Source organism: Pecten maximus, chromosome 10, assembly GCF_902652985.1.
Source record: "Pecten maximus chromosome 10, xPecMax1.1, whole genome shotgun sequence".
Classification (NCBI taxonomy): domain Eukaryota; kingdom Metazoa; phylum Mollusca; class Bivalvia; order Pectinida; family Pectinidae; genus Pecten; species Pecten maximus.
In genome coordinates, this window is record NC_047024.1 from 40186945 (window position 1) to 40331123 (window position 144179).

The following is a 144179-nucleotide window of genomic DNA, read 5'->3' on the forward strand; positions in this document are numbered from 1 at the left end:
ACACTACACAAGTGACCATACTCTACACACGTGATCATACACCACACAAGTGCCCATACACTACACAAGTAACCATACACTACAAAAGTGACCATACACAACACACGTGACCATACACTACACAAGTGACCATACACTACACAAGTAACCATACACAACACATGTGACCATACACTACACATGTGACCATACACTACACAAATGACCATACACTACACAAGTGACCATGCAATACACATGTGACCATACACTACAAAAGTGTCCATACACTACACACGTGACCATACACTACAAAAGTGACCATACACTACACACGTGACTATACACTACAAAAGTGACCATACAATACACATATGACCATACACTACACATTTGACCATACACTACACACGCGACCATACACTACACAAGTGACCATACACTGCAAAAGTGACCATACTACAAAAATGACCATACACTAACCACAAGTGACCATACACTACACATGTGACCATACACCACTAAAGTGACCATACACTACACACGTGACCATACACTACACAAGTGACCATACACTACACACCTGACCATACACTACACAAGTGACCATACACTACACATGTGACCATACACTACACACGTGACTATACACTGCAAAAGTGACTATACACTACACATGTGACCATACACTACACATGTGACCATACACTGCAAAAGTGACTATACACTGCAAAAGTGACTATACACTACACAAGTGTCCATACACTATCTGTATTCTCCGTTTCAGGTTTGATCACTGCTATGAACCATCAACATCATATTCAAATGAAGCTTCTCAAGTCCGCCAAACGGACATCTGACGTGAGGCTAGCTCACGCGCGAAAGCTTGTGCTGCAGATGGAGGTAAGTACAACTAGTCGGTCCGATACACTTCTATTGCATGACGTCACAATTCATTCATGATATAACGTTACGATGTATGTGTTTTGTTTTCAGAAAGATGCGCAGTCGTTGACACTGCTTTGCAGACGAAAGATGGCGACGGACACCGAAATAGATTCTTGTTATTGTAAGTTAAACATTTTCTCAGAATTTGTATTTTGGATGCGATCTTGTCATATTTCAACCGAAAGCATATCACGTTTCGTACTTAATTACCCGTTGAAGCCTAAATCAAGAGCAGTGTCGGTAAGATTGCATTCGAACATAAAGCTGCGCTCTTATCGACAGCCTGTCTCAAAATCAAATCATGCCTCTGTAATTGATTATTTATTTAAATTATTTTTATTTATTTATTTATTTTTATTTTTATTTTTTTTATTCTATTTTTTTTTTGCAGTAAATGACACTTTTATAAAAAAAAATATATATCTTTTAGTGAATAGAAATTTTATCGAAATCAGCTCATGTTAAAGGAAGATTAATTCTTTATCACCAAATAAGTCATGTTGTTTCATCGAAATCAAGTTTGTTTAAGTAAACGAGCTAAATCAAATTCGGTAATTTACAGTTTGCAACTCTTCATTGAGATAAGGCAGCGTTTCTGTATCAACTCCAAAGTTGTTGAAGCGGATAAAAACGACCAAAATGAAATCATGGTCATTTAGGCCGTGCACGCGCGTCATATGATATCCGCCATTATCAACGATAGTTTCATCTCTAACAAACTTTAACTAAATTCGTGTTGCCAGTCGTGGTCCCAGTTTCAAACATGGCTTGTCTTGTTTAGTATGTTGACATTAATCTCTCTTCCGTATGCCTTGCTCAGTTCAATTTTGAAGTACACCATATCGGAAGAAGACGGAATGTGTTCCTTTAATAATCATTTGATTCCATTGTCTATCATAACAGGCAGGACCACTACTGCAGCAGTATCCAAGTTTGGCTCCACATTGCTCATGATTAGCGCCCCTGCATTGAGTGAATCCGGGTTATACCACCAGGGGTCGCGCGGTCATCTCTTCCAGGAGGTGTTTGATGAGGCTGAGAATGTATGTGGTGATGTGAATAATAATACCACGCCTCCGACTGAAGATGTCGAGGAGCCCGAGTGTCCACGGACCCTGAGGCGTGCTGGCCCGAGGGTAGTGAATGTTACACCGCCACTCGCATATCAACCGCTGGTTGACCGACCCGGGGCCCCAGTTAGTGTGGTAGAGCCTTGCAGGAGGCTTCTTGATGAGACTAGTTCAACAGACTCATCAGAGGTAAGTTTTTTTTTAATCTGAGAATACCGACATAATTACAAAACCTTAAGTCTAACTCCAAATCGACAAAACGAATGGAAATTTCGAACAAAAATATCTACAGATTAACATCGAGACCACTAAAGTGTATATGAGGAATAAGAACAGGTTCTCCGGAAGAGTAAGTTTTTTTTTTTTTATGAAACCGTCTTTGAGATGAAAATAAAGTTCATAGTCTTGGTATAGGAAACTGGACCGGGCATGGAGTTAAACAATATACGTTCACTCAAATCTTCATGTAAAATAACGATTTGTCTTCACAGTTACAATTTGAAGAGCGACCAAAGCGCGGATCGATCGTGTTTCCCGCACGATCTAGAGGGCTAGCGAGTTGATGCAAGACTGTTATATAGAAAGTCGATAAAATGTCAGATTAATTCGGAACACAGGCTTTTGTAGTGTTCTTATCATGAGCGTGTCACCATGTTGAATTTGAACACAATATTACATTATCTGTTTCAGAAAAGCAGTTTAGATAGAGAGACCACGTATCTGTGAAGTGCGACGGAGGACAATTAAAATACGGGCGTCTGTGACTGGCGGGAAATCATTGCAAGGACACGACTTGTTCTAAATGCATGGCTTAAGTGCGCAACGTGATTTGTATTTTTGTTAAAGCTTCATGGCTACATCATAACTATAATAGCTGGGTGCTTAATTAGCTATGCAGAGTAATCTCCAGCTCTTTGTTATGACAACAGTACATTTCATTACCCACAAAACTGACGGATTAATTACATATTGTAGTTCTTTAATAAACGTTATTGTTTTGATTTGTTGTAATAATTTTATTCATAGAAATTAATGTGAACAAAAATTTACATGTAATACAATTTATCACAGCAGAAAGGATATAATGTCAATCTGCGAAATGGATATTTTGTCACGTTCTGATGACAAAAATGTACGGACGGATTTGACTTCTCCAGAGTGATTTCCCTGTCGTTTAAGTAAGGCCGGACGAAATCACACCGAGGACACTGATTTCATTCCTGTCGAGGCAACTGACATAATGTTGTTTTTTTTCTTCAAGTATTGTATGCATATGCTCCAATCATCATCGATATCATATTGCAAATTTAGGTACATTAGAACGGCAATATAACGTCAATCGCTAACATCAAGTTAAATTTCAATCTGATTTTAATTACCTTTTGTTTTGTTTTATAATATGATCGATATAATGTCCCTCAATTCTTATAGTGAAACCTCGATATAATATCCCTCAGTTCTGTATAGTGAAACCTCGATATAATGTCCTTTAGTTCTGTATAGTGAAACTCGATATAAAGTCCCTCAATTTTGTAAAGTGAAAACTTGATAAAATGTCCCTTAGTTCTGTATAGTGAAACCTTGATATAATGATCTTCGTCTTCTTACAACGAAAGTTGAATACCATCTTGCTCGTTGATAGTATTAAGTTGACATTCAAACCTGTATAGCGTCCGTCTTTGATCAAGAAAAATATTTAATTTTATTAAATTTTAGTTAAGACAGTAAAATCTTGATATAACGGCATTCTTTCATACACAATAAAAATTCGATATAATTTTCCTCATTCAATTTGCCATTTAGTTGAATAACAACGTTTACCACTGACGCTCCGACCTCTAACGGCAGTTATCATCTCATAAATACTTCGCTCTGGTGTAAAGTTGGCAGACCAGCACTCTTTATGTAGAAGTGTTGGAGCAAGTTATGCTTCTAAGTCAATACAACCTAAATACGTTACCCCCATATAACAACGTTAATGTCAATATAAAGAAAACATGATGTAAAGAAATTAAATCACATTAAAGGCACCGGACATTAATACAATACGGCGACAATGATGTTTGGTAGTTGTCAATGGGAAGCTGTTTACAAACGTTTACATGGCTTAAAACAGTAACACTAATAAATAAATACTTAAACTTGTTACAAATAACACCACAGACACATAAGATATAAGCATGAAAAAATATCACATTGTATTGCACCGTTCATTTCTCTTTAAAGTCAGCTCGAATGTTCTTCCGGGTCAAAATCGTCCGCGGGGTCAAATATATCGGACGCAGTCGTGTTTTGATTTTGGATATCTAAAGCCGACGGCAACTGCGGTGTTTTGAAAGGTTTCGAATTGTTTTCTTTTTCTTCTGCAGCTTCTTGACTGAGGTGGGCGTGGCCGAGGTCAAGGGTCGACGCTGACTGAAGATCGATATCGATAGATGTCGCCTTTCTCGTCAATAGGCGGAAGTCTTCTTCACACTCGAATCCGTCTAACCAGTAGGTCACCATCCGACCTTTACCCTAGATTAGAACAGAAAAAAGTACTTACTAGTATAGATTTATTTCCATTGTTTAATGTCCTATCAAAACAAATACGTTCATCTAACGATGACATATATTTTATATGTAAATGGCAAACTTAAAGACCGCTTTGTCGCATACACCCAAGGTCAATTAAACTGGTTATGGTACCTTATGTAACGAGACAAATATGTTTCAACTGCCTTTACTAAAGATCTGTTACTGATGTGTATTGACGCATTTGCTCTGGCATAGATTGCAATTCAGCATAAACACCATTGGTTGTTTGAGTATCTGACTTTCCACACACTGTCTTTGAGTTGATTGTGAGCCGCTCTAGATACTAACACAATATCTAATACAATTCACCATTTTCAAATTCCATGTACATGATGTACTTGTATCACCTAGACGTTTGAAAGGGATGACCTTTCCACGTAAATGTACTACACGTAGGTGACGGAGACAAATATAATATATGAAAATGGCGGTTAAGATCGGTGAAACTGTCTTACAACCGGGCATTCAGTAAATATGCTCATTTATTTACCACACACCTGACATGTTTGGATATAGGTTAAAAGTCTCACACCAGGAATAAATCAATAGAATATCAACAGGGATAGATGGAAAATGAAGTGATAGCATTTTCAAAAGTATGTAGTGGTATACGTTGTAATCATATACAGTGGAACTCCGTTAACTCGAACTCGACTGGGCCCCACGATAAAACTTCGAGTTATCCGAGTGTTCGAATTAAGCGAGTTGCCATTTTTGGTGCAAAGTTTGGTCAATATTTGTCAACATTATATAATCATTATAACTCTGCTGTGTCGCTCATCAGTTTAGTGTGAAGACTGGTCAATACATGTACATATTTGTACATGTATATATTATGTTGAGTTCTGTCACTCGTAGTTTGGTGTAATTTTGCCGATATACAGTCTCGATAAAGTTTCTTTCGCTTTGTCACTTCAATAACGATCTGATGTAGATGCCATGTTTACAACAGGATAACCATAAAATGGAATTCAACCGTAATAACAATTTATTAATGTTATATCAAATAACCGTTTGAATTTAACACAGATTATATGTAGCTTACCTTAATCTCCATTTCTCCTCGTTCTAGTATCTTGAATTTGCCACTTTCTTTCAGTAAATTATTTGTTGCATCGCTCATGTGTATCTTCAATGCTGAAGAGGAAGATAATATTAGTTACATTCTTCTCCTAGAATATATTTGCCGGTTACTCGATTTGTAGCTCTTCTGCTTCTGGAAGATCTTCTACCTCTTCCGTCTCGAAGCTGAAAGATTTATCTTCCAAGATGGCGGCGACCATGTTTTAAGTGTGCGAGTGATGAGTTTCACTAGAGGAGGACATATGACACATACATGCACGTGTTTGTGTCATAGTGTTTGAGAAAACTTAAAAACCTGTTTATTTTGGGTTATATTCTCCCGGTTTACTCGATTTACATATAACGGAATACGATCTTCTTAGAAGGCTTCTCTTCTGAGAAGAGTGCAAATCGAGTGGGACTCAGGAAGAAAACGAAATGAAGTGTATTATCGAGAACCAAAATTTCCACATCTTTAAATGCATTTATCTAATCTGTCCCTCTTGCGATGTTCATGTCTTTTGTTCTAAAATCTCATTTAAATGCTTTTCACTTGTGACGTTATTATACCATCCTTTGAGAGAAATAATCTTTGCTGTTTTACGATCGATGTACTTCAGTCTGCAAGGTTTCCAGTTACAACAAGAACACGAGATACCCCATTATTCGTGTGTATTTTCCTAATTGGTTACAAAATTCATTCGAATTTAAGCATGACATGCAGGGAAACCTCCTTGAGGGATTAAACGTCCATCAGCAAAGTTTAGTACTCAGCAATTTCAAAGGATTTTACTCACAAAAAGATAAAACTTTTGAATAACAATCTGTTTTGTAGCATCAATATTGTCTTGATGGGTCCAATCAACACACAACAACCAACTGCGTCTACTATTTCAAATAGACGGCAGATAATCGTCAAAATGCGTATTTTCTGTATCATTGCTATATAAACAAGTGCAATCAATGATTGCGAAAGCTCACCGGCGGCAGCAATCACACTATGCATTCATTTTGAAATTGTATGTCACATAATATCGCTCCTAGACCTCTAATGGATGTATAAACCAAATAAGAAGGGTGTGGACTTACAAGCTTTTCAAAACTAATCTCCAATATCTTTAAAGTGAGTTTTTGTGTCAAAAGAAGTAAGTCCACTAAATGATAAAATGCCAAAATGCCATTTTTTCTGCACGATTTGCCACAGCATCACTCCTGGATCTCTAATGAATGTATAAATCAAATTAGAAGGGTGATAGGTGTATACTTTTGGACTCGTCCCCAAAAATTTAAAGTGAGTTTTGGTGCCAAAAAAGTTAAGTCAACAAAATGGTAAAATGCGAAAAAATCACTTTTTTTTCTGCATGATTTTGCCATAACATCACTAATACACCTCTAATGAATGTATAAACCAAATTAGAAGGGCATGAGGTGTATACTTTTGGACTTACAAGCTTTCCAAAAACTTACTCCAAAAACTTTAAAGTTTTGGGGTGGGACGCCGACGCGGACGCCGGGGTGACAGCATTAGCTCTCGGTTACTCGTAACCGGTGAGCTAACAAGAGTATTTCTAAATTCAAATTGAGTTATGTCCCTTCTCAAGTTCTTCATATCTCATATTGATGCTGTAAGCTTATAACTCCAGTACCTTGTCCGTTTGACTCCATCCTTGATGCGGTATTGACAGTGTCTCCGAACAAACAGTACCGAGGCATGGTAAGGCCCACAACTCCAGCCACGACTGGTCCAGTGTGTAGACCTTTGAATAGAACAGAGAATATCGACAAAATAACAAAACTGTTATTCCGATCGAACATTGATACTGGGTGGGGGAAGATAGATTTGCTTGGAGATCATTAAAAAAGTTCAAGAATAAGACCAAGTGTTCAACATGATGAACGTCTTCTTCATCGACGACCCTCACCATGTCGATCTAGATCAAATCAGGATTTACAGTGTAGTCATGTTCCTTAAATGAGAACCTGGTTGATGACAACAGAACAACAGGAGATTTCGAACACGTTGGGCCTCATATAATACAAGGAAATGACATACAGTGTATTTCCATATGAGATAATTTAGCTACTAAGAAACCCTTGGCGGATTCATAGAAGTTATAAATCTGTAAAGCAAAATTACATTATTCAACATCGTCCCTATCACTAAGGTTTCCCACTGATTATCCCGGAGACTCTCAATTTAACACATGATTGTTATTCCTGTGTCTTAGTTACTGGGAGTAAAATGAACACATTGAAAATAAATAACAAATAAAATCAGTAAAAGTAAGCGGAAGAAACCGGATTTTCCGTTTTGTGAAAAAAATCAAGCAGAGCAGTTCTGGGCACCCCGTGTCTAATTGGATTACCTCGTTAAAAGACATCAAATTCTAATATTAGTGATTGTTAAATATACGGAAATGCTATGTGAAGATGTACATTTTTCTAAATTGTGAACAGGTCAAATGTCTGCATAACAGTATCGCTCCTGCAGAAACCATTTAGGTTCGCATTCAGCTTAGGCCATGGACCGTTAAGTAGTACTGGTGTGTCAAAAATACGTCAATCATTTTTCATCCAGTGATAAAATATCACCTCAAGAACATTTGTTTTCACTATAATTCCATTCATTGGAATTTGATTTAATACCAAGGAAAATTTTGCCAAATCACACGAAATAGTTTTAATCATAACATTGCTTTGATGCTGTACTAACCGATACGGATTTCCAGGTGGATTGAAGGTTTGTGAGGAATCTGGAACTGTCGTACTTCATTCAAGAGTGCAATTGACACTGATGCCATCTCAGTCACGTGATTGTTGCCATTCCTCTCCGGAAGTCCACTGACAATCATGTAGGCATCGCCTATTGTTTCCACCTGGTATGAAATTACAATGCTTTAGAGTAAATATACATGTAATTAAGTTAATCAAGTAGAGTTATGTAAAATAGGATATACTGTGGTGATTTTGTATACTTATTCTTCACACCATTGCCGTACTGTATGGGAGATCCGCTGTTAGCTTGTTCCACCTACCTTGTAGACATCAAAGTGTTTAATCGTGTCATCAAACACTGTGTAGAGGGAGTTGAGCAGATCCACAATCTGTTGACGAAAATTATAGATTGTTAAATATTGTCCAAATATTTGCCCTGGCAAATCTAGGGGAGCAGGTCGACGTTCTTCAACCCTTCAAACTCACGCGTACGAAATGGCTTGCTTGAATGGCCGGTCAGGGGATCTTAAATCTAAATATATAGCTATGGGCCATAAATTATATGTGCAAGGATCAGATGAGATAAAAGAAAACACTGTTTGAGGGAAATCATTTTCGTTTATCATTTAACTTTATTGAGACCAAAAAGCTATCTGTTAACTTTATGAAATGTCCAAAAATAATATGAACCAAATAATGTTTGTACTACTCTCAGGAGAGACTACCGTTCGGCGTTTTGAGTTAAACGTTCTCGCAACAGTTAGGCCATTGTGATGATTCCATGTTAAAAAGGATGGAACAGAACTCACAAGAAAGAAACAAGAACATAAACAATCCAGTTTTTTAATTTTGCCAAGCAGGTCTGTACAATGTTCCCTGAACGAAGATATGAAAGGAAATCCCGACATTGACCATATTGCAATGACACGAGTGTAAGGTTCTTTTTATCACATAACTTATAGTCTTTAGATAATAAGCAAAACCGTCATATTGATATATCTAAAACACACGAAATGCATTCGACTCGGACGTTTTCAGTACCGAGACGATCGAGTAACGTCAAATTTTCGTGACGTCTTAATTGCATTGCACTATCGGTGTAACTGTCATGTGAAATTATGGCATCGGCTCACCAATAAATGGTAGAAAGAGGCCGTATGAGATCAAATGATTTTGGAAGAACTGCGATGATTCGAAAAAAAGAAGTTAAGATATTCTAATAGAATATCAAAATATTGAGTATAGGGGGTTGATGAGCACAACATATTTTTAAAGTGTTCAAATGAGTTTAGGATAAGATTAAATATACATTAGGGACGCTGGAAGGTTACCTGTAGCGGAGTACTGGCAGCCGCGATGGACGTAAACCCAACGATATCCGAGAAATAGATTGTAACCATCTCAAAGGCCTCGGCCTGTACCGACATTCCAATCCTCAGCTGTTCTGCTATCTTCCTGTAACACGAAAAGATAAAACAGATTTTTTTTGTTTTTGTTTTTGTTTTTTTTGTTTTTGTTTGTTGGATATGATTGCGTATTGCCTTTGTGTGAATTTTATGGGTTTTCTTCTGTAGATTTTGGAATATCCAAGAAAGCACATTTATTTATAATTTAGAAATACAAACCAACGTGTGTTTAATCGTATAGGATCGACGAACTTTCATTGCAAAAATAATTATGGCCAGATCTAATTGGTTTAATTACATAATTGGTAATGAAAAACCCATGAAACTTTCATTTATCTTGAATATTACGCGATTAATGCGATTTTGTATGGAGAAAATTGATAGGTATTAATTTAGGGTACCATGACAATGAGTTGGTGGATTACATCAGTCAATATCGCCTCAGTTACGATTATAACAGTGAATAACAATTTACGCTATCTGTTTTAATTTATTCATGTGAATATCATGGAACCTATATCTTTTGATTAGTTGATATAAATCCTCTTCGGGACAATAAAATAACAAATATATGCGAGCAGATTACATGACTATCTTTAACAGACGATATTTTGCGGGCTTATATTCATATGCATAGTTCTTAAACAAGCAGGCTGATATGCAGAAATGGTCACGTGGTTACTATGGTTACCTTGGTAACATTCGGTAAAGGAGGGATTCCGTCTTCCGTTTTTCCTCCTCCAGTTGAGCCGTCCTCTCGTCCACAAGATCCTCTAGCTGGTTCGAGTATTTCTCCATCATCGTCATCATATTCTCGATAACATTTGCTTTCCTGGTTGACGAATAAAGACGGCGACATAATTATCAGAATGCATATTGTGTGACGTAGAGACGAACCTCAAACCGAGGCAACTGAGATTCAAACCTCAAAAATCTTACCCCGGGGTTTTGTATCAGACAAGAACGTGATTTCTTTTACAACATAACTCTGAGTGATCAAAGCTTGACAAGATTTTGTGTGTAAGGTGATACCAGTGCATACTTAAATTAGCAGAAAGAACCGAAAACATTTGCCAGTTTTTCAAAGCATTTTGCAGTTGTGAATTTATGGCGTACGCATGTGTAGGAGTGATTTTACCTGTATGACGGCAACTATATAGATTTTAATCAGTAAATGTAAATTTTATTTATTTTATAACAATTGAGAAACAATTTATATCAACTTATATTAATCACGCTTGTTAGCCCGGATGGAAGCGCGTTAGGGGTCTCGCTGTGGGAGGAAACCAAAGAACCCGGAGAAAACCCACGTGGTCGGGCAGGTGACCCATACCTTTTACATCCGATCGGGGAATCGAACCTCGGTCGCCTTTGACAAGCAAGTGTGTTCCCACTGTGTCACCCGACCACCCACTTATTTTAAGCAGTAGACGGCTTACTTGTAAGGGTTGATCTTGTTGAGAACTTTGAGGACAGTTTTCGCGGTCGGTCTCAGTGAGGGATCCTCGTTCCAGCACCGTTCAACCAATTTTTGAATCCCTCCAGTCTGTTCAGCTGCCGGAAAGCTGTCAGTTAGTGACGTAAATTCTGGACGACAATAAAAGCCATCCTTCGGTATAAGGACGTTCCGGATAATCTCTGTAAAATCCGGAAAAAGAAACGATGTATAACTTTGGAAAGCAGTAATATTTTTTTTAATTTTTAATTTGTACCGTTACTTTGAACCAAGTCATCACCAGCATATCATAATCGTTTAGAATACATTTTTTCTTCTTTTTCAATAAAACAAATTATTAGATAGAAATGTTGTATCAATTAATTCTCACAATTGACAAGGAAGTGGATAAAGGGTAATTCAGTCGACATTAAGCATTTAATTCGAATACAAACATCAATTAATCTCGAACACATACAAAGAACATATTCTTTTGACCTCAAGTCGGTTAATTTTGTTTTGAAACACCTGCCTTGGTAAGATAGATTAAAATCAACTACTTGCGCATGTATTTTATTCATATTATGACTAATTTCTTTATGTTGCAGTGTACTTTAGTTTTTGCTTTATTCTATCTAGCTCTTAATTTGTTTTGAGATGTGCTAATGCCGTGTGTCTTTGCATATTGCTATATATTATAGATGTGAAACTTGGAACAACATTTTGTCTATTTAGTTTTGTCAAGAGTTATGTCCCTTGCTTTGCCGGTTTCATTTGTTCCGGATAATTAATCCGCCTTGAATCTAATTTTACAAATTTACTTTTACTTTTGTCTTGATCATGTGCACTGAAATGTTTGTTTGAGGGGAATTGATGAAGAAACATGTGCTTTTTCCTCTGTCATGAGATTTACCAGGCCGTAATCGGTTATAATATTTTCACAATCTCTTCCTTTGGAAAAAAAACCGATAAATTGAAAAACCTCTATAACGCCAAATACGGAATATTTATTCTAATGATGACAGTATAACGCATTTAGCTCTTATACTGACCTTCTGCTGTAAAGTCCAGAGACTGGTACGGCGGCTCTCGTGTCACAATCTCCATGGCAACGACTCCGAAGCTGTAGATGTCTCCGGCAGGTGACCCCACCCTCATTCGTTTGTTCAGGGCTCTCTTTAGAAATTCGGGAGCCGTCCAAAATAATGCTAGAAACGGAAACGGGTATAATGAATATGAAATGATCACATTCACGTAATTTACTGTTGTCATATCTGTAAATGAAAATCATTTCCTAGGCCACCTGTTTTTGAATGAGAACAAATATTACTTGTTTTACGTGTTTATTTCTTATTATAATTGAATCATTAAGAAATGAAAATGCGAATGACATTAACTTAATGTAAGTTATGATATTTATTTACAAGAGAGAAAAGAAAAAAAAAACTTTTTTTTTCTACAAGAATCGCATCATTTAGATAAAGACCTCAATGGCAGTACCTCTGTAACGGTGTTCTTCTTGTTCGGTTGTGTCCGGTTCAACACCATTCATTAAATAGCGGGGTCCAAAGTCGGTCAGTTTACAAGTCCATCTACTGTCCACTACGCACGTGGAACTCTGAAGTCCGCCATGAAACCTGAGTTCTGACCGGTGAATGTACTCGAGTCCCTAAACAACAACACGGCAGGATGAAATGTTTATAGGCGAATACGAAACTATCACTTGAAATACTGGCCCTGCAGGAAGGGCGAAAGATCTTATCTTTTCTCTTCTTTCTTAACAACTTCCTTCTTCCTAACGTCTCCCCTGACACTGTCTCACTTTTATCCTTTAGCGTTCGCCCCTGTGAGGAAGGCTTAGGGTTCTGTCCCCTGGCCGAGACATACCAGAGTCTTTAAAAATGGTAGTTGCTACTCCTGCTTAGCGCCAGCATATTAGGAGTGGGGCGACTGGTTCACCCGTTATCAGTATAATGTGACCGGGTGGGGTGTGCTGCTGGGTGTCTTCGGCAGTATGCTCCAGTGAGGTAGCACTATAAATCGGCAAATGTCCCGGCCTACCACAAGGAGACTTCACGCAAACATACCGCAGCCTCCCAAAACACACATACGCACTCACCACACGCATACATGTCGCACGCACGGGAGGCCGTCCTTAAATGACCTTAGTTGTTAATAGAACGTTAAACAAAATAAACCAAACCAAACCAATCACTTGAAATACAAGAGGAAGCTGACTGCTGTTTATGGAAAGAGAAGCAACTCACCTTGCATATGTCTACAGCCAGTGACAGCTTGAACATCGTGTCTAACTTGATGTCGTCATTGGCGAGAATATCCTGCAACAAGAATCACGCCTTGATCTGACAAATCGACGGTAAGGGGTCATGCTCAGATGACGTCAACGCTTGCCATACACAACGCAATTTTTGTTCAGCCAATCAAAACTTATTTCCGGTATGTTTGCTCGACAGTTTGTACAGGACCAATCCGTTTAATAATTCGGAAATTTGACCATTCTTATGTCGATACCCAGCTGTACCTTCAGCTGTACTTCCGCAGACAAAAAATATCAACAAATTTGAACGGCGCAAAATAGAGGTTGCACTGTTTGAGGCATATCATGCATTTCCGTAAAAGAGAAAAATCTTCCAATTTCACGGAAAGTATTGACACCTCACGATTGTTCATAAAGATGAATTGGTGGATAGATCTAACAAACATTTATAAAACTTGTGACAAATCTTCCTGCTGAAACTTTGAAGCGATATTATATGTTTACATAAAAAAAAAAAAAAAAAAAAAACATCATTTGATTTCGACGTTCATTCGCTCACGCTGTTAAGTCATACAATATAGGATATTGTACATAATATTTCATGACTCGTCCCGGGATATAGCAAGTTCAGCGTTACCTTGAGGCTTCCCTTGGCGCAGTACTCCCACAAAACACAGATGTGACCAGGATCAGTACAGACCCCCCGCAAAGTTGTCAGGTTGTTATGTTTCAGGTCCATCATCTGTGAAATATATATTTTAACAAACATTAATTGCATGAAAATATCAACATAACGATAGTGGGAAAATGTTCCAACCGATCCGAGTCTAATGAATAGTTTGAATTTTTGCGCTGATTTCAAGCTTTTCCGGTTTTGTTTTTTTTGTTTTTGTGTGTTTCCACAATATCCACATTTTGACATTTTTTGCCTGATGACAAAGAGGCTTTACAAATCTTATATTACAACGCCATTCCCCACCAATATGTCTTACCATTTTCATTTCTTTGAGGAATGCCCTGTCTGTGGTGGCAACCTTCTTCTTCCGGATGTGTTTTACCGCCACTATGGACCTTTTGAACCTCGCTATCGCCACAGAGCTATGCTCCTGTTTCTGTATCGCCTCACAGAAAGAATCGGTCAGGGTTGTTTGTCCGTACGTATATTCTGTCTGTCTATCTGTACCCAGACTCTTCGTACTCTTGGACAAGTGATTAGAGGCGTTCTGAAATGTTCATGAAACATGATTTTTACGATACTATTGTGTTAAGGTGTACACAAAATGATGTGATATTTTGATAAAATGTTTAAATGCATTTCAACAACTATAATACTATTTCATTTTATTTGTTTGTTTTTTTGGGGGGTTTTTTTGTTGATTTTTTTGTTTTTGTTTTTCGTTTTATTGTTTTTCGCTCGAGAACAGCCAATATCGTTGTGACAGAGTCTGCTTGTAGTAGTTAGTGACTACTTTACTGAACAACATACGCAACGCTCGTCTCATGCTACTCATTTATAGCATGTTGGGTCAAGCATCTTGCACAACACACAATTCCAATAGCAGATTCCAAATCCACAGAAATCATCAACCATCCTTGGTATAAATCGAACATTAACGCATGTGGGTTAATGTTGCGTCCCGTTTTGTTGCTCATTAGTGTATTCATGTAAAAAATACATTGTTGTACATTGTTGTAACTTGTACATTCCAATGACGTCACATTGTTTACAGATCCCGCGTTGTGTCTGCACTGCCTGACACGAAGGCTTCATTCTGTGTTTTTTAGTGTTTTTGTGAGTTTTCTTACAATTCAATTGATCAGGTATGATTAAACAACCCCAATCAATATGAGGTGTGAATGTAATTTTAAGTTTAAACGGCATGTTGCGAAAAATACTTCAACTTTCACTTTGACAGCGCATTCGTGATCGGAGCTTCGATCGGCTGTCATGGCAACGACGAGGACGGTGGTTTTATCACAGTGTCGAATTTACAAACTTGCATGTACAGCCGAAAACGTCTAACTATACCTAATGTCTTTGGAAATCATCTGTAAATAATTATTTGAATTAATTACGATCCATTGCATTCGTTTATTAACGTTTGTTCTTTTCTATATGCCGATTTCGATACTTAAAACACTGAAGAGTTCCAATATTGGAGAATGAACATTAACCCTTGCTCTATAAATCGTCCTAGAGCACCCGACTACCCTAAATCAATAACTATGAAACAGGTAAGAGCGTGAAGGTAATTGTATGAGAACAACGAAAAGTGCTGTACATTCTTACGAAAATGACAAACATCGTCAAAATTACTTAAAAAGTAGTCAATTAATCGGCACTTCGTCAATTAAGACCAGTTTATAACGCCGTTATGTAACCATACTTGAATAAATAGAAGAATGTACAGCACTTTTTCTCGGTTTCTTAGCACGATGAATAAGTGCATCATATTTGTTTGTACGACAAAATACGTTGGTCGGGTGCTCTGGCCATATTTACCGACCAAGTGTTAATGTAGTCCTTCGTGCCGGTCACGTGACCACGCGAGAACAGGAGAACCGACGAAAACATCCCGATAAAGACGTTGGACACCTAACATTAAAATCCGATCAAGAAAACAAACAGAACTTACCGGGAAATCATTAAATATTGAATTTATATGAAAACATGACGATTTTTGTTCTTTTTAATTATAAATGCAACATTAACCCACATGCGAACCTCAAATCTTCCTCCAAGGTTAAATTTTGAAAGTAACGGTATAACAGTCATTATTCAGAATGTGCCTGGTTTCTGATTATTTTTTGTTTATTCATTTTTTTTATTATTATAAATTTATTTATTTATTTTTTAAACAAAATTGCTGCGTGACAGTTTGCATGTAAAAACAAGGTTTGATATGAATTAGAAACCTTTGAAAAATTTCGATAGTAATGTTCCAATATAACTTATAATTCTTGGGATCGTGAAAATTCAAAGACAAATTGTCTGATGTTACGAAATGTTCATGTCAATAAAGTACAAAATTATTCTTGTAAATCCATTTTTTCTTTGTCAAATCATTTTTAGTATTTATATCAATGCAATCTGCCTAATATATTGATTAGAACAACAAGCGTTTCATTGACTAGAATCAAATAACGAAATTTGATAAAGAATTTCGAAAAAATATATATATAATAGTCCTACACAACATCGAGAGAGCAGTGTTATCGGATAGGTATATTGATACAGGCTCGGGGGACTATGTTATATGAATATAACTTTGTCAATGGCCATGTTACCTGACGCCCTCCCAGGGACGGGTGTCTTTTATAACGTCATTATGTGCCACGATGTAGAATGAGATAAATACGGAAAACAAAATGGTACACGCCATTGATCCAACTGCTACGGATTTGCATTTGATAGGGCTGTGTGCATTGATACTCATAATAAAATGTAATATTTATGTACGCGTTTATTGTAATGCAATAGGCTGTTCCATTGATTGGTCTACTTACAATTGTGGTAATTTCTGAGTACACGTATTCATTTATGGTTGTTTAATTTTTTTTCCCATATATTTTACAAAACTGTTTCTATATAGATAAAATCTGTCTGATAACGTCTCCTGTCTGAAATTCTGATAGCCTATCATTACATTAAACCTAATGCGTCAATAATTTAATCTGGATTCAAACTTTTGCCCCAGGATTCAAAATGAGACTTCCGTGTACTATTTCACATGTAACAAATTCCCGTAATACGTACCATTATTGACCGATTCCGTTTCCCAGCCTCGAAATCCAGAGCATGGAATGGTATTTTCCATCCCATATTGTTGAGCTCTCTTTCACGTCGCCAGAACCTAGGAAATATTGACAATGAAGCAGTGGGTTAATTGATAGCTGATTTTAAAAAGACTATTTTGATATTATATCGGAAATATACATAGGATTTATATAGAAAATCCATTTTATATCAATATGTACAATAATTCTAATTTATTATGGCGAATGTTTTTAAAGATTGACGAATCATCTTCGCCTTTTTCGGCCCAAGTCAAAATATTCTGCCACCATTTATCGGCATATAGTTCTGTATTTTTCTAGAAAAAGAAATTGTATGTATATGAAAATAATACAAAATATGTCATTCTTTTCTTGTAATCCATAATTTAGTTCAAATTGAATTGATCATGTGAAACGAAAACAAAATGCATGTTTATTTCCCATTCAGGACTTATACTTAAAGTTATCTATACCAGACTCAAAAATACATACAAAGATACAAAAACAACGTCTTTCAAATTGACATGGCAAACAAAAGGTCAATGTTGAGGTCAACTTGACAGTATATCCATCAGAGTTAGAACACGTTTATGGACAGCATTTGCACTAAATTAAACTTCACTAAAATAATGCTTTACCTGACATCTGATTAAATTCCATAGTGATTCCAGGATAAAAAATTACGACTGAACAGGTACAATTTAAACCGATATAATCAATCAGGTCGTTCTTCAATATATAGAATTTCTTGTGTTGGTAGTCATGCATTAAACATGCATATTTTTATTATCGTTTTTCAAGATAAATAAGAGTGATTTAATTCCCTGTTTCATCATCATTCCAAAACATTGGAAATTCTTTAATTTTTCCCTTACTGGAGTATAGGAGAAAAAAAAATTAAAAACTGTCCTTTAATTCTGTAATGTTTTCACATGGACTATTTTATTCTAAGGAATATTTTTAATATATAATTCATCTTACCTGAAAATCAGAAGGAGAACGAAAAGTAGTCCTACCATCCCGACAGAGAGGCCTACATACAGCGCGACTTGCGATTCTGAAAGGCAAATCAGTTTCGTTAATTGAAATATGGTACCTGACTTTGTTAATATCGTGTACATAATATGTTCCTTGTTTTCGCCGATTCAGTTATTCTTTCAGATCGAGACACCGGCAACTACACCCCTAATGCATGCTGTAAAACAAACAAACAACAAACAAAAAGTGTAAAGCTTGTAAACAGTACAAACCACTTCACTTTTTAAAAATATCCGTCACGTGCCCTGCATGGATCTACTGGTTGCATATTAACAAGCAAAAGTACACTGTAATTCATTCAGCGAAGAAATGTCATTGAAAATGCTAATATATTGGAAGAACCGATCCGTCCTTAGAATACATGTAATTCCAGCGTTAATCTCGGTGAACACCATGCTATGTAACCTGTACAAGAATTGGAAAGGCGCCGTGCCATTCAAAGAGTATTGATTATCATGTTCAAGTGTCGTACAGAATTGTGAAATTGTTTTTCAGAATTGTCAATAATAAGCTGCCATATACCATTCACAGAGAATGCAAGAAATTTTGAATTACATCAAATATATAATTTGACAGCATGACAGTGTATGTAATGTAGTAAAATTACTTATATTTACCTTAATTAATAACGTCACATGTCCCGCTATCACCTGTTTACCTGTCGCCCGTATCCCATCAGTACCAGTATAGGTTTTTACCTGTACTTCTCTGTAGCTAGCTGGTCATACAGAACTTGATCGATAAGGTCCCAGAGATAATTTTGCAGTAATCGATTCCAACACAAAGTCACGTGATAGACGGTTGACAACTCTCATTAATATTCAAACAACAAATTCACACATACTCGCATTCAAAATTATCGGTTTACTTAGCACGCGTGTGTGTAAAATAAATAATGGACTAGTTTAGCATACCGGTCTAATATCGAACGGAATTCCATATCCGTAGTCGCGACAATAGGCACATGTTCACACTCGGAAAAACATCAATCGAAGTTTTCTGGAAGCTGTATATGTATAATATATACATGTAGCTAACTATAGTAGCTAATCCCATTTTACTACCCCGTCCTACCTAACTGTCCTAGCAAACACGTCCTAAATAACTGTAATAGTTAACTCGTCCTAGCTCTATGTGCAAACTAACCAATCCTACATAACAGTACTAGCTAACTCGTCCTACATATGTGCAAACTAACCCGTCCTACATAACAATACAAGCTAACTCGTCCTACATAACAGTACTAGCTAACTCGTCCTACATAACAGTACTAGCTAACTCGTCCTACATAACAGTACTAGTTAACTCGTCCTACATAACAGTACTAGCTAACCCGTCCTACATAACAGTACTAGCTAACTCGTCCTACATAACAGTACTAGCTAACTCGTCCTACATAACTCGTCCAACCTAACTCGTCCTACCTAACTCGTCCTACCTAACTCGTCCTACCTAATTGTACTTATTAACCCGTCCTACCAAACTGTATTAGTTAACTCGTCCTAACTAACCCGTCCTACCTAACTGTATTAGATAACTCGTCATACCTAATTCGTTCTACCTTACTGTATTAGATAACTCGTCCTACCTAACCCGTCCTACCTAACTGTATCAGATAACCCGTCCTACCTAACTGTATTAGATAACTCGTCCTACCTAACCCGTCCTACCTAACTGTATCAGATAACTCGTCCTACCTAACCCGTCCTACCTAACTGTATTCACTAACTCGTCCTACCTAACCCGTCCTACCTAACTGTATTAGATAACTCGTTTTACCTAACCTGTCCTACCTAACTGTATTAGATAACCCGTCCTACCTAACTGTATTAGATCATTCGTCCTACCTAACCCGTCCTACCTAACTGTATTAGATAACTCGTCCTACCTAACCCGTCCTACCTAACTGTATTAGTTAACTCGTCCTACCTAACTGTATTAGATAACTCGTCCTACCTAACCCGTCCTACCTAACTGTATTAGATAACTCGTCCTACCTAACCCGTCCTACCTAACTGTATTAGATAACCGTCCTACCTAACTGTATTAGATAACTCGTCCTACTAACCGTCCTACCTAACTGTATAGATTAACTCGTCCTACCTAACACCGTCCTACCTAAACTGTATTAGATAACTCGTCCTACCTAACACCTCCTACCTAACGTATTAGATAAACTCGTCCTACCTAACCGTCCACTAACTGTATTAGATAACTCGTCCTACCTAACCGTCCTACCTAACTGTATTAGTAACTCGTCCTACCATGTATAAACCGTCCTCCTACCTAACTGTATTAGATAACGTCTACTCCGTCTACCTAACTGTATTAGATAACTCGTCCTACCTAATGTTAGATACCCGTCCTACCTAACTGTATTAGATAACTCGTCCTACCTAACCTGTCCTACCTAACCTTCCTAGCCTAACTCGTCTAAGATAACCCGTCCTACCTAAATGTATTAGATAACTCGTCCTACCTAACCCGTCCTACCTAACTGTATCAGATAACTCGTCCTACCTAACCCGTCCTACCTAACTGTATTAATTAACTCGTCCTACCTAACCCGTCCTACCTAACTGTATTAGATAACTCGTCCTACCTAACCTGTCCTACCTAACTGTATTAGATAACTCGTCCTACCTAACCCGTCCTACCTTACTGTATTAGATAACTCGTCCTACCTAACCTGTCCTACCTAACTGTATTAGATAACCCGTCCTACCTAACTGTATTAGATAACTCGTCCTACCTAACCCGTCCTACCTAACTGTATTAGATCACTCGTCCTACCTAACCCGTCCTACCTAACTGTATTAGTTAACCGTCCTACCTAACTGTATTAGATAACTCGTCCTACCTAACCCGTCCTACCTAACTGTATTAGATAACTCATCCTACCTAACCCGTCCTACCTAACTGTATTAGATAACTCGTCCTACCTAACCCGTCCTACCTAACTGTATTAGATAACTCGTCTCCTAACGTTAGTACCTCCTACACTCTACCTACTGTATTAGATAACTCGTCCTACCTAACCCGTCCTACCTAACTGTATTAGATAATGTCTACTAACCGTCTACCTAACTTTGAACTCGTCCTACCTAACTGTATTAGATAACTCGTCCTACCTAACCCGTCCTACCTAACTGTATTAGTTAACTCGTCCTACCTAACACCTCCTACCTAACTGTATTAGATAACTCGTCCTACCTAACCCGTCCTACCTAACTGTATTAGATAACCCGTCCTACCTAACTGTATTAGATAACTCGTCCTACCTAACCCGTCCTACCTAACTGTATTAGTTAACTCGTCCTACCTAACTGTATTAGATAACTCGTCCTACCTAACCCGTCCTACCTAACTGTATTAGATAACTCGTCCTCCTACTTAACCCGTCTACCAACTGTATTAGTAACTCGTCCTACCTAACCCGTCCTACCTAACTGTATTAGTAACTCGTCCTACTAACCGTCCTACCTAACTGTATTAGATAAACTCGTCCTACCTAACCCGTCCACCTAACTGTATTAGATAACTCGTCCTACCTAACCCGTCCTACCTAACTTATTAGTTTAACTCGTACCTACCTAACCCGTCCTACCTAACTGTACTTACTCGTCCTACCTAACCCGTCCTACCTAACTGTATTAGATAACTCGTCCTACCTAACCCGTCCTACCTAACTGTATTAGATAACTCGTCCTACCTTTTAAACCGTCCTACCTAAACTGTATTAGATTAACTCGTCCTACCTAACACGTCCTACCTAACTGATAGTAAGATATAACTCGTCCTACCTAACTGTATTAGATAACTCGTCCTACCTAACCGTCCTACCTAACTGTATTAGATAACTCGTCCTACCTAACCCGTCCTACTGATCTAACTGTCCTATACTATAGATTACTCATCCTACCTAACTGTATTAGATAACCCGTCCTACCTAACCCGTCCAGCCTAACTGTATTAGATAACTCGTCCTACCTAACCCGTCCTACCTAACTTTATTAGATAACTCGTCCTACCTAACCCGTCCTACCTAACTGTATTAGATAACTCGTCCTACCTAACTGTATTAGATAACTCGTCCTACCTAACCCGTCCTACCTAACTGTATTAGATAATTCGTCCTACCTAACCCGTCCTACCTAACTGTATTAGATAACTCGTCCTACCTAACACGTCCTACCTAACTGTATTAGATAACTCGTCCTACCTAACTGTATTAGATAACTCGTCCTACCTAACTCGTCCTACCTAACTGTATTAGATAACTCGTCCTACCTAACCCGTCCTACCTAACTGTTTTATATAAGTCGTCCTACCTAACTGTATTAGATAACCCGTCCTACCAAACTGTATTAGATAACTCGTCCTACCTAACTCGTCCTACCTAACTGTATTAGATAACTCGTCCTACCTAACCCGTCCTACCTAACTGTATTAGATAACTCGTCCTACCCGTCCTAAACTGTATTGATAGTATAACCGTCCTACCTAACTGTATTAGTTAACTCGTCCTACCTAACTGTATTAGATAACTCGTCCTACCCTAACTCCGTCCTACCTAACTGTATTGATAAACTCGTCTACCTAACTTAAACCGTCCTACCTAACTGTATTAGATAACTCGTCCTACCTAACCGTCCCAACTGTTTAATTAAGTCAAGTCTACCAACTATTGATACCGTCCTACCTAAACTGTATACTGTCTACTAACTCGTCCTACCTAACTGTATTAGATAACTCGTCCTACCTAACCCGTCCTACCTAACTGTATTAGATAATCGTCCTACCTAACTCGTCCTACCTAACTGTATTAGTACTCGTCTATATAACTCGTCCTACCTAACTCGTCTACTACTGTATTAGATAACTCGTCCTACCTAACTGTATTAGTTAACTCGTCCTACCTAACTGTATTAGATAACTCGTCCTACCTAACTCGTCCTACCTAACTGTATTAGATAACTCGTCCTACCTAACCCGTCCTACCTAACTGTATTAGATAACTCGTCCTACCTAACTGTATTATATAACTCGTCCTACCTAACTGTATTATATAACTCGTCCTACCTAACTGTATTAGTTAACTCGTCCTACCTAACTGTATTAGTTAACTCGTCCTACCTAACACGTCCTACCTAACTGTTTTAGTTAACTCGTCCTACCTAACCCGTCCTACCTAACTGTATTAGTTAACTCGTCCTACCTAACCCGTCCTACCTAACTGTATTATATAAGTCGTCCTACCTAACTGTATTAGATAACCCGTCCTACCAAACTGTATTAGATAACTCGTCCTACCTAACTCGTCCTACCTAACTGTATTAGATAACTCGTCCTACCTAACCCGTCCTACCTAACTGTATTATATAACTCGTCCTACCTAACTGTATTAGTTAACTCGTCCTACCTAACTGTATTAGTTAACTCGTCCTACCTAACACGTCCTACCTAACCCGTCCTACCTAACTGTATTAGATAACACGTCCTACCTAACTGTATTATATAACTCGTCCTACCTAACTGTATTAGTTAACTCGTCCTACCTAACTGTATTAGATAACTCGTCCTACCTTACCCGTCCTACCTAACCCGTCCTACCTAACTGTATCAGATAACCCGTCCTACCTAACTGTATTAGATAACTCGTCCTACCTAACACGTCCTACCTAACTGTTTTAGTTAACTCGTCCTACCTAACCCGTCCTACCTAACTGTATTATATAACTCGTCCTACCTAACTGTATTAGTTAACTCGTCCTACCTAACTGTATTAGATAACTCGTCCTACCTAACTGTATTAGTTAACTCGTCCTACCTAACTGTATTATATAACTCGTCCTACCTAACTGTATTAGTTAACTCGTCCTACCTAACTGTATTAGATAACTCGTCCTACCTTACCCGTCCTACCTAACTGTATTAGATAACTCGTCCTACCTAACTGTATTAGTTAACTCGTCCTACCTTACTTTATTAGATAACTCGTCCTACCTAACCCGTCCTACCTTACTGTATTAGATAACTCGTCCTACCTAACCCGACCTACCTAACTGTATTAGATAACTCGTCCTACCTAACTGTATTAGATAACTCGTCCTACCTAACCCGACCTACCTAACTGTATTAGATAACTCGTCCTACATAACTGTATTAGATAACTCGTCCTACCTTACCCGTCCTACCTAACTGTATTAGATAACCCGTCCTACCTAACTGTATTAGTTAACTCGTCCTACCTTACTTTATTAGATAACTCGTCCTACCTAACCCGTCCTACCTAACTGTATCAGATAACTCGTCCTATCTAACCCGTCCTACCTAACTGTATTAGATAACTCGTTCTACCTAACACGTCCTACCTAACTTTATTAGATAACTCGTCCTACCTAACCCGTCCTACCAAACTGTATAAGTTAACTCGTCCTACCTAACCCGTCCTACCTAACTGTTTCAGATAACTCGTCCTATCTAACCCGTCCTACCTAACTGTATTAGATAACTCGTTCTACCTAACCCGTCCTACCTAACTGTATTAGATAACTCGTCCTACCTAACCCGTCCTACCTAACTGTATCAGATAACTCGTCCTACCTAACTGTATTAGTTAACCCGTCCTACCTAACTGTATTAGTTAACTCGTCCTACCTAACTGTATTAGATAACTCGTCCTACCTAACCCGTCCTACCTAACTGTATTAGATAACTCGTCCTACCTAACTGTATTAGTTAACTCGTCCTACCTAACTGTATTAGTTAACTCGTCCTACCTAACTCGTCCTACCTAACTGTATTAGATAACTCGTCCTACCTAACTGTATTAGATAACTCGTCCTACCTAACCCGTCCTACCTAACTGTATTAGATAACTCGTCCTACCTAACTGTATTAGATAACTCGTCCTACCTAACTGTATTAGATAACTCGTCCTACCTAACTGTATTAGTTAACGCGTCCTACCTTACTGTATTAGATAGCTCGTCCTACCTAACCGGTCCTACCTAACTGTACTAGATAACTCGTCCTAGCTAACCCGTCCTACCTAACTGTATTAGATAACTCGTCCTACCTAACCCGTCCTACCTAACTGTATTAGATAACTCGTCCTACCTAACCCGTCCTACCTAACTGTATTAGATAACTCGTCCTACCTAACTGTATTAGATAACTCGTCCTTCCTAACCCGTCCTACCTAACTCTATTAGATAACTCGTCCTACCTAACCCGTCCTATCTAACTGTATTAGATAACTCGTCCTACCTAACCCGTCCTACCTAACTGTATTAGTTAACTCGTCCTACCTAACCCGTCCTACCTAACTGTATTAGATAACTCGTCCTACCTAACCCGTCCTACCTTACTGTATTAGTTAACCCGTCCTACCTAACTGTATTAGTTAACTCGTCCTACCTAACTGTATTAGATAACCCGTCCTACCTAACTGTATTAGATAACTCGTCCTACCTAACCCGTCCTACCTAACTGTATCAGATAACTCGTCCTACCTAACTGTATTAGTTAACTCGTCCTACCTAACTGTACTAGATAACTCGTCCTACCTAACTGTATTAGTTAACGCGTCCTACCTTACTGTATTAGATAGCTCGTCCTACCTAACCCGTCCTACCCTACTGTATTAGATAACTCATCCTAGCTAACCCGTCCTACCTTACTGTACCAGTTAACTCGTCCTACCTAACTAGTCCTTCTCAACTGTACTAACTTACTCGTCCATGCTATCTCGTCCTACCTAACCCGTCCTACCTAGCTGTACTAGCTAACCCGTAAACCCCTGTGTATACGGATAAGGCTGAATATGTCGGGTAGAAGTACGGCCAATTGTAATGATAACAAACCTGTCTCTTGGATACACAGCTCTCCGTGGAAGCCACATACCGGAACATCCGGTGGTACGTATTCCTGGTTCGTCCGTCCATCTCCCCACCGGATAGTCCCTACGTGTGAATCCTGGGGGAAAAAAGATATTAATACTAATATGATAAAACACTGAAAAACGATACAAGAAAAATATCATATATACATGTTTTTCTTTTCCAGAGATACAATTATTTTGTGTAAGTTAGGCACGTGAGTTACATATTTAGACTAGCCATTTGAATACCAACTTGTATACATTATACTATCGTGAATGGGTTTTGATAGCCTATCCCATTATAATTATAACAGTACGTCTGATTGGATAATACTGTTACCGAGTGAGGCTTTCCGTTGAGCAAGTCATATTGTAGATGGGCGACTTCCGAGAACGTGTCGTTTTCAATAAGGTCATAAATAGCCACTCCTGGGTACCGGTCAGCGTGGACGGACATTAAAACCAGTCCGGACAAACCTGCAACAAGGGAACCGGAAGTATATCTAAAACGGAACACAACGTCAGAGTGTTACCTTAACCGGAACACAACGTCAGAGAGTTACCTTAACCGGAACACAACGTCAAAGTGTTACATAAACCGGAACACAACGTCAGAGTGTTAACTTAACCGGAACACAACGTCAGAGTGGAACCTAAACCGGAACACAACGTCAGAGTGTTACCTAAACCGGAACACAACGTCAAAGTGTTACATAAACCGGAACACAACGTCAGAGTGTTACATAAACCGGAACACAACGTCAGAGTGGAACCTAAACCGGAACACAACGTCAGAGAGTTACCTTAACCGGAACACAACGTCAGAGTATTACCTAAACCGGAACACAACGTCAGTGTTTCCAAAGGAATCGTTTCGACTTTAGGAAGATGATGTCACAGCCAGAATATCTGATATAATCATTTCTTTTGTCAGAAACAGATAATTAAATGAATGCAATAAATCAAAATAGATTAAAAAAATAAGCAATAAATAAAGGAATGAAGAAAGAAAATCGCAATTGTAGTTCAAAATTAGGTGAAGAGAAGTGAAATATGATCAATGGAAATATATCTAGTTTTAAACAGTACCAGGGGACTAAGAAAAGGTCTCTGCATGGGTAACCATAGTCTGCTTCATCATGTAAATCTAGGTCAAGAGAGGTCATGTTCTCAAACTGAGAGCCGCGAAAGAAACATATCTTAATGCACGAACAAAGTTATAAGACATTGTTTAATTGATAACATATTCTATCAGAGAAAACTGAATTATTATCAATTCTCTACCCTGAAATGTGATCAATTCCCTACCATGAATGATGTCAACTCCCTACCATGAAATGAGATGCTGTTGGTCGTTTTGGCGATGACAGCGCCACTGAGTGGCCGACTTGGCGTCGGTATGTAAGTCGTATTGAGTACTTTGGCGTACAGCAAAATGGCGTCGTGTAGGTAGATAGAGTACTTATCCGGCTGTGAAGGAAGGTCAGAAAAAATAATTAACAATGCATTAATTCGCTCTTAACTTATACAATGAGGGATTAGAAAATACACTTTTGTGTACCTCATGGAATCATGTAAGCGCAGTGTAAAAGAAAACTCAATTAAAGGCAGATTTTTACCTGAGGTTATATAAGCAGACCGAGAAAGACAAATATTATAATTTTAGAGGGTCTCTTTTCATATCCCAAGGAATGGAATATAACGAAGTACATTGCATTGATTTTAAACATTCATTTTGCTGAATCTCTGTGATTCCAAAGAACAAGACAATTATGGAGTGTTGTACAATTGTATATGGTACAAATGTTTTTCTTTTTAAGCGGTCTTTTCATGTTAAAAACAATGGCCCCACGCCTAGGGAAATTTCTGAGTTAAAATATGACTATTGGACATAGATGATATAGGAAAAAAATCCAGGAACTCAAAAATATTGGCTTAATATATAATATTATCTCATTAATTGGTAAAATTATCTGATATTTCCCAACAAAAATTAACGTATATAGGCACAAATTAATAATAAACAGATGACCACGTAACCTAAAAATAGAAACACCGATAATACACATTTTGGTGGCCGAGAATCGCAATTTGTTGACTATATCAACGACACCCATTAAACTGGACTCAATATGTTTGTTCAGCAAGATGGAGCTATTCGAAACACGCCCCCAATTTATACTCTTCGGAAGCGGAACTGGACGTTCGGATCGTCTCGGGGTACTACCTCCAATAGATCAGGCATGTTGCTCGAACCAGGAGGGTAAACTCTCGCCGAAGCTTCCTTTGCAAGTTGATGCCAGGCTCCGATGTCTTCATGTGTGTTTCCAAAGATTACCTTTAAATACATGTTAATAAACAGAATGAAATGTATTTCGACTAAAATTGAAAATATCTGTAAAAGTAGCTAGATGTTTCCAAGGATACCGGAACTCGAAGGAAGGAAGGAAGGAAGGAAGGAAGGAAGGAAGGAAGGAAGGAAGGAAGGAAGGAAGGAAGGAAGGAAGGAAGGAAGGAAGGAAGGAAGGAAGGAAGGAAGGAAGGAAGGATCATAAGACTCTTAATGACATATATACGACAAAGATTAACATGCTGTATTTTCCATTCGATGTCACTTACGTATAACACATTCCTAAATGCTTGTCGGGCTGCCTCGTCCTGGCCGTCCCCTTTCTGCCATATTGAAGTAGTCGCTAAATGCTGAATGTCACTCTTTTCCGGAAGTGTTGTTTTCAGGAACACGAACTGGTAATCACCCCCGGTCATGCGCAGTGCATCAGCCCTGAGCATGTACCGGCGGAGATCCGTTTCCGGTATTATCATCACGATGACTATAAACACAAAATTATGTCCAAGTTCTGCAGAATATTTTGAATTATCTTTGTGTAAATGAGGTCAAATATCAAGTTTACGTTATATAACTTATGTATAATTATGTGATATAAGTTATAATTGTTCATATACGTTAAACACTGACATATTTATACACATTTAAGGTCTAGTCTTAGAAGGTTTGTATCGTTGAATTATTGTTCGAATCGATCATACTTTAAGTTCACGCTACGACATGCAAATGTTCTGAACGATCGTCTTATAACAAAATTTTTGGCAAATATTTTCTCAATGCTATTGCCATTTACGACTATCATTGCTACAGGTCAATGATGACTACCAAGAATCTGATATTTAGATGATGGGGGAGGTAGCACAGGGGCGATAACCGAGTCATAAAAGGATACTTGGTACAATGCAGTTCGTTTTAGTCTTCATTCAGTACGTGCAGTTTATTTTACTAAATTCATATGCAAATCTGCTATGTCATTCGTTTTGTGTTTTGTTCTTTTTGTTTTATTTTTTTTTACTTCTTTTTGTTTGTTTGTTTGTTTGTTGTTGTTTTTTTTTTGTTTTTTTGTTTGCTTTTTGTTGTTTGTTTTTTTTTCATCCTTGCAGGAGAATATGTGATCTTACTCACACATAGTTTGAGTATTATTGATACATACGAATGTTATATTACGGCGAAAATTCTTATTTTTTAGTTTATTTTATTTATCTTTTCATTTCAGATTAAGATAAATAATACAGTTCTTATATTCCACATGGTCCTTCTGAAACTACGAACTTAAAAGCACATACCAAGTTCATTGTAATACACACGATAATTAGTCATCATCAAACATTATTATTGATGATGGAGTAAATGTAGATGATGTTATTAAAAAATGACGATGAATGATTAATTCTGTAGTTTTTTGTTTTTGTTTTTTTTTGTTTTTGTTCTTTTTTTACTGTCAAACATGCTCTTGAACAAAAAAACAAATACAAGAAAATACACGATGATAATAATAGCAGTGTTAATAATGTATCAAATGTAAAAAAAAAATGACGATTTGTCTATAAACAGTTAAGAAACCAGCAAATGAAGTATTAACGACAAACTCTTGTACATGTTTAGAAGCAATGTAAGTTACAAGTTGAATGTGTTACAACTTTAAGTTGCACAATTTATGCTCAATCAAGTTACTATTCAAAAGGGAATACAATATCTTTAAATCAAAATGAGGGATTTCATTTTGGAGGTATGTACATACTCCTGCTCTCGTCTTTGACGGCTTCGAATATGGCGTCCACTTCCGCTTGCGTTGCGTTCCACTTTACTTCCGAGTAGTGATGCGCAATATACACACCAAGGTTATCACGTGGTGACTGTAACGTCGCGACGATGGCGTCGGCGTAACCCTTGGAAACATCGTCTGATGCTGATATCAAGACAATTCGGAACCAGTTGAGACCGTACATAAAGAATGTCAGAATCCCACCTGTATCGGCAAATGGAAAAAGAAAAAAGGAAAAAAATAGATAAAATACAAATCGATTTTCATTTCAATTAAATAAACCGTAAATGTATCTTATACTTTGATTATTTAATGACGTTTAATAATTCAATTAGCATTGACACTGATTTATTATTGGTTAAATATTTTCGCGGTTTTACCAAATTCAGTTATGTTTTGCGAAATCATGAAATGGATATAATAGTTAATTTGCTGCATTTATTGATATGTGTAATGTGTCAAATTTTCCGCGCTTTATTTTCGTTCTTCGAAATTATAGACAGGAAAAACACATATCTATGGCCTTGATATATATTTTTCAATTACTGACAACACTGACGTCATATACACTCATAATAATTCAATTACAGGCATGCGACATGTACAATATGTTTAATCGAAAAACTTCTATCTAGTGGGTAAAGGGAGATAACTCCTACATAATTATAACGTGTATTTGCACTTGAAGCAATGATTGATAAAGTGTGCTGTTACTGTCACAGGGTCTTGTCACAGATCCAAAGTTTATTGATGGGCGATGTGATTGCTGTATATCGTCACAGGGACGTGTTACAATATTATTTATACAATACTATATTAAATTTTGTATATAACATCCGGATTCCATATCCTACCGTTACAATATAGATATCAATTTTATTTCATTCATAATTCAACATTAAGTTCATAACGACCCATAGTACAGTACAAAAGAATAGAATCTGGAAATAAGTTGTTCTAATCTGTATCTATCCGTGCCCCTGTGATATTGCACCAACTTTGTAACTTTTTACTTACGAATTAATTCTTAAATTTAATAGTTAAACAAACCTTAAAACGATTTTCTTCTAATATGATCAAGATAAGAATTTAAAAAAACGAGATGGATATAAATACCTTGGTTTGAGAGAGGCCGTATGATGGGCCATAACTAAATCTGAGAGTGGCGGTATGGTGGGGTATATAATTAAAACTGAGAGTGACGGTATAGTGGGGTACATAACTAAAGCTGAGAGTGGCGGTATGGTTGGGTACATACCTAAAGCTGAGAGTGGCGGTATGGTGGGGTACATACCTAAAGCTGAGAGTGGCGGTATGGTGGGGTACATACCTAAAGCTGAGAGTGGCGGTATGGTGGGGTACATGCCTAAAGCTGGGAGTGACGGTATGGTGGGGTACATAACTTAAGCTGAGAGTGGCGGTATGGTGGGGTATATACCTAAAGCTGACAGTGGTGGTATAGTGGGGTATATACCTCAAGTTGAGAGTGGCGGTATGGTGGGGTACGTACCTAAAGCTGAGAGTGGCGGTATGGTGGGGTACATACCTAAAGCTGAGAGTGGCGGTATGGTGGGGTACATAACTAACACTGAGAGTGGCGGTATGGTGGGGTATATACCTAAAGCTGAGAGTGGCGGTATGGTGGGGTATATACCTAACACTGAGAGTGGCGGTATGGTGGGGTACATACCTAAAGCTGACAGTGGTGGTATAGTGGGGTATATACCTAAAGCTGAGAGTGGCGGTATGTTGGGGTACATAACTAACACTGAGAGTGACGGTATAGTGGGGTATATACCTAACACTGAGAGTGGCGGTATGGTGGGGTACATACCTAAAGCTGAGAGTGACGGTATAGTGGGGTACATACCTAAAGCTGAGAGTGGCGGTATGGTGGGGTACATACCTAAAGCTGAGAGTGACCGTATAGTTGGGTACATACCTAAAGCTGAGAGTGGCGGTATAGTGGGGTACATACCTAAAGCCGAGAGTGGCGGTATGGTGGGGTACATACCTAAAGCTGAGAGTGACAGTATAGTGGGGTACATACCTAAAGCTGAGAGTGACGGTATAGTGGGGTACATACCTAAAGCTGAGAGTGGCGGTATGGTGGGGTACATACCTAAAGCTGAGAGTGGCGGTATAGTGGGGTACATACCTAAAGCTGAGAGTGGCGGTATGGTGGGGTACATACCTAAACCTGAGAGTGGCGGTATGGTGGGGTATATACCTAAAGCTGAGAGTGGCGGTATGGTGGGGTACATACCTAAAGCTGAGAGTGGCGGTATGGTGGGGTACATACCTAAAGCTGAGAGTGGCGGTATGGTGGGGTACATGCCTAAAGCTGGGAGTGACGGTATGGTGGGGTACATAACTTAAGCTGAGAGTGGCGGTATGGTGGGGTATATACCTAAAGCTGACAGTGGTGGTATAGTGGGGTATATACCTCAAGTTGAGAGTGGCGGTATGGTGGGGTACGTACCTAAAGCTGAGAGTGGCGGTATGGTGGGGTACATACCTAAAGCTGAGAGTGGCGGTATGGTGGGGTACATAACTAACACTGAGAGTTGCGGTATGGTGGGGTATATACCTAAAGCTGAGAGTGGCGGTATGGTGGGGTATATACCTAACACTGAGAGTGGCGGTATGGTGGGGTACATACCTAAAGCTGACAGTGGTGGTATAGTGGGGTATATACCTAAAGCTGAGAGTGGCGGTATGGTGGGGTACATAACTAACACTGAGAGTGGCGGTATAGTGGGGTACATAACTAACACTGAGAGTGGCGGTATGGTGGGGTACATACCTAAAGCTGAGAGTGGCGGTATAGTGGGGGTACATACCTAAAGCTGAGAGTGGCGGTATGGTGGGGTACATACCTAAAGCTGAGAGTGACCGTATAGTTGGGTACATACCTAAAGCTGAGAGTGGCGGTATAGTGGGGTACATACCTAAAGCCGAGAGTGGCGGTATGGTGGGGTACATACCTAAAGCTGAGAGTGACAGTATAGTGGGGTACATACCTAAAGCTGAGAGTGACGGTATAGTGGGGTACATACCTAAAGCTGAGAGTGGCGGTATGGTGGGGTACATACCTAAAGCTGAGAGTGGCGGTATAGTGGGGTACATACCTAAAGCTGAGAGTGGCGGTATGGTGGGGTACATACCTAACACTGAGAGTGGCGGTATGGTGGGGTATATACCTAAAGCTGAGAGTGGCGGTATGGTGGGGGTACATACCTAAAGCTGAGAGTGGCGGTATGGTGGGGGTACATACCTAACACTGAGAGTGGCGGTATAGGGGGGTACATACCTAAACCTGAGAGTGGCGGTATGGTGGGGTACATACCTAAAGCTGAGAGTGGCGGTATGGTGGGGTACATACCTAAAGCTGAGAGTGGCGGTATGGTGGGGTACATACCTAAAGCTGAGAGTGGCGGTATGGTGGGGTACATACCTAAAGCTGAGAGTGGCGGTATGGTGGGGTACATACCTAAAGCTGAGAGTGGCGGTATGGTGGGGTACATACCTAAAGCTGACAGTGGCGGTATGGTGGGGTACATACCTAAAGCTGAGAGTGGCGGTATAGTGGGGTACATACCTAAAGCTGAGAGTGGCGGTATGGTGGGGTACATACCTAACACTGAGAGTGGCGGTATGGTGGGGGTACATACCTAAAGCTGAGAGTGGCGGTATGGTGGGGTACATACCTAAACCTGAGAGTGGCGGTATGGTGGGGTACATACCTAAAGCTGAGAGTGGCGGTATGGTTGGGGTACATACCTAAAGCTGAGAGTGGCGGTATGGTGGGGTACATACCTAAAGCTGAGAGTGGCGGTATGGTGGGGTACATACCTAAAGCTGAGAGTGGCGGTATGGTTGGGTACATACCTAAAGCTGAGAGTGGCGGTATGGTGGGGTACATACCTAAAGCTGAGAGTGGCGGTATGGTGGGGTACATACCTAAAGCTGAGAGTGGCGGTATGGTGGGGTACATACCTAAAGCTGAGAGTGGCGGTATGGTGGGGTACATACCTAAAGCTGAGAGTGGCGGTATAGTGGGGTACATACCTAAAGCTGACAGTGGCGGTATGGTGAGTACATACCTAAAGTTGAGAGTGACGGTATAGTGGGGTACATACCTAAAGCTGAGAGTGACGGTATGGTGGGGTACATACCTAAAGCTGAGAGTGAGGGTATGGTGGGGTGCATACCTAAAGCTGAGACTGGCGGTATAGTGGGGTACATACCTAAAGCTGAGAGTGACGGTATGGTGGGGTACATACCTAAAGCTGAGAGTGACGGTATGGTGGGGTACATACCTAAAGTTGAGAGTGACGGTATAGTGGGGTACATACCTAAAGCTGAGAGTGACGGTATGGTGGGGTACATACCTAAAGCTGAGAGTGGCGGTATGGTTGGGGTACATACCTAAAGCTGAGAGTGGCGGTATGGTGGGGTACATACCTAAATCTGAGAGTGGCGGTATGGTGGGGTACATACCTAACACTGAGAGTGGCGGTATGGTGGAGTACATACCTAAAGCTGAGAGTGGCGGTATGGTGGGGTATATACCTAAAGCTGAGAGTGGCGGTATGGTAGAGTACATACCTAAAGCTGAGAGTGGCGGTATGGTGGAGTACATACCTAAAGCTGAGAGTGGCGGTATGGTGGGGTACATACCTAAAGCTGAGAGTGGCGGTATGGTGGGGTACATACCTAACACTGAGAGTGGCGGTATGGCGAGGTACATACCTAAAGCTGAAAGTGGCGGTATGGTGGGGTACATACCCAAAGCTGAGAGTGGCGGTATAGTGGGGTACATACCTAAAGCTGAGAGTGGCGGTATGGTGGGGTACATACCTAAAGCTGAGAGTGGCGTTATGGCGAGGTACATACCTAAAGCTGAGAGTGGCGGTATGGTGGGGTACATACCTAAAGCTGAGAGTGGCGGTATGGCGAGGTACATACCTAAATCTGAGAGTGGCGGTATGGTGGAGTACATACATAAAGCTGAGAGTGGCGGTATGGTGGGGTACATACTTAAAGCTGAGAGCGGCGGTATGGTGGGGTACATACCTAAAGTTGAGAGTGGCGGTATGTAGGGGTACATACCTAACACTGAGAGTGGCGGTATGGCGAGGTACATACCTAAAGCTGAGAGTGGCGGTATGGTGGGGTACATACCTAAAGCTGAGAGTGGCGGTATGGTGGGGTACATACCTAAAGCTGAGAGTGGCGGTATGGTGGAGTACATACCTAAACCTGAGAGTGACAGTATGGTGGGGTACATACCTAAAGCTGAGAGTGGCGGTATGGTGGAGTACATACCTAAAGCTGAGAGTGGCGGTATGGTGGAGTACATACCTAAAGCTGAGAGTGGCGGTATGGTGGGGTACATACCTAAAGCTGAGAGTGGCCGTATGATGGGGTACATACCTAAAGCTGAGAGTGGCGGTATGGTGGGGTACATACCTAAAGCTGAGAGTGGCGGTATGGTGGGGTACATACCTAAAGCTGAGAGTGACGGTATGGTGGGGTACATACCTAAAGCTGAGAGTGGCGGTATTATGTGGTACATACCTAAAGCTGAGAGTGGCGGTATGTAGGGGTACATACCTAAAGCTGAGAGTGGCGGTTTTATGTGGTACATATCTAAAGCTGAGAGTGGCGGTATGGTGGGGTACATACCTAAAGCTGAGAGTGGCGGTATGGTGGGGTGCATACCTAAAGCTGAGAGTGGCGGTATGGCGAGGTACATATCTAAAGCTGAGAGTGGCGGTATAGCGGGGTACATACCTAAAGCTGAGAGTGGCGGTATAGCGGGGTACATACCTAAAGCTGACAGTGGCGGCATAGCGGGGTACATACCTAAAGCTGACAGTGGCGGTATACTCATTATCAGAGTATCTAGTTCTGTCTTGTCATCCAGAGATTCTTCGTTTCCCAGCCACTGGAACACTGCGATGTCCCGATAGGACGCGAGCTGGGCGATGGGGATCATCGCTTGGAAAATAACATCATTGTCATTACATGTATATTAAAAATATAATAGAACTTCTCAACATTTATAATAAAATGAATGATACAAAATATAAACCTCTATTCATAAAAACGTATTGAATATTGTTGAGCAGATGAAACTATTGATAGTTCCTTTACATAAAACGTCATTACTTTCTGTGTCATAATGACGATGTACGCAATATCGTCACAAAAAAGGGGTAATGTTACTATGACTACCGAAAAGGGAAGTTATATATATATATATATACATGTATAAACAACGCTAGATCACGATAGAAGCTACATATAATTTTGATTACGTTATGACCGGTACAACTTATAAGGACATGTACCAATTAATTATCTGCACGAGCACGGATTTAGATACGATTCAATTTCCTAATTGATCGTCACTAGTTATGAAATACGATGTAAACGTCAGGTTGTGATTTAGATTTGTATCCAGACGTCTTTTATTATGTATATATTCCAATTAGTGTTCAAATTAAACATTGAAGTTTTCTTATTTTTTGAAGATCGCTTGGGTAAAGTTCCTTACGAAATTGACATTAACGAAGGTTTTAATGAGAACGGATTTGAACTTTCGTGACAGAATGTTCTATTTACATGTATATAGATCAATCATTATGTAGAAACTTTCTCGTATATATTTCATTTGACGATTTTTAAGGTAGGGTTTTAATGTTTGTTACAGTATTTTGCGACAATGACGTATATTATGTGAGAGCCTCTGTGTACATAAACTGATGAAACCTGGGTCAGGCTAATCCTGTATGATCTAGTAGGTAAACACTGATGGCCCATGGTATCTGTCATTCATGTAGCTAATAGAATGGCACCGGACTTTAATTTTACCGCACAAAGTTAGAATGAAAACGTTTTACTGTGCAAAGTAGGAATAAATTGTTTATTTGGTTTTTTTTTGACGTCCTATTAACAGCCAGGGTCATTTAAGGACGTGCCAGGTTTTGGAGGTGGAGGAAAGCCGGAGGGCTAGTGATAAAGTGTCGGGACACCTTAACCACTCGACCACCGCGACCCCTGTACGAATAAAAACATTTTACCATATAAAGTCCAAATAAAAATCATTTTACCGCATAAAGTACGAATAAAAAACATTTTACTGTACGAAGTCCGAATAAAATATTTCACCGCACAAAGTACGAAAAAACATTTTATCGCAAACTACCAATGAAAACATTTTACCGCACAACATACAGATAAAATCTTGAAATAATCAATACTTTCTAAGAGGTGATGATTAATTATTCTTTACGAAATATAGTCTCTAATCACTTATACCCAATATTCAGCCAGAACCTGTCTATTACGACTTCTCTTACGACTGTTAACTTATATACAGTGAAACCTGCCAAAAATGACCCTTCTATCATTAACATATAACCACTAATACATCTCGTTATAGTAAATCACATCATCTAATCTTACCCCTCTTTCATCACTTCTATAAACTTATGTAGAGAAAAACCTGTCTATTACGACCTCTGTAAAATCACTTATATGACATACAGGAAAACAATTCTAGTACCACCTTGCTAAAATCCTTTAAAACGTATATGAGGCGCAAGATAAACAATGAAATCTGTCTAATTCGACTTCTACAGTTATAACTGTCTAATCCGACTTCTACTATAAAAAAAACTGTATAAACCGGCTTCTACAGTAAAAACTGTCCAATCCGACTTCTGCAATGGAATCTGTCTAATTCGACTTCTACAGTTATAACTGTCTTAACCGACTTCTACAATAAAAACTGTCTAATCCGATTTTTACAATAAAACCTGTATAATCCGACTACTACAATGAAATCTGTCTAATCCGACCTCTTTTTGATCACTGATAAAACTGTGATTAGATGATGTTTACCTTGAGTACATGGTGGGCCAACAATCACGTCTACAGACGAGTTAAAGATGAAGTCAGTGAGGACACCGATACTCTGTTTACTGCTACAGGCGGAGTCGAGCCAGATGACACTGTGGACGATCACAACAGGAATAATGTTGAAATGTTGAGTTAAAAATGAAAGGGAAGTTCTAATGTATGACAATTTTTACACATAATTGACCTGTTATCCAGTAATCCTGTAATATTTTTACATATGGGACTTGTGTAATACACTCATGAGCGTTTTTGTTTTTGTTTGTTGTTGTTGTTGTTGTTGTTGTTTTTTTATTATTATTTGTATTTTTCTTCCATGTGCTGCGACAGCCAAAATCAATAATGACGTCATTGATTTGGTTTGGTTTTGGTTTTGCATTGTTTAATATCCTATCAACACCTAGGGTCATTAATGGACGGTCTCCTTTGTGCGCGAGGTGCATTTCCGAGGTGATACTTTGTGTTTTGGAGGCTGTGGTATGTTTTTGTTGGTCTCCGTGGGATATCCTGGAACTGATGCCGATTTTAAAGTACATACTCCCGAAGACACCCAACAAAACCCCACCCAGTCACATAATTCTGATTTAGGGCGAACTAGTCGTCCCACTCCTTAAATGCCGATCGCTAAACCGGAGTAGAAACTACCATTGTTATGTTTGTTTGTTTGCTTGTTTGTGTGTTTGTATATATGTTAGGTTTGTTAGGTTTGTTTGTGTTTGTGATGTTTGTTAGGTGTGTTCGGTTTGTTTGTGTTCGTGTTTGTTTGTTTTCTGGTTTGTTTGTTTGTTTGTATGTGTGTTTGTTTGTTTGTGTTTGTTTGTTTGTTTGTTTGTCTGTTTGTTAGGTTTGTTTGTTTGTTTGTTTGTTTGTTTGTGGTATAACGCCCTTCTTCAGTCATGTAAGGACGGGTGTCTGAAATATACCAATAGAAAAAAGAACAACAAAATAACATAAAAATAGAACAAGAAGAGTAAACAGCCGAACAAAAGAATTACTTATGTATTGTGTTCTTACTTGAGTGTTCCAGTGGGCAGTATGGACTCGTTATAAACCGTCTCTATGGCTAGGGCGAGAGCTCCTAGAGACGTAGACGCATTGACCTGTAGGTTAGAATGGGGTGACACTCGCGGAGCCATCCAGATCACTGTCAGCGCATGCACGGACACTATTATACAAAAATAGACACTAATATGTTTGTAGATCCTCATTTTCAGTATATCACAGATACTTCAAACGATGAACACGATACATGTTTGTTTAAGTTATCAAATGATATATAGGTGCAGTACTTGAAGTAAAATCAGTGATATTATCATGTAAGGTATATCTTTGCTAGGTTGTCCGGTACAGGATTTATATATCTATATACAGGTATGTAGGTAATACGTGGTCCAAGACGGAAGGGAAACATATAATATGGTTGTTAAGTCTAACACGGGATGAGGAAAAATGGAAATTATCTACAGATCAGTTTTGAAAACAACGAGAGGTTTTGGTCAGAAGACTCATTGTATGTTTGTAGTTCATTGCCCATTTCTAGTGGATTAGAATCTGGCATCAATCCTTCTGTCATCAAGATATAGCGTCAAACCTTGATATAATGACTGTCGTTATTCACTACAGTGTCACACCGCGATATAACGCCGAATAATTCCACTTGTCCGGTCATATCAACACTTTTGATATCTCCGTTTTGATTTTGCTTAATAATAGGAAAAAAGACATCACTTTTCACGGTTACTCCCGATTCACAACACCTATGGTCAGTTCGCTGTATCGCTAATAAAATATAGAAAGGAAACACACACTCTTTCCCCTGTATCTCCCGATTCACAACACCTGGTCGGCTCGCTGTATCGCGAATAAAAAAAGAAAAGAAAAAAAAACCACACTTTCCACAGTATCTCCAGATTCACAACCTCTCGGTCTGTTCGCTGTACTGCAAATAAAAGACACTACTTTTTACTATAACTCCATATGCGACACCTCGTTCTATTCGCTGTACCGCGAAGAAAAGACACCAATTTTCACTGTAACTCCAAATCCACGACACCTCAGTTAGCTTGCTGTACCGCGAATAAAAGACACCACTTTCCACTCATAACTCCAGATTCGCGACACCTCAGTCTGTTAGCTGTACCGCGAATAAAAAAACACCTCTTTCAACTCTTACGACACCTTGGTCTATTCGCAGTTCCGCGAATAAAAAACACCACTTTTCACAGTATCTCCAGATTTACGACAACTCCGCCTGTTTGCTGTACCGCGAATAAAAGACACCACTTTCCACTGTCACTCCAGATTAAGCCACTAAAGTATCAGGTTTAGAGTTATGAAGTTTCGTTTCACAAGATGTATTTCACATAATCCTTCTATATTATACAACCTGTGTGGACACGCATGCTAATTAGGTAAGGTCAACACGTTTCACCCGGGGTCAGAACTGTAATTCAGAGTTTGGCTGGGTAAACATCGTCCACGAAATATCCCGTGTATGCTGGGAAAGCGAGACCGGGCAGCGCGACCTCTCTTCTTCCTCTCAAATGAATATAACACTATAAAAATATCCCGTCTTTTTATCACGAATCAGTCCATGTAGTGATAACGATATATATTTTAATCAAATCACGATATCCGGCACGTCCCTGTGTCATTTAAGCTAGTATTCGGGTCATTGCATGCAGACATTAAGACAAGCACACATAGATTGATGACGTCATTGATTGATGAGCCTGTCATTTCGCGCGAGATCTAACAAATCTGAACGTTCTTTAAACATTCCCTATCAAAGCTACAGCAATTAGCCGTATTATCACAAGGGGTAGATGATTTGTGTAAACAAACACTCAAGTGCTGACCAAACCAAGTCAACGACCAAACCAATTGTATTTTAATCATCCATCTTGTTCGTGTTGTGATTGTCGGCGGAAGTCAGTGTTGTTTGATTGGGTGGTATCGCGAATCGCACTTGATCGTTGTACGCGTTTTCAAGTGGCAACTGTAGATATATATGTTTATCAAATATACATTATAGAAATGATTATCAGTTAACATAGACTTTTTATCCCATGTAGGTATTTTTTTCTGTTGGAGCTCCTTTCATAAAAATGTGGCGCCTGGCCCCTTTAAATAGGACAAGTATTGCGTAATTCTCGCTCACCTTTGCTGAAAATTATGTTTTAATTCTAAAATATATGAAATATTATTATTAATAATAAACGGCTACCCCCTTCATCAAGTGGTATGCCAAGATTTTTACAGCCATTTTCTATTGTTTGGTATTTTATATTTCATAATTTTGGCGCAAACAGAGCTCGAGGTATGGACCAGATTGTGTAGCCGCAGATGTGATAGGTTGATATTGTTTAATAATCTTTAACTTTAGCAGGACAACAAACATACTGCACTTATTGTGAACATGTTATCATACATGTACATGTATGTCTACGGTCTAGCTTGGTATCTTGTTTAGATTTGTATCAACTCAAACGTATGTACAAGTTGTATTCCTTATTCACTTATGCATGACATAAGTTGAATTATAAAGTAATTAAAGATCAGATGTGGGAAATTACATGTAAAGTATATAATTTAATTAAGATTCCATGTATTCCATGACAAAAACAAAAAAAACAAACAAAAAAAAAACGTTTAAATCATTTATAAGGTGTAAAGTAGGACTTCTTTGTTAACACTTTTATTATTATTACCCAATGGAAACTCATTTGAGTCAATCTTTCTCTGAAGTTGGTCTTTATCACTACATAATGTGTGTGATTATATGCTTTTGTGGTTTGATTTATCAATTGTAATATCAAGGATTCGTCTGTGATCACTTAAGTCACATGTAACGGGAACTCGTTTGCGATTCTGTTTATCATCTGTAATGGAAACTCGTTTGAGATTCTGTTTATCATCTGTAATTAGAACTCGTTAGAGATTCTGTTTATCATCTGTAATCAGAACTCGTTTGAGATTCTCTTTATCATCTATAATTGAGACTGTCTTGAGATTCTGTTTATCAATTGTAATTAGAACTCGTTTGATATTCTGTTTATCATCTGTAATCAGAACTCGTTTGAGATTCTCTTTATCATCTATAATTGAGACTGTCTTGAGATTCTGTTTATCAATTGTAATTAGAACTCGTTTGATATTCTGTTTATCATCTGTAATTGGAACTCGTTAGAGATTCTGTTAATCATCTGTAATTAGAACTCGTTTGAGATTCTGTTTATCATTTGTTATTGGAACTCGTTAAAGATTCTGTTTATCATCTGTAATCAGAACTCGTTTGAGATTCTCTTTATCATCTATAATTGAAACTGTCTTGAGATTCTGATTATCATGTGTAATGGGAACTCGTTTGAGATTCTGTTTATCAATTGTAATGTAAAACTAGTTTGAGATTCTCTTTATCATATGCAATGTTATTTACTTCTATCGCATGTGGTCACACACAACAAACACAACACTTAATTGAAAACGTTTTATTGAAAACCCATCAACAGAATTTATTTACAAATTTGTGTGAAAACAGGAATACACAACACAGCTATCTGAATATCTAATGTCTTTTTCAAATGAAATTACGCATAGAAAAGAGCATATATCATAAAATGTCTACAACAATTTCATTTTTCATTTAAAAATTTCTACTTCTATTCATTTTATGTACACATGTTTATGTTTAGTAAACAATTTCAGTCGTAAACAACAAATGTTTGTTTTCCAATATTCCGATAAAGAACTTTTTTGGTATCATATTTAAGGAGTTTATACTTTGATAAATAAAAGTCACGATTGTGCATCGCGGAATAACCACATGTTGTGCCATCACACTCTACAACTTTGCGCGAAGTAATTAATGAATGTGCCAGCTAAATTGATAAAATGTGTGAACGTAAAATATGCACGATTTCCGTTGCAAACTAAAGCTGTGATTTTATTAAAATATTCCAAGATCAACGTACATAGTTTTATAGTTTATATGTTTGCAAGATGCTCAGTGAATTTTGTGAGTAGATATTTGAAATTTTGGACTCTTTCTCAACTTCGTCTTTCAAAACAACATAATGTAAACATAATGTTGAAGCATTAGTTTAAATTTGCTGTTGACTGCTCTGCAAATAAAATGCTAAAAAAAGGTTGTGATTTGTAATGTCAAAGTTGTGATGCATACTTGTCACAATTTAGATAGGATTTTCATTGACTTACAGTTATTTCTTTGCTTTTAATATATTTTGAATACATATTTAAGACATGCGCAGGAAGGACCTATGACAAGAAGTCACGTGTTTCTATATATACTAAGATGTTGTGTTTACATTCCCTTACTCGAGGTGATGTTTCATGAAAACTAACTCCTTACTTATGTGTAGATGTATCTCGAAGTTATAGTTCGTAATTTCGCAATGTTTGTGTCAATCTCGAGGGGAAAGTTTGACGAAATGTTTTTGCCGAACTCGATGTGATAGTCCGTTATACTGAACTCCTTATTTCTCTCTCGAAGAGATAGTTCGTGAAACCGAACTCCTTATCGCCAGCTCGAGGAGATAGTCCGTAATACCGAACTCATTATTTCTATCTCGAGGAGATAGTCCGTAATACCGAACTCCTTATTTCTATATCGAGGTTATAGTCCGTAATACCGAACTCCTTATTTCTATCTCGAGGAGATGGTCCGTAATACCGAACTCCTTATTTCTATATCGAGGAGATAGTCCGTAATACCGAACTCCTCATCGCTATCTCGAGGTGATAGTCCGTAATACCGAACTCTTTATTTCTATCTCGAGGTGATAGTCCGTAATACCGAACTCCTTATTTCTATCTCGAGGAGATAGTCCGTAATACCGAACTCCTTATTTCTATCTCGAGGAGATAGTCCGTAATACCGAACTCCTTATTTCTATCTCGAGGTTATAGTCCGTAATACCGAACTCCTTATTTCTATCTCGAGGAGATAGTCCGTAATACCGAACTCTTTATCGCTATCCCGAGGTTATAGTCCGTAATACCGAGCTCCTTATCGCTATCCCGAGGAGATAGTCCGTAATACCGAACTCCTCATCGCTATCTCGAGGTGATAGTCCGTAATACCGAACTCCTCATCGCTATCTCGAGGAGATGGTCCGTAATACCGAATTCCTTATTTCTATATCGAGGAGATGGTCCGTTATACCGAACTCCTTATTTCTATATCGAGGAGATGGTCCGTTATACCGAACTCCTCATCGCTATCTCGAGGTGATAGTCCGTTATACCGAACATCTTATCTTTATCTCGATATGATAGTCCGTAATACCGAGCTCCTTATCTCGATCTCGATGTGATAGTCCGTTATACCGAACTCCTTATTTCTATATCGAGGTTATAGTCAGTAATACCGAACTCCTTATTTCTATATCGAGGAGATAGTCCGTAATACCGAACTCCTTATTTCTATCTCGAGGTGATAGTCCGTAATACCGAACTCCTAATTTTTATCTCGGGTTGATAGTCCGTTATACCGAACTCCTTATCTCGATCTTGAGACGAAAGGGCATAATTCCGAAGTATGTCTATCTCGAGGTAATAATCTGTAATATTGAAACCTTATCTGTAACTTTAACTTATCCTTCTCGAGGTGTACCGATACGCAATAAGTAAGCAAGAACTCGTCATAAGATAAAGCACAAAACTAATTTTACCTGACAGCCGATAAAAAAAACTGAGAGAGAGTAAAACATTAATTGATTTTGTTTGTTCTTCATCAGTTTTGCTACTTTGCATGTAGATTAATGTATACTTATTTTTATTAATCATTAAAAAAATGCTGACGAAATGAGATATAAGTGTAAATAAAATGAATACATTGATTGATTTATATATTGATTACTTATCTCTTTAAATCCGCGTGAATTAAATGGCTATAGGTCTATCTTAAGACTACCCAGATTAATATTTTCTGGGTTGTGCTGGACTTTTTTAAACCCCTTCTAGATTTGTGTAATTTTTTTGGTTGGGGTCGGATGGAAGGACGGAAGGTTACGACATCGAAAACGGACGACACCCAGGGCTACTTATACAACAGTTTAAACATACAAGCGTTTGCCTTCACTAGAAGATAACAAATTTAAATCCAGTCATCTGTTTTTATTAAGTGATACACTTGAAACAGTCAACAGATATGTTCGTGTCTCTTCACAGTCAGACTTGAGAATCAGTTCCGTATTTACCAATTAAAACACGTAAATACAATCTATGCCTTATTTAAAACAATATATACATATTATTTTGGGAAAGCTGAAATTAGAACGGTTGATTTCACAAAAATATGATATATTGTTCATAGAACATTAGACTTATATTACAGATATTCAATCTAGCTCTGGTTTCCAAGGGAACAACACCAAAAATCAGTTTATACATTGAATACAAATAAATATATAATATTCAACTCATATTCGAATATGACATTCACCTGAATTGTCTTCTGTATAATTCAAATTTAATTGAATTTGAATTGATAATTTGCCTTAAGATTTCATTTTTCTCTAGTTCGACTTAATCTCTCAAAGTCCTATATGACAATTAAAAATAAATATTCATCACATTTTGAAAATGTTTTAGAAGAAAAGAGAATCTAACGACAAGATATTCTAAATATACCATCCATCTCTATGGACGACAGAACAATGGTTTTGACTATTGTTTTCGAAGAACCGGGTCTGGTTCTCAATATTGATATTCAATGTAACACTGCAAAACTTCGTCTATAAATACCCTCGATGTAATGTCCCTCGTCTATAAATACCCTCTATATAATGTCTCTCGTCTATAAATACCCTCGATATAATGTCTCTCGTCTATAAATACCCCCGATATAACGTCCCTCGTCTATAAATACCCTCGATATAACGTCCCTCGTCTATAAATATCCTCGATATAATGTCCCTCGTCTATAAATATCCTCGATATAATGTCCCTCGTCTATAAATACCCAAGACATAATGTCCCTCGTCTATAAATACCCAAGACATAATATCCCTCGTCTATAAATACCCTCGATACAATGTCCCTCGTCTATAAATACCCTCGACATAATGTCCCTTTTCTATAAATACCCTCGATATAATGTCCCTCGTCTATAAATACCCTCTATATCATGTCCCTCGTCTATAAATACCCAAGACATAATATCCCTCGTCTATAAATACCCTCGATACAATATCCCTCGTCTATAAATACCCTCGATATAATGTCCCTCGTCTATAAATACCCTCGATACAATGTCCCTCGTCTATAAATACCCTCGACATAATGTCCCTTTTCTATAAATACCCTCGACGTGATATCCCTTGCTATAAATACCCTCGACATAATGTCCCTCGTCTATAAATACCCTCGATATAATGTCCCTCGTTTATAAATACCCTCGATATAATGTCCCTCGTCTATAAATACCCACGATATAATGTCCCTCGTCTATAAATACCCTCGACATAATGTCCCTTTTCTATAAATACCCTTGACGTGATATCCCTTGCTATAAATACCCTCGATATAATGTCCCTCGTTTATAAATACCCTCGATATAATGTCCCTCGTCTATAAATACCCTCGATATAATGTCCCTCGTTTATAAATACCCTCGATATAATATCCCTCGTCTATAAATACCCTCTATATAACGTCCCTCGTCTATAAATACCCTCGATATAATGTCCCCGTCTATAAATACCCTCGATATAATATCACTCGTCTATAGATACCCTCGACATAATGTCCCTTTTCTATAAATACCCTCGACGTGATATCCCTTGCTATAAATACCCTCGATATAATATCACTCGTCTATAGATACCTTCGATATAATGCTCCTCGTCTATAAATACCCTCTATATAATGTCCCTCGTCTATAAATAACCTCGACATAACGTCCCTCGTCTATAAATAGACTCGATATCACGTCCGTCGTCTATAAATACCTCGATGTAATGTCCATCATCTATAAATACCCTCTATATAATGTCCCTCGTCTATAAATAACCTCGACATAACGTCCCTCGTCTATAAATACACTCGATATCACGTCCCTCGTCTATAAATACCCTCGATATAATATTCCTCGTCTATAAATACCCTCTATATAACGTCCCTCGTCTATAAATACCCTCGATATAATGTCCCCCGTCTATAAATACCCTCGATATAATATCACTCGTCTATAGATACCCTCGATATAATGCTTCTCGTCTATAAATACCCTCTATATAATGTCCCTCGTCTATAAATAACCTCGACATAACGTCCCTCGTCTATAAAGACACTCGATATCACGTCCCTCGTCTATAAATACCCTCTATATAATGTCCCTCGTCTATAAATACCCTCGATGTAATATCCCTCGTCTATAAATACCCTCGATGTAATATCCCTCGTCTATAAATACCCTCGATATACTGTCCCTCGTCTATAAATACCCTCTATATAATGTCCCTCGTCTATAAATACACTCGATATAACGTCCCTCGTCTATAAATACCCTCGATGTAATGCCCCTCGTCTATAAATACCCTCTATATAATGTCCCTCGTCTATGAAGACTCTTGTGTAATTTTATTTTTCATAAAAATCGATATAATGCCATCCTTTCTAAATTGCCTGGGTCTACATCTCTTTTCTTTCCCAATTTCAAAAAAGCAAAAACATCTCAATACATCATTTTCCAATGTCTCGACTGACAATATATCGAAGTTTAGCGTGAGCATTTAATGAATATCATTGTGAGAAAGTTTTTCGCTAGGTAAGTACGTATCAATGATTTAGCTACAGCTACGACAACAATTAAATCAAGTAGTTAGTTTCGTAAAAACACCAGGAATGGAACAAAAAACACCAAAAAATGAAATAAAACGGGTGTTGTAATATACAGTTATTGCTGAAAAATTAATATCTATTCAAAAATGTGTTCTCATCACAGTCAATTTGCTTCATCCACCAACGCTTACGATTTGTACACAGTTGGCCTATTTTCTAGAGAACTCCATAGCTATTTACAAACAGTATTTCGGGAGGAAGAGTTTTCACGTCCGATATTGCCAGGCAAAGCTACACGAGACATCATTTCAGGCACATGACCGCCGGTCAGTCGACTGAACACTACAGTAACTGCCTCTATAGGCCCGCAGAAACGTTTCGATAGCAACCAAATGCTACCAATGGATACCTTTAAAATCCAAGGGTTCTTACTGCTTTCTACTCGCGTATCTTCCTTGCAACCTTGGAATATGACAAAGCAAAGTTGAATCATCTTGTGGATAATAAGGTTTATTTCTTTGGAAACGTTTTGGGAAACATGGTGAATACGCAGGCATTTGTTTTAGCGTATCGCTATTTCATATGATACGATTATGAATAGCCAGAGCTTTGATTTAAAAATTAATGCAAAAAAGCTTTGTATATTTCAAAGGACAAATTAAAGATTGACAATTTTCTTTTGAAACAAATCGGGGAAAACGTTTTTTTTTCTATGAAATATTCCAAAGGTTCAGAGTAGTTTGGCATACCAGAAATGGAAACCGTGGATGCCAAATTATTTTTTATCGTTTGTTATTGGATTAATTTGAGTAATTGAGTGGTTATATGTAGGCAATAACTCTGAAGCAGAGTCATCAACTTTTATAAAAAAAAAAATGAAAAAAAAAAATGAAAAAATGGCGCATTTTGTGCATCGGGGTAAGAAATATCGTAAAACTTTGCCTTACAACAGAACAGACGTGAAAACACATCCTATTCCGTCTATACAAGATGATGCCGTTCGGAAGACCTCTTCCTATTCTGTACCTCTCTTTGTAAACCAAGTTAGACGAATTGAGAATTTCTACAATTATTGAAGTATTTGTAAGTCTGTGTAATATTCAGATTAAAATCATTATCTTACCAGCGACAAGATATTTGATATATAGGTGTTGGTTCTATTAGGAAGTAGAATCCAGGCTAATTAGCAATCGTAACACGTCCTAGTCGTTATGTGGCAGTGTTTCCATAGCAACCGTGCAGAAACGATGGCATTTACAAGAAAGTATCGACTCATTTATTTTACGTAATTCTACGTTTTCATTAAAAACATTATTATTAAAGAAAACAATATATACAAAATACTGAAGATAATCCCCAAGTGAACTCTCGCAGAGAGTGAGATTTTTAACAGAACACCAGATTAAAACATCTCTTCCTAAGAATTTGTGCTTACAATTCCATATGGTTTGCAAACTCTTAATCTTGAAAGGCTTTAGAAATGCCACCTAAAAATTCTTAACTTTTGTCTCATCTTTTACTTCCGTATTTTGCTCTGAATCTATTGTTTGCTTTAAAATACATCCATTCCCCTTCCCCCACCCCCTAGTCAAACGTCATACATGTTCTTTACATGATACAAGAAGAGGACAGTGTAAGCCGAGGAGTTCCGAAGCACGATCAATGCAGTTGTTCCGAGAATTGTCACGTCTTGTCTGTGAGTATTATGACTCAACATTCAAGTCTCGTGTAAGTCTCGTTCGGACACCAGACCGACATGTTTATCATAATATAAAACTATGTAACACACATCAAAAGCTATTCACATGCTTTAGTTTAAATAATAAAAAAAAAACTTTAAATTTAACGTCAATTAATTCCATACCCGTTCAGTCTTCCCGTGGTTATATTATTCCATTGTATTCTCCATTCCAAATATCTCACGTGTGCTCAATAAAGCAACAAATTGAGCTATACAATTTCTGGCAGTGTTTTCATAAAACTCAGCTTTTCTCTTCAAAACAAACATATACATAATTTATATGAAATATTTCCACGCGAGATAAACACTGCTGAATAATTGGAAAGTGTACAAGTGTGCCGTCAATATCAAACATAAAATTAAAAACAAAATTAAAACAGTTAATCTATATTTTTACTAAGAGAACAATGCATTATAAATTTCAGATATATAGATCTGCGCCGCGTTGTTTCTATATATGAACTCATAATCATATTAACTTCTTAACCATTTTTCAAACTGACTTAAACACTTGTCACCCATCAAATATACTCTAAATGTTATCCGTACTAATTTGGCATGACTATATATGGATATATGTAGTCCCACGTGATCAATATACATATACATACAATGTATCAATAACTTGCCACCAATTCTAGTTACCGATAAGAAACGTCACTTCCTGTTACTGAAAAAAACGTCACTTCCTGTAACGTTCGTAAATCTTCCTAGTGAGCTCCAGTCAAGGGACAGAAGTAATCGTCATTTTCAAAATGCCGGCGTTTTGTTTTTCTTAGCATAACTCCATTCAATCATGCTAGTACTGACATGTCCGATCTCCTTACATATTCTACCTTCAAGATTCGCCATAGCCGGTCAATATCGACAAACAGTTAATCATGCTTGACACGTTTTTTTTTAAAGTCACGCTAACCAAATGCTTTCAACCACATTCTTGTCAGAGAACTAGGTTGACCATTGAGTTGGGTATGTTATTTATCCAAGTTGATCATTCGCGATCGATGCAACCATAAATAAACTCGTGACGTCACAAGAAAAGCCTCTATTGACAGTACAAGTTTTTACTTTGAAAGATGATAATACTGTTACAGGTTAACATTTTCCTGTTAGCGGATTTTTCCCCAATTTACTGCTGTTTTTTAAAAATTTTTATTGGTATGTCAAATAATCGTGCTAACTCTAATTTACACAGCATGTGGAACAAAACGCCTTAACAGTCATTTTCTTCTGCCCGACACTCAGATATTTTCGCCAGTGATTTCATACAAAACGAGGAAGCAGACGTCAACATGACGTCACGAGATGTCACGTGGGTGCTATAGTCTGTTCCATACAACATGTTCAGGATTATCCGAAATCATAGATACCGTGATTCTAAATCGTTTAAACAGAAGTGAAATCGGACTTTACCAAAATGACGAATACTTATGTCCCTTTATTGTAGTTTACCTAGAGGATTGGATTCGATTTTTTTCCTAAAAACTTCGTTATGTTTTTTTTCCGTTGCGTCTGAAATAATCATCGCATCGCAGTCCTATTTTGGTGGAAAAAAATGATATTTTGTAGTTAATGATATCGACTATGATTTATTTCATATTCTCCTCCTTCTCCTCCTCCTCCTCCTCCTCCTCCTCCTGCTCCTCATCATCATCAAAAAAGCCCATCATGTTTAAATGACATAAACGATACAGTCTATTTACAAAAGAAACACTAATATGTATTTACATTACATGCATAAAATGACTTTAGTAGGGAGTTCATTTGCATATTAAAATGTCATATTTATAATTAATCGATCAATAAAAAAGGTTTGATTGCCAAACCTGTGTGATAAGAATATCATTGTAGATTTTTAAACTGGGAAAAACAACTGTCAAAGCGGAGAAAATATCAAACTTCTTAACGCACACGCAAAGTGTATTTGTATCACTAAATATTCGGGATAATAGTGGTCATGGCATTCATTTACAGTTAAATTCCATTTTACTTAAAGCCAAGGCAGAGAGGTAAAGATAATTGAAACATTTAATTTTCTTATAACATTACTATTTTGAAAGACCTTGAATGCATTTACTTAATACAATAAAAAAAAAAATACATACATAAATGCAGCTCTTCTGAGAAGAGAGTTTACACTACAGTATATAATTCACATGGAATTAAATTAAAATGAACAAATACTGATATATCAAAAGGTCAAGAAAATTGTGTATTCATTATTAAAAAAAATCACGTTTGCTATTAAATATGGTAGTTTTTAAATTGTTTTTAGCAGGAGCAAAATACAAATTATTTATGTCACTTGAAACAAAAATGCCCTCCATGTTTGGAGATCGGTATATGTCTTGTTTTCATGGTCCAACAAGATACCGGGACGTAAACATGAAGAAAAAGGCACACTGGACGGCCAATCGAATACAGCCTTAGTCTAGTGTTAACGTGGTATTAATGTAACTACCGTGCATTTTGAAATATATAATTAGTTAAAAACATAATAAAGCAATTTTGTTTCCCCACCTACGCAATCCAAGAGTTCAGTTGTTGATATAAGTATTATCTACACACCCGAAGAAAGTGTTCCGGGAAATACAAGTACTACATACACGCCACCTGGCGGATTATACGAGTTGATAACCCTAGGAACTTTACGGGTGTTGGTTTATCACATCTGATATCCTTAATACGGATGAAATTATTGGTTTGACAGAGATAAGATGAAATTCGTCGGCCCTAAATTGTGTGTAGCGTTTAGTAATTTTGAAAGGACCAATACAGCCTTGCGATTGGTCAGCAATTTAGTTTGGAACCAATGAAATGTCTTAGTACAGGTCCTCCATTTTGCCCTGACCCCGTCGAGGGAGCAGCTTGGTCTATTTGCACTGGGACCCTTACATTTTTAGGTAACTTTCCAATTACATTGTTACGTTCACCTGTTGACTTAAACAAAATAGAAATCAACATTCCCCCCTTAAAATCACGATTAAAACGAATTGTTAAAAGGTTGCATTTCATTAGCGATCGACACATAATTTTCAACTTGCGATGGTACGGTTTTGTTTTGCATTATGTAAAACGCACTTTAACAGCCTTTCACCATTGCTTTTAATGTGGCACACTCCGTCAATATACGGTACGAAATGTTGCAAGAAAATAACAGTAATATGTCAAGGTTGCTCATAAAATTTCGCCGGCAAACAATAAACTATATTACTAGGTAACAAACAAATTAACACGCCGATAAAAATAGACACTTCCATCTAACATCAAGGTTAGGTTGGCGCTCTCCGCTGTTTCAAGCGTCTTGGTGAGTCTGATCAAGATCGTTGCCGTTCTCCTCAATACTCCCGTTGGTTTCGTTGTGTTTGGAGTGTCCGTTAAGGAATCGCAGTCCGGGGAAATCCAAGGAGGGCAGGGAGTGTCTGGGAGAAGATCTGGTAGAGGAACAGCCCTCTTCCAATTCCGTAATCAGAGAAAGAGTGGAGCTATCGATCTTTACTTTACATTTCTTCTTACCAATCGTGGCTACAATATATAATAAAAAAAAAGTTTAATTTCATGCTTTGCCATATTTCTGCTGACTGAAGTACAAAACCCTCATGGCTAAGCTACAAACGATATTAAATGTAGCATTTTTTTTTTCTTTTCACTAAAGTTACTATCCAGACAACTTCTATAAGGCTTAGGTAAAAAAAAAAGTGCATTTCAAGGAAATGTTACCAATCCAACAAAAAATACACACACTTTGATTTCTTTTTAACTTTGCTGTATAATGTAAGTTGTTGCCTTTCTAAAATATACATTACTTTTTCCCGAAGTAAGATTATGAAAAGGCGAAAAATGGTCTGTTATCCATTGTTATGCTATAAGTATAGGCATGCCACAAGGAGATACACTTTCCTCAATATAATTATATATATTTAATTTTTTTTTTTTTTTTGCGATTTTTTTTTATCACATCCGTTGAAGAAAAACAGTAATTGTTGACTTTGTCATTTCCGTTCATCATGTTCTGCCCGAAGTTTTGAACCACTTAAAAACACTCTTTACTGGATACAAATGATCGCTCTTTCTGGCGAAGCGCTGGGTCGATTATCTTCGAATTCCATATAAAAGATTCCCATTGATTTCGCATTTTCAAATTTTAGATTGGTCAAATAGATAAAATCGAAATCAGGCGACCATCTTGGATTTTTACAGTTGACTGTCCTCACTCAGATTTTATAGATAGGTTTCCTTTATTCCAAAGGGGAAAACAGTAACAATATTATTTCAATATTTGAAGTTATACCAAAATGTCCATGGTCAGTTTGGAATTTAAAGTGTTTTCTCGGATGACGCTTTATAAAAACAATTCTCTTGAAGAACAAGACACCCAGACATGTTGTTAAAAAAAACTAGGGACACTTCATAGCATGTCAAATACAGGTGACAAACCCAAAACAAGGGACACTTCATAGCATGTCAAATACAGGTGACAAACCCAAAACAAGATTTAACACGTGTGTGATTGGTGTACTTTTGGTATATCAAACACGTGTGTAATTGGTGTACTTTGGTATATTTAACACGTGTGTAATTGGTGTACTTTTGGTATATTAAACACGTGTGTAATTGGTGTACTTTGGTATATTAAACACGTGTGTAATTGGTGTACTTTGGTATATTAAACACGTGTGTGATTGGTGTACTTTTGGTATATTTAACACGTGTGTAATTGGTGTACTTTGGTATATTAAACACGTGTGTAATTGGTGTACTTTTGGTATATTTAACACGTGTGTAATTGGTGTACTTTTGGTATATTTAACACGTGTGTAATTGGTGTACTTTTGTATATTTAACACGTGTGTGATTGGTGTACTTTTGGTATATTTAAACGTGTGTAATTGGTGTACTTTGGTATATTTAACACGTGTGTGATTGGTGTACTTTTGGTATATTTAACACGTGTGTAATTGGTGTACTTCTGGTATATTTAACACGTGTGTAATTGGTGTACTTTTGGTATATTTAACACGTGTGTGATTGGTGTACTTTTGGTATATCTAACACGTGTGTTATTGGTGTACTTTTGGTATATTCAACACGTGTGTGATTGGTGTACTTTGGTATATTTAACACGTGTGTAATTGGTGTACTTTTGGTATATTTAACACGTATGTGATTGGTGTACTTTTGGTATATTTAACACGTGTGTAATTGGTGTACTTTTGGTATATTAAACACGTGTGTAATTGGTGTACTTTGGTATATTTAACACGTGTGTAATTGGTGTACTTTTGGTATATTTAACACGTGTGTGATTGGTGTACTTTTGGTATATTAAACACGTGTGTAATTGGTGTACGTTTGGTATATTTAAACGTGTGTAATTGGTGTACGTTTGGTATATTAAACACGTGTGTAATTGGTGTACGTTTGGTGTATTTAACACGTGTGTAATTGGTGTACTTTTGGTATATTAAACACGTGTGTAATTGGTGTACGTTTGGTATATTAAACACGTGTGTAATTGGTGTACTTTGGTATATTTAACACGTGTGTAATTGGTGTACTTTTGGTATATTAAACACGTGTGTAATTGGTGTACGTTTGGTGTATTTAACACGTGTGTAATTGGTGTACTTTTGGTATATTTAACACGTGTGTGATTGGTGTACTTTTGTTATATTTAACACGTGTGTAATTGGTGTACTTCTGGTATATTTAACACGTGTGTGATTGGTGTACTTTTGTTATATTTAACACGTGTGTAATTGGTGTACTTTTGGTATATTTAACACGTGTGTAATTGGTGTACTTTTGGTATATTTAACACGTGTGTAATTGGTGTACTTTGGTGTATTAAACACGTGTGTAATTGGTGTACTTTTGGTATATTTAACACGTGTGTGATTGGTGTACTTTTGTTATATTTAACACGTGTGTGATTGGTGTACTTTTGGTATATTTAACACGTGTGTAATTGGTGTACTTTTGTTATATTTAACACGTGTGTGATTCGTGTACTTTTGTTATATTTAACACGTGTGTGATTCGTGTACTTTTGTTATATTTAACACGTGTGTGATTGGTGTACTTTTGGTATATTTAACACGTGTGTGATTGGTGTACTTTGGTATATTTAACACGTGTGTGATTGGTGTACTTTTGGTATATCTAACACGTGTGTAATTGGTGTACTTTTGGTATATTTAACACGTGTGTGATTGGTGTACTTTGGTATATTAAACACGTGTGTAATTGGTGTACTTTTGGTATATTTAACACGTGTGTAATTGGTGTACTTTGGTATATTAAACACGTGTGTGATTGGTGTACTTTGGTATATTTAACACGTGTGTAATTGGTGTACTTTGGTATATTTAACACGTGTGTGATTGGTGTACTTTTGGTATATTTAACACGTGTGTAATTGGTGTACTTTTGGTATATTTAACACGTGTGTGATTGGTGTACTTTTGGTATATTTAACACGTGTGTGATTGGTGTACTTTTGGTATATTTAACACGTGTGTAATTGGTGTACTTTTGTTATATTTAACACGTGTGTGATTGGTGTACTTTTGTTATATTTAACACGTGTGTGATTCGTGTACTTTTGTTATATTTAACACGTGTGTGATTGGTGTACTTTGGTATATTTAACACGTGTGTAATTGGTGTACTTTTGGTATATTTAACAGGTGTGTGATTGGTGTACTTTTGTTATATTTAACACGTGTGTAATTGGTGTACTTTTGGTATATTTAACACGTGTGTGATTGGTGTATTTGGTATATTTAACACGTGTGTGATTGGTGTACTTTTGGTATATCTAACACGTGTGTAATTGGTGTACTTTTGGTATATTTAACACGTGTGTGATTGGTGTACTTTGGTATATTAAACACGTGTGTAATTGGTGTACTTTTGGTATATTTAACACGTGTGTAATTGGTGTACTTTGGTATATTAAACACGTGTGTGATTGGTGTACTTTGGTATATTTAACACGTGTGTAATTGGTGTACTTTGGTATATTTAACACGTGTGTGATTGGTGTACTTTTGGTATATTTAACACGTGTGTAATTGGTGTACTTTTGGTATATTTAACACGTGTGTGATTGGTGTACTTTTGGTATATTTAACACGTGTGTAATTGGTGTACTTTGGTATATTTAACACGTGTGTAATTGGTGTACTTTTGGTTTATTTAACACGTGTGTAATTGGTGTACTTTTGGTTTATTAAACACGTGTGTGATTGGTGTACTTTTGTTATATTTAACACGTGTGTGATTGGTGTACTTTTGGTATATTTAACACGTGTGTGATTGGTGTACTTTTGGTATATTTAACACGTGTGTGATTGGTGTACTTTTGGTATATTTAAACGTGTGTAATTGGTGTACTTTTGGTTTATTTAACACGTGTGTAATTGGTGTACTTTGGTATATTTAACACGTGTGTAATTGGTGTACTTTTGGTTTATTTAACACGTGTGTAATTGGTGTACTTTTGGTTTATTTAACACGTGTGTAATTGGTGTACTTTGGTATATTTAACACGTGTGTAATTGGTGTACTTTTGGTTTATTTAACACGTGTGTAATTGGTGTACTTTGGTATATTTAACACGTGTGTAATTGGTGTACTTTTGGTATATTTAAACGTGTGTAATTGGTGTACTTTTTGTATATTTAAACGTGTCTGATTGGTGTACTTTTGTTATATTTAACACGTGTGTAATTGGTGTACTTTTGGTATATTAAACACGTGTGTCATTGGTGTACTTTTGGTATATTTAACACGTGTGTAACTGGTGTACTTTTGGTATATTTAAACGTGTGTAATTGGTGTACTTTTGGTATACTTAAACGTGTGTGATTGGTTCATTTTCAAATCCTATGGATTGTTAGATTTCATTAATCAGTGTGTTTTTACAGCAAACACTATGTCCACAACTTATAGTGACATGTAAATATAAAAAACATGACATTCAAGTGATATTGTGCATTTAATTTTCCAAAATGTTTTTAGAAACTGTTTTTATTTTTGTACAGGCTGTGTTAAAACAGCGGATTTGAAGTTAAAATAAATTGTATACTGTAGTAAAAAATTTGGCTTTGAATCGTCTCTGACAGCATTATTTCAAAGACACGAAACTAGAAATAAGAACAAAGACCATATATGTGACAACTTACGTTGATATTTCTGCTCCACCTTGAGACAGTGATCGACTTTCCACTCATCTAGACCCTCGGCTAGGCACAGCCGTTTTAATGCGTTGCATTGATACTGAAACACATCGTAAAGCAAAACTGATTAATTTCCTATAGAGGATAGCGTGTCCGTGGAGAATTAAACCCGTGTGACAGACTTATAAATTTGAAATAGCTCATCTCTGCAATATCGTAGAAAATATTTGCTAGGTTTTAAAACAGGATGCATGATCATATGTTTCAGAAAGTATTGAAATCGGCATCAAATTCTTGTTACGAAATATAAAAATCCTAGAAAGAAAACCAAAATTTATAACGACCATTAAATTATTTATGATTAAAGGAAATGAACAATGTTAATCTATAAACAGGCTATATCGGGAATATTTTGATCATATTGAAATTGAATATTTCATAGGCGGATATCGTCGTGAAAAGTCGAAATGCATTTCATATTTGAAATATAATGTCAAAATTTGAAAAATGCATCCATGTATGCTTTTAAGTTTTGGTGTAAAGGTATTGAGCCGAAAATACAAAAACGAGAAATTTTAAACAAAGACAGATTAAACAATTTCTAATAACGCTTCATCACCTTACTTGCGTGTTGTTTCATCTTAGCACGCATGTGTATAATGACACAACTGTGACGTCATCAAAAATTAATGATGTAGTGATGACGTCACGTCAATTTTGGTAGCAAAAATCATACATTATTGAGTGTTATTTCGTTTCTTAATATGAGTTATGTGATAAACAGAATCTTAGACTCGTAATTATATATGGAATTGATTAAACTCATCATGTGACATGACACTCGTCTTAAGGATATTTTTGACGTTTTACAAATTTCTTATTATATTGCCATTATTTTAAGATCATCTTTAAAAGAAGTATCACTCACCTTAAATATTTGCATTCTGACTTCAGCCTCCCTGAGATTGTTCTGAATCTTCTTTTTACGACTATAGACAAGCTTTAACCTGAAGTGTTCGTGGTCCTTCACAGCTACCACCAGGCCTATCAATCAAAAAGTATAGGTTAGTATTCAACCTAACATTAAAACAGTCACCACCAGGCCTGCAAATCAAAGAGCATAGGTCAGTATTCAACCTAACATTAAAACAGTCACCACCAGGCCTGTCAATCAAACAGTACAGGTCAGTATTCAACCTAACATTAAAACAGTCACCACTAGGCCTGTCAATCAAACAGTACAGGTCAGTATCCAACCTAACATTAAAACATTCACCACCAGGCCTGTCAATCAAAGACTATAGGACAGTGTTCAACCTAACATTAAAACAGTCACCACCAGGCCTGTCAATCAAACAGCACAGGTCAGTATTCAACCTCACATTAAAACTGTCACCACCAGGCCTGTCAATCAAAGACTATAGGTCAGTGTTCAACCTCACATTAAAACAGTCACCACCAGGCCTGTCAATCAAAGACTATAGGACAGTGTTCAACCTAACATTAAAACAGTCACCACCAGGCCTGTCAATCAAACAGCACAGGTCAGTATTCAACCTCACATTAAAACAGTCACCACCAGGCCTGTCAATCAAAGACTATAAGTCAGTGTTCAACCTAACATTAAAACTGTCACCACCAGGCCTGTCAATCAAAGACTATAGGTCAGTGTTCAACCTAACATTAAAACAGTCACCACCAGGCCTGTCAATCAAAGACTATAGGTCAGTGTTCAACCTCACATTAAAACTGTCACCACCAGGCCTGTCAATCAAACAGTACAGGTCAGTGTTCAACCTCACATTAAAACTGTCACCACCAGGCCTGTCAATCAAACACTATAGGTCAGTATTCAACCTCACATTAAAATAGTCACCACCAGGCCTGTCAATCAAAGACTATAGGTCAGTGTTCAACCTCACATTAAAACTGTCACCACCAGGCCTGTCAATCAAAGACTATAGGTCAGTGTTCAACCTAACCTTTAAAACAGCCACCAATAAAATGCTTATAAAGACCGTATTCAACTCAGAGAATAACCACGAATCACCAAGGAAGAGATCACTCCCAGCTCTGACCATTGGCAAAATCTACATAAACGGGGCGTTGTCATATTAGCCGCCGTCAAATTAAGCAAATAGTACCATGGTCAAATCGACATCTAATGTTAAATTATCATCGAATATACAAGTACAGTAGGCCTATATATGTTGAAAAAGCACGTTTTTAAACACGCGATTACCTAAATACATGTAGTAGACTCAGGCCGTCCCAATATCTGCAAAATCTACACTGCAAGCATATACATTTCTTGTTGAAATCCTAAAATTAATACTGCAGGGAAATAATTTTCTGGGTGAAATCGGGAAAATATTACAACGCGAACATATATTTCTCCAACAGTTCACCGGTTTATCTCAAGTTTTAGACGTGAGAGATTTCTCTATCAACTCCTAGGGTATGATAGATTGCACGCGCTCACCTTCTGAACCGGAAATACTTACGGAAGTACTTTTTGAGTGACGTCACTAGCAAGTCCCGCGTTGTTATTTAATGTTAAATATGCGTATGAGACACAGCGTTTTATGAAATAACGAGATATACTGTTGTTAACATCATAATAGTATCAATGATACCTTAATTCAGTGTATGTTTAAATAAACATTGTGAATTAGTTTTAGACCTCTGTTTTCTTGTGTAATGATATTGAGATACATTTTGGGGGTTTGTGATGGGTACTTCAAATTAGGTTATTCATACGCCGACCATATGCATTTGTTTACGAACATACCTTGACCACCGATTTGATATGCAATTAATGAAAGTGGTGGGAGAAAAATAAGCATTCCCTTCCTAGAGAGTGTGACAAAGAAATTTCAAACCTCGGGGAAATTCGGCAAGTCTCGGGTGGGGCGTTCATAAATCCCCCCTCCGTCTGAGATTTCTTTGTCACACCCCCAAGGCAGGGAACGATTCTCTTATCTTGTTAGTATCTCAATAATCAAACAATGAAGACACTTACTAATGAAGAAAAAGATACAAAACAACTACACAGGTGGAATGTGGAATGGATATTTGATACTTACTATAGAAACATATAACATATACCAATATATCAACAGAAGACATCTGATACTGACTATAGAAACATATGACATATACAAATATATCAACAGGATATATTTGATACTGACTATAGAAACATATAACATTTACCAATATATCAACAGGATATATTTGATACTGACTATAGAAACATATAACATTTACCAATATATCAACAGAAGATATCTAATACTGACTTTAGAAACATATATCATTTACCAATATATCAACAGGATGCATTTGATATTTACTTAGAAATATAAGACATATATAGATATATTAACAGGATATATATGATACTTACTGTTGACGACCCGGATGACTCTCCAGGGAAGAAGGAAAGCCAGTATGAAAACAAAGTCCCTGGTATCATACATAGGCAGGTATACCATCAAACACGAGTCAACAATAAACGACGTTATCACAATGAACGCATCGAATACCTGTAATCAAGGAACAATTGTTATCTCACCTGGTAAACAATAGGAAATGAGCAAATACCTGTAGTGAATGTTATATAACCTGTTAACCAATAGGACATATACGAAATACCTTTAATCAAGAGACAATTGTTATTTCACCTGGTAAACAAATAGGAAAAATACAAATACCTGTAATCAAGGAACAAATGCTATCTCACCTGTGAAACAATCGGAAATGAACAAATACCTTTAATCAAGGGACTTATGTTATCTTATCTGTCAACAAATTGCAAATGAAGAAAAACCTTTAATCAAGAATCAATTGTTTTCTTACCTGTTGACTAGTAAGACATATTACAAATACCTGTAATCAATAAACTATTGTCACCTTAACTGTTAACCTGTTTCATATTACTAACTTCCCTTATCTCTATACTTTATGGTACATACATATGTACTATCAATCATAAATCTTGAAATGACGAAATATCTTAATATGACACTATATTTGTTCCTAGCATAAATGCAGCTCAGAGTTTTAGACAATAACCATCTCTGACAAGTCGTTTTATGTCGTTATCAAGTGCATGTGCAGTATTGTCTTACAGGAAAATAAATAACAATGCTTCTATTTAGAATGGATGTTGGCTATACGACTGAAATATGTCGTATTTATTTTAGACAAGCTAACAATAATGGTACTCTCTTATAAATGTCAATACACATCTAACATTTGTCTTTAATATGAAAACACGACATGACATCTTGTTTCCCCGGACGAATGTGCTACATAATTTATATGAGCATGCATAGTGCACTGTTCATTCTCTTTAACATTAAAAACGTGGCACAGCTGGAGATGAGAATTATTCGCAAGACGCTCATTAAAGAGAGATATAATGTGTTATTAAATGTAATATAAGATGTATTAAACTGATCCTGCATGCTCAAATAAAATATCTCACTGGGGCCATTTACGACCATTGAAAAAACCGACTTATCAGTGTTGTGGCACAGGAACAGAATTCAATGGTTAAAACATTTCAACCATATATTTTGCGCTATTTAGCAAACTGGGAAAATGCTTCAAATGTCTATAATGACGATACTTTTATAAAATATAACAATACAATTGGGCCTAGTGCACATGCAAAGTCTTGATATCTCTCCTAGACTGTTTTGAACACCAACCATTATTAAACTAATGTACTTGCAATTTCAGTAATGCCATACGTTTGTATGTAATTGAAATATATGACATCATTTTGGAAACTGGAATATTTTCCTGATAGTTTTATATCATTTGTACTATATGGACATTCTAAGAGGATATCGTTGTCCTTATTATATTATCATTGTAATATGGGGACCAGTTACTGTACCAAAAATATATTTTACCAAATGTCACTTTTCAGAAAAGAAAATGAACATTTTCACCTATAACCATAAAGGATATCGATTTTGTATGCATGGCTAACGAACCTGTTCCTTCTCTTCTTTCCCATAAAATATTACTGTCCAAAGAATAAGTGATGACAATAGAAGGTCCCTGAATGAAATACTTATTGTACCTTAATTATAAAGATGTGTCAAAATAGGGTAGCTATTATTGTACATACCTCGAGACGTCGATGAAAAAATATACAACCAGCACATAGTGCCTTCAGTATTGTCTGAAAAAAAATGGAGGGCAATCAGATTAAACGTTTTTTCGATAATATGACGAAGATATGCATATATGAAGATCGTTACTAAATATAGAAATGATATATTATTATATAGAATTGAGTTTATATTTGTTTTTACCGTTTCACACATCTTGGTTTGTTTCGTTTCTATTTCGCAGGATGACCCCATGGTTGCTTACGATTGGATTAATCGATATCATATGAGGTAGAAAAAGACAACTGACACGCTCTATGATGTCACTAAAATGGTGTAACGTCATCATTTTATGTAGCGTAACGTCACCAATTTTGACGTTACGCAATTCCTATGTGAGTTAATTTTACTGATTAAAACTGCTACGTTGGCAATCAGCACGTTTCAGAATCACAAGATGATAAATAATATATTAATAATACATACCAATGATTAAATATGATATAAATGTATATATATATATTACACTGAGTTCTTTAACCAACTACACACAATGATTTCGAATGTGATTCAACATTTGAAAGTGGTCGTGGATATGAAAAATAGCGCTGAAAAAATATCATTTTTATTGGTCGTTACGTTGCTATTATTGGTAATGAAAAGATATTTGTTACCAGAGAATAAATACAAAAGGGTTCTTCTTTAAATGAGCAAGACTGAAAATGAGAGAAGCTCGAGTACGACGCAAAAGCGGGAGTATAGCTACTTGAACCGCACCTGTCAACGACTGATACAAACATAGAATCATAGCATTACAATGGTTTATATGTCGGGTATGTTAGGTTTTTGTATGATTTTGTTACCCGGCCAATTAATGTTAATATACGTAACGTTTCCATGACAAGTACAATGACAATCTTAACAAGACAAAATGTACAAAATCCTCCCATAGAGCAGTTGAAAATAAAACGAAATGTTGGAATTACTTGTAATGGATGATGAAAATAATAAAAATACAAACCTCTAATAATATTATTCCCAATATAGATATACTAGCAAAATGAAACGCATGTGCTATTTCTTCCTGTATGCTTTGTTCCTTTGCATGATGATTTTCATTTATGGCAGCTTCATCCAATACAAAATGGCTGTCCGAGGCTCTAGCAATATGTTCTTTCGGCTTCGTCAATGTCCGTCGACGCCGATTTGTTATATTAACATTGTTTTCGTCATCATTGTGAGCTAAATTATATTCTGATATGTTCCACTGGATAGAGGCTGCCATTAGCATATCGAAAACTTCCGGAAACTGTTTTCCAATTAAATACTGATGATGTTGCAGCCTCATGTTTTTAAGAAACACAGTAGTGCTTTCCGTCAACTTTTCATTCTCCTCAAGAGTCACTGCAAACCAACAGAGGTGGAATTTTAAAGCTAAACAGTTCGATTACTTAAACTAGCAGATATATGTCGATGAGGAATGCATGTAAGAACATCAGCTGTGACGTCACAAAGAACAAAACTATGAAGGATAAATTTAACAATCATTGTTAAACATAATCAAACAATGTTATTAGAAAGATATATGTTTATCTACATATCTATTTAACCTGTTTATGCTACCATTGTCATCAACAGTTATCTCCAAGATACATGTACAACATTTAACTTGAACATGTGTTGATAAATATGTGTATTCAATATTAAGTTTTACTTGCTTTAATATAGAAAAGTACACTGTACACATAGATATAATTAAGTCGTTAAATCAGAGTTGAGCATCGCAATCAATCATATTCTAAATTGGCAATTATTCAAGAAATTCTATATCATGATTTCTTAATCAAAATTAAAAAAAAATATATCTCAGACATCCAATGTACCTAAATACTTGAGAAGCATTAGCTAATTTCTCTGAAAATATTTTGAAATGTGTGTTGTTGTTTTTTTTTTGTTTTGTTTTTAAATGATACATTAATTATAAGTCGTACCTTTGACTTTGTGTAGATCGAGAGTTAGCTCTCCTAGTACAAGTGCACAGTCCGTTATACACAACACCACGACAGTCAGGAGCATGTATTTACTTTTAAAGAACTGATAACCTTTTCTTCTCCACCTGTAACAGAAAAAGGTGGTGTTCATGAAATGTTTGGATAAACAACACCACTAGAAAATTTGATCGAAAGTACAATATAGTCTTATCCCTATTGGTACAGTGTAGGTGATGTTCAAAGAAATAAAAATAATAAGCAATTTTCATGAAACATTATGCAATGAGAAACAATCAAAAAGTCAAAATAAAGCATGCTGAAAAGAGTGCATGTTGCCAAAGTACCGATACATTAGCCAAACTTGGTTTCATTACCGAGCATCCGACAAAAGCTGTTCACAGCACCAAGACCTTACAGAAACTGGTCGACATATTATTATTGTACATACTTATACTGATCGAAGTATTACTCAAATCAGTGACGTATATTAATTTGAATTCAATGGCTTACGATACATGAAGCTTTCTGTAAGGATTTTAGAGATTGATATCTGCATAATATCAAACCTGAGTTAACTTTTACTTCTGGCGGCAATCCTGGTCGGAATTATTTTGCGGTTTTAAATTATTATGGGTATAATGTGACCAGAGAGGGTGCCCTGCTGGGTGTATTCAGCAGTATGCTTCAGGGAGGTAGAACTATAATATTTCGCGTCACCACAAGGAGACAGTACGAAGATATCGCATCCTTCTAAACCACACACAGATATATACACCAAACACATGCATCTCGCATACAAGGGAAGGCCGTCTCTTAATCACATTAGCTTTTGATAGGACGTTCAACAACACAATGTACACACCAAACCAACTCAATTTAAATTATGAGAATCCATACAATTTGTCTGCAATAAACAATGAAGAATTCTTAAAGACATTTTATGGATTTCATAAGTTCATAGGCCTGATTTTATACATTACTTACCCGAATATGATCTTATAACAAGCAAAGATAATATGAAGATGCAATGCCCTGAACGCAAGTTCTAAAAGAAACGTAAGTTTTTGTTCTACAAAATGGTGACGGTTGTAGTTCGGATCATGCAGTTTTTATATATGGTGCTGAGCATAGGAGGGAATCAAAAATGACACGTTCATACTTGTTACACATTGTTCTAGGAAGGCATAGCAAAAACTGTATACAGCTTTGAATTAGCGCGGTGTCATTTTACGATTTGCCAAAGAATAAAATATTAGCACAGTATAGATAACACCGAAATTCCGCCGGGGTATGTCATGCAGATAAATAAACACAACCTCCAATCCCTCAAGACTAAACAGAAATGTTTCAGTAGTTTTACTTTTTTTAGATTTATAAAGCTCAAGATTTACTAAGGAAATATTTTACGAAAAAAAAAGTCTCAATTATCGATGTCCAGAACTAGCATTGCCACTGAGATGCTTAATTTACAGTGAAGGAAGGTTATCGCGAAAATCGTGACAATAACACTACCACAATAAATAGTTAATGCACAGTACTTAACGCTCTCTTGAACCACATGTTAGGCGTCCTATCTATAATTCATGTTGTATTTGACTCAAAGGCGATCGTTTTCTTACTCGCTTAATTTGTCATATTATTGCAGTGTTATCCTTTAGATCTTGAGAAAGGAAAGTGTGCTTTATTTTTCGGTATGGGTAGATAAGTTTTATGTTAATATTATTCAGAAAGATATAATTTTTGATATCGAAACTGATACAAAACTATCATTTGGGAGTTTTTTTTAAAGCAAATGTCTGTATCTTTCTTCGGACGGAATGAAATTCGTAGCTTAGGTATATTTATGATTTTGAAAATATTGATCATTAAAACAAACAGCGGCTTATAGAAAACTGTTTGGGAGGTTCCGAAAACGTCGGTTTCTTTTATCGAGCTAGTAATACAAATGCTTGGGGATGGGATGGAAGTGAAAGGTCAGCTGACCAAATTTCAAGACGTCCTAATAAGATTTTTTTTTATTGCCGACAGACTGAGGGCCAGCTGATGCTTCATCCATTCGGTCTCTTGATGTTAAATTCGCCTCGTCGTAAAGTATTTGAAAGCCCTAACTATATTCTTTACAAAGAAAACCGACGTTTATTAAATCTCTCTAACACAACGTTCTTTCATTTTTTAATTTAAGAACAAACATCTCTCTAAATTGTGTACTCTATCTTATTTATGTGCTTACTTAGCACAATATTTCGTGATAAAATCACATATTTACATATAAAAAGTCATGATTTCATGAGAAGGTCTATTATTGGTAAAGCAAGTTATCAGTTTTAAACCTGGCAGCTAGCAATTTATAACATCCCGGCACATTACCAGCGTAATAAATTGCGATATTATGTCTCCTTAATTATTTCAGTACATATAATGTATATACTTTTACAATGGTTTTTAGTTATTTAACTTAAACTTTTAAGTCAATAAAGAATGGTAGCAGCGTGCAACGAAGTATTTTAATATCTATGTAGTAACCCCCTGACAAAGTTAAATATTAATCTATGTTCCTTTATTTGGTTCACACCAGTTACCGAATAGGTACGGAACCATATAATGGGACGTAATTGAATCTCAAGTGAGTGCCTAAGATGGCTGCCGTTTCTACAAAGTATACGCTTCAAACATAAAAAGAGAATATTTTTCTTCTTTCAATGTAACGGATGTAAAATCAATACCTGAATAGTTCTGTCATATATCAACATGTACAATTAATACAATTTCATCACAACTGAAGATTACTCGTCTAATTTTTAACAAAATCTACATAAGTATGACGAATGAAGCATCACAGTCCCGCCATCTTGGATCCAAGTGGTACGTCTCAGTAAACGAACCACGTGAACCGGTTCGGTTCTAAAGGTACGCTGCATTCCATTACGAGTACAGCAGATTCAGGAACGAACCCGATAAAGGAACACACGGTATGTTGAAAGCATTCTATGTTTCCCACATATGAATTATGACAAAATATCAAAAGATGTTGAATAACAGAATATACCCTAATGATGATATAATGTAGGAATCAATACCGTAGGTTTTTTTTCATAATCAGAATTAAAACCAAGGAAAATATCCACTACGAAACACTATTTTATTTCTCTTCAGTATGACAATTACAAAATATTTTCACAGCTGCCTGCGGTATGACAATACATTATATTCCCTGTCACCCTGTATGACAATATAATATTTTCCTTGTCACCCTGTATGACAATATATTATTTTCCTTGTCACCCTGTAAGACAATATAATATTTTCCTTGTCACCCTGTATGACAATATAGTATTTTCCTTGTCACCCTGTACGACAATATAATATTTTCATTGTCACCCTGTATGACAATATAATATTTTCATTGTCACCCTGTATGTGACGATATTACACATCACGTTAGTTCCATGTCCGGATCTGATTAAGTTTTGGCATATACATTTGATAATAGTGTTGTGTAACCAGGATATTCTCTCAGAACGATAGACAGCCCTTTGTAATATCATTCAATATATATTTCGATTGTTCAGAGGGACAAGGATGTGTCTCCAACATGGAGTGTCTTGAAATACATTTATCGTTTGTTTGTTTTTTTTCATTACAATAACAAGACAATTAGTGAGCTTTCCTTGATAGAATTTGTACTGTATATCAATGAAAATTGTCTAATTCTTTTGAATCGCATAGTATTTTAACAGAACTAAACCATTTCAATTGACATAATGTACAAACTCTATAAAACATCACTCGTAATTGTAATTGAACAAAATCTAAAATTGGATAAATTTGAGACAAGGCACTTTACTTCTAGGCACTCAATGTTGTAGATACGTCCTTGTTCCTCTAAACAATCGATTTGACTGATGGAGGCATGTTTTCAGGAAGTTATGGTTATTTCCATTAACATCATAGAATGACGCAACAACTTTAAGATGTCTAGCATCACGTACGAGCAATAGAAGGACGATACAGCTGTACGACGCAGTTTCATTCATGTATGTAACTCTAAGCTGGTATTGAAATGCGCCAATACGTTGCGTAACTTTGGTCGGCACTTTGCGATTATAAGTGGCAGACACTGTTGTCGACTTTAGTCCCCGGGTTTACTGTAACCTGTATGTTACCAGGTGGTAGACACTGTGGACTTTAGTCCCCGAGGTTTACTGTAACCTGTATGTTACCATGTGGTGGTCACTGTTGTCGACTTTAGTCACCGAGGTTTACTGTAACCTGTATGTTACCAGGTGGTAGACACTGTGGACTTTAGTCCCCGAGGTTTACTGTAACCTGTATGTTACCAGGTGGTAGACACTGTGGACTTTAGTCCCCGAGGTTTACTGTAACCTGTATGTTACCAGGTGGTAGACACTGTTGTTGACTTTAGTCCCCAAGGTTTACTGTAACCTGTATGTTACCAGGTGGTAGACACTGTCGACTTTAGTCCCCGAGGTTTACTTAACCTGTATGTTACCAGGTGGTAGACACTGTTGTCGACTTTAGTCCCCGAGGTTTACTTAACCTGTATGTCACCAGGTGGTAGACACTGTCGTCTTTAGTCCCCGAGGTTTACTGTAACCTGTATGTCACCAGGTGGAAGACACTGTCGACTTTAGTCCCCGAGGTTTACTGTAACCTGTATGTTACCAGGTGGTAGACACTGTCGACTTTAGTCCCCGAGGTTTACTTAACCTGTATGTTACCAGGTGGTAGACACTGTGGACTTTAGTCCCCGAGGTTTACTGTAACCTGTATGTTACCAGGTGGTAGACACTGTTGTCGACTTTAGTCCCCGAGGTTTACTGTAACCTGTATGTTACCAGGTGGTAGACACTGTCGACTTTAGTCCCCTAGGTTTACTGTAACCTGTATGTTACCATGTGGTGGTCACTGTTGTCGACTTTAGTCACCGAGGTTTACTGTAACCTGTATGTTACCAGGTGGTAGACACTGTCGACTTTAGTCCCCAAGGTTTACTGTAACCTGTATGTTACCAGGTGGCAGACACTGTCGACTTTAGTCCCCGAGGTTTACTGTAACCTGTATGTTACCAGGTGGTAGACACTGTTGGTGGACTTTAGTCCCCGAGGTTTACTGTAACCTGTATGTTACCAGGTGGTAGACACTGTGGACTTTAGTCCCCGAGGTTTACTGTAACCTGTATGTTACCAGGTGGTAGACACTGTTGTCGACTTTAGTCCCCGAGGTTTACTGTAACCTGTATGTTACCAGGTGGTAGACACTGTTGTCGACTTTAGTCCCCGATGTTTACTGTAACCTGTATGTTACCAGGTGGTAGACACTGTTGTCGACTTTAGTCCCCGAGGTTTACTGTAACCTGTATGTTACCAGGTGGTAGACACTGCTGGTAGACTTTAGTCCCCGAGGTTTACTGTAACCTGTATGTTACCAGGTGGTAGACACTGTTGTCGATTTTAGTCCCCGAGGTTTACTGTAACCTGTATGTTACCAGGTGGTAGACACTGTTGTCGACTTTAGTCCCCGAGGTTTACTGTAACCTGTATGTTACCAGGTGGTAGGCACTGTTGTCGACTTTAGTCCCCGAGGTTTACTGTAACCTGTATGTTACCAGGTGGTAGACACTGTTGTCGACTTTAGTCCCCGAGGTTTACTGTAACCTGTATGTTACCAGGTGGTAGTCACTGTCGACTTTAGTCCCCGAGGTTTACTGTAACCTGTATGTTACCAGGTGGTAGTCACTGTGGACTTTAGTCCCCGAGGTTTACTGTAACCTGTATGTTACCAGGTGGTAGACACTGTGTCGACTTTAGTACCCGAGGTTTACTGTAACCTGTATGTTACCAGGTGGTAGTCACTGCTGTCGACTTTAGTCCCCGAGGTTTACTGTAACCTGTATGTTACCAGGTGGTAGACACTGTTGTCGACTTTAGTCCCCGAGGTTTACTATAACCTGTATGTTACCAGGTGGTAGACACTGTTGTCGACTTTAGTCCCCGAGGTTTACTGTAACCTGTATGTTACCATGTGGTAGACACTGCGTCGACTTTAGTCCCCGAGGTTTACTGTAACCTGTATGTTACCAGGTGGTAGACACTGTGTCGACTTTAGTCCCCGAGGTTTACTGTAACCTGTATGTTACCAGGTGGTAGACACTGTTGTCGACTTTAGTCCCCGAGGTTTACTGTAACCTGTATGTTACCAGGTGGTAGACACTGTTGTCGACTTTAGTCCCCGAGGTTTACTGTAACCTGTATGTTACCAGGTGGTAGACACTGTTGTCGACTTTAGTCCCCGAGGTTTACTGTAACCTGTATGTTACCAGGTGGTAGACACTGTGGACTTTAGTCCCCGAGGTTTACTGTAACCTGTATGTTACCATGTGGTAGACACTGTGGACTTTAGTCCCCGAGGTTTACTGTAACCTGTATGTTACCAGGTGGTAGACACTGTTGTCGACTTTAGTCCCCGAGGTTTACTGTAACCTGTATGTTACCAGGTGGTAGACACTGTGGACTTTAGTCCCCAAGGTTTACTGTAACCTGTATGTTACCAGGTGGTAGACACTGTCGACTTTAGTCCCCGAGGTTTACTGTAACCTGTATGTTACCAGGTGGTAGACACTGTGGACTTTAGTCCCCGAGGTTTACTGTAACCTGTATGTTACCAGGTGATAGTCACTGTCGACTTTAGTCCCCAAGGTTTACTGTAACCTGTATGTTACCAGGTGGTAGAAACTGTTGTCGACTTTAGTCCCCGAGGTTTACTGTAACCTGTATGTTACCAGGTGGTAGTCACTGTTGTCGACTTTAGTCCCCGAGGTTTACTGTAACCTGTATGTTACCAGGTGGTAGACACTGTCGACTTTAGTCCCCGAGGTTTACCGTAACCTGTATGTTACCAGGTGGTAGACACTGTGGACTTTAGTCCCCGAGGTTTACTGTAACCTGTATGTTACCAGGTGGTAGTCACTGTTGTCGACTTTAGTCCCCAAGGTTTACTGTAACCTGTATGTTACCAGGTGGTAGTCACTGTTGTCGACTTTAGTCCCCAAGGTTTACTGTAACCTGTATGTTACCAGGTGGTAGACACTGTTGTGGACTTTAGTCCCCGAGGTTTACTGTAACCTGTATGTTACCAGGTGGTAGACACTGTTGTCGACTTTAGTCCCCGAGGTTTACTGTAACCTGTATGTTACCAGGTGGTAGACACTGTGGACTTTAGTCCCCGAGGTTTACTGTAACCTGTATGTTACCAGGTGGTAGACACTGTCGACTTTAGTCCCCGAGGTTTACTGTAACCTGTATGTTACCAGGTGGTAGACACTGTGGACTTTAATCCCCGAGGTTTACTGTAACCTGTATGTTACCAGGTGGTAGACACTGTGGACTTTAGTCCCCGAGGTTTACTGTAACCTGTATGTTACCAGGTGGTAGACACTGTTGTCGACTTTAGTCCCCGAGGTTTACTGTAACCTGTATGTTACCAGGTGGTAGACACTGTCGACTTTAGTCCCCGAGGTTTACTGTAACCTGTATGTTACCAGGTGGTAGACACTGTGGACTTTAGTCCCCGAGGTTTACTGTAACCTGTATGTTACCAGGTGGTAGACACTGTGGACTTTAGTCCCCGAGGTTTACTGTAACCTGTATGTTACCAGGTGGTAGACACTGTCGACTTTAGTCCCCGAGGTTTACTGTAACCTGTATGTTACCAGGTGGTAGACACTGTTGTCGACTTTAGTCCCCGAGGTTTACTGTAACCTGTATGTTACCAGGTGGTAGACACTGTGGACTTTAGTCCCCGAGTTTACTGTAACCTGTATGTTACCAGGTGGTAGACACTGTGGACTTTAGTCCCCGAGGTTTACTGTAACCTGTATGTTACCAGGTGGTAGACACTGTGGACTTTAGTCCCCGAGGTTTACTGTAACCTGTATGTTACCAGGTGGTAGACACTGTCGACTTTAGTCCCCGAGGTTTACTGTAACCTGTATGTTACCAGGTGGTAGACACTGTTGGTGGACTTTAGTCCCCGAGGTTTACATGTAACCTGTATGTTACCAGGTGGTAGACACTGTCGACTTTAGTCCCCGAGGTTTACTGTAACCTGTATGTTACCAGGTGGTAGACACTGTGGACTTTAGTCCCCGAGGTTTACTGTAACCTGTATGTTACCAGGTGGTAGACACTGTGGACTTTAGTCCCCGAGGTTTACTGTAACCTGTATGTTACCAGGTGGTAGACACTGTGGACTTTAGTCCCCGAGGTTTACTGTAACCTGTATGTTACCAGGTGGTAGACACTGTTGTCGACTTTAGTCCCCGAGGTTTACTGTAACCTGTATGTTACCAGGTGGTAGAGACTGTCGACTTTAGTCCCCGAGGTTTACTGTAACCTGTATGTTACCAGGTGGTAGACACTGTGGACTTTAGTCCCCGAGGTTTACTGTAACCTGTATGTTACCAGGTGGTAGACACTGTCGACTTTAGTCCCCGAGGTTTACTGTAACCTGTATGTTACCAGGTGGTAGACACTGTGGACTTTAGTCCCCGAGGTTTACTGTAACCTGTATGTTACCAGGTGGTAGACACTGTGGACTTTAGTCCCCGAGGTTTACTGTAACCTGTATGTTACCAGGTGGTAGACACTGTGGACTTTAGTCCCCGAGGTTTACTGTAACCTGTATGTTACCAGGTGGTAGACACTGTCGACTTTAGTCCCCGAGGTTTACTGTAACCTGTATGTTACCAGGTGGTAGACACTGTGGACTTTAGTCCCCGAGGTTTACTGTAACCTGTATGTTACCAGGTGGTAGTCACTGTTGTCGACTTTAGTCCCCGAGGTTTACTGTAACCTGTATGTTACCAGGTGGTAGTCACTGTGGACTTTAGTCCCCGAGGTTTACTGTAACCTGTATGTTACCAGGTGGTAGACACAGTGGACTTTAATCCCCGAGGTTTACTGTAACCTGTATGTTACCAGGTGGTAGACACTGTCGACTTTAGTCCCCGAGGTTTACTGTAACCTGTATGTTACCAGGTGGTAGACACTGTGGACTTTAGTCCCCGAGGTTTACTGTAACCTGTATGTTACCAGGTGGTAGACACTGTGGACTTTAGTCCCCGAGGTTTACTGTAACCTGTATGTTACCAGGTGGTAGACACTGTCGACTTTAGTCCCCGGGTTTACTGTAACCTGTATGTTACCAGGTGGTAGACACTGTGGACTTTAGTCCCCGAGGTTTACTGTAACCTGTATGTTACCAGGTGGTAGTCACTGTTGTCGACTTTAGTCCCCGAGGTTTACTGTAACCTGTATGTTACCAGGTGGTAGTCACTGTGGACTTTAGTCCCCGAGGTTTACTGTAACCTGTATGTTACCAGGTGGTAGACACAGTGGACTTTAATCCCCGAGGTTTACTGTAACCTGTATGTTACCAGGTGGTAGACACTGTCGACTTTAGTCCCCGAGTTTACTGTAACCTGTATGTTACCAGGTGGTAGTCACTGTTGTCGACTTTAGTCCCCGAGGTTTACTGTAACCTGTATGTTACCAGGTGGTAGACACTGTGGACTTTAGTCCCCGAGTTTACTGTAACCTGTATGTTACCAGGTGGTAGTCACTGTCGACTTTAGTCCCCGAGGTTTACTATAACCTGTATGTTACCAGGTGGTAGACACTGTTGTCGACTTTAGTCCCCGAGGTTTACTGTAACCTGTATGTTACCAGGTGGTAGACACTGTGGACTTTAGTCCCCGAGGTTTACTGTAACCTGTATGTTACCAGGTGGTAGACACTGTCGACTTTAGTCCCCGAGTTTTACTGTAACCTGTATGTTACCAGGTGGTAGACACTGTCGACTTTAGTCCCCGAGGTTTACTGTAACCTGTATGTTACCAGGTGGTAGACACTGTGGACTTTAGTCCCCGAGGTTTACTGTAACCTGTATGTTACCAGGTGGTAGACACTGTCGACTTTAGTCCCCGAGGTTTACTGTAACCTGTATGTTACCAGGTGGTAGACACTGTGGACTTTAGTCCCCGAGGTTTACTGTAACCTGTATGTTACCAGGTGGTAGACACTGTGGACTTTAGTCCCCGAGGTTTACTGTAACCTGTATGTTACCAGGTGGTAGACACTGTGGACTTTAGTCCCCGAGGTTTACTGTAACCTGTATGTTACCAGGTGGTAGACACTGTCGACTTTAGTCCCCGAGGTTTACTGTAACCTGTATGTTACCAGGTGGTAGACACTGTGGACTTTAGTCCCCGAGGTTTACTGTAACCTGTATGTTACCAGGTGGTAGTCACTGTTGTCGACTTTAGTCCCCGAGGTTTACTGTAACCTGTATGTTACCAGGTGGTAGTCACTGTGGACTTTAGTCCCCGAGGTTTACTGTAACCTGTATGTTACCAGGTGGTAGACACAGTGGACTTTAGTCCCCGAGGTTTACTGTAACCTGTATGTTACCAGGTGGTAGACACTGTCGACTTTAGTCCCCGAGGTATACTGTAACCTGTATGTTACCAGGTGGTAGTCACTGTTGTCGACTTTAGTCCCCGAGGTTTACTGTAACCTGTATGTTACCAGGTGGTAGACACTGTGGACTTTAGTCCCCGAGGTTTACTGTAACCTGTATGTTACCAGGTGGTAGTCACTGTCGACTTTAGTCCCCGAGGTTTACTATAACCTGTATGTTACCAGGTGGTAGACACTGTTGTCGACTTTAGTCCCCGAGGTTTACTGTAACCTGTATGTTACCAGGTGGTAGACACTGTGGACTTTAATCCCCGAGGTTTACTGTAACCTGTATGTTACCAGGTGGTAGACACTGTCGACTTTAGTCCCCGAGTTTTACTGTAACCTGTATGTTACCAGGTGGTAGACACTGTCGACTTTAGTCCCCGAGGTTTACTGTAACCTGTATGTTACCAGGTGGTAGACACTGTGGACTTTAGTCCCCGAGGTTTACTGTAACCTGTATGTTACCAGGTGGTAGACACTGTCGACTTTAGTCCCCGAGGTTTACTGTAACCTGTATGTTACCAGGTGGTAGACACTGTTGTCGACTTTAGTCCCCGAGGTTTACTGTAACCTGTATGTTACCAGGTGGTAGACACTGTGGACTTTAGTCCCCGAGGTTTACTGTAACCTGTATGTTACCAGGTGGTAGACACTGTGGACTTTAGTCCCCGAGGTTTACTGTAACCTGTATGTTACCAGGTGGTAGACACTGTGGACTTTAGTCCCCGAGGTTTACTGTAACCTGTATGTTACCAGGTGGTAGACACTGTCGACTTTAGTCCCCGAGGTTTACTGTAACCTGTATGTTACCAGGTGGTAGACACTGTCGACTTTAGTCCCCGAGGTTTACTGTAACCTGTATGTTACCAGGTGGTAGTCACTGTTGTCGACTTTAGTCCCCGAGGTTTACTATAACCTGTATGTTACCAGGTGGTAGACACTGTCGACTTTAGTCCCCGAGGTTTACTGTAACCTGTATGTTACCAGGTGGTAGACACTGTGGACTTTAGTCCCCGAGGTTTACTGTAACCTGTATGTTACCAGGTGGTAGACACTGTGGACTTTAGTCCCCGAGGTTTACTGTAACCTGTATGTTACCAGGTGGTAGACACTGTGGACTTTAGTCCCCGAGGTTTACTGTAACCTGTATGTTACCAGGTGGTAGACACTGTCGACTTTAGTCCCCGAGGTTTACTGTAACCTGTATGTTACCAGGTGGTAGACACTGTGGACTTTAGTCCCCGAGGTTTACTGTAACCTGTATGTTACCAGGTGGTAGACACTGTCGACTTTAGTCCCCGAGGTTTACTGTAACCTGTATGTTACCAGGTGGTAGACACTGTGGACTTTAGTCCCCGAGGTTTACTGTAACCTGTATGTTACCAGGTGGTAGACACTGTGGACTTTAGTCCCCGAGGTTTACTGTAACCTGTATGTTACCAGGTGGTAGACACTGTCGACTTTAGTCCCCGAGGTTTACTGTAACCTGTATGTTACCAGGTGGTAGTCACTGTTGTCGACTTTAGTCCCCGAGGTTTACTGTAACCTGTATGTTACCAGGTGGTAGTCACTGTGGACTTTAGTCCCCGAGGTTTACTGTAACCTGTATGTTACCAGGTGGTAGACACAGTGGACTTTAATCCCCGAGGTTTACTGTAACCTGTATGTTACCAGGTGGTAGACACTGTCGACTTTAGTCCCCGAGGTTTACTGTAACCTGTATGTTACCAGGTGGTTAGTCACTGTTGTCGACTTTAGTCCCCGAGGTTTACTGTAACCTGTATGTTACCAGGTGGTAGACACTGTCGACTTTAGTCCCCGAGGTTTACTGTAACCTGTATGTTACCAGGTGGTAGTCACTGTCGACTTTAGTCCCCGAGGTTTACTGTAACCTGTATGTTACCAGGTGGTAGTCACTGTGGACTTTAGTCCCCGAGGTTTACTGTAACCTGTATGTTACCAGGTGGTAGACACTGTGGACTTTAGTCCCCGAGGTTTACTGTAACCTGTATGTTACCAGGTGGTAGACACTGTTGTCGACTTTAGTCCCCTAGGTTTACTGTAACCTGTATGTTACCAGGTGGTAGACACTGTGGACTTTAGTCCCCGAGGTTTACTGTAACCTGTATGTTACCAGGTGGTAGACACTGTGGACTTTAGTCCCCGAGGTTTACTGTAACCTGTATGTTACCAGGTGGTAGACACTGTGGACTTTAGTCCCCGAGGTCTACTGTAACCTGTATGTTACCAGGTGGTAGACACTGTCGACTTTAGTCCCCGAGGTTTACTGTAACCTGTATGTTACCAGGTGGTAGACACTGTCGACTTTAGTCCCCGAGGTTTACTGTAACCTGTATGTTACCAGGTGGTAGTCACTGTTGTCGACTTTAGTCCCCGAGGTTTACAATAACCTGTATGTTACCAGGTGGTAGACACTGTCGACTTTAATCCCCGAGGTTTACTGTAACCTGTATGTTACCAGGTGGTAGACACTGTGGACTTTAGTCCCCGAGGTTTACTGTAACCTGTATGTTACCAGGTGGTAGACACTAGTGGACTTTAGTCCCCGAGGTTTACTGTAACCTGTATGTTACCAGGTGGTAGACACTGTGGACTTTAGTCCCCGAGGTTTACTGTAACCTGTACTGTTACCAGGTGGTAGACACTGTCGACTTTAGTCCCCGAGGTTTACTGTAACCTGTATGTTACCAGGTGGTAGACACTGTGGACTTTAGTCCCCGAGGTTTACTGTAACCTGTATGTTACCAGGTGGTAGACACAGTGGACTTTAGTCCCCGAGGTTTACTGTAACCTGTATGTTACCAGGTGGTAGACACTGTGGACTTTAGTCCCCGAGGTTTACTGTAACCTGTATGTTACCAGGTGGTAGACACTGTCGACTTTAGTCCCCGAGGTTTACTGTAACCTGTATGTTACCAGGTGGTAGACACTGTGGACTTTAGTCCCCGAGGTTTACTGTAACCTGTATGTTACCAGGTGGTAGACACTGTCGACTTTAGTCCCCGAGGTTTACTGTAACCTGTATGTTACCAGGTGGTAGACACTGTGGACTTTAGTCCCCGAGGTTTACTGTAACCTGTATGTTACCAGGTGGTAGACACTGTGGACTTTAGTCCCCGAGGTTTACTGTAACCTGTATGTTACCAGGTGGTAGACACTGTGGACTTTAGTCCCCGAGGTTTACTGTAACCTGTATGTTACCAGGTGGTAGTACACTGTGTCGACTTTAGTCCCCGAGGTTTACTGTAACCTGTATGTTACCAGGTGGTAGACACTGTGGACTTTAGTCCCCGAGGTTTACTGTAACCTGTATGTTACCAGGTGGTAGACACAGTGGACTTTAATCCCCGAGGTTTACTGTAACCTGTATGTTACCAGGTGGTAGACACTGTCGACTTTAGTCCCCGAGTTTACTGTAACCTGTATGTTACCAGGTGGTTGTCACTGTTGTCGACTTTAGTCCCCGAGGTTTACTGTAACCTGTATGTTACCAGGTGGTAGACACTGTCGACTTTAGTCCCCGAGTTTACTGTAACCTGTATGTTACCAGGTGGTAGTCACTGTCGACTTTAATCCCCGAGGTTTACTGTAACCTGTATGTTACCAGGTGGTAGTCACTGTGGACTTTAGTCCCCGAGGTTTACTGTAACCTGTATGTTACCAGGTGGTAGACACTGTGGACTTTAGTCCCCGAGGTTTACTGTAACCTGTATGTTACCAGGTGGTAGACACTGTTGTCGACTTTAGTCCCCTAGGTTTACTGTAACCTGTATGTTACCAGGTGGTAGACACTGTGGACTTTAGTCCCCGAGTTTTACTGTAACCTGTATGTTACCAGGTGGTAGACACTGTGGACTTTAGTCCCCGAGGTTTACTGTAACCTGTATGTTACCAGGTGGTAGACACTGTGGACTTTAGTCCCCGAGGTTTACTGTAACCTGTATGTTACCAGGTGGTAGACACTGTCGACTTTAGTCCCCGAGGTTTACTGTAACCTGTATGTTACCAGGTGGTAGACACTGTCGACTTTAGTCCCCGAGGTTTACTGTAACCTGTATGTTACCAGGTGGTAGTCACTGTTGTCGACTTTAGTCCCCGAGGTTTACACTAACCTGTATGTTACCAGGTGGTAGACACTGTCGACTTTAGTCCCCGAGGTTTACTGTAACCTGTATGTTACCAGGTGGTAGACACTGTGGACTTTAGTCCCCGAGGTTTACTGTAACCTGTATGTTACCAGGTGGTAGACACAGTGGACTTTAGTCCCCGAGGTTTACTGTAACCTGTATGTTACCAGGTGGTAGACACTGTGGACTTTAGTCCCCGAGGTTTACTGTAACCTGTATGTTACCAGGTGGTAGACACTGTCGACTTTAGTCCCCGAGGTTTACTGTAACCTGTATGTTACCAGGTGGTAGACACTGTGGACTTTAGTCCCCGAGGTTTACTGTAACCTGTATGTTACCAGGTGGTAGACACTGTCGACTTTAGTCCCCGAGGTTTACTGTAACCTGTATGTTACCAGGTGGTAGACACTGTGGACTTTAGTCCCCGAGGTTTACTGTAACCTGTATGTTACCAGGTGGTAGACACTGTGGACTTTAGTCCCCGAGGTTTACTGTAACCTGTATGTTACCAGGTGGTAGACACTGTCGACTTTAGTCCCCGAGGTTTACTGTAACCTGTATGTTACCAGGTGGTAGACACTGTTGTCGACTTTAGTCCCCGAGGTTTACTGTAACCTGTATGTTACCAGGTGGTAGTCACTGTGGACTTTAGTCCCCGAGGTTTACTGTAACCTGTATGTTACCAGGTGGTAGACACTGTGGACTTTAGTCCCCGAGGTTTACTGTAACCTGTATGTTACCAGGTGGTAGACACTGTCGACTTTAGTCCCCGAGGTTTACTGTAACCTGTATGTTACCAGGTGGTAGTACACTGTGTCGACTTTAGTCCCCGAGGTTTACTGTAACCTGTATGTTACCAGGTGGTAGACACTGTCGACTTTAGTCCCCGAGGTTTACTGTAACCTGTATGTTACCAGGTGGTAGTACACTGTCGACTTTAGTCCCCGAGGTTTACTGTAACCTGTATGTTACCAGGTGGTAGTACACTGTGGACTTTAGTCCCCGAGGTTTACTGTAACCTGTATGTTACCAGGTGGTAGACACTGTGCGACTTTAGTCCCCGAGGTTTACTGTAACCTGTATGTTACCAGGTGGTAGACACTGTTGTCGACTTTAGTCCCCTAGGTTTACTGTAACCTGTATGTTACCAGGTGGTAGACACTGTGGACTTTAGTCCCCGAGGTTTACTGTAACCTGTATGTTACCAGGTGGTAGACACTGTTGTCGACTTTAGTCCCCGAGGTTTACTGTAACCTGTATGTTACCAGGTGGTAGACACTGTCGACTTTAGTCCCCGAGGTTTACTGTAACCTGTATGTTACCAGGTGGTAGACACTGTGCGACTTTAGTCCCCGAGGTTTACTGTAACCTGTATGTTACCAGGTGGTAGACACTGTCGACTTTAGTCCCCGAGGTTTACTGTAACCTGTATGTTACCAGGTGGTAGACACTGTTGTCGACTTTAGTCCCCGAGGTTTACTGTAACCTGTATGTTACCAGGTGGTAGACACTGTTGTCGACTTTAGTCCCCGAGGTTTACTGTAACCTGTATGTTACCAGGTGGTAGTCACTGTTGTCGACTTTAGTCCCCGAGGTTTACTGTAACCTGTATGTTACCAGGTGGTAGACACTGTTTGACTTTAGTCCCCGAGGTTTACTGTAACCTGTATGTTACCAGGTGGTAGACACTGTGGACTTTAGTCCCCGAGGTTTACTGTAACCTGTATGTTACCAGGTGGTAGACACTGTTGTCGACTTTAGTCCCCGAGGTTTACTGTAACCTGTATGTTACCAGGTGGTAGACACTGTTGTCGACTTTAGTCCCCGAGGTTTACTGTAACCTGTATGTTACCAGGTGGTAGACACTGTCGACTTTAGTCCCCGAGGTTTACTGTAACCTGTATGTTACCAGGTGGTAGACACTGTCGACTTTAGTCCCCGAGGTTTACTGTAACCTGTATGTTACCAGGTGGTAGACACTGTCGACTTTAGTCCCCGAGGTTTACTGTAACCTGTATGTTACCAGGTGGTAGACACTGTCGACTTTAGTCCCCGAGGTTTACTGTAACCTGTATGTTACCAGGTGGTAGACACTGTCGACTTTAGTCCCCGAGGTTTACTGTAACCTGTATGTTACCAGGTGGTAGACACTGTTGTAGACTTTAGTCCCCAAGGTTTACTGTAACCTGTATGTTACCAGGTGGTAGTCACTGTTGTCGACTTTAGTCCCCGAGGTTTACTGTAACCTGTATGTTACCAGGTGGTAGACACTGTGGACTTTAGTCCCCAAGGTTTACTGTAACCTGTATGTTACCAGGTGGTAGACACTGTCGACTTTAGTCCCCGAGGTCTTACTGTAACCTGTATGTTATCAGGTGGTAGACACTGTGTCGACTTTAGTCCCCGAGGTTTACTGTAACCTGTATGTTACCAGGTGGTAGACACTGTTGTCGACTTTAGTCCCCGAGGTTTACTGTAACCTGTATGTTACCAGGTGGTAGACACTGTTGTCGACTTTAGTCCCCGAGGTTACTGTAACCTGTATGTTACCAGGTGGTAGACACTGTTGTCGACTTTAGTCCCCGAGGTTTACTGTAACCTGTATGTTACCAGGTGGTAGACACTGTTGTCGACTTTAGTCCCCAAGGTTTACTGTAACCTGTATGTTACCAGGTGGTAGACACAGTGGACTTTAGTCCCCAAGGTTTACTGTAACCTGTATGTTACCAGGTGGTAGACACTGTCGACTTTAGTCCCCGAGGTCTACTGTAACCTGTATGTTACCAGGTGGTAGACACTGTTGTCGACTTTAGTCCCCGAGGTTTACTGTAACCTGTATGTTACCAGGTGGTAGACACTGCTGTGGACTTTAGTCCCCGAGGTTTACTGTAACCTGTATGTTACCAGGTGGTAGACACTGTAGTGACTTTAGTCCCCGAGGTTTACTGTAACCTGTATGTTACCAGGTGGTAGACACTGTTGTCGACTTTAGTCCCCGAGGTTTACTGTAACCTGTATGTTACCAGGTGGTAGACACTGTTGTCGACTTTAGTCCCCAAGGTTTACTGTAACCTGTATGTTACCAGGTGGTAGACACTGTTGTCGACTTTAGTCCCCGAGGTTTACTGTAACCTGTATGTTACCAGGTGGTAGACACTGTTGTCGACTTTAGTCCCCGAGGTTTACTGTAACCTGTATGTTACCAGGTGGTAGACACTGTTGTCGACTTTAGTCCCCAAGGTTTACTGTAACCTGTATGTTACCAGGTTCTAGACACTGTTGGTAGACTTTAGTCCCCGAGGTTTACTGTAACCTGTATGTTACCAGGTGGTAGTCACTGTTGTCGACTTTAGTCCCCGAGGTTTACTGTAACCTGTATGTTACCAGGTGGTAGACACTGTCGACTTTAGTCCCCGAGGTTTACTGTAACCTGTATGTTACCAGGTGGTAGACACTGTTGTCGACTTTAGTCCCCGAGGTTTACTGTAACCTGTATGTTACCATGTGGTAGACACTGTGGACTTTAGTCCCCGAGGTTTACTGTAACCTGTATGTTACCAGGTGGTAGTCACTGTTGTCGACTTTAGGTCCCGAGGTTTACTGTAACCTGTATGTTACCAGGTGGTAGACACTGTCGACTTTAGTCCCCAAGGTTTACTGTAACCTGTATGTTACCAGGTGGTAGACACTGTGGACTTTAGTCCCCGAGGTTTACTGTAACCTGTATGTTACCAGGTGGTAGTCACTGTCGACTTTAGTCCCCGAGGTTTACTGTAACCTGTATGTTACCAGGTGGTAGACACTGTCGACTTTAGTCCCCGAGGTTTACTGTAACCTGTATGTTACCAGGTGGTAGACACTGTCGACTTTAGTCCCCGAGGTTTACTGTAACCTGTATGTTACCAGGTGGTAGACACTGTCGACTTTAGTCCCCGAGGTTTACTGTAACCTGTATGTTACCAGGTGGTAGTCACTGTCGACTTTAGTCCCCGAGGTTTACTGTAACCTGTATGTTACCAGGTGGTAGTCACTGTCGACTTTAGTCCCCAAGGTTTACTGTAACCTGTATGTTACCAGGTGGTAGACACTGTGGACTTTAGTCCCCGAGGTTTACTGTAACCTGTATGTTACCAGGTGGTAGACACTGTCGACTTTAGTCCCCGAGGTTTACTGTAACCTGTATGTTACCAGGTGGTAGACACTGTCGACTTTAGTCCCCGAGGTTTACTGTAACCTGTATGTTACCAGGTGGTAGTCACTGTTGTCGACTTTAGTCCCCGAGGTTTACTGTAACCTGTATGTTACCAGGTGGTAGTCACTGTTGTCGACTTTAGTCCCCGAGGTTTACTGTAACCTGTATGTTACCAGGTGGTAGACACTGTCGACTTTAGTCCCCGAGGTTTACTGTAACCTGTATGTTACCAGGTGGTAGTCACTGTCGACTTTAGTCCCCGAGGTTTACTGTAACCTGTATGTTACCAGGTGGTAGACACTGTCGACTTTAGTCCCCGAGGTTTACTGTAACCTGTATGTTACCAGGTGGTAGTCACTGTCGACTTTAGTCCCCGAGGTTTACTGTAACCTGTATGTTACCAGGTGGTAGACACAGTAGACTTTAGTCCCCGAGGTTTACTGTAACCTGTATGTTACCAGGTGGTAGACACTGTTGTCGACTTTAGTCCCCGAGGTTTACTGTAACCTGTATGTTACCAGGTGGTAGACACTGTGGACTTTAGTCCCCGAGGTTTACTGTAACCTGTATGTTACCAGGTGGTAGACACTGTCGACTTTAGTCCCCGAGGTTTACTGTAACCTGTATGTTACCAGGTGGTAGTCACTGTCGACTTTAGTCCCCGAGGTTTACTGTAACCTGTATGTTACCAGGTGGTAGACACTGTCGACTTTAGTCCCCGAGGTTTACTGTAACCTGTATGTTACCAGGTGGTAGTACACTGTGTCGACTTTAGTCCCCGAGGTTTACTGTAACCTGTATGTTACCAGGTGGTAGACACTGTCGACTTTAGTCCCCGAGGTTTACTGTAACCTGTATGTTACCAGGTGGTAGACACTGTCGACTTTAGTCCCCGAGGTTTACTGTAACCTGTATGTTACCAGGTGGTAGACACTGTCGACTTTAGTCCCCGAGGTTTACTGTAACCTGTATGTTACCAGGTGGTAGACACTGTGGACTTTAGTCCCCGAGGTTTACTGTAACCTGTATGTTACCATGTGGTAGACACTGTGGGTGGACTTTAGTCCCCGAGGTTTACTGTAACCTGTATGTTACCAGGTGGTAGACACTGTCGACTTTAGTCCCCGAGGTTTACTGTAACCTGTATGTTACCAGGTGGTAGACACTGTCGACTTTAGTCCCCGAGGTTTACTGTAACCTGTATGTTACCAGGTGGTAGACACTGTTGGTGGACTTTCGTCCCCAAGGTTTACTGTAACCTGTATGTTACCAGGTGGTAGACACTGTCGACTTTAGTCCCCGAGGTTTACTGTAACCTGTATGTTACCAGGTGGTAGACACTGTCGACTTTAGTCCCCGAGGTTTACTGTAACCTGTATGTTACCAGGTGGTAGACACTGTTGTCGACTTTAGTCCCCGAGGTTTACTGTAACCTGTATGTTACCAGGTGGTAGACACTGTTGTCGACTTTAGTCCCCGAGGTTTACTGTAACCTGTATGTTACCAGGTGGTAGACACTGTTGTGGACTTTAGTCCCCGAGGTTTACTGTAACCTGTATGTTACCAGGTGGTAGACACTGTGTTGACTTTAGTCCCCGAGGTTTACTGTAACCTGTATGTTACCAGGTGGTAGTCACTGTTGTCGACTTTAGTCCCCGAGGTTTACTATAACCTGTATGTTACCAGGTGGTAGACACTGTCGACTTTAGTCCCCGAGGTTTACTATAACCTGTATGTTACCAGGTGGTAGACACTGTTGTCGACTTTAGTCCCCGAGGTTTACTGTAACCTGTATGTTACCAGGTGGTAGACACTGTCGACTTTAGTCCCCGAGGTTTACTGTAACCTGTATGTTACCAGGTGGTAGACACTGTTGTCGACTTTAGTCCCCGAGGTTTACTGTAACCTGTATGTTACCAGGTGGTAGACACTGTTGTCGACTTTAGTCCCCGAGGTTTACTGTAACCTGTATGTTACCAGGTGGTAGACACTGTCGACTTTAGTCCCCGAGGTTTACTGTAACCTGTATGTTACCAGGTGGTAGACACTGTTGTGGACTTTAGTTCCCGAGGTTTACTGTAACCTGTATGTTACCAGGTGGTAGTCACTGTTGTCGACTTTAGTCCCCGAGGTTTACAATAACCTGTATGTTACCAGGTGGTAGACACTGTCGACTTTAGTCCCCTGGTTTACTATAACCTGTATGTTACCAGGTGGTAGTCACTGTTGTCGACTTTAGTCCCCGAGGTTTACAATAACCTGTATGTTACCAGGTGGTAGACACTGTCGACTTTAGTCCCCTGGTTTACTATAACCTGTATGTTACCAGGTGGTAGACACTGTTGTCGACTTTAGTCCCCGAGGTTTACTGTAACCTGTATGTTACCAGGTGGTAGACACTGTCGACTTTAGTCCCCGAGGTTTACTGTAACCTGTATGTTACCAGGTGGTAGACACTGTTGTCGACTTTAGTCCCCGAGGTTTACTGTAACCTGTATGTTACCAGGTGGTAGACACTGTTGTCGACTTTAGTCCCCGAGGTTTACTGTAACCTGTATGTTACCAGGTGGTAGACACTGTCGACTTTAGTCCCCGAGGTTTACTGTAACCTGTATGTTACCAGGTGGTAGTCACTGTTGTCGACTTTAGTCCCCGAGGTTTACAGTAACCTGTATGTTACCAGGTGGTAGACACTGTCGACTTTAGTCCCCGAGGTTTACTGTAACCTGTATGTTACCAGGTGGTAGACACTGTTGTCGACTTTAGTCCCCGAGGTTTACTGTAACCTGTATGTTACCAGGTGGTAGTCACTGTCGACTTTAGTCCCCGAGGTTTACTGTAACCTGTATGTTACCAGGTGGTAGACACTGTCGACTTTAGTCCCCGAGGTTTACTGTAACCTGTATGTTACCAGGTGGTAGTCACTGTCGACTTTAGTCCCCGAGGTTTACTGTAACCTGTATGTTACCAGGTGGTAGACACTTGTCGACTTTAGTCCCCGAGGTTTACTGTAACCTGTATGTTACCAGGTGGTAGACACTGTGGACTTTAGTCCCCGAGGTTTACTGTAACCTGTATGTTACCAGGTGGTAGACACTGTCGACTTTAGTCCCCGAGGTTTACTGTAACCTGTATGTTACCAGGTGGTAGACACTGTGGACTTTAGTCCCTGAGGTTTACTGTAACCTGTATGTTACCAGGTGGTAGACACTGTTGTCGACTTTAGTCCCCGAGGTTTACTGTAACCTGTATGTTACCAGGTGGTAGTCACTGTTGTCGACTTTAGTCCCCGAGGTTTACTGTAACCTGTATGTTACCAGGTGGTAGACACTGTGGACTTTAGTCCCCGAGGTTTACTGTAACCTGTATGTTACCAGGTGGTAGACACTGTGGACTTTAGTCCCCGAGGTTTACTGTAACCTGTATGTTACCAGGTGGTAGACACTGTCGACTTTAGTCCCCGAGGTTTACTGTAACCTGTATGTTACCAGGTGGTAGTCACTGTCGACTTTAGTCCCCGAGGTTTACTATAACCTGTATGTTACCAGGTGGTAGACACTGTGGACTTTAGTCCCCGAGGTTTACTGTAACCTGTATGTTACCAGGTGGTAGACACTGTCGACTTTAGTCCCCAAGGTTTACACTAACCTGTATGTTACCAGGTGGTAGACACCGTTGTGGACTTTAGTCCCCGAGGTTTACACTAACCTGTATGTTACCAGGTGGTAGTCACTGTCGACTTTAGTCCCCGAGGTTTACTGTAACCTGTATGTTACCAGGTGGTAGTCACTGTTGTCGACTTTAGTCCCCGAGGTTTACTGTAACCTGTATGTTACCAGGTGGTAGACACTGTTGTCGACTTTAGTCCCCGAGGTTTACTGTAACCTGTATGTTACCAGGTGGTAGTACACTGTGTCGACTTTAGTCCCCGAGGTTTACTGTAACCTGTATGTTACCAGGTGGTAGACACTGTTGTCGACTTTAGTCCCCGAGGTTTACTGTAACCTGTATGTTACCAGGTGGTAGACACTGCTGGTGGACTTTAGTCCCCGAGGTTTACTGTAACCTGTATGTTACCAGGTGGTAGACACTGTTGTCGACTTTAGTCCCCGAGGTTTACTGTAACCTGTATGTTACCAGGTGGTAGACACTGTGGACTTTAGTCCCCGAGGTTTACTGTAACCTGTATGTTACCAGGTGGTAGACACTGTTGTCGACTTTAGTCCCCGAGGTTTACTGTAACCTGTATGTTACCAGGTGGTAGACACTGTCGACTTTAGTCCCCGAGGTTTACTGTAACCTGTATGTTACCAGGTGGTAGACACTGTTGTCGACTTTAGTCCCCGAGGTTTACTGTAACCTGTATGTTACCAGGTGGTAGACACTGTTGTCGACTTTAGTCCCCGAGGTTTACTGTAACCTGTATGTTACCAGGTGGTAGACACTGTCGACTTTAGTCCCCGAGGTTTACTGTAACCTGTATGTTACCAGGTGGTAGACACTGTCGACTTTAGTCCCCGAGGTTTACTGTAACCTGTATGTTACCAGGTGGTAGACACAGTGGACTTTAGTCCCCGAGGTTTACTGTAACCTGTATGTTACCAGGTGGTAGACACTGTTGGACTTTAGTCCCCAAGGTTTACTGTAACCTGTATGTTACCAGGTGGTAGACACTGTGGACTTTAGTCCCCGATGTTTACTGTAACCTGTATGTTACCAGGTGGTAGACACTGTCGACTTTAGTCCCCGAGGTTTACTGTAACCTGTATGTTACCAGGTGGTAGACACTGTCGACTTTAGTCCCCGAGGTTTACTGTAACCTGTATGTTACCAGGTGGTAGACACTGTTGTCGACTTTAGTCCCCGAGGTTTACTGTAACCTGTATGTTACCAGGTGGTAGTCACTGTTGTCGACTATAGTCCCCGAGGTTTACTGTAACCTGTATGTTACCAGGTGGTAGACACTGTTGTCGACTTTAGTCCCCGAGGTTTACTGTAACCTGTATGTTACCAGATGGTAGACACTGTCGACTTTAGTCCCCGAGGTTTACCGTAACCTGTATGTTACCAGGTGGTAGACACTGTTGTCGACTTTAGTCCCCGAGGTTTACTGTAACCTGTATGTTACCAGATGGTAGACACTGTCGACTTTAGTCCCCGAGGTTTACTGTAACCTATATGTTACCAGGTGGTAGACACTGTCGACTTTAGTCCCCAAGGTTTACTGTAACCTGTATGTTACCAGGTGGTAGACACTGTTGTCGACTTTAGTCCCCGAGGTTTACTGTAACCTGTATGTTACCAGGTGGTAGTCACTGTCGACTTTAGTCCCCGAGGTTTACTGTAACCTATATGTTACCAGGTGATAGTCACTGTCGACTTTAGTCCCCAAGGTTTACTGTAACCTGTATGTTACCAGGTGGTAGACACTGTTGGTGGACTTTAGTCCCCGAGGTTTACTGTAACCTGTATGTTACCAGGTGGTAGACACTGTTGTCGACTTTAGTCCCCAAGGTTTACTGTAACCTGTATGTTACCAGGTGGTAGACACTGTTGGTGGACTTTAGTCCCCGAGGTTTACTGTAACCTGTATGTTACCAGGTGGTAAACACTGTTGGTGGACTGTTGTCCCCGAGGTTACTGTAACCTGTATGTTACCAGGTGGTAGACACTGTTGTCGACTTTAGTCCCCGAGGTTTACTGTAACCTGTATGTTTCCAGGTGGTAGCCACTGTTGTCGACTTTAGTCCCCAAGGTTTACTGTAACCTGTATGTTACCAAAAATAAACATGCAATGGTATCTGAGGTGGTTATACTTCGGCGGCACGTTTAAAATGGGAAAGGACAGGGATGGGAGAGGTTACGATGGATACACGGGACACAGCTTCCGAGGAATTTATCACTCAACAGAAACAAAATGGCGGAGCTTACACGAACACTTGAATAGCGGACGTTAACTGATAATATTATATACTTGCAGAGTAATCCGCTTTAAAACCAAAAAAGAAAAATTGAGAATTATCATTAAATGGGTATCCTAGAAAATGGTGTGTGTAAAATTTATTTTGATTGAAGATGATTTCGGTTACTGAGTTAAGCATTTTTGTCATTTTTTTAGATTCATTAAGGTATGAACAATTTCTTTGCAAACTGTTAAAAGTTTGCAAACATACCCCTGTAAAACTAAAAAAAAAAATTGACGTCAACGCTTCTAACAGATTTTATATGGGATTTTTTTTTTCACAAATTAATACACAACGTCAATGGCTGTATTCTGACGTCACATTTTTTGCACTATTTTCGTATTTTTTTTTCCATAGAGGTATGAAAACATATTTCAACCAATCAGAAAGCCGCATTTTGCGTACGAACAATGGAAAATTAATGTAAAGAATGCCCATAAACTTTCATCTAGCGTTAACGATAAGTAAAAGGGAAGTGTTTAAGAACGTGCAAACCAAATCAGAATTAGTCAAAACGGGGACACATACATCACCCGTCTCCTAACATGACTACCAGTGACTTTGTGATTTATAGACGTTTTGGCATGATTTCATATTACTTGTGTATTTAATCATGTTTCCTCAAACAAAGGAACACGACACGCGTACCTTATCATTATTAAGGTCTTGTGTGTCGTAAAACATGATGTTAATTTCAACTCGTCAATTTTTTCAAATTGATGGTATTTGAAACGGAAGCACTATAATAAGATTGATCAAAATGGTGGACATGTACACAAGTATTGCGATGAAGCAATGATGACGTCATAGGAGGCAAAATAGCACCGACATGTGCAAAACCTAATTTTTCTATTTCTAAAAATTAATGTAGGTATAGTGACTATATACATAAAAAATATGGGTTTAGTCAAAAGAAGATTTTGGCCATATAGATTATTAGACATTCAAAAATATATATTGAAATCATGCTTATGTACTGTATCAATAATGAAACTGTTCAATTAGTTATATAAGCTCAAGTGTTAATTTAGCTGTATTTACGGGCATCCAATCTAGCGCGAAAATAAATACCCAACGAATGTTCATATTTACAAAGACATATTTTACAAGTGTTCACTGCAGAGTAATGACAAGGCATGGTTGCAGAAACTTTAAAACCCTCAAACAAGGTCAATCTAGAACATCCGTGAAATATAAGCCCGGTAAAATCTTGCATTTACGCATTTATCAGGAGATTGTATTTTCACCGAGGATTATAAAGAACGTGATATCCCATGGTGTGTCGGGTATTAGGGAAGGAATTAACTTCGATCTTAAATAACACGTCGAACGTTACGAAAGACAGACGAATGAGGTGGACTAATGGACAAATAACTCATGTGCAAATATATAACGAATCACAATGTGTCAACATTAAAAATGTCGCATGCGCTTATAAATTTTCTTAGAATAAACACATAACAAAACTTTACTTAATAAAATAATTGAAATCTACATCTACTTATATAAATTGGTTTGAAAATTTGATTTAAATTCAAAATATTTTAACAGAAATATTTCTGAACACTTACCCATAGAAAATGATCTTTTGTATTCCCTTTCTGTTTGGCGTATAAAAATCCATGTTTATTTATTTAAGTTTCATACGTATAATCTGATCACAGAATTTCTTTGTTTATTCACGCTATATAAACCTGTTTTTTATAAACACATTCCGACATACATTTGTTGAGATGCATTCTATACAACATGTGGTTAATTTCAAAAAAGAACAGTGCATCTTAAACACAAAGATATGAAAAATTAATCATAAGTGCATCCGTACTCTACGAAACAGTTGACTTTAAACGTGCTATAACGAGGTCACAGAGTACTAAGATATAGCCTTTTGTCTCTATACTTTTCATTCGCTATCACTCACTCGTTCGTTTATTCCCTGTCCATTCATAACCGATAAAAAGACAATACTTTCTCATCTGTATCGCTTATTTGACCATTTTTATCCAATTGCAAGCATCTTTCCCACTCAGGCCCTTTTCAGCCCTTTTACATGTAGTATTTTCTTCCTTCCTTCTTATTACTCCATCCTCTTCTTCTTACATGTACATTCCCTTTTCAATAAATTCATGATCACTTCAATATCAATGTCCTAATTAGCCGTCCTTGCAGGTAGGACCTAAGAATTTTACCTGCTGTCCCCATTGCATGCATGATAATGTGAGACGACTTAATTTGGAATCTTATCTTTACTCTTCTTTCTAAAGAACTTTCATCTCCCTCTCTTAAAAACTGCCTAAAGTTTGTTTGGACTTTAATTAAGTATTCGCAATGAGGAAGGATTTGGGGTCTGTCCTCTTGTCGAGACTTAGCATAGTCTGCCAAATGGTAGTTGCTCATCTTGATTAATGCTCAGCATGTTTTGGGAGTGGGACGACTTTGTCTCATTAGATCAATGCAAACTCTTTTTAGTCAAGACCTCTAATTCTCAATTTAAAATCCCCCCTGTCCACAAACGAACACCTCGTCCCCCCCCCCCCCCCCCCCCCCCCCCCCCCCCCCCCCGTCCTTAATCCCACCTTTCGTCTTTTCCTTTCTCAGTCCAGATTTTATCTCCACGTCGACTTCCTCATCCCACTCTTCCGTCAATCCATATCGTTTATTATTCACCCAATGTGAGACGACTTAATTTGGAATCTTATCTTTTCTCTTCTTTCTAAAGCTCTTTCCTCTCCCTCTCTTAAAAACTGCCTTAATCTTGGCCTTTAAGTAAGTGTCCGCTATAGTGAAAAGGGATTTTTGCCCTGTCCTCTTGACCGAGACATAGCTTAGTCAATCAAAATGGTAGTTGCTCACCTTGCATAATGCTCTTCATTTTGGGAGTGGGACGACTGTGTATTATTGGATCAATGCAAACCCTTTTTAGTGAAGACCTCTAATTCTCAATTCAGAATCCCTGTTCACCCCCCCCCCCCCCCCCCCCCCCGTTCTTAACCCCGCCTTTTGTCTTCCGTCAATCCCTATCGTTTTATTATTCACTCAACCTTCTGCGGCTTGACTCTTTCAAAATCAGATCTTTCCTTTCTTACTAATTACTATCGTTTCAGCGTAATTCTCTTGTTCTTCAATGAACTAAACATATGTCATAATATATAAGCAGAAATGTTTTCTGCTATCTACGCCCTATTAAATGTTCCTCTTAAGTCGCATCTGGGCTAACAATTTACCACCCAATATCGTCCATGCTTACGTTCATTTCTGATTATATTGGAGGAAGCACCTGTTGTCTTCAAAGGAAAACATGGAAATGGTTTTGTAATTGTTGAATATCAAACAATCGTTTGTACAACCATTTTTGCAATTGTTGAATATCAAACAATCGTTTGTACTACCATAACATCAATGTGATAAATTTAACGGATCATTTTTCAAAAGGCATTTTATGCATTTTATCTTACAAAATCTGGTATATTTATTAATCTTGAAACGATACACATGTCAGACTCTTTACAACAATTACTAGTCATAATCGCCTTTCATCGTGAGGGTAAATAATGTTCCACGCGCACAGATAATTAGCAAGAACTGCAATAAAATCTAAAAATGATAATTGTAGTGTAATATTTTCATATTTGTACCAAACTATTTAAGTGTAAGGAATTTCATTGAACTGCAGAAAAGAATGATATGTAATAAAAGCCTATGAGAATGTCAGGATAGTACGTCAGTCCTGTGTTTGTTTGGTGTTTTTTTTAACGTCCTATTAACAGCCAGGGTCATTTAAGGACGTGCCAGGTTTTGGAGGTGGAGGAAAGCCGGAGTACCCAGAACAAAACCACCGGCCTACAGTCAGTACCTGGCAACTGCCCCACGTAGGTTTCGAACTCGTAACACAGAGGTGGAGGGCTAGTGATAAAGTGTCGGGACACCTTAACCACTCGGCCACCGCGGCCCCTTCAATCATGTGCTAACTAGATAAAGCCTGTTTGTGACCTACTACCTACCTTCCGAGATTTTCCTTAGGAGGGTCAATATCTTGCTGGAGTTCCTCTTCGAGTTCGTTCTCGATCTTCTCCACGTAGCCATGGGTTTTGGCCAACACTAAAGTCTCCGCAACTAATGTCTGTAATATCAAAATTACGTCTAGTCTATCTATAAGAAAGTTCGCTACAAATGTCCGAGAATAATATCGGTTGCAATATTTATTTTCATAATGTATTTCATAAAATGCGAAAACTACCAAGAGCTATTCCCTTGAGTGTATTAAACAGTTACTCATTCTTGATTAAGAATTCCAGATAAAGCAGAAAACGCTTACTCTACTGGAACACCTGGTCTTATTAATTTTTCAAGAGTCTCTATGTAACTCTACAATTTATCCATCTCTTTCCATCGTTTTAATTATATTAATATTATGGTTTCATATCGATATTATGTTGTTCTTCACAGCAATATTTGGATAAAACACATCTTTTTCAGAAAGTCCTTCAATTAAACACTTTTTGTCCCCGTTTTATTAGTTTTTAATTACAATTCTGTGTCTGTTTTTCACAGTATTGCAATAAGATGATTGTATGGTACATACCCTTATCGCACTGTCCTTCCGTTTGCCATAACGTCTTTGTCCAGGGTTAGCCCTTTGGCTGTTCAAGTTTCCAATCCCTGGAAGCATTTATCGGTTGCAGTGTCATCCACCCTATAAATGTTCGCCACATCAATGTAGGTCACAATGCGGCCGTCTACAAAACACAATAGATATGACACATTAAGAAGCTGTTAGAGGAAGACAAGCTCCAAAAAGCAAAGCAACGTCATGCGGTGTATATAATGAGATCTACCAACCAGCGTTATCGGTAATACATATAACGAGGTTTTGAACACGAAGCTGTCCCTTAAATGAAGAATATTAATTGATCGATGACAATGTATCGTTGAAGAAATAAGTGGGGATAGATTGAGTATGCGTCTCCTTAGTATGCACTTATTTTGCTAAACGTCATCAAATTGATGCATTGCAGAAAGATTATTTTCCATGATTTTCTCGCTATTTTTTAGGTTAAACTCAAGCAAAAATAAATGTCTTAAAAATTTAAACGAATAGGATTTGTTTTGTTTGTTGGGATTATCGCCCCGTGAACAAACATTTTAAGTCATTTTGAATCATTTTGAGGCAGAGTCTCCTTGTAGTAGATGTTGTCTACATCACAGAACAACGTGCGAGGGATGGAAAGTGTTTTGCCGTAGGACCCATGCAACCGAGAGAGAGCACTTAACGCGAAACACAAACCATTACGGGTAAAAAGCGTCAAAACACACACCTCGGATCTTAACATTTGATTACGTAGCTGATTAAGACAAATAGGGAACAATAATATAAATCGTATAGCTTATCAGCGAAGATAAAGGTTACCCCATATGTTCTGAAGCATAAAACACACACACACACACAAAAAAACAAAAAACAAAAAAAAACAAAAACAAAAGCTAGTAAACAAATACTTCATGCAAAACAGTTATATCTCCCTTCAGCTAATATTTCAAAAAATTCTTTCGAAAGAAATTTTGATACTTTCTAAATAATTAAAAATTCCTATTTGTTATGATAAATGGTGCGTTATTTAAGGATTACAAATACGTCATACAGAATGTATAAAAGTCTGTTTTCATTATTCAAGTGGTCTCTAAACATTTTTATAATTAAATAAAAATATCATCACGATTTCCTTGTTACGTGCGTGGTCTTCACAAAAAATTAAAAAGCAGAACAGACTTGTAAGCATTCCGAGAATATAGCAGTGTGATTAATATTTTAACGCGAGACTATAGCCTTCGTCGTGTGTTTACAGCGTCTTATGAAATTAATTCAAAACTTAACAGTAATGAATTCTCTGTGGGAAGATATTTATTAGTTGCTTAATAGTAGTCACCATGCAAATCTGAGATCATTGCGGGAATACGATGGTTAACCAGTTATAGGATATTAGTAGGCTTGGCTTCCTCAGCTGTCGCTTCTCACTGTCTTACCTGGCGATGTAGCAAGTTCAGTACAAATATTTAAAGAATTCGAATCTTTCAATAGGATTGTAGCCTCTTTGAAATGTTATAAGGCAATGCAAAAGCGACTTTTAACATTATAAAAAATGTTTGTTTGGAGATCATTTTTTATGACATCGCTTTTTAAGGTGTTGAATCAATTTGAAGAATATATAAAGTGCAGTCCCACTGTCGTTACTATAGGTCAGGAAATTAGGTAAGAAAACACCTGTTGTTTTCCATTGCTTAAAAGTCGGAGGCGACTTATGTGGTAGGAATTGCCATCACTATACTGTAGGTCATGGAATGAGGTTAGAAAACACCTACAGTTCCTCATTGCGTAAAATCCGGAGGCGACTAACGTGATAAGAACTGCCATCATTGTAATTACTGTAGGTCATGGAATGTGGTTAGAAAACACCTACAGTTCATCATTACGTAAAATCCGGAGTCAGATAATGTGATAAGAACTGCCATCATCTTAATTACTGTATGTCATGAAATGAGGTTAGAAAACACCTACAGTTCCTCATTGCGTAAAATCGGAGGCGACTAATGTGGTAAAACTGTCATCACTTTTAGGTCAGGGAAAGGTGACATAAATCACCTGCAGTTACTCAATACGTGAAAGTCGGAGGCGACTAATCTGGTAAGAACTCCCATCATTGTCATCATTTTAGGTCATGAATACGTTAAAGTCGGAGGATACTAATGTGGTAGGAACCTGCAGATTCGGGATTTTCTTTGGTTGTCCTGCTTCGAGCGACTTGTAAAAGGGACTAAAAGAAGTACATGCGGTCGTAAGTGTAAAAGTTACCTCCCTTTAAAGCGGAATAAAACTAAAATAGTTTGAATATCCCTGCTTGCAATAGCTAGTTTTTTTTATACATGGTCAATAATAGAGTTGGGAAAAGCATTTTAAATACAAAAAGTAGTATGTGACAAAATTAAAAATCAAATCTAGTAAACAGATTTTTGATATCTGTTTATTTTGTAGAATGTGGCAATCGCAACTCACAATCCATATCTTAACAATATTCGACCTATTAAGGGCTTTCGCTTAGACAACAACTCTTCGGGGCTTTAACATCGCCCTTCTCCTCAGATACAGATGAATCTTTTAAAATTTTCTTTTTTTCTTTCATTTATCAGATGTGTTGATACTTTCCTTGTTATAACCCTAATGAGCACAAGCCGATGTTACAACATTTCAATTTCAAAAACGCATTTAGAGTATGATAAAATCTCTTTGAACAGCTTTTAATCCAACTAGAATGTGTTTCATGTTCGATAATGCTTCGTCATTTAATATTTTACAAACATTTACAAGTTTTGTTTATAAATCAATCAAGCTGAACAACGAAATCGAGGCTCGATCTGTTTCCGTCCAGTGTTGCCTTGTTACGTAATTCCAACCTGACCCGGATGATGACATTTGAATCGATTTCTCTGCGACATGAGATCTTGATCAGACATTAGCGTTCAGTGATCAACAAGATTTCCCAGCATGTGTGTTACAAGCTTTATAAGAAAGCCTCTAGAAAGGGCACAACTTCATTTGTCCTTTTTCTTTCTTTCTTTCTTCCTTCATTTCTTTCTTTCTTTCTTTCTCTTTCTTCGGCGTGGTTTCTTTCGTGCGTTCGGGCTCGGGCTTTCGAGAGCGGGAGGCGGCGGCCGGCAGGGCGCGGGCATTCGGGAGGCCCCTGTCGGGTGCTGGGGGGATCAGGCGGTTTTCGTTGGCTGGGGCTTTCGGCTTGCGGGGTGCAATGTTCGTGCTTCATCGGCTGTGGTGGTCTGCTTTCGCGTGGCGGTTCGCGTCGTGCTGCATTCTTTCTTTCTTTCTCTTTCTTTCTTTCTTCCATCATTTCTTTCTTTCATTCTTTCTTCCCTTTCTTTCTTTTTCTTTTTTCCTTTCATTCTTTCTTTCTCTTTCTTTTCTTTCTTTCTTTATCTTTCTTTTCTTTCTTTCTTTATCTTTCTTTTCTTTCCTTCTTTCTTTCTTTCTGCCTTCATTCCTTTCTCTCATTTTTTAAATAATTCGATAAAACTGTCACATGAGTAATTTTAAATGATTGAATCTAACTTTCTACTATCAAAAAAAATATCTCGTTAAAAACTGCAGTTTATAAAAAAAAAGCATATGATCTAAGAACGCAACATTTATCGACTATAGAGAAATACCACTGATCAAAGCGATGCGTCCTCCTGTTACACAACTATTCTTGTGTAACTCCCACACATGTAACAGTTAAAGGGGCACCATGATGACGACAGCGGCTTATAAAACGAGGCATTTTTACGATTGGTCTCCTTTTAGGTAACTAATGTTATCACCGAGATCAACCAAACACGAGATATCGATATAAAGTACTGTCACCTGTCAGGTATATGGCAAAGCTACGCCCCCGTTAATGGTAGTAGGATCAAAGACTTACAACAACAGCAATCGAGCCAGGCTGTCCAAAAGACATAAGTATAAAAGACAAAGACGGTTGTCGACAACTCGCGATACAGATTTGTGTTATATAGTAGATGATCAAAGTATTCATTAGAATATCCAAAGATTTCCATTTTATAAGAGATCAATCTCCAGTGTTCAGATGAAAGGTAAAACTGTATATGGATAGATATAACCTAAGCATTTTCGTTTCTTGTCAATTGTATATTAAAAAAGCGACAGAACGATCGCTATCACTCTGTTCAATTATTGAAAATATATAATCCTGTTAAATCCAGATGACATTCATATAAGCTATGAACGCAATGCCCTTGTCGGTGACGGCATGTTTTGTGCGTTGAATACAACTGACAGGCAGAAAATTATAAAAACAAAGAAGATGAAAAACTATTATCATCAACGGAAGAACAAAACGAACAATAGCAATCAAACCAACAGAACCAGATGATCCGGAAGCGTTTTCATGATTACCGGCCATTCATGAAGCGTGGGCTGCAAGAATATTGGACCCGTTTCCAGTATACTGATATGCATGCTTGCAGTTGTTATAGCTGGTTTTATTTCTAATCTGGACAATTTTACAGTATGTACAATATTTACGTATGTTTGACCTGGATGTGGGTTTGCACTTTGTGACTCTCCAATTATTCTCAACATAAATAGCACCTGCATTCCTAAATAACACGGCATTCCTTATATACATGTACCAAGCCTGCGTTAAGTGCACATTAATGTGTATTTGTACATTGTATATTTTCCGCACGTGAATTTGCTTCCTTGGTGCAAAGGGAAGGGTCAAATTCTCCAATCATCCACAACATCCGCACATCAGTTTAATAAATATCTCATTATTGTTTTATGTATTCACTTCTAGAACTCAATGTATCCCGTACCTTCCATTAAAGCACTATTAATGCCGGCTGTATCTTATACATAAGGGCTTTATATCAACACGTGATTTCTTATCGGTTCAATTGTAATGTGATATTGCTGCATAGAACACAATATTTTGTATTGCAGTTTGAAATAAAACATTTCTGAAAAAAACTACAGTAATTCCATACTTGATACACTATATACTTTAACAAACCGTGCCGGTATCACCAAAATATTGCATATTTCATAACGTGTACTTCGTTAATGATATAGAAATGATTCATTGGCTTATATTTCCATTAAATTTCTTCAAATTAATTAACAACTTTTAATTTTCGATTATCTCAGTTTCGTTTTAAGCATGCATTGTTTTACAACGCTTTTGTTCCGTTTTAATTCCGTTTGTGTTCTTTTTCTTATTCCGTTTCGTCAGATTTTGTTTTAATATATATTTATTCATTTATTTATCTATCTATTAATTTTCGCTTATTTATCTATTTGTTTTTTGTTTTTTGTTGTTGTTGTTTTTTTTTGGGGGGGGGGGGGGGGTAATTGATCTGTTGAATAGATTACATACACTCCTGTATTTGCGTGCTCGGTGCGAAACTGTTCTCTATCAATATTTTGATACTGGATCTTATTAATTCAAACATCTTGTGGTTGACTGTTGGCTACATTGGAATCACTCTGGTCACACGTGAATAAGTTAATACAACAATACTAGGAGCCATGGTGGAATCGTTCTAAACAGGTAGTTTACAAAACAGGTATCACGAAATGCGAACATGACATCAATGTTACTTTAAATAATCTTCCGTATCTAGATAAAAAATTCCATGTAGCCTATCGTTATTGGTTTAAAGACGTCAAATTATATCTTGACAATTAAAAATTACATTACCTTAATATAGCCCTCTAAAAAATTATTTTCCGCTTTGAATATTCAATATCTTTGTTTAAAGAAGCGACTTTTGAAATTTACAACATCATATATCATTGATTTTATAAAACAATATTTGAGACGAGTTAGTAATTCTCAGGTTTCACCAAGTAAGCTCTATGGTATGTCAAACTGACTTTCTGATCGGTCATTAATCAAGATAGTACAGGTTTACCGGCTCAAGGTATTCATTGACAATCTTTCAGTGGATTCCAGATAAAATGGTTCTTGATCATACACTTAAAATTTAAACTTTTGATGTAAGATATAATGAATTATTAATAATGAATAATATAATGAACAGTAAAATGTTTTGAAAAAAAGTCAGTCGATTAATGTTAAATGACCAAAAACTAAGTTTATAAAACATCAATTGGGATAAAAAGGGAAGAAAAATATCATTGAACTTTTTCTCAAAACAACAAATAAGCCAGGTATTTGTGTTAATATCACGTGGGTGTAAACGAACTAAGCAAGATACAGAAAATCTCAGACAGTTTAGTTTTGAAATTATTTATTGTGAGGAAATGAATATTTTTATTCTTATGTTTTCGTAAATATGGATCAATAGGCGATACTGAAGTTATTCTCGTACATATCGAGATAGAAGATGAAGACGTTGGAAAGATAGCACGATAGCAATCCTCCCAGCATCTGTAACTAGAACAGTCGTTATGTAAAGAAAACTCCGCTAATCTGAAAATCAATTGGATCAGATCTAGGTCGAGAAATCAACATCCCTTTGCGCGAGGCCTACACGTGTCTACTCTACTTTACGTCAAACCGGACGTAACTGATTTGTCCTCTTTATAGCTGTCGCATTTGTTAGTCACGTGACTGGAAGATATTGATACACTTAACAAATTTAGTATATTGTTATATTAGAAATAATAACAGTTGATTTTTTATACGGTTAAATTGATTCATAGATCTAAAATGACTGTTTGTTGTAGCATTGACAGTCATTTTCTTTCATCAAATGATAGTATTGTGTTGTATATTGATTAAGGATTGATACTTGGGGCATTGGAATTAGTTGCTCTTGTGATAATTTAATGAACTGCGAAACAGCTCATGTTGAATTTGTCTCTAGACAGACTGAAATCCTCTATCCGTGTTTAAGCGAAAAAAGCAAGATTCGACCATTATGGCCGGAACTACTGGTCAAAACTCTACAATTTATGATTTAATCCCAAAACATGCAAAAATAATATGCAAAGCAAAAATTCGTCTGATAATTGCCATTTGAAAGGACGTGAAAAAAAACTCTTAGTCCGGTATTTTGATATATATTTATATAACGTAAGTTTTAAGTTTTTGCCACAGTTTCGTTATTTCGGCGAACAATTCAATGTCTACGGTAGGTTTCAATGTCTGGCCAAACTGAGAGGCATATGAAAAATACAATAGATTTTGAGTCCAATTTCAGAGGAAATTTAAATATTCATAATTAGTACAGAATGCATAACAACCTGTTTTTACACACGCTAGTCCAGTCAAATATCAACATGTATGATTTATACAATCTCATCGCAAATGAAGATTCTTCGTCTCGTTTTTAACAGAACTTGTACTACAAAAAAAATGTAGTATGACAAATGAAGCATATTACATCCAGAGTATGTCTGTCCTGAGATTCGGGATTAGTTTCCAGTTACGGCTAGGGCCAATAGAAAACACACCAATGATGAAATAGTGAGAATGATTGAATTTCTGAGAAGTTTGACGAGTTTGGTGACCAGATCTTCCAACAGACCGATGGCATGCCCCTGGGAGCTCCCCTTTCGGCCGACGTGTTTTTTTTTCTTTTCTTTTTCTTTTTTTTCCTTTTTTTTTCTTTTTTTTTTCATGCGAGACTGTTTATTTATATTGAAGAGCTTATAAGAACAGGTAACAGTGGCCTTACAAATCCTTCAGTTTCACATATAAGTATATTGATGATATTTAATATGTAAAAAACAAAAACCCTTTTTTATCATGCTGTTCTGATACATCTTGTAGAACCCGAGAACAAATAAACAACTCTTCGATATCAGTCGTTTACCCCGACCTTTGCCAGGAGGGAGAACTTAGTAGCATGATACGCGTGATGATTTCTATTTCCTAATTTGTTGATTTTTCCATTTCTTGTTAGCAGCGTCCCCTACCACTGTGCTAACATGTCACAGTTGATATTCAGATTAGTTCCGATTATCACAATTTCCGTGACTGATGCCGACCAATGATGGACAGAGTAAAAACACAGGATTTTTAGAAATGTAAGGTAATGAAATCCATGGGGAAACTTTACAGTCGGCTTCATAATCTCGTTTTGGAAATGTTTTATTACATTATGCGATATGAAGTCAGGCGTGTGTGATTTTTGTTGATATACCTTGTGCTTCTGCGTCTCCACCATACGTTCATATTGGAGTTTGACTTATCAAAACCTAGATTTGACCTAGATATGTATGACAGGTATCGTCAGTTTGCAATGTCCAGTTGATGGCATATCATTGATAAAAAAATAACCTTGAGTGGCCCACTCATCTTTGGACAAACATACCCTTAAAGTTTTATGGAGGAAATCAAAAAAATGCAATAAAGTACAAGAGGGCAATATCTCCACTTCGGATAAATTAATGGTGTACAGCACGGCTAAGTGTTTTACGACAGAGCAAATAGTCCATGTAGTTTTAAGACATTTTCTTTGTAATTTGTCTCCAGTCCTTAAGGCTGAATGCATAGCGGAAACACTGTATAATTAACCAGTTAGAGGCCGAGTCTCCGAGGTCCACTTGAGAGGGCAGTTACTCCTCTCTGCGACGGAAGAGGGCTTTTCAGCGGGGATCTGCTCTAATCTAACATCCTTTGCAACATCCAGTACACATGTCACTTATACATCGTGCGCATGACGGTATTAACCGCATTACATCCGGTACGCGTGTAATTATTGTACAATGTACGAATGTCTGCATTTAAACGTATTTCAACTTCCGGTACACGTGTACTTCTACAGCAAATCTTACAATGTATGTATCAATTGCATTTCAACTTCCGGTACACTTGTACTGCACATCGTACCCTGCCTATGTATTTCTGTATTTATTGCATTACAACTTCCGGTACACATGAACTTATTGTGCATCGTGCGCATGTCTGTAATTAATTGTAAAACATTGTAATAACGACACTTAATAATCAAAACCACGTGATGTATACATCAGCCGATAAAATCGTTTTTCATCAGTGATTGAATTGATAAACAATATCGTCAAACACGTGATGTTAAAGTGTTAATTCGTCAGTAAGTATGCATGGCGGATCATAGAAACCCTATTTCCGTTTACATGTTTTTGTCTTGGATTCCATTCTGTTTATTTAAAATTTAAGAGAATAAATCAAAAAGTGTTCAAATCTTAATAGCACCATAGCGGCTCAGGAAACTCCCCTTTTCCTGTTGATGTGAATCCATATATCATATATTTTACCATTTTGTTGAAAGGAAATGATAAATCAAGCGCATGTGCTTATTGCATTTTATGAACAACCAGGGTGATTTTGAGGCGTGGTTTCCTTGTAGTATCTGGTGGATACCTCACAGAACATTACAGGGGAGGCCAGACGCATGCCAGCCAGAGAAATTTGAGTGAAGTGTCTTGTCCATGGACATAAGCACAACAGCACTGATGGCTCCGTGATCTCAATATTCATAAATAATACTCAACAGTACGGATAGAGATTGCTCTACCGAGTGTGCTACCGCATTCCCCCTAAAATACAGTTTTCTTCATTATCAAATAAATCATTTAAGTTTTAAAATTGTTTATTCTTGGAATATCAAACATACCTCTTATTTTATTTATTTATTTATTCATTCATTTTTTTTTTTTTTTTTTTTAATTTTTTTTTTTATATTGATAAATCATTAAGGTATGAATGCCTTTTGTACTTGATATACAGTGTTTGAACCCGTGTCGATTTCTCGTAAATGGCTTCCAGTAATTATGTATTTGATGGAGAATTACGTAAGTGCGAATCTGTCTCGTGACATTTGTCCATGGTCAAACGTCTCTTCTGTAAACGTGACAGATGCTTGAAGACTGATATGAATCGCCTGTCTCGACCATAAATACCATCCAGCGGGACAGCTCGTCCATAAACAGGGCCTGAACCAGTTAAAATGCGATCGTCATCGCAGCGCCGAACATGTACATAATGGAAATCGACAACATATCGCACGGCTGGTACTTTTGTATACCGTAACATATATTCGCCAGAGAAATGGTAGTCTCAAACAAGACTATATAAACAGGCGAGTGGAAGCGTCGCAACGAATCTCGAAGCGCCATTGAATGTTTGTATTTCCCAGGGGATCTTCGAGAAAAAAAATGGCATAGACCTATCAGAAATCTTGACTGATCAATTTATATTTGTTGTACACTTGGGAAAATATTAAATGATATTGGAGGGAAATATCTACCTGCTTTTGTTACTTAATGCGCTAGATATACATAGTAAAGGAAATATCCTTGATTATGTCGCTTGGCATTGTGGGGGAAAAGTCATTAGTTCGATGTATTTTGATAGAAATGTATTGCAATTTCTGCGTTGTAAATTGTGGATTGTCTATGGCATATTGCTAAGATTAAATATTCGAACTTGATATTTATTTATCTGAAACTTGGAAATAAATGATAGATTTCAAAAATGATTTCTTGATTCATATTTTGTTCTTAATTTGGTTTTGAACCGTTATCGTTTTACGGGGTTTTAGGTCCTCGCTACAGCTAATGAAATATGAGGACCGGTGTCAAGAGAAACACCATTAAAGAGGGTCTGTGAGGATGGTCGTCAAGACAACACCATCAAAGAGGGTTATGAGAACGGGTGTCAAGGCAGCACCATCAAAGAGGATCTATGAGGATAGGTGTCAAGGCAACACCATTAAAGAGGGTATGTGAGGACGGTCGTCAGGATAACATAATCAAAGAAGGACCTATGATAATGGTCGCCAAAGCAACACCATTATAGAGGGGCTATGGGGGCAGGTGTCAAGGCAACACCATCAAAGAGGGTCTATAAGGATTGTCGTCAAGGCAACACCATCATAGAGGGTCTGTGAGGACGGGTGTCAAGGCAACACCATCAAATAGGGTCTATGAGGACGAGTGTTAAGGCAACACCATCAAAGAGGGTCAATGAGGACGGGTGTCAAGGCAACACCATCAAATAGGGTCTATGAGGACGAGTGTTAAGGCAACACCAACAGCTACGGTCATATGAGGACGGGTTTTAAGCTAACGCCGTCTGCCACCGGGATATGAGAACTTGTTTTGAGAAAGCACAAATAGTCAGAGCGATAGGAGGAAGGATGCCGAGGGAACCCAAATAAGGAAAACAAAGCACAGAAATTAAACTAAGAAATAAACGCTGTACACAAAGGATGAACTTCCATACGACTTCATTCGGAACGTCTCATGTGTTTTCTTTGGTGTTTTCCTATCTTCCCGGAAAGATATGTCTGACTTGGTATAACCAGCCACAGTCATCAATGAGAGGGTTTTTATTTCACTCTTGATTATGAGTAAACAATTTAAAATTCGGTAAGAGAATATTTAATAGATTCATTTTACAAATGAATAGTTTTTTTTAAGTTTTAGTTTTAGTTGATTTATTTAATGAAATTTTAAATTTCAAATAAAAAAAACCCCATTGAAATGAGAAATGGGTGGCATGACAAGGGAAATAACTCTAAAACAAAACAGCTAATGCAAATATTTTCAAGGCTACTACCGAGGTAGCTGTATCATTTATCTTCCCTCTAAATTTCAAAATGTCACTAAATATAGATTTATTTTTTTCGCGTGAGGATCATTCTATATCTAAAGAATATGCAGATATAGACAAAATATGTGCACATAATTGCATGAAAAATTGCATTTGGACGAGGAACTGAATAATGATGCAACTTGCAGGTAAACAAGTTAAAAACATTTTTTTTTTTTGGATATAATACAGACTGATCACAATGATGGATTAGAAATTTAAAGAGGAACCAAAAGTAAAATACAAAAGGAATTCCGAACCACACGAATCCATCATTTTTGAGCCATCGGAAGCCCTCTCGACCGATCATTAGAACGTGTGTATACCCCAGAGGGATCTCCTCTTCACGTATTCAACTCCCTGTAGTATTTCTGTGATTGATAACATACATTTTTATCGGACGGAAAATGAACAAAAACGCACGTGTATTAGTCTTCATCTTGCGTAATGTATCCCCCCCAACCGACCCCCGCGTCAGGCGTTCGACCCGAGAGTCATGAGAGTGAGGGGAAGGCTGTCGATCGTTGAATTGATTTCATTAAATCAATTTCAATTTGTAACGGACATTTCATATCAAATGAAATCAAATCCATGACAAGTACACCGAACCCGCCATTACAATGTACAACATGTTATAAATAAAATAGCATTCCATTTTATTCTAATTAGCACCATTCCTATTTTCCAAATTCCTCGGTGTCCCAGTCCTCGGTGTCCCAGCCCTCAATATCCCAGTCACCAGTGTCCCCGTCCTCAATGTCCCAGTCCTCAGTGTCTCAGTCCTCAGTGTCCCAGTCCTTAATATCCCAATCATCAATGTCCCAGTCCTCAATATCCCAGTCACCAGTGTCCCAGTCCTCAGTGCCCCAGTCCTCAATGTCCCAGTCCTCAATATTCCAGTCACCAGTGTCCCCGTCCTCAATATCCCAGTCGTCAGTGTCTCAGTCCTCAGTGTCCCAGTCCTCAATGTCCCAGTCCTCAATGTCCCAGTCACCAGTGTCCCAGTCCTCATTGTCCCAGTCACCAGTGTCCCAGTCATCAGTGTCCCAGTCTTCAATGTCCCAGTCATCAGTGTCCCAGTCCTCATTGACCCAGTCCTCGGTGTCCCAGTCCTCAGTGTCCCAGTCCTCAATGTCCCAGTGCTCAGTGTCCCAGTCCTCAGTGTCCCAGTCCCCAGTGTCCCAGTCCTCAGTATCCCAGTCCTCAATGCCCCAGTCATCAGTGTCCCAGTCCTCAATGTCCTAGTCATCAGTGTCCCAGTCCTCATTGTCCCAGTCCTCGGTGTCCCAGTCCTCAATATCCCAGTCGTCAGTGTCCCAGTCCTCAATGTCCCAGTCCTCAATATCCCAGTCATTAGTGTCCTAGTCCTCAGTGTCCCAGTCCTCAATATCCCAGTCATCAGTGTCCCAGTCCTCAGTGTCCTAGTCATCAGTGTCCTAGTCTTCATTGTCCCAGTCCTCAATATCCCAGTCATCAGTGTCCTAGTCATCAGTGTCCTAGTCCTCATTGTCCCAGTCATCAGTGTCCCAGTCCTCAGTGTCCCAGTCCTCGGTGTCCCAGTCATCAGTGTCCTAGTCCTCATTGTCCCAGTCTTCGGTGTCCCAGTCATCAGTGTCCTAGTCCTCATTGTCCCAGTCCTCGGTGTCCCAGTCATCAGTGTCCCAGTCCTCAGGGTCCCAGTCATCAGTGTCCCAGTCACCAGTGTCCCAGTCCTCAATGTCCCAGTCATCAGTGTCCTAGTCCTCAGTGTCCCAGTCCTCAATGTCTCAGTCCTCAGCATCCTAGTCATCAGTGTCCCAGTCCTCAGTGTCTCAGTCCTCGGTGTCCCAGTCCTTGGTGTCCCAGTCCTCAGTGCCCCAGTCCTCAATATCCCAGTCATCAATGTCCCAGTCCTCAATGCCCCAGTCCTCAGTGTCCCAGTCGTCAGTGTCCCATTCCTCAATATCCCAGTCGTCAGTGTCCCAGTCCTCAATGTCCCTATCCTCAATGTCCCAGTCCTCAGTGCCCCAGTCACCAGTGTCCTAGTCCTCAGTGTCCTAGTCATCAGTGTCCCAGTCCTCAGGGTCCCAGTCCTCAATGTCCCAGTCCTCAATATCCCAGTCCTCAATGTCCCAGTCCTCAATATCCCAGTCGTCAGTGTCTCAGTCACCAGTGTCCCAGTCCTCAGTGTCCTAGTCATCAGTGTCCCAGTCATCAATGTCCCAGTCCTCAATGTCCCAGACAATATACCAGACGTGCATTGGTATTTTAAACGTCACTTATTTCACGACGACCATGGTTTAATTAGGCAAACACTGTGCTGATTGATATACTAATACTAGAATTCCACAGAAGTGGATATGTCGCCTGGACCCACTAAATTGAAAGTGTGCCATTTTGAAAATTCCATCATTAAGTCACATGCACAGTTAGAAATTGACATAGCAAACAGTTCATTAAGAATAACGAAATATCGGTTATGAGAATCTCACATGTACAAAGGGCCATGACTCCAGAAAAAATAGGTATTGTCAACGCAGGACTCGAACATGATATGTTTTAATTCTATGTGGCAAGTGGTAGCAAGGAAAAAAACAGTTGATGGTGATCATTTATATGTTCAAGGTGCCATAACTCCAACAAACAAGGAAATTGGACACGGAGATCTAACTCGATCTCTAATCTTATACGATAAATTCACACATTCTGAGTAAAAATTTTGATGTAGAAGGCGGTGACGGGAAAAAGAGTCCCGAAAACAGGATTATTATTATTTTTTTTTTTTTTTGTATTGACAAGAATTCCGATGCCCAAAGCAGACAAAATCAGCACACATAAATAGGAAAACTTAGAATGACGCTATGACCTTTTCGATGTATTGCTTAAATAATCGTAGCGAAAGATTCATTAGATTTCTAGTCTCTGATTGAAATCTCTACAATACAATAAAACATGAAGGTTTTCTAGAACCATTTACTTAGCATCATGATATTTTGAAGAAAATTTCTCGTTGTTTATTGATCCTTTTTTCGTTCAATGATATTTGCAACATTAATTTACCCTGATGATATCTCAAAACGTGAGTGTTTTTGTATGCAAATTTGTTTGAACAGACGTAACATTTAAAAATGCCAATAGAATTTATTGCAAAAAAAATGGCATGACAAAATAAAATATCGAATTGCGCAAAAATGGACGTGTAAAGTAAACAAAATACCCAGAACGACCGAAAATATTGATTTTTTATAAACATCATTAATTGGGAATTGTAAACATACACTAGTGAAGGTCCAAATACACGTAGATTGTTACAAATACCCAGGTCCCTGTGGCCTACATAAGCTTTACTGCATAAAAACCAGAATGCTGATTTTGTACATTTTATTTTTCCGAAATCGGTTTCATTTCTTTAAATGTTTTATATACAATGTACTAATTAGTTACCTTCACAATAATGCGATGTCCAAAAATAAATATTCCCTAGAAAAACTCAACTCAAATGTCACTGTTCCATTATCGTTCATAATCTTCGGATTCTGCTCTCGTAAGACTTCCGTGTATTCTCCAATGCATAATAATGATAATAGCATGGCTTCAACCTTGTATTTGGTGAATTAATTAGCTGTCGAGAAAAACAAATCACAATCTTAATCTTCACATAATGTCTTCTGAAGTTTAACTTTTTTTTTTAAACTTTTTTTATATAATTTTGTCATTTCCTGTATTCATAACTTCAACTTTAAACAACGGTTTCCCAAACAGATAGCCGCAATGTAACTTTAACTAACATGACCTTTAAGTGTACCTCCATAACTAGTTGTTGTCACTCTGCCAAATAATCCCATTAATGACACCAAGCCCTAAATGCATTTGGCACTATCTGTATCTCTGTGCACGGATTGGATATATATTTGTCTCCTTGTTTTTCCTTTTTTGGCAATCTCTCAATCACATGAATACAGGTGGGTCTCACGAAGTAATGTCACATAGAACTGATTTTACCAAGTAACACAAAAGTTACGGATACGTCGGGCATCTACACCTCCCTGCAGATACAGAAACCGTCCCTGTAGATAGCTTTAAAACACGATGTCCAAGTAAATACTTTCATACTGGCAATCACTCAATGAACAGCTACTAACATATTTGCGCTGTATTCTTTTTCTATATTATCTTATTTTCTGATTGTGTCTCATCGTTATTTGCTAGTTTTCGAATTGTTTGTTTGACTAATTGCTTGTATCTTCTACTATTTTTGTTTATTTATTTCTTTATTTTTTATTATTATTTTTCTTCTTTTTTTTTTTCTTCTTGTTTATTTTTCGGATTGTTGATTTGTATTATTTTTGGTTTTGCTTGCTGGTCGGTTGGATGAAATATTTGTTGGTTTTTTGTGTGTTTACTTGTTTATTTGTTGATATATATACTCATATAATTTATCATCATAATTAAGGGATTTTACGAAATACACATTTCATTATTCATATATATATATTACGGAGTAGATAAGCTATATACTACCAGTATTGTTATCAGGGGCTCGTTGTCAGAGCCGCGTACCATGTCGCCAAATGTACATAAAAAATGTAGCTTTATTAGACTGGTATCTCGAGTGCCCCTATTACTGTATACGTCTGAAACTTATGGATTTTTCTCGGATTCCTTGGACGAGTCTACTTAGTTGTGAACTTTTTATCAGCTGATGTCATTTTGCGTCATACTAAACGAGGAATCGGACGAGGGAAGATAATAACAGATCCGGAACGCAATGAGATAAAACCTCGTAAGTCATAATATTGGTTCGTGAAGAGTGACACAAATATCGCCTTTAGACTCGATCGTCACACTTAGATGGTGGATCGGGATTCATATCAGTCCGGAGGTTTCGGTGGAGACAATCAGGAAACTGTTTTGCACTATTTATTTATTTTTTTGAAAAATTGCCTATGTAACCCAGACAGTTTTTATCGAAACATTTGGAAATAGTCTATAAATACATGTCGAAGTGAAAGCATGTTATGACCACTATTTAGAAGGCTTACTTTCAGAAACACGTACCGTTTTCCAAGTTTATCGCTATGTCGTCATCAGTATCCACCGACAGAACTGAATAGAGATTTTCATATGTATAAACTTCGAGTCTCCCCTGCCTGTATAATATATCTCACCCTTTAGCCCGAGTTTCCTCTGAACCTGACACCATCTCTGATGTCCATTCTGACCAGCGTAAAGTGAGGGGTCTATACGGACGAAATAGAACACCAATTGGAACTAACTGGTGTTTTGAGGTAAATCAATATCTCATTTATCCATAAATGTAAAGAAGATGTTATGTCACCCCCGATTTTATTGCATTTGCACGGAAATCTTAGCGACACCAAACGGTGTCGGATAATTCCACGTTTTCATATAGTAGTGCGCTCTGGCCCTCCACCAGACACGGCCAGAGGAAACTCGGACTACTCACCCATATGCTGCAGATAGACATATGATTTCTGAATGTTTAATTCATTCCAACTTGCTAAAATGGGATTAATTTCAAGTTACTTTTGACTTTTTTCCCTTATTTTTTCTTTGTTAAATATTTGTTTTTTAATGAATTTACTGTTTCTAAATTAAGTCTTGTGTTTCAGTATTCGCCCTCGGTTATTATGACTTGCCGAGGGTAAACAAATCGCCATATCTCCCGACAACCAGGACAACAACTGTATATGAATTATATAGCATCACAACAGCATATATCTGACGGGTTTACACAAAAACAACGCATAGATTCAGGTCAAGTATAGTTGTTTTCACAACATAACACGATATTCTCGTGAGATGTACACTCTTGCTGTTTTATCGATTATCAATTTATTGATTAGATATCGATCTGGAATATGTCGATCTAGTTTCAATTACATACACGATATTTAAGGATTAGATCCGAGGTCGATCCGTCTAGACTTACTAAAGCATGGAAATATACCGCCTCCCACACTAATGAGTAAAGAGGGGAGGTTAAGCATTCTATTAAATGGAAGTTAAAAGGCGATACATCTCCTAAAAAGTCATTTTGATCGATTTAAACAAAGCTAAGGGCTATGTATAAGCTGGATATCATCTGCCAAATTCCCTTGTATATACATGATGCAGAGTGCATGATGAATTAAGTTTAAACCACAGCCCCCGCATGGGATCGAACCCGGGACCTCTGGCTTACTTGTCCTACGCTCAACCGATCGAGCTAAAGAGAAGGTCTCTCTAGCCGAGCGGTATATTGCGGCTAGTATTTAACAGGGTTCAATATTCAATTCAATTCATTTTATTACCTTTTGCTTGATAGCCAGTCAGTTTTGTACAAACATACTACATAATACTTCATATTGTACAAAATACAAAGGATACCATATGGAGGTCAACATGAGCCTACATGATATGAATAACACATTAAGTACATTATATAAAGATCTATCTACCACAATACCCCTGTGTTATTCAACTCTCAGACCATCAGTTAATCATTACAGCCGTTGATTAACAATCTGTTTATACCACACGTGGTATAAACTCTGTACGCATTTTGATTGGCTAACACGGTGAACTTTGACCCAAGCTGCAATTGTTATTGACGTCATCAATAATCTAATGACGTCACATCACCGGGTCCCGGACGTACACTTTATTTGCATACGCGAAATTATACTTGGCCACGTTTCCCTTTGATTCAAGCCGATATTATTGTGGTAGAAACAGGTCACACGACTCGAAATTGTTGGATATGGAATTTATTTCACACTAGTAAGTTATTTTTTAAAAGTTGCAAAAAACACTCGCTAAAGCTCGTGTCTTTTGTAACTTTTAAAAAATAACTTACTCGTGTGAAATAAATTCCATATCCAACAACCACTCGTTGTGTAACCTCTATATCTACATCGTTACACATATATGATATGGTGATACTTACAAATGTATTACTTTTATCGACAATTTTTCCACACTTTTAGAACATATACGCCAGATTGACTTTCTTTATCGAAATCTTTTGATATAAAGTGGAGACGCACACATTCTCAGAGTTTTATCGAAGCCTCGTTCTTGTTCTGGCCCCTTGTATAACCTGTTGCAATTCTTGAAATATGTCTCCATCTCGATAGCTTTCCTAAAGATGATAATGTATTTCAAAACCTCGCCTATACTGTTCACAGATAGCGGGATATCACTGAGACTTGGTAAGTTAAGTAGCTATATATCATAGGGTCCCAGCGGACGTTTCAGACAGTCTCCATTTTAACTGACACATCTCTCACACTGCTTGTCGCTGTATTCACACATTCTATCGATCCGCAACGAACATGCTGTTTTGAATTTAAAACCGGATGTAAATGCAAGATCATTTTAACGATTCGATAAGTTTTCTGATATTTTCTAACCGATTATCTTTAATCCAGTGTGTACAGGATTTTCATTTTTTTTTTTTTTTTTTTTTGCAAAATGTACGGGATAGGTATTCTACGTTTATTAATCTGTGACTAGGTTTATGAACGGATGGATCAGATATTGCAATCAATCAAAGTCATATACCAGTCCCTATGTATCGTGTATTTAATCAGAGTGACATTTTTCTGCGTACTGTTATATCGCAGATCAGCCCCAGGGATATCTATCATCTATACTTTATCACAGAAACTTTGAACCGTGACCATGCTTCGATTCACCACGGAACATAGTTGTGGGTCCAAATGGATATCGATTTCATTTCCTGTAACCTACATCAGACCATATGAAACATTTGTCATATACAGTCCAACACACTTAATACAAACTCTGATAATACAAAAACTCGCTTTATACGAATGAAAATCAAACCCCCTGCAAGCCGTGTGCAATATGCTTATAGTGTTCACCCACTTAATACGATGTATGTACAATGTAATCAAATCTATAATATTATCTATATAAGGTATCTCCTGATTGGATAATTAATCAACATAATTTTACTGTCTCGTAGTATGCTTCGTTATAATTGCATGACGTATGCCTAAAGTACAGAACTCGGTTAGACTAAGATATATGTAAAAAAAAAAAGGTTACAAATACAAAGATTTATAAAGTAAGGTCACAATAACTGACACCAACATAATTAGGTCAGACAAGTAGACGCGTACAGAAATAGGTTACAAGCAAATATATACATATATATATAATCTATGTATTGGTGATCCGAAGATATAGATTTGAATTTCCTGTCGTAGTTGTACCGAGAGAAATATATATAAAATATAAGATGTATGTACAATGTAATCTGTGACTAGGTTTATGAACTAAACTGGACAAATAAGTGTTTTATAAATTATGTACCCTACTATTATGACGTCATCAAACTATGACGTCATAGGATGTACCGAATAAAATTCATAATCCCCTGAAGAGCGGCAGAATGTAGCCGCGAAAGTACTAGGGAGACAGCAGATCTGTGTTTGGCTTTTTATTTTATTATTATTTACCGTCACATGGACATTTCAACTTTATTCTAAAATATAAGATATATATATCAAATTAGGTCAAATATATACGTGTCGAATAAAGTCATAAAACAGGCACGTGCAGAATTAGGTCAGGCATACAAACACGTACTAAACAATTAGGTCACAAGAACAGTGACGTACTGAATTAGGTCACACTAGCAGACACGTACAGACAATATACGTGCCAAATTTAGGTCACTATAATAAAACGTGCAGATATAGGTCAGACAAACAGACACGTTCAAAACTAGATCATAGTTACAAACATGTACAAAAATTAGGTCACATTGACAGATCTGTCAAAGAATTAGGTCACATTAACGGACGAAAATAGGAGAACTAACAAAAACAAATGTAAATTCCATTGTCTATATTCTAAAAGTGGCTGTATAGTTAAACATTTTGGCTTATTTTGTTAAACGTCCATCAACAGCCAGTGTCATTTAAGTACGTGCAAGGTTTTGGAGGTGGAGGAAAGCCGGAGTACCCGGAGAAAAACAACCGACCTACGATCAGTACCTGGCAACTGCCCCACGTTGGTTTCAAGCACTAGTGATAAAGTGTCGGGACACCTAAACAACTCGGACACTGCGGTCCCTAGTATATTTATGTAAAGATATATTCCACATAAAAATCTCATAATTGCTACCTGTGAATAATCGGTGTCAATTTTCTACATTTAATTACATTCCTCATTAATCAAAGTTTTCCACTGTGAACATTTCGCTCATAAGTATTTTACTTTTTTTTACCATGTCATGTAAGAGTTCATGATTCCAACAGAAAATTCAAATAAAATGAATTAGATATTAAACGTCTAAAATATCGGATACAATGCGTTTTCTGGCACAAGACCCATTGATGGAAATTGATTTTTTGTTTTTTTTCCCTTTTTTAATCAGTTGGCAATTTACACACTACGTAATCATTGGTACTATAAAGCGTCACAATACCCGCCATGAAAGGTTCGGATTATACAGTTGATCAGGTTAGTAATTAAAAAACTTTGTCATCGCCACGTGCTCGGAACTATCTGTGTTATGGGTTGAACGTCTCACAACAGCCAGAATTCAATACAGACGGGTGTTTATAGGGTGACCCAACTGTCAGCTTCATATACGGACAGGTGTCTAGTGGGAAACAGAGGGAGTCATATTGGGCGACTTCGGTTGGGACTCGAGTTGAGATTCGACTTGCTCTAATAGTAATCGATCATCCAGACTTCTGACTATAGTGACGACATATGACCCGACTTCATCAACTCATGTCCCTGGGTTAGTGACGTCGTGTGACCCGAGTCAATCAACCCCTGCCCGACCCTGCGTTAGAAGAGTTCCGACTATAGAAACTATGCTTCGTTTGCACATGCGTCACCATTTGAAAGCATGGCAGCGATTGGTTGTTGTTTATACGCATATGTAATCACATTTGACGGAAAAGCCTGACTGTAGTAAATAGTTGACTCCCGAGTCCCAAACAGAGTTGTCCATTACGACAGTGGTTTGGGCGGACAACAACATTCAGGGTCATACCAGGTCGGGTGTAGGAATGGACAACAACAGCCAGGGTCATACTGGACGGGTGTAGGAGGGGACAACAACAGTCAGGGTCATACCAGGTCGGGTGTAGGAGTGGACAACAACAGCCAGGGTCATACCAGGACGGGTGTAGGAGGGGACAACAACAGTCAGGGTCATACCAGGTCGGGTGTAGGAGTGGACAACAACAGTCAGGGTCATACTGGACGGGTGTAGGAGTGGACAACAACAGCCAGGGTCATACTGGACGGGTGGAGGAGTGGACAACAACATTCAGGGTCATACCAGGACGGGTGTAGGAGTGGACAACAACAGCCAGGGTCATACTGGACGGGTGTAGGAGTGGACAACAACATTCAGGGTCATACCAGGTCGTGTGTAGGAGTGGACAACAACAGTCAGGGTCATACTGGACGGGTGTAGGAGTGGACAACAACAGTCAGGGTCATACTGGACGGGTGTAGGAGTGGACAACAACAGTCAGGGTCATACTGGACGGGTGCAGGAGTGGACAACAACAGTCAGGGTCATACTGGACGGGTGTAGGAGTGGACAACAACAGTCAGGGTCATACTGGACGGGTGTAGGAGTGGACAACAACAGTCAGGGTCATACTTGGACGGGTGTAGGAGTGGACAACAACAGTCAGGGTCATACTGGACGGGTGTAGGAGTGGACAACAACATTCAGGGTTATACCAGGACGAGTGTAGGAGTGGACAACAACAGCCAGGGTCATACCAGGACGGGTGTAGGAGTGGACAACAACATTCAGGGTCATACCAGGACGGGTGTAGGAGTGGACAACAACAGTCAGGGTCATACCAGGTCGTGTGTAGGAGTGGACAACAACAGTCAGGGTCATACCAGGACAGGTGTAGGAGTGGACAACAACAGCCAGGGTCATACCAGGACGGGTGTAGGAGTGGACAACAACATTCAGGGTCATACCAGGACGGGTGTAGGAGTGGACAACAACAGTCAGGGTCATACCAGGACGAGTGTAGGAGTGGACACCAAATTCCAGGGATGTTTAATGGCACACATAAATAAGGCAATAAGGTGTCTTTGGTTTCAACAGGTTTATATTGAGCTAAAAATGATTAGACAACAGGCAGTGCCAATATAAGTTTTCTCCTGAACAAAAGCTTGGGTCATAGGTAGACGGGTGCGGATGTTAAGGGGTACTCCGGCTTTCCTCCACCTCCAAAACCTGGCACGTCCTTAAATGACCCTGGCTGTTAACAGACCATTAAACAAAAACAAACCAATCAAACCAAACCCTGAGTGTTGACGTCCCTGAATCCCCCACCTTAATAGGACCCTGGCTTTTGTTATCCCCTAAACACCGGTCCTAATATGACCTTGGCTGTTGGTACCCCGGAGAAAAACCACCGGCCTACAGTCAGTACCTGGCAAGTGCCCCACGTCGGTTTCGATCTCGCCACCCAGAGGTGGAGGGCTAGTGATAAAGTGTCGGGACACCTTAACCACTCGGCCACCGCGGCCCCTCAATAGTCAGGGTGATATTAGGACAGTTGTTTAAGGTATAACAAAAGCCAGGGTCATATTAGGGTGGGTGATTAATGTACATCAAAGGTCAGGATGATATTAGGACATGAACCGGAAAAAGGAGTGTTGTAATGAACGTAACATATCCTGAATTTTCTCTAAGCAGACGAGAAAAGAAAAACAAACCTATTGTGCAAGCGTAACATTTAGAAGTTCCGACCCCGCAGTAGCCCCCTCAATTAGTCTCATTGCGATGTGCTATTACACGTAAATTATATCGTTGTCATGTCGCTGTAATTTTAAAGGGTATGTTTACGTATACTTATACTAGCACATGTCTCTAGTTCGAATAGCACTTCCTTGTCGGCCTTTTCAGTGTAGTGCGTCATCACTTTGAAATGTCTCAAGAGTGACTCAAACGGACAAAGATGCCTTCAAAACGATGCCTAACATTTTAATGGCAGATATAGATAATGACATGCGCGGTTATGACCATTTTGGAATCGTAAACGAGCTATTATTTTCATAAATCAAAATGACAACAATAACCATAAGTAAAAATCTGATACCAGATATTAACAAACGATGAATTACATAGAACATATTGAAAATATACAAGACCAGGCGTTTCGGAAGAAAGAGTGTGTTCTGTTTATCGTTGACCCCACTGTAAGAACAAACAGGTGTTCCGGGAAGGGTTAGCGTCATCTGTCATGCGGATGTCGTTGACGAAACTTAAGTAATTTAAAAAAAAAAGATATTTTTACTTATTCCTAATTGACTTAATCTGATTAATTTAATCTGTTCACAGGAAGTATCGCATATCGGGTACTGAATCTTACATGTATGATAAGAGGAATTGTTTCGCCATTGTCTTTAAGTGGCAATTGAGATACACCGAAACTATTCTTTGTCCCCAAATCAATTGTTTTTTTGGAATTGTAGACATGGCAATTCGAAAAGTGCACACGTCTGCAATGTGATTAAATCGTACGGCGTGTTTCTATAGTCTAGATCTATTCAAGAAGCACTCACTTTCTACCCCAGCTAGAAGCTGTAAACACGCCATTCAGTCTCGACGATCGAGCTTTATCTCACCTTCGCCCCGATCATCTGAAGCAGTATTAAACGACCACACTCAAACACTGACTTTGAAATTGGAATTTACAAAGTTGTCGAACAATGTCTTTTCTCTTTGTGTAGCAATCTCCTCTACGAAATTGTTGGGTTTTTTTTCGTTTTTTTTTTTTTTTTCTTCAAAATAATCTAAACATGAAATCAAAAAGTGAACAAACCCGAGTTTGAACAATGTATAGTTTGTTGATGTTTATGATGTACAAGTCACTGCAGTTCTTTTCTTTACATTTTTTGTTGTTTTGTTGTTTTTATTTTTATTATCATTATCATTTCATTGTTTGTTTGTTTGTTTGTTTTTTTTTTTTCCTTTTTTTCTTTTTTTTTGTTGTTGTTTTTTTCATTATTTTATCCAAATATTTATTTTATTTATTCATCAATCTTTGTTTGTGTTGTGTGTATGTGGTTTTTTGTTTGTTTGTTTTTTGTTTTGGTTGATTTTTGTCTTTTCTGTTTTGAAACTTGAGTATTAGGTTAAACCTCTTCTTGGGGGTTCTGAATATGCAGTGCATTATCTAAACATCTAAATAACCTTGTACGTTGTAAATTTCAAGGTTACAACTTTAAAACACGCAACAGAAAATCGTTCAATATCACGATCCCATCCCACGGGAGCGGTAAGGCTGTCATTATAGAAATGCTGGTGTATATTTAAACTCGACATTTACGAGGTCGCGTTAAAACAGATCTAGAACATATAAATCATGTGGTAATTGTCACCCTCCATACTGTTGAGAAGCGCAATATATCAATGGTATAGCCTCACGCAACAGGGCTGAGTGATGTTCTCCGTTCAATGACAGCATTTTTACTCTTTCTCTCGAAACTTTGTATTTTTTAGAATTATAATTGTGTTAAGACACTGTATTACTGTGACTACAATTTCACCGCCAACGCCGCCATTACTACCAGTAATAAAAGTTATGTTGTGTACTAAATACTTCTTCAGTTGGTCTCGAACAATTTTAGAACTCATTCATCTTTAAAACTTATTGAAGCTTGTTTTGGTATTAAGAGTATGAATCAGATTGCACAAAGCATTTTTTTTTTTTTTTTTGATTTTCTGTATTTTTTTTTTTCTAATCTGCAAGGTTAAGTCGTGCCCTATCTGGAAAAGCACAACTACTGAATCATTTCATTTAAACGGATATTTATATTCTAGGTGAAAAACAGCAGGTTGACCAATCAAGAAAAAGTGTCATAAAAGTTTGGCTTTGTTAGCGGTGTTTTATAGTGAATATTCAGGGCGAGGATGTAGATATCTTACTGTAAACGTGGAAATTTACGCGAGAGGAAAATTTACGCAAATAACGCGGAGTCCCTTTGATCGCGAAAATTTCCCCCACGCGTATTATTTGGATACCAATTGGCGTAATCTCGAACTACAAATGGGTGGATCGATCGCGAAAATTAACGCCACTCGTAGGGTTTGCATATCGACATCGCCAAATTAGCCCCTCGCAAAAATAACCACGTTTACAGTAGGTGATTTTTATTGGTCATATTTGACCTTGGCTACTTTTCCTCTTTATCTTAGAGACTGCGTTATTGGGCGTAATATGCAATAAAATAGTTCCTCGAAAATCTTTGATAAGTGTATAATTCAATGTTGATAGTGTTATTTTCAAAGGAAATTGACCCGATATCCAATATCAGTGAAACCTTACCTTACGGACGACCGACCATTAACTTTACTGATTACTGACTACAGCTACATACCGTATCGTCAGACCATATACCATATCATCGTCGTCGTCATTTATCATATCATAATACATGATGATGATGATGATGATCATCATCATCATCATCATCATCATCATCATCGTCGTCGTCGTCATCTATCATATCATAATACATTACCATCATCATTCATCATAATAATAACTTCATCTGCATTGCATACATATAATATCTAAAACGGCATTTTCTTGTGTTTTATAGTCTTCCTTGATTGGCCTTAAAAGTGTTGATAGCATGTCAAAATAAATGACAATCCGTACTGTTCATTTAATCATTTTTATATCTTACTTCTTGTTTTAGACTGTAATCAGCCTTCTCTAAACGATGTCAGTCAATAATCAGGATGAGAGGCCATAAAGAATACATAAGTGTCATTAAGTACACCGAGCGAACTTGCCCTACTTCATGTCACCTCTTTGAACCCGGTAACCTTAATTGGCCACGTGACCAGGAATTATGGTGCTGTGTCCAGGTAATGATTTTTCGGTGACACTTTAAAATGATCCTTGAATGACCCAATTATCTGAAGGTACAACCTCCCTGTTATATGAGCTGCTGTGAAGACATAAATCGCCAATGAATCAATCCGTTTATACGAGTGCAACACTTACAAATGTAACCCTGTCATAATCCTATTTCTTCACTACCTTAAGAACGATATCGTCAAGGGAGAAAAGTGTCCTACATAAAAACATTGCTTTCTTACAAAAAATATTGTCTTTACCCCAAAAAATAAAACCCTTTTTTAAGAAAGGGGAGGGGTGTCCTATATAAAACGTCCCAAGATTATAATTGTTTTCTTACAAAAAATGTTTAACCTCCAAAAAATGGATTTTTTTTTTTTTCACATCACCCGGTTCATTTGTCATTTTATATCAGAATATTTGACTAAAAGCACTTCCTGATATAACCCTCTCTAACTGTTAATGTATTTACTAAAATATTATTGAAATTACAATGTTTTACTGGAGGACTTTTTCGTTAAATTAAGTAATACCTATACGAAAAAGTTTTGTTCGAAATTTTGATAATTATATGTAAAGTACGACTATGTTTCGTAATTTGGGTTACGAACATTTTTGATGTGTCGACAACAGGATTTGAGTGGATTTGGGGAATACTGCTTCTGCTATTGATCTACGGAGAAAGGTGGGTCTGTGATCGTAATGCTTACTAGAACATCAGCCATTATCGTCGGAAGACATAACGTAAACAATAAGATAATGCTTGTATGGCAACAACTTTGTTATTCCAACAAAACGCCTATAATACGAGAATCAAATTTTTGAAATAACATAAAATACCGAAATCATAATGAAACTGTAACTCCACCTCAAGATCGATTGAACTGGTGAAAAATAAGAACAAAAATATAAATTTCCATGGAAACCATTGTAAAATACATCTTTAATAAGACCTTGTACCCCGGAATGATAAGCGTCTTCGGCTATATCGACAGGACCCGCCATGCAAATCAAAGTCAAAATAAGCTCTTCATAAGACCACGTGTGTCGGAAGTAAAAGCGTTTGTTGTATCATTAACTATAGATACCCGTGAAACGTTATCTTTGACGATAACGAACTTGACTTAAGATTTCTAAAGTTGTTACAAGTACTTCGGCTTTCCTTCACGTCCAAAGCCAGGCACGTCATTAAATGACCCTGGCTGTTAATAGGATGTCAAGAAAAATATACCAAACTAAACCACAGATTGCTGTTTCATTAAAGGTGAAGGGGTTATAGGATCGTCAATTAAAGGAGATAAGATATAAACGATAAAGCGGTCAGACATTTGATAAATGATAGTATGAAGCACCACTGAATACTCTAATTATTTATTAACAGGTTTGACCAAGCATATCATATTCATGGATGTTCATTAAAAACCAAAGTGAGCATCACTGTATGAAAGTTGGGACCTGTTAGCAACGATTGCTCTAAAAAAGCATACATTCATACATTGTATATAGCCTGATACAAACTTTGATGAAACAAAATTAGATTAGTGTTTTCATATATGTGTCTAGTACGAAACTTACTGCAATGTTGGGTTTATTTAAGTTCAAATGTTGTACCATTATGATCATTTTGATGGTATAAAGATTTGAGTCTTCAAACGTTTGTGTAGCATAGTCAAACTTCCGACAACAAAACGAAATTAATTTTCACAAAAGTGTACAGCGGTACTTTTCACTAACAAGACAAATATATTTTCATTTCGTGTGTAACGTGGCATAGTCCTCAATGACAAAATAGTTGAGCTGACAGTATCTTAATTTTGTAAATAAAAATTACACATGTATTTTGTCAGTGCAGTTATACATTAAATGAATAAAACAAAATCAAGACAAAGCTACACACATCATTTACCAAAGTGTTTATGGACATAAATTCAACATAAAACAAACCTCGTGGGTGTTATTTATTCCACAACACGAAGCACAAGTCACATAAACTCTAATCAAACGGACCCAAAGCTGATCTAATTGACACTATTCTCTATATTTATCACCGGATGTATTAGAGAAATGGACAAATCCCATCATTAAATGAAATATGTTCGGTTTTTTAACAGCGAGAGGAACATTGGCTTTTAGAGGAAACCTTTATTTCGGAAAAGACATTATTCATTCATAGGCCAAATTCCTCGCCGTGGATTTCAGTCTATCTAAATAGACTGACCGAAGAAACAACAGAAAGATACCAAACAGGAAAAGTAAAGATTGACTTCATCCTTTATAGATTTTAGGAAACAGAAAACAGAAACGAAACCATAAGCCCAACTCAAATGCAATTAAAGAAGCGTAAATATTAACAAAGCTATGAAATGAATGAAGACTGCCAAAATAAGTACCAAGAGAATAAGACCAGGTGCTCTGGTAGAGTAACCGTCTTCTGTTTCATCGACCCCAGCCGCCATACTAATCTAGGTCACTGCGATACCCGCATACAAATCTAGGTCACTGCGATACCCTGACATACAAATCTAGGTCACTGCGATACCCGCAATACAAATCTAGGTCACTGCGATACCCGCCATACAAATTTAGGTCACTGAGATACCCGCCATACAAATCTAGGTCAGATCAAATTAGACTTGGATAGCATACAGAATATCATAGAAAAGTTTTATGGTCGGCAAAATGATGTAATTTTGAAATATTCTTATTCCTTATTCAATCTGAAGTCAGAAGTGTTTGATGCTTGTTGATATACCCAGTGGTTCCGTTGTCACGACACTAGTTCACGTTTTGATTTTATGACTTAACCCAGATTTGACCTAGATTTGTATAACGGGTAATGTTGATGAAGCAGAATACGTTTATCCTTCTAAAACACGTTTTAATTTGCAGTATTAATGAAACCATAGGTATGTTCAAAGATGAAACTTTGGTCAACCTATTTTTGTTTAAACTTGCTCACATCATGAAATAAGAGTTTAAACGAAACAACTAAGCATTGGGAACAAGTCTTTCAGTTGAAGTATTTCCGGAATTCCTTTGAAGCATTGAAAACATATTAGTTCCGATACTAGATTTATCTTTAAAAGTACGTGAGCCTTGGTACAAAATGTTTATATCAGTAGGAAAGGTTGCATGAATACGGCCCCGGACTAATTCTCCTTCCACCTTTTCTATGCAAATCTCTAGTTTTTCTTCATATTTTACCCTAGTTTTTTTTTTATCGATTTTGTGTTAGAATTATGATTTCGTTACTATGTCGACCTTCACTTGCTGTAAAATGACAAACTATCCCCATATACTACCCCTGGCGTACAATAATATGACAGTCTTTCTCGTGGTCCCTCGTAATAGAGATTTACAATTTTCACTAGATGTTTAAACTCTCCAAATATCATGAGTGTAAGAGAAAAAAAATACTGAGAAGTGTGTCAGTGGAGACTTGTGATGACCTGAGGCTGATACGTTTAAAGTGCGCCTTTGGGGGTGTGTATTTGTCATGATACGGTCTGCACTCAGCGACGTACCATTAACATGGTCTGCTAAAAGAGCCCACTGGCGTTCGGTAAAATCGTTTTCAAATTGCCAAGTACGATGCTGGCTTAGAATAGATCACCACGAAAAAGATTATCTGTTTTTGTTTCAACGAGCGAAAGAATAGAATATAGGGGTAAATCGCTAAGCATAAATCACACTGCTTTGAAGAAATGTAAATAAACAGCCCTGCCTTAGCGAAATGACAGTTGGTACTGCTCAATTTGTTGATGACATATAGCCTGAACGAATATCCTATTTTGTTTTCAATTTCTATAAAAATATTGGATAATTGACTTTCTCTTTTCCCATTCACATACTCCTGAAATACATTTGGGTAACATATAGTAATGTATACTGCGTAAGTGATACTTTCCAAAGCGTCTGGTATGCACCTTGTAGCGATTTATCCCTGAAGCGCGGGCTGATATGGATTCAACCCTACATATGTCGATTAAGTCACTTTTACAAGTGTGAACAAGTCCTACATCCAGATAACTATTTGCCGATTCCTTTTAATTGTTAACATATACTTTGTTTTTTATTGTTTATTTATTTATTTGTGTTTATCATTGCTGTGTTGTTTTCGCTAGAGCTGTGGCTTGTCGACGTCGAGTGATTTGATTCGTCCGCGGTCATAGAAATGCCCCATAACTTATACTACATGGTGTTATGAGAGACATCTCGTGCAGGACCTTAAAGAATGCGCAATTTTCTTCTTGGGAAACAATGCAAATCAATTTCATGTCCCGCACACGTGGGACTTGTATCTGTCTGTTTTGTTCTTGCCTGTTTTTATGCTTATCGGCAATTTCCCTAGAGACACCAATTTTCATTTGATCATGGATGCAGCAAGAAAATCTCGAACAAAGGAAAACAAAAATGAAATCTAGTAATTCAAGAACAGATCTATTAGTAATATGAAATTAATTAAACTAACAGTTTGCTGATATGGGTCAAGGTCGCAACAATATATCAACATGTATTTCGTACAATGTAGCAATAAGTACCATCCCCTCTTCCTTGTGCTATAAGCTGTATAGACATTATTTAAAAAAAAAAAAAACAAGAAAAAACAAAACAAAAAAAAAAACTTCTAGGCCGATCATTTGGCCTTAGTCATCTATTGATGTGTATTTGTTTAAAATAAAATCTTCCAGAACCTTTTTCAAACTTCGTTAGAAGGTAAGTACCTCTCTCGACCATCCAAGATAGTGTTGATTTCTATTGCTTGGTGATGAATCTTTTAACTCGTGATCAAAATGTTTATTTTTATAGGCGCATAAAAATACATACAATAGTGTGGAAAATTCCCAAATATTTGATGTTCATGGTTGTCGTCTATGAAATTTTTACCATGATTATATAACTACTTATCCTGCAACTGACACTGCATTGTCGGAATACACCCACCATATATAATTTTGCTGTATGCGGCAGTGGCGGAAAACAGCTGTATTTTAGAATCTTAGCACGTGCGTCAATTCGACTGACCTACTTCCCAACAACATTTAAAAGGCGAACATATTTGGGACATTATTGCTACTGTTTCACTTAAAATGCTTATTTTTGATGACTGTTGCATGATAAATAGAATAAATGGTCAGTGTCTTAAAATATAAGCTGTACTTTTGGCTCGGGACAGAAAGACAAAACTTGTTCGCCAAGACTCGCCACTTTTGTCTTTCTTTACCCTCGCCAAAATACAGCTTATATTATAGGACACTGAACATGCATTCTCTATATCGAACGGGTAAATGCTTATCACGTCTATATTTCAAAATTTTCTTTCATTCTTGCTTCTTATTTCGTACGTAAAAGTATATGTACCTTTTTTCATATAATCTTTCTTTTACTTTATTAGTACTGTTTAAGATAACTTTTCTCATAAAGTATTTTTACTTGGATCTAGACGAGATTTCTTTTGTTTTTATCAAATCGGTTTCCTAAATTCACTATAATACAGTCAGACGATGACGCCACGGATCGATTACGCCAGAGGAAGATGTAATTCTGATCTTCAGTCATGTCTGAAGTATTACAGAATCTCTGAACAGTTAATATTCTTCATATACAATGTGATTGATACTACCGGTCTTATCGCATACAGAGCCCCTCAAATGGACAGTTTTATCACAATTCGCTGATACAGACTATATTTTCTGGCCTGGCCCTACACGTTTAAACATGACAAATGATAGAACATGATTCAATTAGAACCGATTTGTAAACCAAGATCGGATTTGCATCCCTATGTCCGTCTTTAAAGATTTAGCCGCATGAAATCGATACCATGTAAGAGGATTATAGCTACGGAGGACAAAATCTGTCTCGCAACCAGATCACTTTTCTCAAAGGGTACATCAGTCATTTAAAGAAGTTAAGATATCGCGTGCTGAGCGTTTTTAAGAAATATGTCATTTAATATATATATTATCTCGTCAAACTTAGTATGGTTCTTTGTAATTCACTTCCATTAGATGCAGCATCAGTGATTAATATAAAGTAATCTACCCTGTTTCACGATTGCTATGAAATTGCAATAGATCAAGTTTAGAATTATATACTCGATGTTTCACTTTTCCAGTTGCTTCGGCCATCGAGAGTTTTAAAAAAGGTCTGCGGTGGTGTCAAAATACGGAATTAAATATTCATTTTATAGCCAATAATTCCTGTTTGTTTGGGTTAAAATCATTCAGGATTGATAATGACAAGATTTATTTATGGGATAGTACGGTGTTTTTCGCGTGTCTATACTGGAGATTAGAACATGGAATTTGGGTTGAATTCGAGACCAATAGGTTGATAGATTAAACCATGTTTTTCTACATCAACGATTTCAGATATAACCTTTTAAAAATTCAAATTGAGAACAAATATTGAAGAAATTTCTTTGTCTCGTTGCTGTAACTTTATCTCTATCTATATTAGAGATTGTCCTCGCGTTTCACACAGTAAAACAGATTTTTTTTAAATTCTAATACATTTACCTTTCCAACTAAACAGGTAACACAAATGCTTTAATATATATGGATGTGTTTAGAAATATTAGAAATATAGGTAAAGTGTAACAACGATAAAAACAAACACAAACTTGGATCTTCTGTTTGTATGAGCTAATGGTAGGTACATTGTACATGTTTTCCGGTAAAACTTCCAACGTCTGCTATACACACGGGCTTTTTCTGTTATCAAACCATGACTCATAAAAAACCGTTAGCGCTCTACACAGACAAATAAATCTCAATCTGAGCTCTTGTTTGTACGAAACTAATCCTACCACTAGAGAGCTTACGTTTGTTGACTTTTTGTTATATGCAGAGAATGGTCTCTAAACATCGAACTCGATTCTCGTAAAACAATCGAAAGGTTTGCTTGCCATTAGTTGCGCTGCGCCGGTTCGTTTTACTGTTCCAATGTTGATATATACGGTAGACACCACCGGCCTTGGTAACATAATGTGGAAATGGTTCCGGGAATCTTATTAAGAAATCCTTTGCCTTAAGAGATTACAATTCCCGTACACCCACAAAGCAGTAAATTACAGAATATATTCATTCTAAATTAAGAAACCGTTAACTTTCCCCAGGGCTCTTCCTAATGCCAATTTGTTTGATAATTAAGCGTTCACTCTACCTGAAATTGGAACATGCAGACCTGATTAGAGCACCACAAGTAATAAGGTTTTCTATATACACACGATGAACGTGCAGTTGTTCTATATCCTCGGTAGTGTTTCTCTTCTATAATAATTCTTATAAATGAAATATCAATTATATATTTAAAACAAAAAACTCGATATAACGCCTCCTCTGCCGTTTATTTATAGTAACAACACACGGTAATAACCAGGGTAGGTGAAATCTCGATTAAATGTGTATAATACATCACATACATTGTTTCCCGTCGACTTACAATATATCTTCGATATAACGTCTATGTAGACATTTCAAATTCAAATGTCTTTATTGCATTTAGCTTTACAGCTCATTTGCATTGTACAGATGTAATAGTACAAAATTCAGTTGGCGTACATACGGGACACTGCACATATAATTATATCAATTAATTAGAGAATGGACAACATCATTACATCAGAGATTTTCTCAAATTATTTGCGTCGTACACAAATTTACTTAAAAGATTTAGCTCTTTTACATTTGTTGTGCTTAATAGTTGGACAAGCTTAAATACACATGGCTTTTTCCAATAATATTTTTTTTATAAATTTCTGCCTTAGATATTGATAAACTGGACATACAAGGAAAAAATGGAATTCATCCTCAAGATCACGATTAGGATCACAAAATTTACAGATACGTTCACTCCTAACTATATTAGAATAACGTCCTGACTCAATGCACAAGCTATGTGTTGATAACCTCATTTTTGTCAATACAATACGATTTTTCTTTGGTATATATTTAGTCCAATAACTTTGTAATACAACATCACTTACCAAGTGTCGATATAAATGGCACTTAGGCGAATTTTCTAAAATAACAGATAATTCTTGACGTGCTATGTCATTAATCCTTTGCTTGATCAAAGGTAAGATATTTGAATTTATTGAATGTTGGTTTATCCATACTTCACCATAACCAAGACTGAACAGCATATCTTTGACACATTCAACCCAGTTAAATACATTATTTGATTTTGGTAAATTCAATCAAACATTATATGCGGTTTTCAAAATACAGTTATTAGAATTTATAATTTTGAACCAGTATTTTATCATACGATATTTTCTGGTATATACAAGTGGAAAACGACCCAATTCAAAATAAATCATAACATTGCATAACTACTACGCCTCTCAGAGATAGTCAGTTGTAAACGTTCTTTGTTTTAAACAATAAAACCTCGATACAACGTTCTTTGTTTTATTCAATAAAACCTCGATATAATGCTCTTTGCTTTATACAATAAAACATCGATATAATGTCCTTTGTTTTATACAATAAAACTTGATATAATGTTCTCTGTTTTATACAATAAAACCTCGATATAATGCTCTCTGTTTTATACAACAAAACCTAGATATAATGCCCTTTGTTTTATACAATAAAACCTCGATAAAATGACTTTTGTATTTATTCATGAAAAGCTCGATAGATAATCAATTAGTGTCACTGTCACACGCTTACCAAGGACATAAGTGTAATGATCCCTTTTCCTGGCTATAAGTAATCCACTTTGGACCTATCTCTCCACGTGTCACAAGCTTTCTTTATGACAGAGCTCAAAATCGGATCAAAATGATGTGTAATTACACTTGGTCTTCGGTTTGATGTCGAATTACGTTTCAATTTTTTTGATAGGATTCCTGAATCCTTCCAGATTAGACTTTGTCAGAATTATACCGACAAAAAAATGGACAGTAAAATCAATGTTATACACATATACAGCTTTGGCAATATAAAGAGGGCCAACGAGAAGTCATTTCTATTATATCGACAACAAAGTGCTATCGAACTGGGTTTTTTGTTTTTTGTTTTTTTTATTGTTTTTTTTTTTTAACGTCCTATTAACAGCCAGGGTCATTTAAGGACGTGTCAGGTTTTGGAGGGCAAGGAAAACCGGAGTACCCAGAGAAAACCCGCCGGCCTACAGTCAGTACCTGGCAACTGCCCCGCGTAGGTTTCGAACTCGCAACCCAGAGCTGGAGGATAGTGATAAAGTGTCGGGACTATCGCACTGATGCGTTAGGTGAAATGAAGGTTTATATAATTTACTGTATATAAACGAGGAACATTATATCGAGGTTTTACTGTGTATAAATGACATTATATCAAGGATTTAATAAGTACAATTATGGGATGGCACAACGTTACATGATGTGCGCACGAAGTTTGCACGATGTATGAATCGTGCAGACGACTGCGCGCACGATGGGCGATCGTAACGAAATGTATGCGAGTCAATTTAGCTAACGTGGTTGATATTTTAGGAATAGACTAATATTAAATCGTTCGGAATGGTTTTAATAAAAAGAGATATGTACATCGTTTCTGTAATATCTTACATGGAACTATCTATGTCCGCTTATCCAACTTGGATTCAATTTCGAAAATTAAATTAAATTTTGTCCTTTTTTCCTACAACATAAAGCAGCTGCTTGGGATCAAACAGGGCTCCGGCCAATGCCCTTTTTTATTACCAACTCGTCATCGAGGCGTGAAACGTCGGGTGTCGCATAAATAGAATACGCTTTAACTGTGAGTATAATTACGTGGGAACACACGACCAAATTATATAATACATTACATGCTGTGTTGATCAATAAATAATAAATTATTTGAAATTAGATCCGTTGATTTGTACGGAGAGGGTTACTGTTGCAAGGATTTTGCAACTCGCAACTCGCATTTTGTAACTCGCAAATCACATTTTGTAACTCGCAACTCGCATTTTGCAACTCGCACTTTGCAACTCGCAACTCGCACTTTGTAACTCGCAACTCACATTTTGTAACTCGCAACTCGCATTTTGCAACTCGCACTTTGCAACTCGCAACTCGCACTTTGTAACTCGCAACTCACATTTGTAACTCGCAACTCGCACTTTGCAACTCGCAACTCGCACTTTGTAACTCGCAACTCGCATTTTGCAACTCGCACTTTGCAACTCGCAACTCGCACTTTGTAACTCGCTACTCGCATTTTGTAACTCGCAACTCGCACTTTGCAACTCGCAACTCGCACTTTGTAACTCGCAACTCGCACTTTGCAACTCGCATTTTGCAACTCGCAACTCGCATTTTGTAACTCGCAACTCGAAGAAAGAAACTCTCCTCCCTCTGGTAAGTAACACAATGACTATGATTGGTTTGCATTAGTCTTGCCAATCCGTTGTCCAAAACTTGACGAAACATGAAAGTTAAGAAATATTAGATTCAGTGAAATACATGTATAGGTCTATCAAGAAAAATATAAAACTTTCATTATTTGTCCATTTGATCACGGACATACATTTTATAGACAATCTAAATTGTGAGTAAAATCTAGATGCATTCTGCATTTTTGTATTTCTCAATATTGGTCGTCCGATATTAGGAAAAGCACAGCTTTGCAATATCATTGCAACCCGCTCATTTGTGCGAACGATGTGTGCATGATGTTTTCGGTGCGTTGTGCGATCCCAAAACAGTATAAATGAGAGGAAGAACATGTATATAAACGAATGGCGTTATATCGAGGTTTTACAGTAAATAAATGAAGGGCATTATATCGAAGTTTTACTGTAAATAAATCAGGGGTAATATATCGAGAGTTAACTATAAATGAGGGTATTATATCGAAGTTTTACAGTAAATAAATAAATGGCATTATATCGAGGTTTTACTGTAAATAGATCAGGGGCAATAAATCAAGGTTTTACTTTATATAAACAAGGAACATTATATCGAGAGTTTACTATAAATGAGGGGCATTATATCGAGGTTTTTACTGTCAACAAATAAGAGGCATTATATCGAGGGTTGACTATGTATAAATGAGGAACATTGTGTGGAGGAAGTAGATGTAGGGATCAATGGCAGACAAACTGCTTGACCTGTTTTTCTGACCACTCTATCACAGGCTCAGGTAGATTCTAATGATAAGGCGATTGTCCCCGGGGGCCCGTCCTGTAAGTATAATGACCTCATCTGTCCGAAGGTCCAGTAAATCACATGGACATCAAGTGATGGTCAGTATCCTTAAGCTCAGTGTCTCTGACGACAAATGAATGAAATGAGATTAATGCTTTCTCGAGAGGGGGAAAACGTCGATCGAAATAAGCCAACACAAAAGTCCTTTGTTGCTGTTCCATTGTTCCATTGTTATACCCCCAACCTGAAGGCTTTTGACAGCTCCATTGTTTTATTTAAGTATCCGAGATTCTTGATTTTCTATATTACTACAAAATCCTATAATTACACAGTCAACTTTTGTCCCTGACCTTTGAAGCTGTGTCTATATCTATTTTCCTACTGCCGTAATCACGATATATTTTTGTATCAAATCGAATATGCTTTTCTCGGAACTTAATCAATGATTACCTAATTAAGCATAGTTACATTGAATTTATCTTACTGTGATTAGTATTCAGTCTGAAGAACTTTAACGATTAACCATAAATACATGTATGTCTTCAGATGTAAGCAAGGATAAAGATATAAATCTGATCTGATCTACGTCCTATTGACACTTAAGGACGAAGCCAACGAAATGCGGAGCCAATGACCGACGCTTCCATACGGTGACGTCACACTGAAACTCCATATTTGGACACGATAGCGTAAAATCGACAGATAAAAACTAGCAGAAAACAATTGGTTTTCTGTTTAGGGACCGACGCGCATGCTTTAGTAAAATCTGGTAAATAATAAAATAAAAAGCAAGCATCATACGAGATATCATATATATCTGTCGTCTGTGACGTTTATTTCATTGTAACGCGTGCATCGCGCGGGGGCTTTACTAACCGAAACTGTAAATCAGCCCGCCCTCTGGCGGTTAATCAGGATAGATAACTCCAAAACCTTGAATTACTGAACTGGGTCGATTAGTACGGCATGGGACTTCTATTCACAGAATCACAGTTTCGGTGTCGTTGAATACTTGGTTTAGCTTATTGGTGACATTTTATCACTCATAATGTCATTGCATTTGTGTTTGTAACTTTAGAACCCACAGCAAAGCGCTTATAAATGTAGAGTAGATTATATAGGGCACTGTTTTATTTGTTATACAAGTTCATTTTGTATATCTGGTCTGGCATGTAATCCAATACGGTTTAATGTGTAATATAAAACGATACATGTATCTGTTATAGCTAAAATATTGAGTGTCGATCAGAGCTATTAGGTTTCGTTTTCAAGAAATCCCAAAGTCCCTTACATACATGTATAACACTACTTTAGTACTGTTTGTTACTGAGGTGATACATGTGGAGAGTTTTAATATCCAAAATGCTTTCCATTCTTAACTCGTTACAATGGCCATCTCACAATAATTTATGGACAAAACTCATTATAGTGACATCACAACATAATGACTTATAGACAAAACTCTTTATAGTGACATCACAACATCATGACTTATAAACTTCCGGTGTCAATGGCGACGGTCGCTATTGTTTCTCGCTCCGAGTGAACGGGGATATTTTTTCATGTTTAAAGTTATCCGAGGGCACCAGTGAATAGATAATTGTGGTGGATTAGGTTAATATAAACCTTTTTCACCTCCATACGAAATATCTTCGCGATCCGAGGCCAGAAACCTCTAAATTTGCAATTATGCCCACAGGACAGGTAGTAAACAAACCAGACGCTGACAACGGCGTGCGGAACAGTAACCGGGTGTCAACATCCAAGGGAGCCAAAGACAAGTCTAAATCAACGGGAGGATCATTTACCACTCCATGGACAGATGAACCATGGACATGCAACATTTGCAATAACCTATATGAGGATCAGGACTCAAAACTGCTGGAATGCCAGCGCTGCGAAGGCCGCTTCTGTACTAAATGCCTGGATAAGGGAGATAATGAGTACACCGTGTTGTCAAAGTCGAATGCAATGTGGTTCTGCGCTCCATGCCGCTTACACATTGAGAGAAAAATATCAACAACGATAAGATGATAGAGCAGAAATGCAAGGAAATAATGAACGAGTTTGAAGAGAGGATCACAACAATCGAGGAAGCTCTGAAGAATAAATGTGACGAGCGAAAAGTAAGGGACATTATAAAAGAGGAGCTGGCTTCAGGAACAAAAGGAGATACACCACAGGAATCAACAACAACACAGCAAAAGGCAACATCCAACACGCAGGAAGTTCTCACGGAACTAGAGGACAGAAAGAAGAGGGAAAATAACATTCTAGTCTTTGGAGTAAAAGAACAAACTAACAATGATGGAAGTGAGAGGAAAAAACAGAAAAATCGTACGGCAAACAAAGAAAGAAAATTAGATCCAGACAGGACAAAAAACCACCGAAACTCTCAGGATCGTCTGAAATGTTTTTACACAAATGCCGACAGTTTACCAAACAAATTACATGAACTAAAATTTAGATTAACAGGCAAAGAAGCTGATATAATTGGAATTACAGAAATATACCCGAAAAATGCCAGATATCTACCTCAGAAGTCTGAATTTCTCATCAATGGTTACGATCTATTTATGAATGATAACAACAAAAATTGTCATAGGGGAGTTGGTATATACGTAAAGGAAGGATTTAAAGGTGGAGAAGTAAATATAGGAAATGTATTCAAGGAAAGCGTATCGGTGAAAATCAATTTGTCAGATAAGAATTGCTTACTTATAGGATGCCTATATAAAAGCCCTAATTCAAGTGCAGAAAACGTGGAGGAGCTAAACAATATAATCGCAACAGTGTCATCTAACCCAGCATATAGTCATTTGTTACTAATAGGAGATATTAACATGCCAAAAATTAACTGGAATACTTGGTCATCCAACAATGATAGGGAAGGAGAAAACTTTATTGAATGCCTAAGAGACAACTACTTGTACCAACATGTAAGAGAACACACCAGGGACAGAAAAGGAAACGAACCCAGCATCCTGGATCTTATTATAACAAATGAGGATGAAATGATAAAAGATATCTCTTATGAAAGTCCTATTGGAAGTAGCGATCATCTGGTACTTATATTCGATATTTTCTGCAAAACACTACAATCAGTAAATGAAACACCACGCTTGAAGTACAGTAAGGGGGATTACAATGGTATGAGAGGAGAAATGCCAGATGACTGGACAGGAATCATGCATGGAAATATAGCAGAACTGTACAGTAAATTTACCGATTTTATAACAAAACTTTCAAATCAATATATCCCAAAACACAAATTTAACAGCCACCAGGGAAACAAAAAGGATCACATGCCACTAAAAGAGTCTATTCTGAAAAAGATTAACAAAAAACACAGAGCATGGCAGCGCTACATGGAAACCAAATCTGAAGAAAAATATAAGGAATATGCGAAAATCAGAAACCAGCTGAAATGGGGAGTCAGAAAATCCAAAAGAGAACTTGAGAAAAAAATTGCCGAGGATATTAAGGAACAACCTAAGAAATTTTGGAAATATGTCAACTCCAAAAGAAAGGTCAAAACTGGAATTTCGGACCTTAAGGGTCTGAACGGAGATGATACAAAAATTGCAGTGAGAGATAAGGACAAAGCCGAAGTTCTCGCCAAGTTCTTCAGCAGTGTTTTTACCCATGAACCCCTAGGAGACCTACCAGAATTCAACAAAAGCAACATAGTTCACCCGTTTGAGGATATCATATGCACTCAGCAAAAGGTTGAAAAACTGCTGTCGGATCTAAATGAAAATAAATCTCAAGGACCAGACATGATGCACCCTAAAATACTGAAAGAACTACGAAAACATATCAGTAAACCTCTGTCAGAAATATTTAACAAATCACTACAGGACGGTAAATTACCAAAAGCTTGGAAAGAGGCAAACATTACTGCTGTTTTCAAAAAGGGCTCAAAATCAGAGGCAGGGAACTACAGACCAGTCAGTTTAACCAGCATAGTAGGAAAAACATTGGAAAATTAGTAAGGGATAGCATAGTCAATCATATGAACATAAATAATCTACTCAGCAATAAACAATTTGGCTTTGTCTCCGGGAGATCTACACAACTTCAACTACTAATGGTTTTGGAAGAATGGACAGAAATAATTGATAATGGCGGTCAGCTGGATGTTGTATACATGGACTTCATGAAAGCCTTCGACAAAGTCCCACATCGTCGATTACTCGAGAAAATTAAAGGATACGGAATTAGTGATCAGGTCACTAACTGTATAAAAGACTTCCTCAGCAACAGATGTCAAAGAGTACTAGTAAATGGAGAATCATCAAAAACGTACCCCGTAGTAAGCGGTATACCCCAAGGAAGCGTGCTTGGACCAATCTTGTTTGTAATATATATTAATGATTTACCTGAAATTCCCAAATCAAATTCCCCACTTTTTGCGGATGATACAAAACTATACCGAGAAATCAGAAATAATAACGATAAAGACATTCTGCAAAATGATCTGAGCAAACTTGAACAATGGTCTGCAAAATGGCTACTAAAATTCCACCCAAACAAATGCAAAGTGCTCTCAATTAACTCCAAAGAGAAAAGATTATATTACATGTCAGGAACAACGGGTGAAAAGTTAGAACTAGAAAGTATAACATCTGAAAAGGACATTGGAGTGACAGTAGATGAAAATTTAAATTTTAGAACCCATATCCAGTTGGGAGTGAATAAAGCAAATAGTATTCTAGGACTAATTAGAAGAACATTCACATATTTAGACGAAAAGATGTTCAAACTATTATTTAAGGCACTAGTAAGACCCCATCTTGAATACGCCTCAAGCGTATGGAGTCCCTATAAGACGAGGGACATCGATTTGATAGAGAACGTCCAGAGGAGGGCCACAAAACTCATACCTGGTTTTAAAAACTTGTCGTACCCGGAACGCTTGCAGAGACTGAAACTGCCAACCTTAGAACACCGAAGGAATAGAGGTGACCTAATCAACGTCTTTAAAATCGTGAAGAATATTTATGACGAGCGAGTCACAACAAATATGTTCCAAATGGACACCACCAGCAGGACAAGGGGACACTCGCACAAAATATTCAAAAAACGATGTAACCTAGACATAAGAAAAAACTTTTTCAGCTTCAGGGTAGTAGATGTTTGGAACAATTTGCCACAACATGTTATAGATGCCGAGGAGGTTAAACAGTTTGAAATTGCACTGGACAATCACTGGGATAATACCAACAAATAACTTGTGTATATATATGAAAAAGGACAAATTAACTCATTGCACACCAGATGTATATCACATTGTAAACATTGTAATATCAATTGATATGGACATAGAGGCTTACAGCCTGCGTCCATTATTTATCGTATTAAAAAAATCGTATTAAACAAAACTCGTTATAGTGACATCACAACATCATGACTTATAGACAAAACTCGTTACTATGACAACACAACATAATGACTTATAAACAAAACTCATTACTGTGACAACACAACATCATTACTTATATACAAAACTCGTTACTGTGACATCACAACATCATTACTTATATACAAAACTCGTTACTGTGACATCACAACATCATGACTTATAAACAAAACTCGTTACTGTGACATCACAACATCATGACTTATAAACAAAACTCGTTACTGTGACATCACAACATCATGACTTATAAACAAAACTCGCAATAGTGACACAATATCATGACTTATAGACAAAACTCGTTATAATGGCCACAACAAAATGATTTATGGACTGAACTCGTTATAGAGACACAAAAACATAATGACTTAAAAACAAAAGTTAAAGTGACACAGCAAAATTATTTATAGATAAAACTCGTTACTGAGATACCACAGCGTTATGACTTATAGACAAAACTCGATATAGCAACATAACATCAGCATGACTTCTAGACAAAACTCAATATAGTTATGACATATAGGTAAAACTCGTTACTTACAGACAAAATTATTTGTTACAGTGACACATTTTGTCACTCTGATACGAATGTTTGGCGATATAAACGGAGCGGGACAGAGTGAAGAAAACAGATTCTTTATAAGGTATGAGGACAACTAGCCTTGACTAGCGGCTCCGCTTGTCAGACATGATCCGAGTGATTCTCGTTAAGAAATTGTGTTTATTGAGGGACGCTGTGAGGCGACTAGCCATGAAGTGACCTTGTAACGAGATTAGAATATTAGCCACGGGAGTTCTGGTTAACGACGCCAAATTGTCGTTGGTCGAGAAAAGTTTCCAAGGGTTATTGCTAATATAAAGGACAACGGTTTGTAATCAAATTGGTTCAGTGGAACACCAGCTTGGTGGGTAATGAATGTAACAAAATATTTTTTTATTATTTTCCAATCTTATTTCACAGAAATATAGGTATATGCGGTAATGTTTTGATATGATATGCACGTAACACAGACACGTGTACTTATATTTATCACAATGATACAACAATATATTAAATCTGATTTACATAGAAGACTACTATGATACTCTAGTATATTCAATTTGTTGTAAATAGAAGACTACCTATATAGTTGACAAAAACAAAAATATCTTTGAAGTTGATTCTTTCATGCAGGATTTAACCTGAAAGATGTTTACCGGCTGGTCACACTTTCACAGTACACGTGTTTGAAGAAATGAAATAATAGAACTTGCCATGAATTTCTCAATTTGTTTTACTTTCAAGAAACCACTTTCGTATTCAAATATATTTCCGTCAAGATTTTTGAGAATAACAACATTTACAAACTGGAGTGAAAATTGAGCCTTTTTTCAATACCTCATTGCATGATTGTAAGAGGCGACTAAATTTGGGATCTTATCTTTTCTTTCTAGCATCCTTTTTTCATCCTAATGTCTCCCTTGACACTGCCTCACTTTTGGCCTTAGTTGAGCGTTCGTCCCTGTGAGGAATATGGTGGCTGATTTCTGCTATTTCGTTGTTTCGTCCATAGAGGAAGGCTTTTGTGTTCTATCCCCTGGTCGAGACATACCAGAGTCGTTAAAAATGGTTGTTGCTGCTCTTGCTTGGCATTTACCATTTTGGGAAGTGGGACAACTAGTTCGTCCGCTGTCAGTATCATGTGACCGGGTGGGTTGTCCTGCTGGGTGTCTTCAGCAGTATGCTTCAGTAAAGTAGCACTATATGTCGACATCAGTTGGAACTCTCACAAGGAGACAAACTCGAAAAAAAATATTTCAATTGGTTTAAATTTATAATGTGTATTTAAGCAAAACGTATGCAACTTTCTTCAACATTGAATATTTACGCGAGAGATTCGATGTTGTATGTTTGAAATCGGTAGGTACTTATTATCGGGCGATTGTGTAACCAGGCAATCGCAGAATAAACGACAGAGAAATATTATGAGGCAATAATGAAAAACATCGTCAGCCACGAGTTCCCGCATTGTTTTCAGATCGCTCAATTTCGCCTAGGCCAATACACTATGCCATTCCACAGGGGCCATTAATGGCGGTTATGGAAATTGAAAACAAGCGATTTTGGATTTGATATATATATTTTTTTTTTTAATTTGGATTCTGACTTTCATCCAATCATTTTAAGCACGTTGATTATGAGCATGTGTATCAGAATGAGATATCATGGCAATCAGTATGAAATGGCAATCAGTATGAAATACTGTCGAGTTTCACGAGACTACCGTTTTGCAATAATAGCCGTATACATTTATTACGTTTAAAGGCTAATCGGCCATATTATTTGTATACAATTGCAGAAGCACTAAAAATTCCTTGAATGAATAAGATTTCCAATGTTTAGACTTGACAAGGAGTTATTTACATTATTCGTTTTTTGTTTGTTTGTTGTTGTTGTTGTTGTTTTGTGTGTGTGTGTGTGTGGGGGGGGGGGGGGGGGGGGGGGGGGGGTTAAGCTCTTTTCTCTCCCCGACATCTACTGGGGAACCTCCACTTGAACAAATTGCACTGTAGATATCCGGTGCAGACAACTCAACAGCTGCTGTTTTTATGGCGAACAATTGTAGTTATACGGCCTACACATACACATATTTTGTATTCTACAATCATGCGAAAATAACCAAAGTCGATGGAGAAATGTTTTTACACCAGGTCAGAGTTTAATCGTCAGGAAGTCGTTTCAATCGAATTAGGATTGACAATGATTTCGTGTTATCATATTTTATTATCCGGAATATTTGTTTTAATGGAGACCGGGGATGGTTTACATTGTTATCGGAGAGTTCCGTGGGTCTTTTTTTTTTTATTCCAATTTGGTTCCCTAACCGATTAAACATACGGGATTTCCCCGTCATTGAACTTGGATTTTATTTTTCCTGGATATTTTCTTGTTTGATTGACAAATGATTCTAATGATTCCAATTCCATATTTTCTTGTTTAATTGACAAATGATTCCAGTTTCACAAATAGTCAGTGATTTGAAGGAAAGCTGACAAAAAATAACAAAAGTAATAATCAGTCATGCAGGAAAGATCGAAGAAAAATGGTTTTAACGCATAAGACATCTTTGAGGACGATGGTGATTTACTGATAAAAACTAAGAGATAAAACGATCGTTGCTGTAGATCTCCATCAAAGTGTAATTGTAAACGATTGGAAAAAGGGAAAGGCTATATAGATGATACTGAATAGTCTCCCGTCCGAATCACGAGTGAAAAATATCGAAATATTCTGTCATACACTTGTACGAGTGAAATATATGTTATATTAAACGGGAAACCATTCAATTTTCTTTTTATTGCATTTTATACACTTCAAAACAAAATTAAAAGCATCGAAAAATCAAAAGTCAAAAAGTGCGGGAATCAGTAACATAATCCATAACGCCATCACTTTGTGACGTTACTCACGTCAACTTGACGGCGCCATTTTGAAAGGACTGATCAAAGTAATTTGAGCGTTTTCTGCTGTTATTGAAGAATCTGTGCATAAAAAGCTAACGTCAAGTGAGTATTTTTTCAAAAGCTAGTCTGAATATTTCAGAAATTCAGCAAAATAATCATTTTTTCAATCTTCGCTTCGACTAGAAAAATTGGTAAGTTGCAATGAGGTGAATACAAAGGTTCGCTCTGATTGGTCAAACACGAAAAACTTATGCTTATATAAAATATTAGTTTTATTAGTTTGATAAATTTCTATATCTCACTGGCAAAATAGTATAATAGTATATTTCATACGATACTTACAGTTTAATTATTATACACTATTACCAATTATGTTCTTAGTTTTTTATTTATTCGTTTTTAAGTTTTCTTGCTTTCTGCCCATATATTTGTATATATTAAATTGTTATTATTTTTCATTTGACTGTGTTAATCAGATGGATTAAATTTCTATACCGTGGATGACATTTCATATTATTATGAAGCTTGAGATAAATTTTGTCTAACATTTGGTAGCCACTCCTATCAAAAGTTTGTATAAAATCTAAAAATTCATGACTAATTTAGCAGTTCTCATCAATGGTTATGTTAAAAATATTAAACAAGACGCCATTCGTATTACGAGGAACCTGCGGGACTAAAGGAAAACGGACACGTGACAGCATAGGAAGTCACGCAAAGGATATACATATCATTATTACATGTAAGATGTAATTATGGAAAATGTAGGATTACGTAGATAATATTAATAATTTCCCCTTATCTCGATTATGTTCTATGAAGACATTCTATAAACGTGACATGTAGTGTTAATTATATATAGCGCTATTTTCGTACTTCGTGAGTTGCTTTCCTATAAATATATAATCCGCATTGATGAGCGTTATTTTCGTACTATATTGATGAAGAGGCGACATACTGGCGAGAATTGCAGATAACGGACTGGCAATAGTCCCGCTGGTATTTTTATTTTTTTCTATTATTGTTATTTTTTTTATATCGTTACGTGTGTGTTATTAACTAATTACTAATTACTGAAACCAGTTAATTGATAAAAAACAGGCTGACGAATGACATTTTTGAACTATTTACCTTCAACAAACAATTATCAAACATGGCAACAATACAATGACGTCACGGCAACAATGCAATGACGTCACGGCAGCAATACACTGACGTCACGTTGCTAATCGGATGACGTCATGTCAACTTTGTCTTGCATTGAAGTAACGTAAATTTAGGATACATAGGAGGGTAAACAGGGTAAGAGAAAAATGACCATTCACCCCGAGGGGAAGATTCTTCAGTTGCCAAACACGAGGCTTGCCGAGTGTAAGGAAGCCCAACAATCTTACCCCGAGGTTTGAGATTTCCTTGTCTATCCAACAAGGGGGTTAAAGATTATGATACTCTCTTAAAATGGTTCCAAATGAGAATGGAACAGCCTGCGAAGGTTATTACACACACATAAAATATCGCGATTTCATCAGATACCGAATGTTGAATTAGGGTTGCTTTAACAATTTATTTATTTTTCATTTTTTGTTTTTGTTTTATTATTTTTTATTTTTTTTTTTTATCTTTCTTATTTATCTATTTATTTTTTGTTTCTCCGAGAACATAATAAAATGTATCTTAATAATGACAAAACCAGATATGTTTTAACTTCTTTTACTTTAATTAAATCTGTATACTTAATAGACAAGCACAGTAATAAATGCAAGCGATCTTGTGCCAAAATACTCTTTTTTTCATTTTGATTAAATTTTTTAATCATTTAGCGGATATTTCAGTGCAAAACCACATATTACTAGCATTGTGACGTCACCAATTAAAGGTGAGCTGATCATGAGCTATTTTAGATTTCGTATCGGTCTGATCAAATGTTGTGTGCACGAATGTGTTATTGTGTGATATTTGTTATAAAACGAAGAAATTCATCTTGATTTGCTCGTGATCTAATTACTTCTGTAGAGGCTCGGTAAATTGAAAAGTTGTTTGACTCATTTTATAAATGTTATATGAAATGATGAAATGGAAACAAATGTACTGTAAGATCCTTAAAGTACATCGCCAATAAAAATAATTATCAAGAGCCATTGATTTTTAACTTAATAACTGATGTTTTGGTGCGGAACATACAAAATAAAGTTTTTATTCACAACCGTACACATGAGTAATAGCTAACCATTGTTTCACGTCGGGCAGAACATGAATGAAATAATTGTGAACATGCGGGTTTAGTTACATATAATGTATTACAGCAAATAAAAATAACAATGGAATTAACAACTGCATTGTTTTAATCAAGGCTTGGCTCTCCATGAAGAAATTTCATTATCTAAGTATGTACGAAGCCGAATGCACCTTTCCGTGTAGAACGCGAGCACGTGGAGATAGATAAGTATGTACCAGCTGGGTTTATGATCCATGCATGTAACCCTGTCGACAAGTTCCACTTCGACAACAGCTTTAGCTTTGTCTATATTTACAAACAACTGTAGGCTGTAAGCTGTGATAACGAGGTGTTATTGATAGATGACATGGCCATACCCGTCACTATTAATTAGTCGGGGAAGTTGTTTCGGACTAAATGGCGTTTATTGGTTCCGTCCGCCATTCAATTTGAGAGACCTACTGTTGTATTCGACCTTCGGTTTTGAAAAACGAGTTGGTTGTAAAATTTGATACATAGAGGTCACACAACGAGTGGTTGTGTAAATGGTATTTCAATCTAATGAGTTAGTTTTTAAAAGTTATAAAAACACGTGCGTTAGCGCTCGCGTTTTTCCTTCTTTTTTTAACATTGGAAAATAACTAACGAGAGTGAAAGAAATTGTGTTTGTGCGTTTGTGTGATCTTACCGCAATACAAAATCTGACTTTTTAAGGAAATAATTAGAAAGTTTATTTTTTCAAATCAATAATTTGAACAAATCTACATAAAAAGATGAACTATCAAAAAAAAAACTTTGTGTGTCATAATTTACGCCGCTCATTGAAGCGACCTTCAAGGTTTAACAAATCAATACTCATTTAACCACGTGATTAAAAATGGTCCCGACCAAATGTCACTGTTTCAACCAATAAAACGCGTTTAGTGTTTATTCCACGTGTGGTACAAACTGTTTGTTATTCAGCAGTTCTAATGAGTATTTCATTGTTTGGGAGTAGATTAACACCCACCAATTGTTAGAGAAATGTACGTTTAGTATCACGTGTTTCATGCATGGAATTATATTGTGTAACCCAATCATCC

At 38.3% G+C, this 144179-nt stretch overlaps 9 protein-coding genes across 9 annotated transcripts in view; 6 read left to right on the top strand and 3 right to left on the bottom strand.

Annotated features, from left to right (window-relative positions):
• LOC117336488 overlaps positions 1-2936 on the top strand; it is an 8960-nt gene extending 6024 nt beyond the window's left edge. The window contains exons 6-9 of the mRNA XM_033897037.1: positions 767-882; positions 976-1048; positions 1831-2186; positions 2688-2936. Of these exons, the coding sequence (XP_033752928.1) occupies positions 767-882; positions 976-1048; positions 1831-2186; positions 2688-2723 (581 nt within the window). The 3' untranslated portion in view covers positions 2724-2936. The remainder of the gene's footprint in view (positions 1-766; positions 883-975; positions 1049-1830; positions 2187-2687) is intronic.
• Positions 2937-4200: 1264 nt separating this feature from the next.
• On the bottom strand, positions 4201-29308 carry LOC117336487 (atrial natriuretic peptide receptor 1-like). The gene is made up of 20 exons (XM_033897036.1): positions 28790-29308; positions 28398-28508; positions 27502-27640; positions 26511-26647; positions 26154-26265; positions 18229-18304; positions 17228-17324; positions 14463-14693; positions 14108-14212; positions 13460-13531; positions 12693-12861; positions 12245-12400; positions 11197-11395; positions 10449-10589; positions 9683-9806; positions 8672-8740; positions 8350-8512; positions 7283-7393; positions 5620-5711; positions 4201-4514 (listed from the first exon to the last, which is right to left on the bottom strand). The coding sequence occupies exons 1-20, from the start codon at positions 28991-28993 to the stop codon at positions 4224-4226; spliced, it is 2799 nt and encodes a 932-aa protein (XP_033752927.1). The 5' UTR covers positions 28994-29308; the 3' UTR covers positions 4201-4223.
• A 2396-nt stretch (positions 29309-31704) lies between these two features.
• On the top strand, positions 31705-32661 carry LOC117336702 (prisilkin-39-like). Its single transcript, XM_033897312.1, has one exon. It carries the CDS (start codon positions 31705-31707, stop codon positions 32659-32661), a length of 957 nt encoding a protein of 318 aa, XP_033753203.1.
• Positions 32662-34733: 2072 nt separating this feature from the next.
• LOC117336703 (prisilkin-39-like) lies at positions 34734-35387 on the top strand. Its single transcript, XM_033897314.1, has one exon. The coding sequence runs from the start codon at positions 34734-34736 to the stop codon at positions 35385-35387; it is 654 nt and encodes a 217-aa protein (XP_033753205.1).
• A 30-nt stretch (positions 35388-35417) lies between these two features.
• Positions 35418-35891, top strand: LOC117336704. Its single transcript, XM_033897315.1, has one exon. It carries the CDS (start codon positions 35418-35420, stop codon positions 35889-35891), a length of 474 nt encoding a protein of 157 aa, XP_033753206.1.
• Positions 35892-35901: 10 nt separating this feature from the next.
• LOC117336705 (guanylate cyclase 2G-like) lies at positions 35902-40366 on the bottom strand. Its single transcript, XM_033897316.1, has 4 exons — positions 39226-40366; positions 38197-38306; positions 36017-36288; positions 35902-35907 (listed from the first exon to the last, which is right to left on the bottom strand). The coding sequence occupies exons 1-4, from the start codon at positions 39417-39419 to the stop codon at positions 35902-35904; spliced, it is 582 nt and encodes a 193-aa protein (XP_033753207.1). The 5' UTR covers positions 39420-40366.
• An 11039-nt stretch (positions 40367-51405) lies between these two features.
• Positions 51406-94572, bottom strand: LOC117336706. Its single transcript, XM_033897317.1, has 9 exons — positions 94486-94572; positions 93905-94023; positions 65060-65184; positions 64090-64472; positions 63086-63139; positions 61349-61487; positions 58868-58983; positions 57946-58039; positions 51406-53281 (listed from the first exon to the last, which is right to left on the bottom strand). Exons 1-9 carry the CDS (start codon positions 94570-94572, stop codon positions 53052-53054), a joined length of 1347 nt encoding a protein of 448 aa, XP_033753208.1. The 3' UTR covers positions 51406-53051.
• A 10461-nt stretch (positions 94573-105033) lies between these two features.
• Positions 105034-108318, top strand: LOC117336707 (uncharacterized PPE family protein PPE24-like). The gene is made up of 2 exons (XM_033897318.1): positions 105034-105142; positions 106685-108318. The coding sequence occupies exons 1-2, from the start codon at positions 105034-105036 to the stop codon at positions 108316-108318; spliced, it is 1743 nt and encodes a 580-aa protein (XP_033753209.1).
• A 25731-nt stretch (positions 108319-134049) lies between these two features.
• LOC117336708 lies at positions 134050-136011 on the top strand. The gene is made up of 2 exons (XM_033897319.1): positions 134050-135230; positions 135300-136011. Exons 1-2 carry the CDS (start codon positions 134050-134052, stop codon positions 136009-136011), a joined length of 1893 nt encoding a protein of 630 aa, XP_033753210.1.
• Positions 136012-144179: the final 8168 nt, after the last annotated feature.

What these genes read in the sequence shown, in the direction of transcription:
- LOC117336487 (XM_033897036.1), bottom strand. Translation starts at nt 28,993, where the DNA reads ATGATAATACCGGAAACGGATCTCCGCCGGTACATGCTCAGGGCTGAT. An exon ending in ACATGCCTGATCTATTGGAG is followed by an intron (nt 27,641 to 28,397) that starts GTAGTACCCCGA and finishes CTTCCTTCACAG; the next exon opens with CCGGATAAGTACTCTATCTA. An exon ending in AACGGAATCGGTCAATAATG is followed by an intron (nt 14,694 to 17,227) that starts GTACGTATTACG and finishes TGAACATTTCAG; the next exon opens with AACGCCTCTAATCACTTGTC.
- LOC117336702 (XM_033897312.1), top strand. Translation starts at nt 31,705, where the DNA reads ATGGTGGGGTATATACCTAAAGCTGACAGTGGTGGTATAGTGGGGTAT.
- LOC117336703 (XM_033897314.1), top strand. Translation starts at nt 34,734, where the DNA reads ATGGTGGGGTACATACCTAAATCTGAGAGTGGCGGTATGGTGGGGTAC.
- LOC117336704 (XM_033897315.1), top strand. Translation starts at nt 35,418, where the DNA reads ATGGCGAGGTACATACCTAAAGCTGAGAGTGGCGGTATGGTGGGGTAC.
- LOC117336705 (XM_033897316.1), bottom strand. Translation starts at nt 39,419, where the DNA reads ATGAGGATCTACAAACATATTAGTGTCTATTTTTGTATAATAGTGTCC. An exon ending in CTGCCCACTGGAACACTCAA is followed by an intron (nt 38,307 to 39,225) that starts GTAAGAACACAA and finishes GATCGTCCACAG; the next exon opens with TGTCATCTGGCTCGACTCCG. An exon ending in TGGCCCACCATGTACTCAAG is followed by an intron (nt 36,289 to 38,196) that starts GTAAACATCATC and finishes TTATTTTCCAAG; the next exon opens with CGATGATCCCCATCGCCCAG.
- LOC117336706 (XM_033897317.1), bottom strand. Translation starts at nt 94,572, where the DNA reads ATGCTTCCAGGGATTGGAAACTTGAACAGCCAAAGGGCTAACCCTGGA. An exon ending in GGAAGGACAGTGCGATAAGG is followed by an intron (nt 94,024 to 94,485) that starts GTATGTACCATA and finishes TTGATATTACAG; the next exon opens with ACATTAGTTGCGGAGACTTT. An exon ending in AGTCATCCGGGTCGTCAACA is followed by an intron (nt 58,984 to 61,348) that starts GTAAGTATCATA and finishes TTTGATTGATAG; the next exon opens with GCCTGGTGGTAGCTGTGAAG.
- LOC117336707 (XM_033897318.1), top strand. Translation starts at nt 105,034, where the DNA reads ATGGTCGTCAAGACAACACCATCAAAGAGGGTTATGAGAACGGGTGTC. An exon ending in AGGCAACACCATTAAAGAGG is followed by an intron (nt 105,143 to 106,684) that starts GTATGTGAGGAC and finishes TATTCTAATTAG; the next exon opens with CACCATTCCTATTTTCCAAA.
- LOC117336708 (XM_033897319.1), top strand. Translation starts at nt 134,050, where the DNA reads ATGATAGAGCAGAAATGCAAGGAAATAATGAACGAGTTTGAAGAGAGG. An exon ending in CATGGAAATATAGCAGAACT is followed by an intron (nt 135,231 to 135,299) that starts GTACAGTAAATT and finishes CAAATTTAACAG; the next exon opens with CCACCAGGGAAACAAAAAGG.